The sequence below is a fragment of the Anomaloglossus baeobatrachus genome, chromosome 8, assembly GCF_048569485.1.
Source record: "Anomaloglossus baeobatrachus isolate aAnoBae1 chromosome 8, aAnoBae1.hap1, whole genome shotgun sequence".
NCBI classification, from domain to species: domain Eukaryota; kingdom Metazoa; phylum Chordata; class Amphibia; order Anura; family Aromobatidae; genus Anomaloglossus; species Anomaloglossus baeobatrachus.
The window spans coordinates 17,845,421-17,976,315 of record NC_134360.1 but is presented as its reverse complement, the minus strand read 5'-3'; the positions used below and the strand labels follow the sequence as shown (position 1 = coordinate 17,976,315).

Genomic DNA, 130,895 nt, shown 5'->3' with positions numbered 1-130,895 from the left:
AACTAGTGATGAGCGGGCACTACCATGCTCAGGTGCTCAGTACTGGTAACTAGTGATGAGCGGGCACTACCATGCTCGGGTGCTCAGTACTGGTAACTAGTGATGAGCGGGCACTACCATGCTCGGGTGTTCAGTACTGGTAACTAGTGATGAGCGGGCACTACCATGCTCAGGTGCTCAGTACTGGTAACTAGTGATGAGCGGGCACTACCATGCTCTGGACTTGTAACTTCGTAAAAATCTGTCTCCTGTATGAATCTTGCATATAATAAATGTTTTCTCCTGTGGAGCTGATGCTTGCATGTTTAGCAGAACTTGCTATTTTATTTTTTTATTTTCCCATTTGCTTGTGTTGATAGAATGGAGCGTTCCCTTCTCTTGTGTATGGAGCTTCCAGCATAGCGGCGTGTAATGCTGTACTTTCCTCCGCCGGCCGAGCACCGGCGCTGCGATCTGGCAGGGAGGATATTAATATGGAGCGCACCTTGGAACATTTGGTAATTAATTTTCACTTAGATGGCTTTAATTCCGCTGGAGGAAGCCAGTCTGCTGTGAAATGTGATCCTAATTTGCATGTGCGGATTCCGCTGCTGGAGACGTCTGCGGGGCTGGAGCCTGACGCCGAGAGAAGGCGGTGCATTATGGGGGTGCACAAATGATCTGGTGGGTAGCACAGGGCTCAGCGGCCATATGGCACAGAAACGAGCGCGGACCCCCGAAGGGTATTAAGCCGACAATGAAAAATAGCATTTCACATGTTCCAACTGCAAGTGCATGAGACATTGCTCGCTCTGCCAGCAAAGGAGGGGGATTTCATGGAGTAAATGAGCGCGGGTCTTTTCGGTGGGCAGAACGTGTCCTGATCTACTCAAAAAACTGATTTGCTCTTGTTTTATTCTTTCTTTTCTACAAGCAAATTTCCAGTTCCCCTCTCCTCCATATACACTTTACTTTTGAAGGTAGAACCCACCCATCCCAAGTACAGAATGCATAAAAATGAAGTATTTTCTTTGGTTTTATCACTGGGCTGGTTTACAGCGACCATTGCCCCATGGACTTTTGAGCTAAACACAGTGCTACATACTCAGTGCTATGGCGGCATCAGACGCTGTTCACACTGCAGATTCTGACACTCCAAACTATGGTTTCTCTGGTGCTTCTGAGTTGCTCGGGCGTTGACCAGCTGTGTGCTCCTTTAATGGTCGGGCTAGCCAGAGTTAATCTCTACTAGCCTGCTGGTTACCTCCTAGGATCACCTCTTGTTGGAAACCTATCGGTCTCTCCTTTCCCTCTTAAGAGGGTGGAATCTGTCTTTCCATGCAGACTATAGTTTCTGCTAAACTGGTTCGTGTGTGTGTGTTCCAGTTTTGTGGTGTTTATACTGCATGCTGCTTGGGGTGTTGTGGTAATCTCCCTCCTCCCTTCTCCCCTTTTGCTCCTCCCCTTTTTCTCCTTCTCCTTCTCCCCTTTTGCTCCTCCCCTTTTTCTCCTTCTCCTTCTCCCCTTTTGCTCCTTCTCCTTCTCCTTCTCATTCTCCTCCTTCTCCTTCTCATTCTCCTCCTTCTCCTTCTCCCCTTTTTCTCCTTCTCCCCTTTTGCTCCTTCTCCTTCTCCCCTTTTGCTCCTTCTCCTTCTCCCCTTTTGCTCCTGCTCCTTCTCCTTCTCCCCTTTTGCTCCTTCTCCTTCTCCTCCTTCTCCTTCTCCCCTTTTGCTCCTTCTCCCCTTTTGCTCCTTCTCCTTCTCATTCTCCTCCTTCTCATTCTCCTCCTTCTCATTCTCCTCCTTCTCATTCTCCTCCTTCTCATTCTCCTCCTTCTCATTCTCCTCCTTCTCATTCTCCTCCTTCTCATTCTCCTCCTTCTCATTCTCCTCCTTCTCATTCTCCTCCTTCTCATTCTCCTCCTTCTCATTCTCCTCCTTCTCATTCTCCTCCTTCTCATTCTCCTCCTTCTCATTCTCCTCCTTCTCATTCTCCTCCTTCTCATTCTCCTCCTTCTCATTCTCCTCCTTCTCATTCTCCTCCTTCTCATTCTTCTCCTTCTCATTCTTCTCCTTCTCATTCTTCTCCTTCTCATTCTTCTCCTTCTCATTCTTCTCCTTCTCATTCTTCTCCTTCTCATTCTTCTCCTTCTCATTCTTCTCCTTCTCATTCTTCTCCTTCTCATTCTTCTCCTTCTCATTCTTCTCCTTCTTCTCATTCTTCTCCTTCTTCTCATTCTTCTCCTTCTTCTCATTCTTCTCCTTCTTCTCATTCTTCTCCTTCTCATTCTTCTCCTTCTCATTCTTCTCCTTCTCATTCTTCTCCTTCTCATTCTTCTCCTTCTCATTCTTCTCCTTCTCATTCTTCTCCTTCTCATTCTTCTCCTTCTCATTCTTCTCCTTCTCATTCTTCTCCTTCTCATTCTTCTCCTTCTCATTCTTCTCCTTCTCATTCTTCTCCTTCTCATTCTTCTCCTTCTCATTCTTCTCCTTCTCATTCTTCTCCTTCTCATTCTTCTCCTTCTCATTCTTCTCCTTCTCATTCTTCTCCTTCTCATTCTTCTCCTTCTCATTCTTCTCCTTCTCATTCTTCTCCTTCTCATTCTCCCCCTTTGCTCCTTCTCCCCCTTTGCTCCTTCTCCCCCTTTGCTCCTTCTCCCCTTTTTGCTCCTTCTTCTCCCCTTTTGCTCCTTCTTCTCCCCTTTTGCTCCTTCTTCTCCCCTTTTGCTCCTTCTCCTCCTCCCCTTTTGCTCCTTCTCCTCCTCCCCTTTTGCTCCTTCTCCTCCTCCCCTTTTGCTCCTTCTCCTCCTTCTCCTCCTCCTCCTCCTCCTCCTCCTCCTCCTCCTCCTCCTCCTCCTCCTCCTCCTCCTCCTCCTCCTCCTCCTCCTCCTCCTCCTCCCTCCTCCTCCTCCCCTTTTGCTCCTCCTCCTCCTCCTCCTCCCCTTTTGCTCCTCCTCCTCCCCTTTTGCTCCTCCCCTTTTGCTCCTTCTCCTTCTCCCCTTTTCCTTCTCCCCTTTTCCTTCTCCCCTTTTCCTTCTCCCCTTTTCCTTCTCCCCTTTTCCTTCTCCTCCTCCTTCTCTCCTCCTCCTTCTCCCCTTTTGCTCCTCCCCTTTTGCTCCTCCTCCTTCTCCCCTTTTGCTCCTCCTCCTTCTCCCCTTTTGCTCCTCCTCCTTCTCCCCTTTTGCTCCTCCTCCTTCTCCCCTTTTGCTCCTCCTCCTCCCCCCCCACACTTTTTGTTTTTGTTTTTTTTCCTCCTTTCTTCTTTTTTCCTCCTCCCCACAGAAATACTATATTCTGCAATCTGACTGGCATAGCTGATGACATGACTCGTTGGTGTCTCACTAGGAGGGAAAACATGTCTGAATGTTTGGGGTTGTGTTTTTTATTTTTATTTTTTATTTTTTTTTTTTTTTAACATTTCAGTTAAAAAGGAATATGTTTAAAGTTCCAACGCTGGGACCAGCCCAAACTGGATTAGAACACCTATTTTTCAGCAGAGTTTACTTAAACCCTTAAGTCAGATACACACTAGCTGGATAGTCCGGTATATTGATCAGCAGCTTAAATAACACGACTGGTGCTCAATCTGTGTAAAAAGTGCCCAATGCAAGTAAAAATCCAGAAGGCAGAAAGGGACGCTCACCACCGATGTGAAACCATACGTCTCTATTTGTGTCCTCTGGTAACAGAAACCTAACGGCAAAATGGCCGTTTCGCCTGAAACCAGGCTCTTTCAGAGGCGTGGAGGAATTCTATGCAAAATGTCTGTTGCCAATATCTCTATGTATGCCACAGGGAGTGGATTTTGATTGTCACGTTTGGAACTTGTCATTACAGATCCGAGTCCATCCCGGGATCATCGCTGCTGTTGTTGTGGTCGCCGTGCTGGCGTTACTGGCGGCCGTCTTCATCATTAAAAAATACTGCACTTCTGGAAGGTGAGGAAATCTTGTACTGCAAGAAGTTATTCAATCTGTTCAGTAGAAGGTGGACTCCCAGCTCCATTTATTTATTTTATCTCCCAGATGACATTGGAATTCTTTAGCCTTATTTATCAAAATTGTCTACAGAAAACGCAACCTTATTACTCAGATGCACCATATACTGTATATATGTATACACAGCCAATTTATATTATACAACAAACCTTATGTATCATGTGTGCACATACATAGAAATCATGGGGCCTCATAGCAGAAGATGTAATTGCTCCCATCTCGCCCTTCCCCCCCCAAAAAAAAGAAATAATCAGATGTTCTGGCCCCACTGAATATCTCACAACTTTGCTGCCTAAAGTAAGTTCTACCACAGTTCCCTCCCCATACACCGTATGAGACCTTCATACAGACCTCCATACAATACAGTGGCTTCCATGCTTTGTTAGTCCTCTGCACAGTATGATGGATCCCACACAGTCCTTCATACTGTATAATTGCTCCCATAATCCTCCATATAGTATAATGCACCTCCCGTAGTCCTCCATATAGTATAATGCACCTCCCGTAGTCCTCCATATAGTATAATGCACCTCCCGTAGTCCTCCATATAGTATAATGCACCTCCCATAATCTTCCATATAGTATAATGCACCTCCCATAGTCCTCCATATAGTATAATGCACCTCCCATAGTCCTCCATATAGTATAATTCACCTCCCATAGTCCTCCATATAGTATAATGCACCTCCCATAGTCCTCCATATAGTATAATGCACCTCCCATAGTCCTCCATATGGTATAATGCACCTCCCATAGTCCTCCATATGGTATAATGCACACCATAGTCCTCCATATGGTATAATGCACCTCCCATAGTCCTCCATATAGTATAATGCACCTCCCATAGTCCTCCATATAGTATAATGCACCTCCCATAGTCCTCCATATAGTATAATGCACCTCCATAGTCCTCCATATAGTATAATGCACCTCCATAGTCCTCCATATAGTATAATGCACCTCCCATAGTCCTCCATATAGTATAATGCACCTCCCGTAGTCCTCCATATAGTATAATGCACCTCCCATAATCTTCCATATAGTATAATGCACCTCCCATAGTCCTCCATATAGTATAATTCACCTCCCATAGTCCTCCATATAGTATAATGCACCTCCCATAGTCCTCCATATAGTATAATGCACCTCCCATAGTCCTCCATATAGTATAATGCACCTCCATAGTCCTCCATATAGTATAATGCACCTCCATAGTCCTCCATATAGTATAATGCACCTCCCATAGTCCTCCATATAGTATAATGCACCTCCCGTAGTCCTCCATATAGTATAATGCACCTCCCATAATCTTCCATATAGTATAATGCACCTCCCATAGTCCTCCATATAGTATAATTCACCTCCCATAGTCCTCCATATAGTATAATGCACCTCCCATAGTCCTCCATATAGTATAATGCACCTCCCATAATCTTCCATATAGTATAATGCACCTCCCATAGTCCTCCATATAGTATAATTCACCTCCCATAGTCCTCCATATAGTATAATGCACCTCCCATAGTCCTCCATATAGTATAATGCACCTCCCATAGTCCTCCATATAGTATAATGCACCTCCCATAGTCCTCCATATAGTATAATGCACCTCCCATAGCCCTCCATATAGTATAATGCACCTCCATAGTCCTCCATATAGTATAATGCACCTCCATAGTCCTCCATATAGTATAATGCACCTCCCATAGTCCTCCATATAGTATAATGCACCTCCATAGTCCTCCATATAGTATAATGCACCTCCATAGTCCTCCATATAGTATAATGCACCTCCCATAGTCCTCCATATAGTATAATGCACCTCCCATAGTCCTCCATATAGTATAATGCACCTCCCATAGTCCTCCATATAGTATAATGCACCTCCCATAGTCCTCCATATAGTATAATGCACCTCCCATAGTCCTCCATATAGTATAATGCACCTCCCATAGTTCTCCATATAGTATAATGCACCCCCATAGTTCTCCATATAGTATAATGCACCTCCATAGTCCTCCATATAGTATAATGCACCTCCATATAGTATAATGCACCTCCCATAGTCCTCCATATAGTATAATGCACCTCCCATAGTCCTCCATATAGTATAATGCACCTCCCATAGTCCTCCATATAGTATAATGCACCTCCCATAGCCCTCCATATAGTATAATGCACCTCCCATAGCCCTCCATATAGTATAATGCACCTCCCATAGCCCTCCATATAGTATAATGCACCTCCATAGCCCTCCATATAGTATAATGCACCTCCATAGTCCTCCATATAGTATAATGCACCTCCCATAGCCCTCCATATAGTATAATGCACCTCCCATAGCCCTCCATATAGTATAATGCACCTCCCATAGCCCTCCATATAGTATAATGCACCTCCCATAGTCCTCCATATAGTATAATGCACCCCCATAGTTCTCCATATAGCATATGCCCCCGCCATATTACTCCATATAGTGTAATGGTCTCCACAGTGTACTTAGTGATTTATAATACTCCCCCTCACCCTCGCGGCTCCGGTCTTGGCAGAGGCCGGTCTGAAGCTCTTCACTGCTCTGCAGATCACGCCCGCTCTGCTGAGATATCGGATCTTAGATGCTAAGGTACAATGACGGAGGAGGAGGGTGAGTGGACAGCGGGGAGCGATCCCTGTTCTTTCACCATTGCGATCAACTGTATCTGCATCCAGGATGGTGAAACAGTTTAACAAGCGGTGGCGGGCAGGGGGAAGCGAGGGTCTCCAAAAGGGCACAGCGCCTCTGGAGGTGGAATTAAGTATTACTCAATTACTATTTACAGTATTATTCAAGGTGTGTGTGTGTGTGTGTGTGTGTGTGTGTGTGTGTGTGTGTGTGTGTGTGTGTGTGTGTGTAATATATATATATATATATATATATATATAATCCCCACCCCCTCATGAACTATAATGGGGAGCATTGCAAGTTTAATGTAATTGTGACCAGATAAAATTCAGAGGGGGAGGGGGGTATTTAAGCGGTGGTCACGCTGCTAAAATTATTAATAATATTATTTATTTAGGACTATAGCAGATGCTTAATGATCAGTGGACCTGTATTAGTGATGGTGGCACAAAAATATCTGCGGGGCGTCATGGGGTTAAGTGGCCACATCACTAATCTGTGGCCATCAGACCAGGACATTTATATGCATAAATCTGCAGATGAGGCCGGATGTCAGGAACACGAGCCGAGATCCATCCGGAGTTTGCAGGTTCTGGGTAGTAATTGTGTATCCGCATTATACATGAGCTGTGATGTCGGTATTATTTCCTGGTGATTCATTTGCACAGAGCGGCGTATTGAGGAGACAATTTACAATGTTCCTTATTTTTCAGCAATGTCTCGTACAGATACTCCACGCTCAGAGATCACCAGGAAGATTTAGGCAACAGCGCCACCACCAGGCTCCAGGAGGATTCAGACGAGGTAACAGCAATGTAGTGTATTGTAAAGGAACAGTCAGGAGTAACCGGGAACCTGTGGGGCTGATCGGGCGCCCAAACCGCGAGCAGCACGAGTCACAGCCGCGCTGTATATATACACTGGGGTTTCAAAGGAAATAGACTCCCCCCGGTCATGTCTTTATGGACCTTGTGCACTGGGCAGAGTCATGGGAAACAGAAATACACCCCATAACATTATCCTCCTCATCTGTACAGGGGCACAATGCAATCAGGGGGTGACATCCTCCATTCACCAAACCCAGCCGCCTCCATCAGACACAGAGAAGTGCGATCCGTCCCTAAACAGGACACGTCTCTTCCAGGGTGGTGGCAGCTTTACACTGCTCCATCCGACGCTCGGCATTGTGCTTGGTGATGTACGGCTGCTGCATACAGGACATGTCTCCTCCAGAGACGCTCGGCATTGTGCTTGGTGATGTACGGCTGCTGTATATAGGACATGTCTCCTCCAGAGGCGCTCGGCATTGTGCTTGGTGATGTACGGCTGCTGTATATAGGACATGTCTCCTCCAGAGGCGCTTGGCATTGTGCTTGGTGATGTACGGCTGCTGCATACAGGACATGTCTCCTCCAGAGACGCTCGGCATTGTGCTTGGTGATGTACGGCTGCTACATACAGGACATGTCTCCTCCAGAGGCGCTCGGCATTGTGCTTGGTGATGTATGGCTGCTGCATACAGGACATGTCTCCTCCAGAGACGCTCGGCATTGTGCTTGGTGATGTACGGCTGCTACATACAGGACATGTCTCCTCCAGAGACGCTCGGCATTGTGCTTGGTGATGTATGGCTGCTGCATACAGGACATGTCTCCTCCAGAGACGCTCGGCATTGTGCTTGGTGATGTACGGCTGCTACATACAGGACATGTCTCCTCCAGAGGCGCTCGGCATTGTGCTTGGTGATGTATGGCTGCTGCATACAGGACATGTCTCCTCCAGAGGCGCTCGGCATTGTGCTTGGTGATGTACGGCTGCTGTATATAGGACATGTCTCCTCCAGAGGCGCTTGGCATTGTGCTTGGTGATGTACGGCTGCTACATACAGGACATGTCTCCTCCAGAGACGCTCGGCATTGTGCTTGGTGATGTATGGCTGCTGCATACAGGACATGTCTCCTCCAGAGACGCTCGGCATTGTGCTTGGTGATGTACGGCTGCTACATACAGGACATGTCTCCTCCAGAGGCGCTCGGCATTGTGCTTGGTGATGTACGGCTGCTGCATACAGGACATGTCTCCTCCAGAGGCGCTCGGCATTGTGCTTGGTGATGTACGGCTGCTGCATACAGGACATGTCTCCTCCAGAGACGCTCGGCATTGTGCTTGGTGATGTACCGCTGCTACATACAGGACATGTCTCCTCCAGAGGCGCTCGGCATTGTGCTTGGTGATGTACGGCTTGTATAAAGCCAGACACTCATTTTGTACACCTGAGAAAGTGAATCCATTTTTTTTAGTTTGTTTGTGTAGTGTCCCGCTGCTGTTTGGTGAATGTTCTCCAGTAACAAAGGGTTCAGTCTTATGACACTGTAGAAAGTAAACCGCAGATTGTTACATCCACCTTTTGTGTAACCTAATGATTGAACAGACATCTGGGTTAAAATGAGAAAAATGTGTGGCCCTTAAAGGGATGGTCCGTTTTGTGGACATTGGTTTATACAATATTCCATAAATGTCTGGAATGTGGGCGACTCCCTTCTCACACACCGAGGGTGCAAATGGTGATTTTTATTTATTTATTATCTATTTTTTTCTTTTGTTTTTATGGTGTTTACTAAGCCGCTCCATAACTTCCTACACACTAGTGTCAGGAGCAGCTGATCGGGTTCCAGTGGACATCGAGATACCTGGGACCCTATACAAATGGGGGTCAAACTGACACTTTTTTTTTTTTTAAGGGGTGGCTACAACGTATCAAAGATTTAATAACCTTTTATTAGTAATATAAAAACCTAATTTTCTAAACCTGAAAACTCCCTTTAAATCCACTCATGCACATGATTTTCTAAATTTCACTATAATGTAGATAGAGAGATATATTATATGAAGCTGTGTGTGTGTGTGTGTGTGTGTGTGTGTGTCTGGGATTGGCATCTGCACCGTCGCAGCTACAGGCACAAAATTTTGCACACTCACACGTATGGACCCCAAGAGCGTCATAGGCTATGTTTCGAGGGGAAATTTTAACCCCGCGCTTTAGTTATTCGTCAAAAAACCTGCCTCCATTAAAGCAAATGGAGCTGGGAGCCACAGTGCAGCCAGAACTTCAGAAGAATGCGCAGCCATGCCCTTATATGGAATGTTGGCGTGTCACAATGCAGACACGGGGAAAGAGGCAGACACGGGGAAAGGGGCAGACACGGGGAAAGGGGCAGACACGGGGAAAGGGGCAGACACGGGGAAAGGGGCAGACACGGGGAAAGGGGCAGACATGGGGAAAGGGGCAGACACGGGGAAAGGGGCAGACACGGGGAAAGGGGCAGACACGGGGAAAGGGGCAGACACGGGGAAAGGGGCAGACACGGGGAAAGGGGCAGACACGGGGAAAGGGGCAGACACGGGGAAAGGGGCAGACACGGGGAAAGGGGCAGACACGGGGAAAGGGGCAGACACGGGGAAAGGGGCAGACACGGGGAAAGGGGCAGACACGGGGAAAGGGGCAGACACGGGGAAAGGGGCAGACACGGGGAAAGGGGCAGACACGGGGAAAGGGGCAGACACGGGGAAAGGGGCAGACACGGGGAAAGGGGCAGACACGGATATATATAATTATAATATATATGAGGGGGAGACAGACAGAGAATGGGAGAGAAACAGAGAGACAGTTACTATCCCGGGTAGCGCCGGGTGCTATGTTGTGAGGCGAAATTTTAACCCCGCGCGTTCCAATTTATCAATCAATTTTGCCCCTATCTACATAATTGGGGAAAAAGTGAAACGAAAAGTGTTGGGGGTAAATTGACAGCTGCCAGATGTGAACAAGGGGGGCTTAAAGAATGAGAGTGATGGCGCCAAAGAGTATATACCGTACAGTTGCTAAGGTGGGGCCCCGGCATGGGATACTCACTACACTCGGGAATATGAACACACACACACAAAATGTGCCACACACTACCACGTGCTTGAACACATATACCACCCTCAGCACACATCTCACCACACATACACCAACCTCACCACATAATCCCCCTAAACACACACAAGTCTGGGATTATCCTTCACAAATAAAAATCTGATTAATAAGAAGCCAAACTACAAGAACAACAAATGTACCACATAGGAAATACGGCAGCTGTCAGTCACATGACCTGTCTATATGTGTATGTGTGAGCTAATATATACTGTCAGGGGGAGGGCTTTCTGTTGCCTGGAGATTTATCAGGCTGCCAATAGCAACCAATCACAGCTCAGCTTCTATTTTACTACAGTTAATTAATCTGAGCTCTGATTGGTTAATATAGGCAACAATGTAATAATTACATTTTCTTTTAGTTTTGTGTTTTTTGTGTGCAGAATACATTTTTGTTAAAACATCCTATTTTAATGGCAGTTATTAACCCGGGCGAAGCCGGGCAGTACAGCTAGATATATATATTTGCTGCAGGTGAGCAGATCCTCCGCCGGTGAATTCCCTCCCAGCAGTCGCTGCACTTTTGTCACGTTCCCCTCCATGTGACGTCAGTGAAACGTCTCTTTTCGCTCCCTACGTAATTCGCCGGCTGTCAATGGAAATCTTATACGGCTTTTCTTCTCTTTTCCAGGATTTGCTGGACTGACTGATACTATGCAAATATTGGGACCTGCCAAGGAACGCTCCACTATGCAACGTGCACTCGTCTACCCGACCTTTCTGCATTATCTGAAGATTATTTTTTTTTTTATTTATTTTAATTCTTTTTGCACTAATTCTAGCTTAGTATAAAAAGATAAATTTAATATTATAAATTCAGTATTTAATGTAAATATAGAGGCCACTTAAAGGTCTGTTTTATACAGTTTTCCGTGGCTGGTACGTATCCCATCAGCACTACCTCATTGATCTAGAAGCGTCCACATGGAGCAGAGGCACAATCGTGATGATGTGTGTTAGAGATGGGTGCTCTAATTTATGTAGGATCCCTTTAATATAATAGCCACTGACCCCAGGTGGAGGATGATAGTCAGTATTGTGCCTTCTGGCACCGCACATTTATGTATTAGGAAGGCTGTGATCACATCGTCATTATCCGCTTTGTTCAGAGCCTCCGTTGCAAATTTAGTCCCATTTTTAAAGGGTTAATCCCGTCTTTATATGTGAATGTGGTGGGAGAAACGGGCATTTTTCCACGCTACTGCTTGTTAACTTTTTTTTTTTTTTTTTTTTTTTTTTTTTTATTATGGTTTGTTGCTTAGGAAACCGACCACTTCTGCTGGATAACTTGTAAGTATTGCACTAAAGCTGACCAGGATTATGTGGTAACAGCAAACACCAGCAATACTGGACAGTTCCAAAACTATGCTTACAAGCTCCATAGAAAAAGGGGCTTGTAAACATTGTGCGTATTCGGCTACCTACACTGGAGATCAAAATTAGACAACAGTGTGGGATTTTGGCCCACTCTTCTTCCAGCCTCTTCCACAGGACATGACTAGTCTCTCACACTGCTCTGGGGGGATTTTGGCCCACTCTTCTTCCAGCCTCTTCCACAGGACATGACTAGTCTCTCACACTGCTCTGGGGGGATATTGGCCCACTCTTCTTCCAGTCTCTTCCACAGGACATCACTAGCCTCTCACACTGCTCTGGGGGGATATTGGCCCACTCTTCTTCCAGTCTCTTCCACAGGACATCACTAGTCTCTCACACTGCTCTGGGGGGATTTTGGCCCACTCTTCTTCCAGCCTCTTCCACAGGACATCACTAGTCTCTCACACTGCTCTGGGGGGATTTTGGCCCACTCTTCTTCCAGCCTCTTCCACAGGACATCACTAGTCTCTCACACTGCTCTGGGGGGATTTTGGCCCACTCTTCCTCCAGTCTCTTCCATAGGACATCACTAGTCTCTCACACTGCTCTGGGGGGATATTGGCCCACTCTTCTTCCAGTCTCTTCCACAGGACATCACTAGCCTCTCACACTGCTCTGGGGGGATATTGGCCCACTCTTCTTCCAGTCTCTTCCACAGGACATCACTAGTCTCTCACACTGCTCTGGGGGGATTTTGGCCCACTCTTCTTCCAGCCTCTTCCACAGGACATCACTAGCCTCTCACACTGCTCTGGTGGGATTTTGGCCCACTCTTCCTCCAGTCTCTTCCACAGGACATCACTAGTCTCTCACACTGCTCTGGGGGGATATTGGCCCACTCTTCTTCCAGTCTCTTCCACAGGACATCACTAGTTTCTCACACTGCTCTGGGGGGGATTTTGGTCCACTTTTCTTCCAGTCTCATCCACAGGACATCACTAGTCTCTCACACTGCTCTGGGGGGATATTGGCCCACTCTTCTTCCAGTTTCTTCCACAGGACATCACTAGTCTCTCACACTGCTCTGGGGGGGATTTTGGTCCACTCTTCTTCCAGTCTCATCCACAGGACATCACTAGTCTCTCACACTGCTCTGGGGGGATTTTGGCCCACTTTTCTTCCAGTCTCATCCACAGGACATCACTAGTCTCTCACACTGCTCTGGGGGGATTTTGGTCCACTCTTCTTCCAGTCTCTTCCACAGGACATCACTAGTCTCTCACACTGCTCTGGGGGGATTTTGGTCCACTCTTCTTCCAGTCTCTTCCACAGGACATCACTAGTCTCTCACACTGCTCTGGGGGGGATTTTGGTCCACTCTTCTTCCAGTCTCTTCCACAGGACATCACTAGTCTCACACTGCTCTGGGGGGATTTTGGTCCACTCTTCTTCCAGTCTCTTCCACAGGACATCACTAGTCTCACACTGCTCTGGTGGGATTTTGGCCCACGCTTCTTCCAGTCTCTTCCACAGTTCTTTGATTATTCTGTGTTTCTTGGCCATAACTTGAAAAATCTCTGGAAAATCCTTGGTGACAATCTGGTTTAGATCAGGACTCTGGGCTGTGGCCATTTCATTGTTTCCAGGAGCTGCTTTCCCCGTTTTGCTGTGTGACAGGGGGCATTGTCCTGCATGGAGATTGCTGCTGATTGAGTGATGAACAGAAGTAAGGAGCCGCGTGTTGTGAAGAAGGTTCTGATCCACACTTGCATTCACTCTGCCATGTAGCTGTATGAGAGGTCCGTGGAGATTCTCCGCATTATCCTGTCCTCTCTAGCATTTGTCTTTGAAGGGCAACCAGCCTTCTTGGGGGACTTGAAAGAGTTTGATGTTGTAAAGATGCAATATTCTCCAAATCACAGACTTGGAACGACCAACTTCTTTTGCTATGGCTGATACGGTCTCCCCTTTGACCTTCATCTGGACAACCTGCTGCCGGAGGCTTTCAGTCACCTTGGAACAACACCCAATTTTTACAAAGTCATTGCAGACTGGGTAGTTAGCCTGCCAGTTACATAGGGTTTGTCAGCTAATGACAGAAATTAGCATCAGGTGCCAGATTACCACCAAAAACGTGCAGGAATCTGAAAGTCTTCTCTAATTTTCATCATTGTTCCTTTGCATTTATCTCATTTACACTTTTTTATTATTTGCTTTACAATAAATTCAATTTTTGAAATAAGCGGAAAATCCTGTGAGTTTCCTCATGTTAGGATATATTCACATAGGACGACACAATGACCGCAATATTTAGGAAATTGTTTGTTCTTTGATTTTGATCTCCAGCGTAGCAGCGATGGTCGGTCTCCGTGGCAATGAACTGCAAATAAGTGTTAATATATCAAGAGCAACTCGAAATTTTAAACAAGAGTAAATTGCAAAACCGCTTATATTTACAAGCTCTGTCCAGTAATATCCATTTATATAGATAATAAGGAGAACTGTGGAAAAAAAAAGGCGTAAAATAGGGTCTTACCCGGTATGACACGTGGGGGCAAGTGTGGGTTAGTACACTCACCTGAAGGGGTTGTGCAAGTCACAACCCCTATGAAGGCACGTAGTAAATTTGGAAGGCAGCGGTTCCGCTGTATAGATGTATTCCAAAAAGGTAGAGCAGAAAGCAGGTTTCAAAATCCGCGCCAGACCACAAAGAATCCAGATGCTTGTCAGTAAATTCTTTCTTTATTTATTTTTTCACAGGTCTACGCGTTTCGAGGACATATCCGTCCTCATCATCAGGACAAAGTACAAAGAAAGACTATACTAATATAGTCTTTCTTTGTACTTTGTCCTGATGATGAGGACGGATATGTCCTCGGAACGCGTAGACCTGTGAAAAAATAAATAAAGAGAGAATTTACTGACCAGCATCTGGATTTATATAGATAGGAATAATGCTTTTAATGGAAAATTATGCTGCACTGAAAACTGTAAAGCAATGGAAGGTAATGAAGCCCCATTATAGGGTCTAATGAGGGATTGTGCTCCGTCGAAAATAATAGCAATGACTTAAACTGCAATTGCGGACTCGTCGTGCCGAGTCCGGGGTGATTGCGCTCCATGCTATAGGCTCGTAGTGCCGAGACCGGGGTGATTGTACTCCATGCTGTGGACTCATAGTGCCGAGGCCAGGGTGATTGCCCTCCATGCTGTGGACTCGTAGTGCCGAGGCCGGGGTGATTGCCCTCCATGCTGTGGACTCGTAGTGCCGAGGCCAGGGTGATTGCCCTCCATGCTGTGGACTTGTAGTGCCGAGGCCAGGGTGATTGCCCTCCATGCTGTGGACTCGTAGTGCCGAGGCCGGGGTGATTGCCCTCCATGCTGTGGACTAGTAGTGCCGAGTCCAGGGTGATTGCCCTCCATGCTGTGGCTCCGTAGTGCCGAGTCCAGGGTGATTGCCCTCCATGCTGTGGCCCCGTAGTGTCGAGTCCAGGGTGATTGCCCTCCATGCTGTGGCCCCGTAGTGCCGAGTCCAGGGTGATTGCCCTCCATACTGTGGCCCCGTAGTGCCGAGTCCAGGGTGATTGCCCTCCATACTGTGGCCCCGTAGTGCCGAGTCCAGGGTGATTGCCCTCCGTGCTGTGGCCCCGTAGTGCCGAGTCCAGGGTGATTGCCCTCCATACTGTGGCCCCGTAGTGCCGAGTCCAGGGTGATTGCCCTCCGTGCTGTGGACTCTTATTCCCGACATATAACATTATGCCGATCTTTGCCTTAATTTTGCTGTTGTCACAGATTTATGGGATTTCCCAGTTTTATGTAAATAAAATATAATTATTGAATAATTTTAAAGTTGGAGGAATTTTTTTTTGTTTATTTTTTTGTCAACTGTGACAAATTATATCTTCTCTACTGGTAAGGGGGAAGCATTCATGGGCAAAATCTCCACCAACTTCTCAAATAGGTGGCCAAGCTGGATGGGACCAACATAGAAAAGAAAAGTCAAATGTTGTATATTTGGCACAAAAATTTTAGTGACTGTCTTAATCTAGGAACTGCATAATGAATTGTGCCAATGTCTGTGCGGAGCCTGGATCTACTTTCCATGGGGCTGTAATGGGGGGCAGCACTTTACAAAAATGTCACCAGTCTGCTCTCAAGAATCCCTGTTTATTTTTCTCTCCCTGATTTTAAGCTGCTGCCTCCTTCATATTCAACAGTTTCCAGATGAAGGGCCATGATGAATTGACGCTTCCTTGTCCTGTGCTGGAGGGATGCCAAGGGCAGACGTGGCACAGAGCGGCGCTAATACTCCATGCATCACTGACCTCCAAGATGGATATGGAAATGCCGGTAGTCTGTGAGTTTCCATTGCATGATCTCAGCAACATATTAAAGGGAACCTGTCAGCAGATTTGGTGCCTATAAGCTGCGGCCACCACCAGTGGGCTCTTATATACAGCATTTTAATATTCTGTATATAAGAGCCCAGGCCGCTGTGTAGAATGTAAAAAGCACTTTATAATACTCACCTAAGGTTTGGTGCAGATGGGTCGGATGGGCGCTTCCATTCTCCGAGTGCGTCGCCTCCTCTTTCGGCCATCTTTGTCCTCCTTCTTCTGAGGTTTGAGTACATGTCTTACGTCATGCACACAGGCCGGCATTGTGGTTCTGCGCAGGTGCATTACAATACTTTGATCTTCCCTACTCAGGAGAGATCAAAGTGCGCCTGCGCAGGACCTCAATGCTGGCGAATGTGGATGACGTAAGACACCTGTCGCTTCCTCCATTATGGAGGAATCTGCATTTAAATTGTAGGATTCGGGGATCACTCGTCCTTTTTTTTTTTTTTTTTTAATTGATACGTAAATGAGGTGGAAGAGCTAGTTGTGGATCTGAAGCCTCTGTCACTCCAGCTCTATTCCCCACACAGTGCCACCACTGACGCCTGCCTGCCTGACTAATAGCCTCTATTCTCTAAGACCTCGTGCAAAGTATCCATCAGGCAAGCATTCAAATATTTAAAGACATTACCATATGCAAGAGGCGTCTTTATTACCTACTTTACCTTGCTACACCTTCCAGAATTTCAAGATGAACAACCCTTTAAATCTGTTTGTAGGAGTTATAATAACAGAATGAGGAACTTAATTTACTCACTAATCTGTGCTGCAAGAGAAAACAATTACTGATCTTGGGGAGACCAGCCAGAGAAAACACTGCCGTCAGCCAAAGAGGGCGCTCAACACAGGGAAATCCTAGGTGCATTGCCCCCTGAGAAGTATGCTAATCAAAAAAGTCCGTGGAGCCTCTGTTAGGAGTCTCTGGCCTTGGTATTTCCCTTGTCATATCTTTAGACTTGTCAAAGAGTTGGATATTGACTAAAAGGGCCACTTCATATGGTGGTTATGGTGGTTTCATAAAAAGAGCCAGTCCTTGGCTAGGTTCTTCCCGGAGGGATATCTGGTTAGTTTCTGTGTCGAGACTCCTAACACAGGCTCCACGGACTTTTTTGATTTGCATAATCTGTGCTGCAAACATAGAATGCAAGCAGCAGATGAGATTCGATTGCAATCGTAGAACTGTAGGCGAAAGACCCATGTGAAATACCACATCTATAACATCTCTATGTATGTCATTACTTGCCTCACCTACTGGTATATAGGAGACTATGTGACTATGCTCTAGTGGTAAAATAATTGGTGATTTGGGTGATGAACCACACCAAGAGTACGCAGATTGAGCGGGTTTGAAGGGTTTCTTAATTAAATGTAAGTATGTGTGTATGTAGTTTTAGTATGAGTGTATTATTATACTCACTAGTGATGAGCGGGCACTACCATGCTCGGGTGCTTTGTACTAGTAACTAGTGATGAGCGGGCACTACCATGCTCGGGTGCTCAGTACTAGTAACTAGTGATGAGCGGGCACTACCATGCTCGGGTGCTCAGTACTCGTAACTAGTGATGAGCGGGCACTACCATGCTCGGGTGCTCAGTACTCGTAACTAGTGATGAGCGGGCACTACCATGCTTGGGTGCTCTGTACTTGTAACCAGTGATGATTGGGCACTACCATGCTCGGGGGCTCAGTACTAGTAACTAGTGATGAGCGGGCACTACCATGCTCGGGGGCTCAGAACTTGTAACTAGTGATGAGCGGGCACTACCATGCTTGGGTGCTCAGTACTGGTAACTAGTGATGAGCGGGCACTACCATGCTTGGGTGCTCAGTACTGGTAACTAGTGATGAGCGGGCACTACCATGCTTGGGTGCTCAGTACTGGTAACTAGTGATGAGCGGGCACTACCATGCTTGGGTGCTCTGTACTTGTAACCAGTGATTGGGCACTAGCATGCTTGGGGGCTCAGTACTAGTAACTAGTGATGAGCGGGCACTACCATGCTTGGGTGCTCTGTACTTGTAACCAGTGATGATTGGGCACTAGCATGCTCGGGGGCTCAGTACTGGTAACTAGTGATGAGCGGGCACTACCATGCTTGGGTGCTCAGTACTGGTAACTAGTGATGAGCGGGCACTACCATGCTTGGGTGCTCTGTACTTGTAACCAGTGATTGGGCACTAGCATGCTCGGGGGCTCAGTACTAGTAACTAGTGATGAGCGGGCACTACCATGCTTGGGTGCTCTGTACTTGTAACCAGTGATGATTGGGCACTAGCATGCTCGGGGGCTCAGTACTCGTAGCTAGTGATGAGCGGGCACTACCGTGCTCAGTACTGGTAACCAGTGATGAGTGGGCACTACCATGCTCAGGTGCTCAGTACTGGTAACTAGTGATGAGCGGGCACTACCATGCTTGGGTGCTCTGTACTTGTAACTAGTGATAAGCGGGCACTACCATGCTCGGGTGCTCAGTACTGGTAACTAGGGATGAGCGGGCACTACCATGCTCGGGGGCTCAGTACTAGTAACTAGTGATGAGCGGGCACTACCATGCTTGGGTGCTCTGTACTTGTAACCAGTGATGATTGGGCACTAGCATGCTCGGGGGCTCAGTACTGGTAACTAGTGATGAGCGGGCACTACCATGCTCGGGGGCTCAGAACTCGTAACTAGTGATGAGCGGGCACTACCATGCTCGGGGGCTCAGAACTCGTAACTAGTGATGAGCGGGCACTACCATGCTCGGGGGCTCAGAACTCGTAACTAGTGATGAGTGGGTACTACCATGCTCGGGGGCTCAGAACTCGTAACTAGTGATGAGCGGGCACTACCATGCTCGGGGGCTCAGAACTCGTAACTAGTGATGAGTGGGTACTAAGCATGCTCGGTACTTGTAATGAACAGTTGGATGCTTGGATGAGTGCACTTTGAGTACCCAAGTATAATGGAAGTCAAAGGGGAACTCAAGCGTTTTTCCAGGGACTCTTCCAGAACAAACTTGAGTTCACCATTGACTTCCATTATACTCTATTCGAGTCCGACCAAGCGCCTGATTGCTCATTACAAGTACCTATGAGTGAGAAGTGAGCGCGCTTGGCGCTGTTTGAGTATCAGGGTGCTTGAGATGCCTTGGTACTCGATTTGGGTTTTCGTGCAAATGCTCAATTTCCCAGCTAGCATATTTTCTTGTTTTTCTGGAAGTTCCTAACTGGAGGGCTGTGCCGGGCCAGGGGAGAATAAGCGATCTCTCATCCCCGGCCCTCCTGTTCGGGTTTCTGAGAAGATGCTTGAGTTTCCCATTGACTTCCATTATGCTCGTTAGTTACATGAGTCAAGTCCATCAGAGCATTCAACCTTTTCGATTTGACCATGGTAATATTTGCTCATCACTAATGCCTACCGCCGCGCTCTCCGGGATCCAGCACCGTTCTGCTCCGCTTGTCATTGACTCTTCCGATCACTCTGCGTGACCCTGAAATGACTCGACTTGTAAGTATATGGAGCATCAGAATGATCCTCTATAGGTTTACATACTAATCAAACTGTAGTGATAGAAGGGGTTAATACCGCATTGCCAAAGAAATTCCAGATGATAAATGTAGGAACATGATGTTTTTATTAATTCAACTTGTTTCAGAGATCTGTGTCTCCTTCATCAGGAAAAGAAATCACATTGTCAACTTTGGCTCAGTAAGCCATATCAGAAGTAGAAACGTTGTTGATCCACAAGGAGAAAGTCCTCATCCCCTCCCCCCATTAGGAAGTTGTTGGAGGTGGCCTGACCGCTATCTCTCCCGAGCCATCCTGTACGTTCTATGTGGCCACCGTTTTCATACTCCCTTGGTCGTGACTTCTCTCCAGGAAGAGTTATAAAAAAAAAAAAGGCTGGTAAATTCAACAGATCGGATCCTTCTGTCCTCTAACATCAACTGATTAGGTTGGGGAAGTCCCTATATAGTTCTCTATCAAACTGACCACTCCTGCCGATATCTGCTGCTCCGGCCGACATTATTCTAGCGTTTATTGGCCAAATTTTATTTTACCTCTACTGTATAAACTTGTAGTAGTGTTATGGAAAAAAAAACGATCTGGGTGATCGTAAAGGGGTTGTCTAGTTTAGGCCCTGTTCAGATGTTGCTGATTATTCTCGTAAGCAGAAAACAGTCTGATTTTCATCAGTGTTTTGTATCGGATATTAATCCGTGTTTGGTGCATCTGATTGGCAGCTTTCTGCCTATGCACAGTGTACACAGAAAGCTGCTAATAAGTGGTGTGGGCGGGGTTACAGAGAGCTCAGTGTACACAGAAAGCTTCCAATCAGTGGCGTGGGCGGGGTTACACAGAGCTAAGTGTACACAGAAAGCTTCCAATCAGTGGCGTGGGCGGGGTTACACAGAGCTCAGTGTACACAAAGCTTCCAATCAGTGGTGTGGGCGGGATTATACAGAGCTAAGTATTCAGAGAACTGATAGATCTGAAGCAGAGGAAACTGATTTTTATCAAAACTGCAATGGGCACCCCAGTAAGTGACCCATCGATGGATCAGAGCCTCTACCCCTACATTATGCTGCTCTTTGATTAGCAAAAATCTGCTGACCAATTCCCTTTAATCATGGACAGCACATGGATTACACACAGGCAGCTGTGTGCTGTTCATGACTTGTATGGTGCCATAGACTTGCATGGGGGATTTTTGATCCGTGACCCTAAAAGCACAAGATCTATAAATTATCACCATATTTTATCTAAATAAATATAAATAAGAAAATATATTATATATTATAATTTTTTTTTTTTCTTTTGTTTGTTCAACCTTCTTTAGACTGCACAGCGCGCCTGTTCTTATATTAGCTAATGATGGATGTGACCGGTCCTGTCCATCAGCCTCCTGCAGGTGAAAGCACTGAGGAAGGGAGAGATAACCTGGAGGAGGTGGACGGACAGGTCTGGTCACGTACTTCTGCGTCAGCGGCCGTTTAGTGAACGAGAGCTCTGCAGTCTGTGACCCCCCTCCAACTATATTTTGGAATTTCCCTCCTTTTTTCTTTCTGTAATTGATTTAAACAGGGCATTGTAAATATTTAAATATTCTTATTTTATTTTTTTTTTTCCCTTGAGTAAAGTGGTTGCATGAAACTTTCATATTGATTACATATCGGATTATACGCACCTCCACTGTTTACGGTAGACAGTTGAGCGTATAGCATGTGGCCATCTCCTAGAGAGTGACTAAATCGGAGGTGCGCGCACTTCCACTAAGCTCCAACGAGGTGGTAACTTAAAAACTTTATAAAACCCCTTTTAAAGGGAATCTGTCACCAGATTTTTGCCACCTATTCTGAGAGCAGCATGATGTAGGAAAAGAGACCCTGATTTCAGCGATGTGTCACTTACTGGGCTGCTTAGTGTAATTGTTATAAGATCACTGTTTAATCAGCAGTGATTATCATTACAGGACTACTTGGAGTGCTGCAGGTAGTCCAGCATATTCATGAGCTCTGTATAACTGCTAAATCTACAGCAGAGAAAACATTAATTTTATCAAAATGAAAAGCTCAGTAAGTGACACATCACTGGAATCAGGGTCTCTGTCTCTACATTATGCTACTCTGAGATAGGGGAGCAAAAACCTGCCGACAGATTCCTTTTAAGGTGGATATAAACCTCAGACCTTTTTCCTTTGAACTAATCTCGGAGAGTGGAGAAGGCCACCGACTGGCATTTTTGTGGTGGCAACTAAATGGGTACACCCAAACACAATGGATGGTGAGCTGGTCCTGCCAAAGTCATAGGGGTTGACCGAAGTTCCAGTTGTGGTTTCGGTGCTCTAAGGCCATGTGCCAACAGGAGTAAATACCTGCGGATTTTGCCTCGGAAAACCTACAGATTTTCTAGATTTTCCAGATATCAATCTGTGGGTTTACGCAAGTACAGACACTCCCCATGTTATCCTATGGGATTTGGGGAGTGTCTGTGTCCATGCTGCGGTATGTGCGGCTGCGGAAAATGCTGCGAATTTCCCGCAGCCGCACATAACTGCATGTCCATTATTCATGCGGAATTATCTGCGGAAATCCCGCCTCTCCACTATGGAGATACAGGGCGGGCATTCCGCAGGTAAATCGCACGAATGTCCGCAGGTTTACCGCAACAATTCCACAGAAATACCGCAGCAATGGATAGCGTATTCCAGGGAGTTGCTGCTTGAACCTGCAGAAAAATCCGCAGGTACAATCTCCCATGGGCACATGGCCTAAGGGTGGACATTGCTTCTATAGCGGGGTCTCACTGCATCTCAGTTGACCCCATATATTCTATATAGAAGTAATCATCCTGATAACCTCACATGGAAACACAATTTTGGAATATTCAGCGCTACACAAGATTTTCTTACGAGGACTCCGCACACTGTACTTTTTGTAACCTTTTTTTTTTTTTTTTTCCATTTCTATATACCGTGCTGGCCAAAAGTATTGGCACCCCTGCAATTCTGTCAGAGAATACTCAGTTTCTTCTTGAAAATTATTCCAATCACAAATTCTTTGGTATTATTATCTTCATTTATTTTGCTTGCAATGAAAAGACACAAAAGAGAATGAAACAAGAATCAAATCATTGATCATTTCACACAAAGCTCCAAAAATGGGCCAGACAAAAGTATTGGCACCCTTAGCCTAATACTTGGTTGCACAACCTTTAGCCAAAATAATTGCGAACAACCGCTTCCGGTAACCATCAATGAGTTTCTTACAATGCTCTGCTGGAATTTTAGACCATTCTTCTTTGGCAAACTGCTCCAGGTCCCTGAGATTTGAAGGGGGCCTTCTCCAAACTGCCATTGTGAGATCTCCCCACAGGTGCTCTATGGGGTTCAGGTCTGGACTCATTGCTGGCCACTTTAGTAGTCTCCAGTGCTTTCTACCAAACCATTTTCTAGTGCTTTTTGAAGTGTGTTTTGGGTCATTGTCCTGCTGGAAGACCCATGACCTCCGAGGGAGACCCAGCTTTCTCACACTGGGTCTCAGAACACGAAAGGCACCCTTAGGTAAACTACCTGGGTTTATTGAAGCAACGCTAATAAATAATGAAAATATTATGGAGTAAATTCAAAATATTTTTATTCCATCATTTTTTATTCAAACATAAACCACACCACAAAGGAGATCATGTTACATCCAAAAAACTGCCTCAGGTTAAGAAAGGTTTGGCATTAAATATCCTGTTGAACATTTAGGCATAAATTTTTCTACATATGATTCAATTTACATGATGCGGTAGTTCATCATCAAAACAATGCACTCATGCTATAAGTCGTTCCCAGGTTTTGATTTCATTATTTGGCTATCTTAACAGTATATCTCCATCTTAGTTGTTTATTAAGAACATTTTTATACAAATTTATATAGAGATTCAAGAGACAAATGACAGGGAATTATTTCTTTACCTATCTGCAGGAAATACATATAAACATATTTATTTTATTATTTTACCTCTGATAATATTATTTATCTTGATTTAATCTCTAAAGATCTCCGTTTTATCAGTAAAAATCAATATCAACCAATTAATTCGTTTATAAACCTTAGAAAGATAGCCAAATTCCACATATGGGAAGCAGTGAATACAGGCATGAAAAAACCAAACTTTTTTTTTATATAAAGACATATGTCATAAACATGAAGCCCAGCGGTTTAGGGGCGGGATTGCCATGCCTTTTAGAACAAATCCTAAATTTTAAAATAGCCTCAATGGCAGAAAAAATTCCAATACCAGCTGATAAACGGATAGCATTGTCAAATTAACCTAAATTTAGGCATATGTAAAGTGACACGCCTCTACCCTGCAGCCGGCTAATCAATTCTTAGCCAGCTAAAAACCGCACAAGGTTATAATCTATGTGGCCGTAACCGTTTATGAACTCACACACGGTTTGTGCCCGACAATATCTTATAGCATCACGCGAATCGCATATACAACATTACATCACTTTCTACCGCTATCAGCAATATTTGTAATTAAGCGTAAACCAGACTACAGTGAATACCTGAGCAGAGGATGACTCTCTCCTTTCCCCGATGTACGTTTCGCGCCAGCTTTTTCAAGAGGGGCATGTCGGGTAGGGAGAAAGTTGCTGCTAATATATCGGTCCGCAACCAATGAGGCAAAAAGTGGGTGTGTGGCGAATATCCAATGAACCACAAGGGAGGCGTATGGGGAATACGTCACAAACCGTGAATTCTATGTTGTCATGGCCACACCAACTATAACCTTGTGCGGCTTCAGGCTGACTAAGGATTGATCAGCTGGCTGACGGGTAGAGATTAGATTCATTTTAGGTGGCACGGTAATTCCTCCCCTAATCTGTTGGTTTCATTTTTTGATATAGTGTGAGTTCATATACGGTTACGGCCACATAGATTATAACCTTGTGCGGTTTTTAGCTGGCTAAGAATTGATTAGCCGGCTGCAGGGTAGAGGCGTGTCACTTTACATATGCCTAAATTTAGGTTAATTTGACAATGCTATCCGTTTATCAGCTGGTATTGGAATTTTTTCTGCCATTGAGGCTATTTTAAAATTTAGGATTTGTTCTAAAAGGCACGGCAATCCCGCCCCTAAACCGCTGGGCTTCATGTTTATGACATATGTCTTTATATTAAAAAAGAGTTTGGTTTTTTCATGCCTGTATTCACTGCTTCCCATATGTGGAATTTGGCTATCTTTCTAAGGTTTATAAACGAATTAATTGGTTGATATTGATTTTTACTGATAAAATGGAGATCTTTAGAGATTAAATCAAGATAAATAATATTATCAGAGGTAAAATAATAAAATAAATATGTTTTATATGTATTTCCTGCAGATAGGTAAAGAAATAATTCCCTGTCATTTGTCTCTTGAATCTCTATATAAATTTGTATAAAAATTTTCTTAATAAACAACTAAGATGGAGATATACTGTTAAGATAGCCAAATAATGAAATCAAAACCTGGGAACGACTTATAGCATGAGTGCATTGTTTTGATGATGAACTACCGCATCATGTAAATTGAATCATATGTAGAAAAATTTATGCCTAAATGTTCAACAGGATATTTAATGCCAAACCTTTCTTAACCTGAGGCAGTTTTTTGGATGTAACATGATCTCCTTTGTGGTGTGGTTTATGTTTGAATAAAAAATGATGGAATAAAAATATTTTGAATTTACTCCATAATATTTTCATTATTTATTAGCGTTGCTTCAATAAACCCAGGTAGTTTACCTAAGGGTGCCTTTCGTGTTCTGAGATAATTGCTTTTTGAAGGCTAAGTTGATGTTTTTTGGACCTTGTGTGTTTCTATTTCTCACACTGGGCCCTACATTATGCTGCAACATTTGTTGGTAGTCTTCAGACTTCATAATGCCATGCACACGGTCAAGCAGTCCAGAGGCAGCAAAGCAACCCCAAAACATCAGGAAACCTCCGCCATATTTGACTGTAGGGACTTTCTTTCTTTCTTTCTTTTCTTTCTTTTCTTTCTTTTCTTTCTTTTCTTTCTTTTCTTTCTTTTCTTTCTTTCTTTCTTTCTTTCTTTCTTTCTTTCTTTCTTTCTTTCTTTCTTTCTTTCTTTCTTTCTTTCTTTCTTTCTTTCTTTCTTTCTTTCTTTCTTTCTTTCTTTCTTTCTTTCTTTCTTTCTTTCTTTCTTTCTTTCTTTCTTCATCCTACCATACAGTCCCTTTTCATTCAGACGCTGACAGATAGTACAGGTTGACACTATTGTACCCTCGGACTGCAGGGCAGCTTGAACTTGTTTGGATGTTAGTCGAGGTTCTTTATCCATCATTCGCACAATCTTGCGTTGAAATCTCTCGTCAATTTTTCTTTTCCTTCCACATCTAGGGAGGTTAGCCACAGTGCCATGGGTTTTACACTTCTTGATGACACTGCGCACCATAGACACAGGAACTTTCAGGTCTTTGGAGATGGACTTGTAGCCTTGAGATTGCTCATGCTTCCTCACAATTTGGATTCTCAAGTCCTCAGACAGTTCTTTGGTCTTCTTTTTTTTCTCCATGCTCAATGTGGTGCACACAAGGACACAGGACAGAGGTTGAGACAGCTTTAATCCATGTCATCTGGCTGCAAGTGTGATTTTATTATTGCCAGCACCTGTTAGGTGCCACAGGTAAGTTACAGGGGCTGTTAATTACACAAATTACAGAAGCATCACATAATGTTTCAAACAGTGCCAATACTTTTGTCCACCCCCTTTTTTATGTTTGGTGTGGAATTATATCCAATTTGGCTTTATGACATATTTATTTTTTTTTTCATTGAAGACAAATTAAATGAAGATGATAATACCAAAGAATTTGTGATTGCAATAATTTTCAGGAAGAAACTGAGTATTATCTGACAGAACTGCAGGGGTGCCAATACTTTTGGCCAGCACTGTATAGCACGGTGAGCGTCTTCCAATGACAAGAGGTCTGAAGAATGGTCAGGTAATTTCTTTTAACCTCATCCCTGTTTTAAGACCCTATAGCAGTTAAAAGCAGCTGAAGAAGATTAAATATAGACACTGTACGTACTTTAGCAATGCATATGTTCATTCTTTTTAGTGCTGTTTTCAGCAAGTTTCATAGCATATCAGCTCTGCCTAAAAAAGATGTCAAATGAGCATACCCCTAAGCTGTGTGCATTTTTGTCGCGGTTTCTTTTATGTCTTTTTTTAGCGCAGTTTTGTCACAATACTGCTTTCAAATCCTTATGCCAGCAAAGTCAATGAGAAATCTGAAGTGATGTGTGCACGTTGAAGTTTTTTTTTCCTTGCAGATTTGGTGCAAAAAATTATCTGCATCACGTCAGCTCTTTCAGTGTTTTTTGCAGCGTTTTTCACCATTGAGAGAAATGAAAAAAACGCATGCAAAAAAAACGTCAAAAAATGTCCATTTTACCTGCCAAGAGATGCAGATATTTCTGCAACCAAATACTCAAAGTGCGCACATAGCCTTAGGCGGAATCCTCTCCAAACTAGATATTATAAGAATGCAAAACCATGTAGAAAATGAAAACCTTTCAAAACCTTCTTCTAAATAGCTTTATAAAAGAAAAAAAAAAAAAAAAAAAAACTCATCTGTACCTTCCACCTCCAAAAATCTCTGCGTGAATCTATTCCCAGTGTATGTTTAAAGGGAACCTGTCACCAGATTTGGGGCCTATAAGCTGCGGCCACCACCAGTGAGCTCCTATATACAGCATTCTAACATACTGTATATAATAACCCAGGCCGCTGTGTAGAGCGTAAAAATCACTTTATAATACTCACCTAAGGGGCGGTGCAGACTGGCCAAATGGGTGGCTCCGTTCTCTGGGTGCGGCGCCTCTTCTTTTCTCCATATTTGGCCTCCTTCTTCTGAAGCCTGGGTGAATGACGTGACCTATGTCATCCACGCTCGCCGGTACTGAGGTTCCACGCAAGTGCACTACAATACTTTGATCTGCCCTGATCAGGGATGATCAAAGTGCGCCTGCGCAGGACCTCAGTGCCGGCGAGTGTGTATGATATAGGATGCGTCATTCACCCCGGCTTCAGTAGAAGGAGGCCAAAGATGGCTGAAAGAAGAGGTGCCGGTCACCTATTTGACCAGTCTGCACCGGAGCGACTGCCTAGGTGAGTATTATAAAGTGATTTTTACGCTCTACACAGCGGCCTGGGCTCTTATATACACTATGTTAGAATGCTGTATATAGGAGCTCACTGGTGGTGGCCGCTGCTTATAGTCCCTAAATCTGGTGACAGGTTCCCTTTAACACGGAGTTTCTATATGGATGTTGGAATGGAATCTGATCTATTAAAAACAATACACTTGAAATAATATTTGAATGCATTTCCTATTAATTATTATTATTATAATAAGTTTTACTTCTATAGCACCAACATATTCCGCAGCGCTTTACAATTAATTTGAATGATGCATACAGCAAGGTTTTGGGATTTGTGGGGTTTTTTTGGGGGGGGGTTTTTGTTGTTTTTTTTTTTAACTAACAAAGGAGACAAAAAAGGTAAAAGTACTTGACAAAGTCAAAAGACTTCCAAAAACATGCCGTAAGTAGCAAGAAAAGAAGAAAAAGCTTAAAAAACAATGTTAAAAAAAAACCCAAAACTCATCAGAAATAAAAACCACATTGGACAAAACGCACGTTTCTGATGTAAATAGTTCTTGAATATAAAGTTTGATTTCTTTATTTCTTTTTTTTTTTATTTTTTTTTTTTTTTTTTTTGTCCCCAAGGAGGGAGAATGGTATAAGACAGAGTTTGTGAGCTCTGGAGAAGTCTTGGAAATCCATGCCTGACTCCTAATCTTCTGGATCGCTGTGACCCGGTGTACGGGGTCAGGTGTCTGCGCAGGGAGGGCACCGACGTAGTTCATTTCACAAATCAGGGCGTGTTACCGGGAGGGTGAACCAGCTTTAAGAATAGCAGCACGCTGCATGAATTTCCAGTTTATCAGACCCAATCTCCTCCCTTCGCAAGGTGTAATGTGCTTTCTTCACAAAGCTTGTCAAACAGGAATCCTTCTTCAGAAAGCCCCGAGAGACACCCTTGGACGAATACTGACTTGTTCCGATCAGTCACGGAGCCAAATTCGCCGCTTTACAGGTAAGTTACTCCGTGCACATTCAATATTTGTCTTTTCACAACGCGTTTCCCATCTATTTGTAAATTTAGTTTTGGACTTTTTGGGTTTTTTTATTAAATCTTCAAACTTTCCCGGGGTCTTCGACTCGTAGTAAAGTCACTAAAGTTGGCGGCGAAGGAGTTAAAATGTGAAGAATTTTTTAATCGTTTCATTACTTTACATATACTATAGCATTTTTCATACCCCTTCACCAAATAGATCATAAAGTTTTATTCGTCTTACGTCCTTTTATTGTTTTATGACCTCCGTCAATGACTCGCGAACTTTGCCCCTATAATATTCTCTGTGCGGTAATTTAGAGTTTTCCTGACTTCTGAACCATGAGAAGATTTTACCAATTGAGGTGTAATATTCAGGCTTTATAGCAAAATTCTTGAGTCTAACAATAACTTTAATTATTGAAATCTTAGCGAGACGGGTGTAACACAGATGTGCCGGTGTTGGGCTTCTAGATCTTTATTTGGACCCTCCGAACCTAAACTGAATGGGCAAGAGTTTTGCAGACAAATCAATATATTTAAAATTTGTTTTTTTAATAACCTGGTTCTTGGTCGAAATGAGAGGAAAAATACTCATTTCTCTTAAAATATTTGGCACATTTGAGGAGCACTTTAAATCCAAAAATGTGAACTTACCAAGACAATTCAATTTTTAGCCTTAAACATATTACAATTTTTAACTATTTTTAGTGATGCACGCAGAACTTTGGAAAGTCACAGATTTCTCTAAAATATGACCTGTCAAAAGTTGCTACTTTTTGACACCTAATGGATGATAAATTCTCTCCATTGGATTCTCATCTCTATCACTCCCCATAGCTATGCTGTAGAGGTGAGGGTAGGTGCACTGCACCCCACGGGGGCTTCTTCATAGTTTCTTTAGGACATTCTATTCTACATTTTTGCTCTGGTTTGGCCTACTTTACCTCTGCAGCATTGCTGTATTACTATAGAGATGAGAAATTCAATGGAAAAAATTTATAATTAGTAATGAGCGGTCACTACCATGCTCGAGTACTCAATACTAGTAACTAGTGATGAGCGGGCACTACCATGCTCGAATGCTCATAACTGTGCTCGCTCATTATTAGTTACGAGTACTGAGCACCTGAGCATGGTAGTGCTCGCTCTTCACAAGTTACCAGTACTGAGCACCTGAGCATGGTAGTGCCCGCTCATCACTAGTTACCAGTACAGAGCACCTGAGCATGGTAGTGCCCGCTCATCACTAGTTACCAGTACAGAGCACCTGAGCATGGTAGTGCCCGCTCATCACTAGTTACCAGTACTGAGCACCTGAGCATGGTAGTGCCCGCTCATCACTAGTTACCAGTACTGAGCACGGTAGTGCCCGCTCATCACTAGTTACCAGTACTGAGCACCCAAGCATGGTAGTGTCCGCTTATCACTAGTTACGAATACAGAGCACCCGAGCATGGTAGTGCCCGCTCATCAGTAGTTACAAATACAGAGCACCTGAGCATGGTAGTGCCCGCTCATCACTATTTATGATCCATTTGCACCACTTTATCTTTTTCTAAATTGGACAATTTTGGTACATGCCCTATTTGAATTGAGATCATTTGCAATTTGATTTGAACAAATCATCTACATTGGGTAAATCCGAGACAGGCAATGTTAAAGATTACATGAGCCAGAAATAGGTGACATGGCCTCAGGCACAACCAGGCTGGCTTCCTAATTATACCTTGTAACTGACACTTCACATAGTATTGCCTATTATAGCCTGGATAAAAGCCAAAGCAGAGAATGCAGCAACTGTTTTGGGATGCATATGGACATTAAGAGCATGTCACAGCTGAGGATTAGAAATTGGGAGGAAAAAGCCAAAAAACTCTGAATATATCGCGCAGATAGTGTGTAGGTGTGAGACAGCAGGGCAGTAAAGAGTGGTTAATAGCCATATACTGCTTGTGGAGGTCACATTGATATTGCGGCTGTGTTTGCATTAAAGAACTGGTTGGATAAAATCCTAGGACACCTCAGTATTGTAAACCTCTTTTCGGGGCAGCTGGAGGAGCTGCGATTTGAATTTTGTAAAAACTTGCCAAATTGGAAATTTTTAAAGAATATCTCTCCTTGCACGTATGTTTAAAAGCTTCTTATATTTTAAGCACCACTCCAGTATATTTTTTAATGCTGCATAGGTGCTTTATCTGAAGTCCCTGCCCCCGGTTATATATTCACCCCCCGGCGTTTTCATCTCTTTTTCAGCGTTTATTTGGTCCCGCGGTGCCATTTTGTCACTAACTTCTGATTGGTCAGAAGTTCCATCACAAGTAGAGCTGAGCGGACTCATTAAAGTTCGGGTCGGCGGGTTCATCTGGACTTAAGATAAAGTTTGGTTTGGGGGACAGACTTGACCTGAACCCCAATGGAAGTCACTAATTGGGCAGTTCGAGTCTCCGTCCACATGCAGCCAGACATAAACCGACCACTTCCGCGGGAGGGTGGACAGGGTTTTTCCATTCTTTTGGGTTTGGTGCACACTACATCCAATCACGCTGTTGCTACCCCCAGTGCAAGCCATTCAAACACTGCAAGTGGCTCGCACTGGGCTGAGGTCCAATCGTACTCTAGCACCGAGTGTACCCGAGCACAGCAATGCTCACGTGAGTGGTCAGCATAGATAAAGTACCTGAACTCCGACCTGAACTGTTTTTTCGGTAAGGTCTGTGTTGGGTTCGAACACCGAACTTCGAGTTCACTCCTCTTTTAGTCACAAGCTCTCAATGCATCTCTAGTAGAGCCAGAACGAGGCTCTCATAGACTTGTAATGAGTTGTAACTTTCGGCGCCTTCCATTAAACACTGGAGTTGCCAACAGGTCACGAAGTGCTGGAGGTCAACGAGAGCGGTGAAGACTCTGGAGGGTAAGTATAAAACAGGGGGCAGGAGACTTAGATTTAAAGCGCATTTCAGCGGTGCAATAAAAAAAACACGCTTGAGTGGTGCTTTAAAAGCCTAATACAACTTTTGAGTTGTTCGAGAGAATCTATAATAGGACCAAAAATCACAAGTCATTTTTTAAAATCCTCCTCTTATTAGCCATCTGGACATTTTTGCCCTGGGTTTCATAGTGATGTGCCATTTTGAGATGCCTCCAAAAGATAATATTGATGGGATCGATGAGCTGCACCTTAACCGGCAAAATTATGAGGTCCACGGTGGTTGAGCCTCATGCATCATCAACTTTATTTTAGGAACTGTCCATCAATGGAGTTTCCAAAACAAAACAAAAAAAGATCTCAGAACTAGAAAGAAGGGGGCATGTGACATCCGTTGAAAACAATAGGGAAAAGCTTTCCAATCGTTGAGGGGTCCGACCTCTGGCACTAAAACCCATCCAGAGAACTAGGGCACCCTTTCTGACTGAAGCATTGGTCGATCGTGTGCACTGCTCCTCCATGTGACCGTCGGTGATAGCCGAGCACTCAGCTGGCCTTCGGCACTCCCATAGGAATGAGTGGAGCCGTAGGGCATGATTGACTAACGCTCCATTCACACAGAGCTCTTCAGATCCCCAGTTCTCAGGATTGACGGGATTTCCAGAGGACGGACCCCCAGTGATTGGGACGTTATCCCCTATCGTTTGGTTAAGGAATAACTCTTAAACTTGAAAATATCCTTTTTAACATTGTGGATAAAGCCTCCTTGTTTTTGCAAGGGAGAACCACAAAGAACACCATAGATCTTATTTTCCAACTCCTTTTAATAACTCGTCATTAGAATCTGTTTTTTGACGGTTTAAAATTCATAATTTTTTATTTTTTGTTTAGTTTTTAGAAGTTATTTCAATGTGTACAGCCGGCATGCTGCAGTAACAGGGGCACAAGGCAATACCTCAGGCTCGTGACATTTCCATTAAGGAACAAGGAGTATTGTCCTCTGCTCTATTGTTCTGTAAGGAAAATGTAATGTTCGGGCTGCACTACGTCTTGTTTTACTTCCTCTGCTGCAAACAAAAAAAACAAAAAAGTCTGCGTAACTCGAGTGGAGGAAACCAAAAAGAATAGAAAGGTAAGAGAAGCGGGTGAGCAGTAAAAGGCATCAGGCTGACGTCAGCGTACAAGAACATTGTTACTAAGGGCCTAGAAGGTGGACGAGAAGGAAATAATGTCATTATTACTGAAGGTATCTATAATAAGTTTCACAGATTATACGCAGGAGCGCAACTGGGGTGCAAGACGTCAAACATCCAAGGAAACTAATTAAAGAATTCCAACTCTCTCCGTAGCTTCATGCACATATCCATCAATGGTTTCTGTGCCATTGGTTCTTCCAGGAGGTACAGTTCGGTCCAGAAATATTTCGACAGTGACCGAATCTTCTTGATTTCGGCTCCGCAGGTCTCTATTTTTCATTTCAAATAAAACAACCGAAATGCAATAGAAGTGGAGACTTACAGGTTTTATTCAAGGGGTTGAACAAAAATTAACGTGAAACGTTTAAGAATTGCAGCCATTTTTACAAAGTCTTCTCATTTCAGGGATTCAAATGTGATTGGCCAAATTACCTTCATCATAAATAAAAGATTAATTTTTAATCCTTTGTAGAGAATCCTTTTGGAGCAATGACGCCTTAAGTCTTTCAGCCATGGACATTTTAATCGCTGATCTCCAATGGTGTGAGGCTTTGCCGCCTTTACTGCAGTGACTTCAGTTGTTGCTTGTTTGTGGCTCTTTCTGTCTTAAAGTCCACAGCTTTTATATTGATGGCTTAACCTTAGGATAGGTCATCAATGTCAGTTTGGCCAGGGTCCAACACCAGATGCCCCCGCCAATTAGCTGTTCTTAGTGCCAACAGCGGCCGTCTGTGGTCGAAAACACTCAGTTCCCAGAGCTGCTCTGTCTTCTGATAGCGGGCGGGTACTGCACGTACACCTCCTATTGATTTGCATGGGAGGCGAATGTGCAGTACTCGACTGCGGCCGCTATCAGAAGACGGAGCAGCTCCAGAAATGAACATTTCTGGCCACCTGCTACCACCGCTGGCATAGAGAACAGCTGATCGGCTGTGGTGCAGGGTGTCGGACCCCAGACGATCAGTCATGGATTACTTATCCTAAGGATAGGCCATCAATGTTAAATTACTGGACAACCTCTTTACGTTACTGTCTTAATCATGTGAAATTCATCTCGATAGGGTTGAGATCTTTTGAGGACTCTGCCATTGCAGAATATTCCTCTTCTTCGCTTTTGCAGGATGTTTTGGGTCATTGTCCTTCTGTCTGTTAAGCTCCGTCCAATTATTGCTGTGTTTGTTTAAATCTGAGCAGAAAGTCTCGCCCTGTGCTCTTCAGAATTCATCCGGCTGCTTTTGTCTTCAAACACATCATCAATGATCACTAGTGCCCCAGGGCCATTGGACGCATTGCATGCCCGGCCAGCACACCGCCTCCGCCATGTGTTAGAGGACATGCTGTGCTGTGGATCAGGAGCAGTTCCAAGCCTTCTCCAGACTTTCTTCTTACATCATTCTGGTACAGGTTGATCTTTGTCCGTCATTTGCTGCTTTTCCAGAACTGGGCGGCTTCTTTAGATGTTGTTTGGCAAAGTCTAATCCGGCCTTTCTATTTTTTAGGCTGATGAATGGTTTGCTCCTTGTGGTGACTCCTCTGTATTTGCACCTTGTGGTGACTCCTCTGTATTTGCTCCTTGTGGTGACTCCTCTGTATTTGCACCTTGTGGTGACTCCTCTGTATTTGCACCTTGTGGTGACTCCTCTGTATTTGCACCTTGTGGTGACTCCTCTGTATTTGCACCTTGTGGTGACTCCTCCTGTATTTGCCCCTTGTGGTGACCCCTCCTGTATTTGCCCCTTGTGGTGACCCCTCCTGTATTTGCCCCTTGTGGTGACCCCTCCTGTATTTGCCCCTTGTGGTGACCCCTCCTGTATTTGCCCCTTGTGGTGACCCCTCTGTATTTGCTCCTTGTGGTGACCCCTCTGTATTTGCTCTCATGAAGTCTATTCTTTATGGTGGGCCTAGATACTAAAACACCGCATTCCCGGAGATTGCTCTCCACTGTGGAGATGTTGTAAAGGGTTTTTCTTTGCTGTAGAAAGGATTCTGTCATCATCCGCCACTGTGGTCTCCTGGGGATGTCCAGGCCTTTTGGAGTTCACCAGTGAGTGCCCTTCTTTTTTTTTTTTTTTTTTTGCAGAATGTGCCAAACTGTTGATTTGGCAGCTCCTAAGATTCTGCTCTGTGATGGATTTATTATTTTTTTCCAGCCTAATGATGATCTGTCTGTCTTCCTTTGACCGCATGTTTTGGGTTCACATTAACAGCTTGCAAATGCCACAGCTAAAATCAGCCCCAGACCTTTTACCTGCTTAATTGATGATGAAAACTATATTATACATGACAATAAGCCACTTTGTATTATGTATTAAATATATTCCCTTCTTCCTCCTGGACTAATCACAGGTAAATTAGACAGATTTTTTTCATTACTGGGAGGAGAAAACAGTTGGTGCTTTTACGGAGATTGTATGGAGAGGGGGAAGCTAGAGGCCAACACTGATATTCTACTGCAAGTTCACCTGAAACAACAGTTGCAGTTCTCCATAGAACTTAATGGGCACCAACTATCATCCCCTTTGTCAATAATGGGAAAAATCTAAATTTACTGAAGACATTTTAGCCTTGAATTTAGAATTTTGAGAATGAATGATCAGTCCAGGAGGGGAGACAAGCGGATTTCTCTATTAAGATATATTACAGAGGTTCATATTTTGATGGAAGGAACATGGAAATCCCTTTACCATCTTTTTGGTCATTGAGCCTTATTAGTTATTGGAACCTTTTGAAGTAATTTTTCCAGTGGGCCCCAAAATTTCTTTTATCTAGATCTTTCTCTAAGGTTGCAGAGAGGTTAGACCAGGGACGGGCTGGTGAGCAGACAACGTGACCTCATGCTGAAGGTGGACAATAAGATAAAGTATCACAAAGGATTAACCGAACTTACAAATTTTGCTGAAAAAACAAATAGAGATAACAATGAAGGTCATATGTTTGTATCTGGAAACGGTTTGGTTGAAACTTTTTTCTTTCTTATGCCTAATTTTGAGTTCAACTCCTATCCCACCCTCTACCTCACACTCCTTTGGGTAAATCTCTCAAATCTTTTCTACTTGCGTTCTCATTTCATCTGTTATTATATATTATCTGTTATTAATATTCATCTGTTGTCACATTCCAGCCCTTAATCTAATAGTGATATTTTTGTTTTTTATATTTATTTTTTAACTTGTGAATTCAGCTTAGTGTTACATGGAGACCATAGCCACCGTGGCTGAGTCCCCGGCCCGGCCAGTCCCGGCCGCCGCGGCTGAGTCCCCGGCCCTTTTCTTAAAGACAGTGATCCACTATGAATACAAGACATGTCACTTTTAATATCTAGATTGCACAGTAAATGCAGGCGATTGTATGAGTTGTTTGGGGGACACTTGCATTTTACCTTTTTGTACTGGTTTTATTATATTATCTCCTGAAGATTGTCCTGGACTGATAACAATTAATTTTTAATAGGATTATTAGTGTTCTAAAATAAAGAAATTACCATAGTCAGAGCGTAAAGATCTAAATTGAAGAGGAAGAGAAAAAAGTCAGCATAAAAATTGTATGAGTGGTCACTGGGGAATGTGAAGAAGTGGAGTCATAACAGTGAGTGTATTGCACACTTTGGAATAATGGTTTTAAATTTACCCCCTACAAGTAGTACTCCAGCTATTTCCCCCCCCCCCCACACATTGATAAATAAATGACATATAATGGGTTAAGCACAGTGCAGAGTCTGGGTATTTGTGTTATGCAGCTTCTCTGCCTTCTGCTGGTGATGGGTTTCTCCCTGTTGACTTTTAGCACTAAGAAGCTACATCTCATTGGATACATTGCAGTATCTGTATGCATTACTTATAGACATATATATATATATATATATATATATATATATATATATATATATATATATATATATATATATATATATTAGTATTTAGAGGACTGGTGTAATCCTTGAGTTAATAATTTTATTGACTGACTTTTTATGTCGATGCGCTCTTATAAAAAGCAAAAATTTTTGGCTGCAATGGGGAACATACAGAGAAATAAAGCAAATGTCAGGGGTGGTGAGGGAGGTACCTAAGAGCTGCCAGAGCGGATTTCATATATGAAGTCATACTGTGGTTATGAGGTTAGAGAGTGAGCTCCTTTCTGTACATGAAAACCTGTATTGGACTAGTAGTTGTCACGCTAGGTATGGGGAAGTACCAAGTGAACTGTGAAAGGGAAGGGAAACCCTGTGCCTAGGGAAAGGGAAGATGGTGACCCCTGACCAAACCTACTGCTGATCCCTGGGGTCCCTCACCACCCTAGATAGGTTCCGCACCTATGCGTCGAGCCGGATACCTGACCCTAGGTATCTCTAGTGCTGGACCCTAAATGGGGAACAGATGAGATGAGCTCTTCGTCAACCCCACTAACCACAAAAGGAAGACACAAGGAGGACACACGGGGGAAATGCATGAACTAGTTATCTACAGATGACTCAGGTAGGAGTTCAGGAAAGTTTTCAGCAACGATACCACAGAGGAGTGCAAGCCAGCTGCTTGCAACCAAAGCTTGAATGGACTGAAAAATATCACCAGCACCAGTCCAAAGGAAGGGATATTTAAGCAAGACGATAATGCTGATGATCAGGGTTGAAGTAGAGTTCCTGTTGGGTCCAAAGGGGGAGAGATGAATCCAGCAGGAAAGTTACCTATATCAATGAGCACTGACAGCAGGAATAATGCAAAGTCAGGGAGCATTCTGTGCAGCTAAATGCTGTGACCTTCTATGGCCAGAAACCACATGCCAGTCTCCTCCACGACACTTAGAGATAGGACACCTGCGTTGTGGAAGTACCATCAAACTCCCCACCTGTCACTGTCCCCGGAGCGGCTCGCATGCCCGACCAGCATGTGGTGTAGGTAGCCAGGGCATGGGGCATGTGGCTGAAGCCCGGAGTGAAATCCCCTCAGAATTCGCCTCTATGGGCAAGGTATAAAACACCCGCCATTAGCCAAGTCCTACTGGAGATCACGGGACTTGGCCAATGGCGAGACAGAAAATTTATGGATGCATCGGAGAAAGACTGAAACAAATGACCTAGCTAGCATATTGCTTGTGCTACTTTAAAAAAGTAATCTCATCAGTAAAGATAGAGCAACATTTCACCTTAAATACTTAAAGAACAATTACTTCTAATAAGTCTTTACCATTCTAGAAAGAACATTCTGTACATAACTTCCCTATTTGCTTAAAACTTCAGTTTCCTCAACTTTATTTACAATAAGTTTAAGGCAAGGTGGTGCGAGTGCAGCGGCTGACACCAGGATACGGGCAGTAACACATCTCTCCTAATATTAGTCTGTGTACACAGCTTTAAGGGATTCCGAAGAATGAAACAGCTAAGTGACTCGTAGGAAAAAAAATGTTGAAACAGTTGGTAATTTTCATTGTACAATCCTATAGAAGCAGAAGGGTCGTTGAACATCTTCTGGTTACGTTTCGTTGGCTTTTCTTCTGAACGTGAGCTGAGGTGGGTCTTCATCATCACATACAAGTTTCAGGATTGGGGTCTCTTATACCTTTGCCTTCCCCTTTGGAGATACAGAGGCATAGACTCCATATTCTCCAGATCGGGGTCATCTCTAATCAGTCATGGCTGCAGTTCTTAGTGTTTGCTAAGCCGGCAATGGTGCAACGTGAAACGTCTGGTTTCCATTGCAAAATTTCCAACAGTTACGGGTCTTCAGTACGACTGGTGTTCTTATTGGGATAAAGATATTTTTTAGGCTTCCCTAAAGAGGTGATGACCTGACTGCAAACCCTGAGGCCACTATCGTTATGCCCCCAGTCAAGGATGGACATATCATTGATGCAACCTGTGCAACCGCACAGTGGCCCAAGAGGTAAGGTGGCCTCTTACTACTTCCAAGGCAGGTGGAATTGTGCATTTTGATGAACTCTTGGTCTGTAATGGGCCTATATGTTGTTCTTGCACATGGGCCCCTTTCTGTTTGTCCGCCGATGCCCCCAGTTGTAAGTTATCAAGGTTAGAATACAGCACAGAATAACAGGCAATGCTAGACATAATCACTGCTTTCCAGGAATACACCGCTCCCCAACCACAGCTTTCTTCTTGCCCAGAGGCATTGTGCTTTTGCATGATTGACTGGTTAAACCAGTACCATGACTTTGCCATTTGCCTAAACTGATTTCTGGTGTTACGCTAGGTACGGGGAAGTACCAAACCAAACAAACGACGAAAGAGAAGGGAAACCCTGTGTCTAGGGAAAGGGAAGATGGTGACCCCCTGACAAAACCTACTGCTGGTCCTTGGGGTCTCTCACCACCCTAGATAGGTTCTGCGCCGAGCCGGATACCTGACCCTAGATATCCCTAGTGCTGGGCCTTAAATACAGAATGGATGGGATCAGCTCTTTGTTAACCCCACTAAACACTATGGCCGACACAAGGGGGACACACACAGGGGGAAAGCATTAACTACTTCGCTACAGCTGACACAGGTAGAAGTTCTGCAACGATACTACAGAGGAGTACAAGTCACCTGCTTGCAACCAGAGCTTGAATGAACTGAAAAATATCCCCAGCACCCAGTCCAAAGGAAAGAAGGGGTATATAAGCACCAACAGAATACTGATGATCAGCAGCTGGGAGGAAGGTGAGCTCCTGCTGGGTCCAAAAGGGGGAGAGATTAATCCAGCAGGAAAGCTACCTCTACCAATGAATACTGACAGCAGGAACAATGGAAAATCAGGGAGTATTCTGCACAGCCAAACACTGTGACCTTCTATGGCCAGAAACCACATGAATGTCTGTCACCTGTGACATCTGATGCTGCAAGCAGAGGCAGCTTTACTTCTGCAAAACCAGAGACGCCCAAAGGTAGTGAAGCCGGCCGAATCCGGGGAACTTCAGAACAGCACTTGCAAGCTCAATAGCAAAGAGCATGCAAGTGCTGCACTCCTTACTGAGAAGACCGTCCACTTCTAATAGGAGAATATTATTATTTATTTTTTAAGAAGTAAATGGCAAAGTTGTTTGCTACAAGAATTTGGCACATTTGCTCACTATAGAACATGCGATTAACACTTTTTAAAGAGACTGTTGATTTATATTTAAAGATATATTCAGAGCGACAAGGCCAAAGTGCTGGGGGAAAAGCTGAGCAATGCTCGGGCTGGGCAGGTACGTCACTAATCTTCTACTATTATGTACTTTGTTTAGACACACAATATCACGTTAGTTTCCCGGTGAGTAAAAGCAAACAAGCAAAATGAAGATTGTGTTCGATGCTAATGAGACTGAATCAACGAGCACGTGTGCATTAGATGAGGGGGCACTAACATTTCCCAAATTATTCCAATTTTTTAGAAAGAAATGTCTTTTTTGAGATCTAGCAAAAGAAATATAATTTAAAAAATATTTTTAAAGTGAAATAACCCCTTTAAAATACAGTTTGTCATGTAGCGAAACCTTAGAAACTATTTACCATGCATTTATTTCTTAATGAATGATTCATATCCCAATTAAAACTCTATCTGTCCCACCTCTGTACTATGCTAAGTGTGAATGAAGGAGAACCGGCTGCAGCAGGAGCCTCTCCCCTATGTGATCAGATAAAGAATTAAGCACCTCTCGACACACTGACAACCGGTTTGTGCACTGTTCAGTTTTGTCATCCATTTCTACCTTTTACGTTGAATTTCTACGACCAATCATTTTTAGTTTTTGTCTCCAAACTTCATGTCCGTACTAATTTGAACACTTTTGTGCTTGAAGAAAAATGTTACAAGGAAGACACATTTAGTTTTGTCTTTATCTGAGCAAAAAACCCAGCAAAGACGTCCTGATCCTGATCCTGACTCCGGAGCCGTCTCTGGGAATTTGAAGTCCTGAAGATCATTTATAGAAGACTGAATTCCCAGATGTTTGAGAAACGTTTGACGCTTTTGGTTCTGTTCTATCCTTTTCTGTATTATACATGGAAGAATTAAGTATAAGAAAAATATTTTAATATAAATTCAGATAAATGATTCCCTCCGGGACCCAACGCTCATTTTTGGCAAGAACTAGACTGATATCCCTTGGGAAGAACTGTCACAGAAATCACGCACGATCTATAAAAGTGTAAACGTGTTTCCTTTTTAAATTAATAAAATCAGATGGAGATTTATTTTTGATTCACTTCAACCAGAAATTTTTTAGTCCAACCTGATATTTTCTGTATAAATGGAATGCAGACTTTTTTTTAATTTGAGGCTCAAGAACCCCTCTAAGGCTTTGTTTTACCCATCGCAGTCTATGGAACTGACAAAAGGAATCTGCTCCAACAGATTCCAGATTAATTATATATTTTCGTTTAGAAACATTGTTTCTAGTTTATCTACTTCTATACCTTTAGCCATTAGGAAACATTATACTGAGTTTTTGCATAATTGCCAACAGTCCTGGTTATGTCAGGACAGTCCCATAAACCAGACTAAAAAATAGCTTGTGCATAGCAAAGCCATGTCCTCCTGGTGGGGATTTTTTGGGCACTCTGATCCAGAGCCAAGTGCTGCATCTTCCTGCTGCCATCAGTTCTCTTTTCATGTCATTTCATCCTGTGATCATCTCTTACATTACGCCGCCTGAGTATTCAGGTAATTTTGTGACAAACTACCACTAGGTGTCACCAGAAGCAACTAGTGACGGGAAAGTCAAACAAACCAGAGGTCAAGAGGTCACGTATAGAACACATGGATGAAGCAGAGTCGAGGTCAGAGCACAAGCCGGAGGTCAGAAGCCAGGAATTTACATAAGGTACACTGGAGAAAGCAGAGCCGAGGTCCGGGTCCAAGCTGGAGTTCAGAAGCCAGTAAGTCACGTAAGGTACACTGGGGGGAAAGCAGAGCCGAGCTCAGGGTACAAGCCAGAGGTCAGGAGCCAGGGAACAACATCCGAATCAGGGACATAGGAGGAGAGAGGTAACTACAGGTCTGGAGTAGGAGGACAAGATCAAAGCACATACAGGAACTAGAGCACTTGCTGCAAGCAGTAACTTCGACTGGCGGCGTTCCGGGTGAGGTTGCTCCCTAATGAAGCGGAGCAATAACCCGGAACAAGGTGCCTGGCAAGAGGCCTCTCCCAACACCAGCACAGGAACAGAGGATGGTAACACCCATCCATTGGCGCAAAATACAAAGCAGAACATCGGCTCTGCTGGAGAGCAGAACACCACGGATAAGAATCATGATAGTTTGCTTCCAAAGCTTCAAAGTTCTTGATTTACTTGACAAACCAAGCTCTTCTACTATACATCGCTGACTACTCTGTTATTCCACTCATCAGTGCTGCCTTTAATTGAATACAAGCCAAGCTTTAACACATTGCTGGGTATTCTGCTTTATTGCTGGTCAAGTCTACTTTGGACTCTTGACAAGGCCAAAGTATCCGGGTATCTACCACCGAAAAGCATATTTATTCAGGACTCTCTAGCTAACTCTGCTCTGCCTAATTATTTTTGAATTGCTGAGTCTCTACTACACCATCAGTCCATGCTGCATCACAACTGCTCATCTGCACCAAATGGCTCGGAGGATCCACCTTGCGAGGTGAGACTTAACAGCAGAACTTAATTGTCCTGAATATAATACCAAGGATAGCCACATAGCAAACATAAAGGGAATTGTAAAAAGTACAATAGGTTGAAGCCGGTAAGTGCCTTTGCCGCTCTACTCACCCTTAGGGGCATCAGCTGCTTCACTACCGGTTTTGTGCATCTGCCTTTGATGTGAACATGGTCCCTATGAGGCAATTCTCAAATAACTGAAGCTAGTAATGTAAATTGTAGATTCTTGGCACCCATGGAAAATCTCCAACAAAGCCCCAGGTCTTTAATAGTATTGGTCTTTTCATATGAGTCAAAAGGGACATTTTGCCATCCTCGAATGCTCTAGGACTTGGGTGCGACTGCAACCCCTGCCCCCATTATATTTATGCCACTACAGAAGCCCATATCTGACAATCCTAGTCTAGTGGGTGTGACGATCTGAGGTTGTATGTTGTATTATCACCTAGGCAGGTTGATGATGCAACAATTTTTATTTGTTCCCTACGTGGTCTTGGAGCAACCCAAGTCCATATGCTCCTCCAGAAGTCGAATACCACGACTATAGTGTGTGTCCAGCTCTAAAGGTGAGCGAACCTGAGATTCGATTTTCGAACCGAACACTAACTTTAAAAAAAATCAAGGTTTGGGTTCGGATGCTTTTACGTGTGAACGTCACTCGGGCGAGCAATGCTGTGCTCAGATACACTTGGTGCTCAGGCCATTGCGAGATGCTTGCAGTATCAACGGCGGTAACATCAGCATGTTCAGTGTGGAACCCAAAAAATAGTTTGAAAAGGCCCCCCCACCTGCCACCAAAAGTGATCTGCTTATGGCTGACTGTTTGTGAGCGGAGACTCGCTGCCAATCAGTTACTTGCTCCAGGGTTTGGGTCAAGCTTCAGCCAGTGGAGGCTCTGCTTCTTGGCTGCCGGCGAACCGAATCTCCACGATACCGCTCATTTCTATTCAGCTCCAGCCAGAAACAGTCTTTAGGATAGTTCCTAAAACTTAGACGATGGAGATCACTACCATATCACGTTTATCTCTATAGACCATCTATGGGCACCAGGACCTGGCTGTAGCAACAGATATTCACCCCTCCATGTCACAGCATTAACTCATTGAAAAAACATGAGGCTTATTGTTCTCCCTCACCTGGGATCAGCCCTCTGGATGGGCAGAAGTGCTCACACCCATCCCCATAAATATCATCTACATATAGCTCCACGTATGCAGAAGGTTCCAGAAGCCCAGTCTGAAAAGTTCTTTTACTTTGAGGAAGACCCCTACTGAGATGAAAGACTCTTAACCCCCCCACCAGATGCAGGACAATTCATCCTACTGTAGCCCTGATTTATATTAGAGTCCATGGAGACACGTGGGGTTGACACTTTGTTACAGGGAGAACAGTTGCTTAATGGTGGCCCCTGAGACACTCAGTCAAGTGAGTCTTGAACTGAGATCAAGCAGATCTCTAATCGACTGGCCGAAAAAGTCCACTCTACTTCCATTGGTCCAATAGTCTTTAATCCGTGGCCAGCTCCTCTCGGTGGACATCACTGGTCCATCTACTTATGGATTTATAAAGTTTTGTATTGTTGTCACATTACCGCTTTCAGAGCGGATGGAAGTCGTCAGTACGTCAGTTCAATGAGGGTCCAGGGGTGGTTTAAGGCAACAGTCGCTGGATCCCTGAGGATATGTTGTAAAAATCAGAGCTTTTTCTTATCTGATCTACTTATAATGTGTTACAACTACTAATGAACAACTATCAGGAATTCCAGAAAGTCATCAAATTTAATCTTTTAATTAAAGTTTTAATTAATTAGCATAGCAGGGAAACTTATTTGTGAAATACGGTGAAGTTTCTTTTCCAGTTAGTGAATTAATCCTCAATATAATCAAACTTTTGAGAGTTGCTTCTTTTTTTCCCTGTTAATTACGCTTCAATTGTTTTAACCTTCATTAGCCTTACGAAGGTGTGGTCTATGTGATATTTCTCAGGCACTTTAATTAATTCCATAATTAGTGCTGGATTTAAAAATGGGCCATCCACTTCTGATGCCAAAAGCTTTTAATTACGGAGCTGGTCATGTATGTATAGAGCTGATAAACCGGGCACGTAATTATCGGTTCTTAGGCTGATTGAAGACGTAACCCAAGGCTCTTGGCACAATGCCCCTTTATTTACGAGTAAATATCTACCCTCCCGCTCATAGGGCTCTAACTTTCATCATTAGTTTTTTGCTTTTGCTTTTTTAATGCCTGTTGGGATGATGGACACCGCTCTGTAATTTAGAGCAAAGTTTGAGTGGACTCGTGATCAATGTATACCCAGATGCCAAGATCAAGCGAGCTTTTGCCCTTTTGCTCCACGGGAGTTTGTGGCCTCCCTGAGCTTGCCTTTAATGTCACGTAAGGTAAGAGGAAGTACCAAGCAAAAGGAAGAGAAACCCTGTGTCTAGGGAAGGGGGGAGATGGAGACCCCTGACCTAACCCACTGATGGCCCCTGGGGTTCCTCACCACCACCACCACTCTAGATAGTTTCTGCTCCGAGCTGGATACCTGACCCTAGGTATCCATAGTGCTGGGTCTGAAATGCAGAATGGGTGGGATTAGCTCTTAGTTAACCCCACTAAACGCTAGAGAAGACACAAGGAGAACACACATGGGGAAAATGCATGAACTACTTATCCACAGATGACTCAGGGAGAAGTTCAGCAAAGTTTCAGCAACGATATCACTGAGGAGTACAAGCCACCTGCTTGAAACCAGAACTAGAATGAACCAGTCCAGGGAAGAAGGGAGTATTTAAGCACCAAGAGAATACTGATAATCGAGATGGAAGGTGAGCTCCTGCTGGGTCCAAAAGGGGAGAGATGAAAACACAGCATCAAAACTACCTAATACAATGAATACTAACAGCAGGAACAATAGAAAGTCATGGAACATTCTGTGCAGCCAAACGCTGTGACCTTCTATTGCCATAAACCACATGGCTGTCACCCGTGACACTTAGGGACGGTACTCCCACAACGCAGGTGTCCTATCTAACTCCCCACTTGCCACTGCACATTCTCCTTATTTTTCTCCCTCTGTCCTTTTTCGCCCTTCTGTGGACATAAGCGGGCTTTACACGCTGCGATCTCGCTGGCGAGATCGCAAGTGATCGTACCCACCCCCGTCGGTTGTGCGACACTGGCAAATCGCTGCCCGTGCCGCACAACCTCGCTTACCCCCGTCACACATACTTACCTGCCCTGCGACGTCGCTCTGGCCGGCGATCCGCCTCCTTTCTAAGGGGGTGGTTCGTGCAGAGTCACAGCGACGTCACACGGCAGGTGTCCAATAGAAGCGGAGGGGCGGAGATGAGCGGGACGTAACATCCCGCCCACTTCCTTCCGCATAGCCGGTGGAGGCAGGTGAGATGTTTGTCGCTCCTTCAGCGTCACATATATAGCGATGTGTGCTGCCGCAGGAACGATGAACAACATCACTAATAAGCAGAGAACGATTTTTTTGTTTCGAGACGATCTCTCCGCGGCAAACGATTTTGACCGCTTTTGCGATCGTTTAAGGTCGCTCATAAGTGTTACACGCTGCGATATCGTTAATGACGCCGGATGTACGTCACAAACACCGTGACCCAAACACCGTGACCCCAACGATAATTCATTAACTATATCGTAGCGTGTAAAGCCCGCTTTAGTCTTCAATTTTGACGTGTGCAGGCGCCAGGGAGTCACTGCTACTTCACAGTGACTCTGCGGTGCATGCGCACATCAAAGTTGAAGACTATGCCCCCAGAAGGGCGAAGAAGTACAGAGGAAGAGATTGCAGGTATAATACTGAAATCACTCCCCGTCCTTAAATTTTAAAAAACAAAAGACGTGTGTAAAAAATTATCAAATCCCACCAAGGACAACATCTACAGGGAGTTTGTATGTTCTCCCCGTGTTTGTGTGGGTTTCCTCCGGGTACTCAGTTTTCCTCCCACACTCCAAAAACCTACTCATAGAGAACCTAGATTTTGAGCCCCAATGGGGACAGTGTTGCTAATGTATGTAAAGCAAAGTGGAATTATCAGCGCTATATAAATGAATAAATATATTATATAATTATACTGTATTGCAGTATGTTAACAAAGTTGCATTCTCCTTTGAAGCCCAGCCACAGACTTGGCTTCACAGAAGGACACAGGTGGCCGCCCTGCATGAGGAGCCACCATACGGTGTACTATTACATCCGATGTTGGTGAGTGGTTAGCCTTTAGGAAGCAGAGTACAAGCTGTATAGTCTTTAGTCTTTATCTTACTTATTACTATTCATAACATTATGTATTTTAAAGAGATTTGCAATTGAACATAGTCATGTGTCAAACGTGGAGCTCTGACAACTGATACCTTCACCAGTTCAAGGTGGGTAAACGCCTACACTAAACTGTAGATATGGCTGCCGTAAAAGGTCACATTCCGGATGGATGCAATGTATTTATTCCTGGTTCACACCCTTCACATCTCCTGTGTTATTCTAAACTCTGAGTGATCTTTGTAATTCCATTTCAAGCCAATTTTCTGCCTTTTGTACTATTTATTGTTTGTATTGTTATCTATGTATATACCTGGATTATAATCATTTTATGTAAACGTATGTACATGCGCTGTGTGTCATACTGTTTCAGCTTTGGTTCACTTAATCAAGTAAGGGATGACGCTGTCACACATGCCGTATTGTTGTAGGGTGCCGCCTTCTGAATCTGGTGTTGTGACACCGATAACCGGCTACTTCCGCCAAGTTTACTCATTCAGTTAATTTCTTGGGTTGCTCTCATTCAGAAGATTTATTGATTTACAGATTCGGGTATCTGGTGTATTAGGGTAGGTCAGTAATCTAGATAGTCAAGTATTCAATCCTGATCCTCGAGGATTATTAGCAGGACCATTCATAATCATCTCATATTAATGATTGACCTAACCACTCTTGGTTATAATATCATTTATTTGTTAATAAGTCGCTTAAGATGACTTCAGGATAAGCTGTCCTGTGTGTACATGACAAATCACACTGTTTCTGTCCATTGTATACGTTGTATCCTGCATTTGTTACCAGTTCTCCCCTCTGCAGATTGTTAGGTTCTAGCTGTAATTTTCTGTTGTCTCTGAGCTGGTGAAGAATGACCATCTGCTGCGATGTTTGTGGTGCCCCTGAGGCTTCAGTCACCACAGGGTACTGCACCTCACTTAAGGTGCGGTATTCATCCTGGGTTCTGAGGAGGTCCACGCCGGTTCCACATCCAAACATTCCATAACACACAGTAGGTTGCCCTCCCCACTGGGGACCGGGCTAGGGTCGGGTCTTAAGGTTGCCACCAAATTCTGGGGCTTCCACCCACTAGTGACAGGGACTTGGGAAGGGGAGGGGCAGCCACAGGGGTGAAAAGGAAGGAGCATCATGTCACACTAGTCAGTTGTCCCTGGACACAGGTTGGGGAAGGAAGCAGGGAGACTTACTGGTGGAAGCTGTGGGACACTGGAGTAAATACGGTCGCCGAGGGGAGAGTTGCTCCCTCTGGACCGGCAATGTTCAGGGTACGGAGTCCTAGGGTGGCCTATATTTCACGTTACCAGAATCCGACGGAAAGAGGGATTGTAGGTCCCTCTGGCCACCACAGAATCCCGGAGCACAGTAGCAACATAGAGCTCAGAATCGTGATCACGGTCAGGCCCCAAACGGGCTTGCGTTACCTGCAGACAGGACGGGAACTTTAACACTGTACAGGGGTCCCCAAGCAGTTCAGGTAAAGGAGATTCACACTGAGAGCGCCAGAAGGAAGGGACCACAATCCACAAGACCGGTGGTGACCTCTGAATTGCCCGGGATTGGCTGGAACCCCTCACGGCGGAGACTGGCACTACAAGGGTGACAACTGGACTGTGAGTAAAGAAACCTTGAACCGCAAAGACTGTGTCAGCCTGTCCTTGCCGGCGCCCTGCGCTTCGGCGCCAACGGCCACTACATCAACCACCATCATCCTTCCTGGGACCTGCTCTACCTGTGAGGAGCAGAACCATCCCGGCTGCAACACCATCCACCCCAGAGGACAGCACCCGCAGCGGCGGCTAATCCCTGGCTGCACACCACAGGTGGCATCACGAGACATCAACCCCTTTCATCCTCTTCATCATCATCTCTCATCCTCATCAATCCCATCCATCCTTCCTTCCGTGGACACATTGGGGTCACGAAGCCAGGCAGGGCCACCCTTGACAGCCCCTGACCCTCACCGGCCCAGTGACGAGTATTTCCCCCAAGGCCTGGTGGAGTGCTCCATCTCCACATACAAACATAAGGGATTCCTGCTCTTCAGTGTCTATAAAATACATATTCAGAAGCAGATGCTGGAGGATATTATACAGCTGTACTGAGCAGTGTAACTGTGAATCCTGTAACTGTAAAATAAACACAGATCTGTGTGCCCCTCTTAGTCATAAAGTGATTCTGAGCTGTTTTACCTGGGAACGGTTGCTCCATGATGTACGAAGCTGCGCTGTTTCAACTCTGTGCGCCATTTACATCCGACCAAGCACCAGCGGTAAACCGCTGTTGTGGGGCTGGTGGGTGGAGGACATACCCGACCAGAAATTGATCTCTTATTTTATGATGGGTGATCGATATGTAAGTACTTTGCACCCCCTTTTGGCAGAAAATAATCACACTTTGAGGTACCTTTTGGATCTAATTAGGGCCCACTAGGGTTTTTTTTTCTATTTTAGATGATTGTTTTGCCAATAACTATCTATCTTGATACCCACCCCTTCCGTAGAAATGCCCACAGAGCGCACCTGTGCTCTGTATGAGAAATGCTCCCTCAGCTTCCTCTGGCAGCGTCTTATATACTGGACCACAAAATTATTGTCGGTTAGAGATGAAAAGTGTTGGATCCTTCTCTCCCCCAACATTATCCGCTAGGGAAAAGTCTGGAGGCCCCCCAAACACATGGAAAATCGGAAGTCCTATGTTTCAGATCCTCCTCTCCCTCAACATCATCTGTCAGGGAAAAGTCTGGAGGCCCCTCATACACATGGGCAATTGGAAATCCCATGTTCTGGATACTTGTTCCCCCCAATATCGTCTGTCAGTGAAAAGAAGCAATGCCCCCCATGCACATGGGCAATAGGAAATCCCATGTAACAGATACTCCTGTCCGCTGACATCATCTTTCAAGGCAGAGTCAGGATGACCCCCATACACATGGGCAATCTGAAATCCCATGGACCTGTCATGATAATTGTGGGATAGCAGGGAACGAGTGCTCCTAAGCTAGGGGGCCCTATGCTATCCCTAACCTCAGGGATACTCTTGATGGTAGAGAGGCCTGAGTCTCCTTCCTTGCACTGCACCTGACCAGTCTTGATTCTCCCTCCCCCCCCCAGGGAGGGACGGGACAGGAGTGAGATGAAACCCACAGATCTACACAGACAAAGGAAAACCAAAACTCTGTCACACAGCACACACAAAGGTAAAGACAATAAGAGATTCAGGAGGAAAAGCAAGAGCAGGAAGGACACAACAAAACAGGGGTAAACTCCACAACCGCACCAAGCAATGAGTACAACTTTCACCAGAAAGTCTGGGACACCATACCTCACAGACCAACATAGAATAAATTATAGCTAGCATGGGTGGAAGGATTCCACCTGCATAAATAGGAGGAGAGCAAATGTGATAGGCCTCCCCACAACATGTGATAAAAGGAGCAAGCAAACCAGCAGAGATTAACTCTTCCTAGCCTGCCTATGAAGCAGCACACAGCAGATTGATGCCCAAGTCTGCCTGTGTTGATCCCATATAGAAAATAAATATTCAGGTGGAGTGTCAGAATCTGCAATCTGAACAGCACCCAACGCTGTCATACAGTTGGCGAAGTTTGTGTAAAACTCCATGTGACATTTTCGGATCCTCCACTCCCCCGACATCATTTGTCAGGGAAAAGTCTGGAGGCCCCACATACACATGGGCAATCAAAAATCCTATGATCCGGATTTTCCTCTATCCTGACAACAACTGTTGGCTGACCCCACCGATGTTGATGCCTTCGGGGGTCTTTAGACCTTATAGATGATATAGCATATGTGTGCGATGATAGTAACTAACGATGTAATTAACTGAGGATACATATACGTTCTGTACAGGTTATCGTTGGACCCTCAGAATTACTACCTCTGATGGGCGCAAGTCTAAGATTGATTTTCTATGAAACCGGAACGTGGCCTTATCACAGATTCTAGTGGCACTCACTCCGTGTTGTTAATCTGGCAGCTTTGCATTAGGGATTTTGACTCCGGGCAAATATGTGGGTTAATTACAGTATCTGAATTTACTTTTTGTTCTATTACATAAGACAGTTGAGAATTGTGAGGATAATCCTTGTGCACACATCCTGTGTCACTGGTGTGACGTGCCAGCGTGAATCGCGCATCATACCAGTTATGTGCCAGTTTCTCGCTCATACAAGTTTTGACGGTATTGTATAAAGATCTTGCAGCTGTCGTCCTCCTTTATGACCTGGCAATATTTTACGCTTTTGTTCATTTGCTTTAATAAGTCATCTAGGTCAGTGTGACCATACCCTTGTCAAGTTTTGACATACGAGTATAGTATAATATTATACATTTAAAGGGAAACTTCCCCTTTTATAGACACTTTTCCATAAAGTATGACTTTCTTTTGTTCCTCTCCAGTAGAATCTAATTGTGGTATGAGTAACTGAATATTGTTGACTTTTATTGTATTATTAATATGACCCAAATAATCATACAATACCCAAATAATTTCAAAGCTTAACCCCTTCACCCGCAGGGGATTTTTATTTATTTTTTTTTCAATTTTTCGTTTTCATTTTTTTTCCTCCCATTCTTCTAAGAGCCATGATGTCTTTTATTTAAAAAAAAAAAAAAAAAACCTTTAAAAATTTAATATAAGGACTTTATTATACAGGCAAGTAAAAAAAATACAAAGTTTCAACCCCTATATTTGGGTCTTCATCAGACACAATAGCTTCTTGAGTAGGAATGGGCCTTTAAGATATTTTCTAAAACCCATAACGTTATCATTTTACAGGATCTGGGGTAGTGTTCTGGCTTATTTATTGCGCCCTGAGCTGACATTTTTACTAATACCATTTTTGAGTAAATGTGATGTTTTAATCGCATTTTATTCCATTTTATTGCAATGTAGTGGCGGCCCAAAAAAAAAATGTAATTCTGACTTTTTGATTTTCTCTCTCTACGCTGTTTACCAATCAGATTCATTTATTTTGTACTTTGATAGACTGGGCATTTCTAAACACGGAGATACCAAATTTGGGTATAAGTATTATTTATTATTATTATTGTTATTATATATAAGTATTAGCTGTAGTACCCGGCGTTGCCCAGGATAGTAACTCTCTCTCTGTCTCCCTCCCAGTCTCTGTCTGTTTCTCTTTCGCTCTCTAGCTGTATCTGTCTCTCTCTCTCTCTCTCTGTGTCCGTCTCTATCTCTTTCTGTATCTTTCCCTGTGTGTCTCTTTCCCTGTCTCTGTCTCTTTCCATGTCTGTCTCTTTACCTGTCTGTTGTCTCTTTCCTTGTCTGTCCGTCTCTTTCCCTGTCCGTCTCTTTCCCTGTCCGTCTCTTTCACTGTCCGTCTCTTTCACTGTCCGTCTCTTTCCCTGTCAGTCTCTGTCTCTTTCCCTGTCTGTCTCTCTTTCCCTGTCAGTCTCTCTTTCCCTGTCTGTCTCTGTCTCTTTCCCTCTCTGTCTGTTTCTTTCCCTGGCTGCGCATTGTGACATGCCAAAATTCTCCTGAAGTTCTTGCTGCATTGTGGCTCCCAGCTTTATTGACTTTAATGGAGGCAGGTTTTTTGGCGAATAACTATAAAGCGCGGGGTTAAAATTTCCCCTCAAAACATAGTCTATGACATTCCCTGAGTCAAATAGCGTGTCTGTGGAAAGTTTCATGATTGTACATGCGACGGTATGGATTCCATTAGCGGACATACACACACACACATACACACACACACACACACACACACACACACACACACAGCTTTATATAATAGATATATATATATTTTTTATTTATTTTTTAATTGTCTTCTCATTGGGGTAAAAGGGGGGTGATTTGAATTTTTGTATTATTTTAAACTTATTTTAAACCTTGAACAACTCCAATAAATGCCTCTGTCCCCGTACCTGTAATATCATGCTGGAAACATAACATCCTGACACAAATAAAAAATGTAATAAATTAATTTTTATTGACCACACATTAATAAACATCATTAAAATCCAAGGAACATCACCAATGTGGGAGAGGTACACAGACCAATCAAAAGGTGTGTATAAAAAGTAATACTGATACACAAATAATCTGGGCGCCAGGACAAATAAATATAAACATATAAATGCAACACACAGTATCAATTACACAGGCAATAACAAAAACGAAATACAAAAATAAACACTGGTCATAAATATTCATAAAAAAGTCCTTATTATAACTATATTCAAAATTAACAATGATAGTGCATAAAAAGTGCCAAGTGCTGTAAAAATATTAGCAAACAAATACTCCTATCAAAGTGGATACCACAAAGCAATATCCAATGGAAATACAATGCCCTATAAAATAAAAAGAATGCTGCATACCAAAACTAGTATATTTATTGTGGTACACAGGCAGTCCTCAACCCAGTATTTGGCTACTATAAACTGTAATCCACATAACCAATAATATAATATGAATATACTAGTGAGCTATATCCATAATAAAAGAAAACCAATACTGTTGACTTTACCTGCAACCTCAAATCACTGGCCTCTGTATCTGCCTTCTGCCCCCGACGTGCGTTTCGTCTCCATCGGTGGGCGGGATCAGTGACGAACTTCCTATCTCAGATCCACCTACAGCTGTTAGAGGCATATGATGGCTGATCAGATTGGCCAGCATGTGTAGGGAAAGACATGGGCTCAGAGAGTGAGCCTGCATCAAAGGCAGGGATATGGTCATTGACGTAAATATGTCTTATCAGTCGTGAAGGGTTAAAGGGTTAAAGTCTTCCATACATATTAGACAGCTGTTGGCTGAACTATAGTTTGGCCAACAGCTATCTACCTCAACTCCTTCATGCAGAGGAACACTTGGCTCGGCCGAGAGCTCCCCTGTTCTCTATGAGAGCTGCTTATGAGTGCAGACTCCTCGCATCTTCTGAGAACACAAGGATTGGCCATTGGAAAGCCAACAAGATGGTTACTTCTTGTCTGTCGTGGAAGATTCAAGAGGCCTCTGGTCACATCAGACTCGGCCAACTTTAGTCCTATGTGTTTGGGGGGCCTTAATGCTCCAATAGTAGGATTGGAGTTCACAAACCAAAGGTCCAAGCCATAGGGACCACTGTTGGCTCTTACAGTAATGATGACGACCGGAAGCAGCAGCGGAGAATACGCACTAGATTTGGGTACAAGGAGAAAATGCGTTGTGCTTTTTTTTTTTTTTTTTTTATACAGCAAACTGAACTTGTGACTGCTATTATATCAATGCATAAAGTGTTATTACATTAGTATTGCTGATTACAGGGACTTATGTGCTATTGAATAATGGACATTTATGCTGTAATTATTTTTTACAGGTCACTGAAGATTAAAGACTCCCTTCCTGGTCTACAGCACCTTCTGGAACAATGAGGTGGATCGGTAAGATTTATTACTGCAAGTAGAAAACAGGTTTTCCCAATTTTGCTTAGGTCTTGGGTAAATCCAAAACTTTTTCCCTGCAAATTTTCTTCACCTTCTTGATATAAGCTCAGTAATTTGGTTATGTCTCCTTCTGTCTTGCCAAATGGCAGTATAACAAGTCACACTTATTGAGGTTTATTGAGATAACTGAGGGCCTAATAAGAGGTTTGTGGCTGTTATAGGAGAGAACCTTAGATCAGTGGTGGAATCTGTCTGTTTTGTGAGAAAGGTTAGCCTCTTACATCAGCACTCCTGATATCTCCAGTATTAGATCATATAGGCAGGGTGGACAGCAGTGTGAGCAGCCTCTTCTCAGCTCCCTGGTATCTACAGTATTAGATCAGATAGACTGGGAGAACAGCAGTGTGAGCAGACTCTTCTTACCTCAGCATTCATGATATCGCCAATATTAGATCGGCTACACAGAGTGCACAGCAGTGTGAGCAGCCTCTTATCTCAGCACCTCTGGTATCTCTTGTATTAGTTAGATGGGCAGGGGACAGCAGTGTGAGCAGACTCTTCTCACCTCAGCAACTCTGGTATCTCCAGTATTAGATTAGATAGACAGGGAAGGACTGCAGTGTGAGCAGCCTATTCTTACCACAGCTCCTCTGGTATATCCAGTATTACATCATATAGAGAGGATAGACAGCAGTGTGAGCAGCCTCTTCTTACCTCAATACTTCTCTATTATTGGACCAGATAGACAGGGTGGACAGCAGAGGCAGATGTGGTCGATGTCAGTGCTGTTGATATACTCAGTTAAATGCAAATATGGTCCAAGCTAGGTCACAAAGTCAATGTGAATGAAGCTCCATTATTCCTGGGCCTCTTTACATAATTTTTAGATGCTCTCTAGTGACTGGTATTGTACTAAGGTACTAAGTGACTGGCACTAAGCTAATGTTGTGTCTATTTAAAATAGGTCTTCAGGTCTTTTCTGGTTAATTATAGACCAGTAAGCTAAACATCCATTTTGGGATACATCTTAGCGGGACTCTATACATGAGAGTGGGATAAAAAGTTATTATAAGTGATAACCAGCACAGTTTTACAAAGGACAAAAATTGTCAATGTACCCTGATTAGTTTATTTAAAGAGGTAAGTATAAGCCTAAACAGAGTGGTGGGTGTTGATATATTTGTTTGTTTTGGATTTTGCAAAAGCATTTGACAATGTCCCACACAAATGCCTGAAAAGTAAATTAATGGCTATAGGGTTAGAAAGTAAGGTTTATATTTGGATCCATAACTGGTTCAATGACCACACCCAGAGATTTGTGGTGAATGATGGCTATTCTGAATGGTATCTAGCTATAATTGGTGACCCCTGGGGTCAGTACTGGGCCCTCTATTAATTAACTTATTTAGTAATGATTTAGGAAATGGGATTAATATGACTATTTCTATTTTCTTCAAAGATGACACCATACTATATAGTATAGTGTAGTATATGGCTGACTCGGACAAATTGATTGTTTGGGCATCCACTTGGAAGATGAGGTTGAATGTGGATAAATGTAAAGTTATGCACATGGGCATTACTAATATGAGGGCATCATATATTCTAAAGGGAGTTAAAACTAGGAGAGTCACTTGTAGAGAAGGATCTGGTTGTATTTGTAGATCACAGACTAAAAAACAGCATGAAATGTCAATCAGCAGCTTCCAAGGCCAGCAGGTATATACTGTATATAGGTATAGACTCGTGGGACAGGGACGTAATACAACCACTTTACAAAACGTTAATGTCAACACATCGGAGTATACAGTTCAATTTTCCGCAACAATTTATAGAAGAGATACCCTGGAGCTTGAAAAGGCACAAAGAAAAGCCAGACATTTGATACAAGGGATGGAAAAGCTTAGTTATGAGGGAAGATTATATTTATATAGTCTTGAGAAGAGTTGTCTAAGGGGGAAAATGATTAACACGTATAATAAATAAATGGACTATACAAAAAGTAAAGTTGTCTCATGTAAGATCCCTCTCAAAAGACAAGAAGACGCTCCTTCTATCTGGAAAAAGAAAGAAAAAGACATCGGTACCATAAGAACTTTCTGTAGAATAGTCTATCTTAGGGACTGGTCACATCGGAAACTGTTGATGGTTTCAAAAAGGATTTACTGTATATACTCAAGAATAAAGGGCCCGTCACACGCTACGATATATCTATATATATATATATATATATATATATATATATATATATATTATATATATATATATATATATATATATATAATATAATCTCTATCTATATCTCGTCGGGGTCACTGAATTTGTGACGCATATCCAGCATCGTTAGAGATGATGTAGCGTGTGACACCTCCGAATGACTGTGAACGAGCAAAAATACTCACCTTATCGTTGCTCGTTGAAACTTCATCATTTTCAAAATGTCGTTCCTCCTTCTGTACGCCGGTTGTTCATCGTTCCCGGAGCAGCACACATTGCTACGTGTGACACCTCGGGAACGACGAACTGCAGCTTACCTGCGGCCGCCGGCAATGCGGAATTAAGGAGGTGGGCGTGATGTTACGTCCCGCTCATCTCCGCCCCTCCGCTTCTATTGGGCGGCCGCTGTGTGACGTTGCTGTGACGCCGAACGTCCCTCCCCCATCAGAAAGAGGATGTTCGCCGCCCACAGCGACGTCGTTCAGGAGGTAAGTACGTGTAACGGGGGTTAACGACTTTGTGCGCCACGGGCAACAAATTGGCCGAGACGCACAACCGACGTGGCTGGGTGCGATCGCATGACATATCGGCGCGTGTGACGGTGACTTAAGCCGAGTTTTTCAGCCCATTTCTTTATGCTGAAAACGCCCCCCTTGGCTTCTACTGGAGTGAGGATCACACAGAATATTATTTTCACCTATACTCCGTTCCTGCGGTGTCCTCTTACCTGCTTCTTGCAGACCGCAGGCACAATAGACCCCTCGGTGATTGCGGCCGCCGCTGTTATCTTCAGTGCTTTAATTCACTGGAATGCATTGTGGTGCCGGAAAGTATTCAACTGAAGTAAAGTGCTGACGACAACAGCGGCGATCCCTGCACCAAGAGCAATCACCGACGGGTCTATTGTGCCTGTGGTCCGCAAGGAGCTGGTAAGGCTATGTTCACACAGGGCTTTTTTGGTAAGTTTTTGTCCTGACCAAAACCTGATCTTGCGGCAGGAAATCTCCTTTGAGTCGTCTGTGTTTTTTGGTGGGTTTTTCATGCGTTTTTTAGTGGCGTTTTTGCTGCAGATTTTGGTGCAGATTTGCTGCTTTTTTTTTTCTACAAAATGGGTTGTATCAATGAAAAAACACAGCAAATCTGCAGAAAAGAATTGACATGATCATTCTTTAAAAACCTGAGCAAAAACGCAGGTATTTGACAAAACAGTCAGGAAAAAAATCTGATGTGTTTGTGTATGTGTGCATGAGATTTCAGAAATCGCATAGACTTTGCTGGGACTGTAAAAAGCAGCTTTTTATTAGCATGGATTTTCAAGGCAAATCTGCACCTAAAAAATGCTGTAAAAACTTACCAAAAAAGACCTGTGTGTGAACATAGTCTAAGACGTCACCACAGGAACGGAGGACAGGTGAGAATAATTTGTGTGTGTGCATAATAGGGGACAAGAAGAGGACCGGAATCAGGACACTACTACAGGGGACAATATGTAACGCACAGGAATAAATATTATTTGGTTGGTTTTTTAAAAAACATTTGTTGATAATTCTGAACAAATTGGTATTTGCTCTTCTGCTGCATCTATAGTACAGACGATGCAGGACTGGGCTCAACTCCTTTTTTTCATTTGCATGATGCAACAAAGAAAAAAAGCCTCATGCTCTAATTACAAGAAAATCTTGCTGCAAACTGGAAAAAAAGGGTGTATTTGCCCTTTAAAGATAAGAAAAACAGGTATGCGTCTGAAGCAAAAATATCTGTATGATGAGTAGTCATTATGTAAGTCATCAGTGCAGTAATAGTCAAAATTGTCAGCCTCGCTCTTCCTGCTGTATAACAGTCGCATTATTTGTGCTCAATTAGCCGAGAGAAGAATGATGGGAGACAAATGAAACACTTACGTGATGTTCAGTTTTTGCCGCTGCATTTATCTTCCTAAAATATCGCTACAAACACTCAACCTGTATTTAATGTGATCCCGTCTCTTCTGTGCTCAGGTGTAGTACGGATCCTGGTGATCGTGTGCACGCTGCTGTCAACGTGGTATTTTGCAGAAAAAATATTTGTCTCGAAATGGGAAGCAAGATCCTTACGGTATATATTTGGTAAGTAAACCCGAAATTAGAACAAAAAGCAATAGATAGATAGAGGGATAGATAGATAGATAGATAGATAGATAGATAGATAGATAGATAGATAGATAGATAGATAGATAGAGGGATAGATAGAGGGATAGATAGAGGGATAGATAGAGGGATAGATAGATAGATGGATGGATGGATGGATGGATGGATGGATGGATAGATAGAGGGATAGATAGATAGATAGAGGGATAGATAGAGGGATAGATAGATAGAGGGATAGATAGAGGGATAGATAGATAGAGGGATAGATAGATAGATAGATAGAGGGATAGATAGATAGAGGGATAGATAGAGTGATAGATAGATAGATAGAGGGATAGATGGATAGATAGATAGATAGATAGATAGAGGGATAGATAGAGTGATAGATAGATAGATAGATAGATAGATAGATAGATAGATAGAGGGATAGATAGAGGGATAGATAGAGGGATAGATAGAGGGATAGATAGAGGGATAGATAGATAGAGGGATAGATAGATAGATAGAGGGATAGATAGAGGGATAGATAGAGGGATAGATAGAGGGATAGATAGAGGGATAGATAGAGGGATAGATAGAGGGATAGATAGAGGGATAGATAGAGGGATAGATAGAGGGATAGATTGATGGATAGATAGAGGGATAGATAGATAGATAGATAGATAGAGGGATAGATTGATGGATAGATTGGTAGAAAGATATAGAATAGATAGAGGGATAGATAGATAGATTGGTAGAAAGATATAGAATAGATAGAGGGATAGATAGATAGATAGATAGATAGAGGGATAGATAGATAGATAGATAGAGGGATAGATAGATAGATAGATAGATAGATAGATAGAGGGATAGATAGATAGATAGAGGGATAGATAGATAGAGGGATGGATAGATAGATAGAGGGATGGATAGATAGATAGATAGATGGATAGAGAGATAGATAGATAATAGATAGATACAGATAGATAGATAGATAATAGATAGATACAGATAGAGGGATAGATAATAGATAGATACAGATAGAGGGATAGATAATAGATAGATACATAGAGGGATAGATAGATAGATAGATAGAGGGATAGATAGATAGATAGATAGAGGGATAGATAGAGGGATAGATAGATAGATAGATAGAGGGATAGATAGATAGAGGGATAGATAGATAATAGATAGATAGAGGGATAGATAGGTAGAGGGATAGATAGATAGATAGAGCATTTGTTTTATAATTTAACTGTCAGCATTCCATTGTGTTGATATTTAAATATACTAAGCTGACTGTTCCTTAACCGCTTAAGGACAAGGCAATTTTTAATTTTTTTGCAGTTTTGTTTTTTCCTCAGCTTCTTCCAAAAAACATACTTTTTTTTTTTTTTTTTTCCACCCACAGAGCTGCACGTGGGCTTGTTTTTTTTTTTTTCAGGTCATGTTGCGCTTTTGTATAACCATATAACCATTTTGTATTTTCCCATATAATCTTTTGGAAAGCGGGAAGGGGGGGGGTTCCAAGTGAGGTGAAATTGCAAAAAAAAGACACTTCACACTTCTTTTTTTTTTTTCATTGTTCAATAAAAATGACTTGGAAATTACGATGATCTCAAACCTAACTAGTTTTATATATTATTATTATTATTACTATATTTAATTAGTTAAAAATAAAGAGTTAGAATGCATTAGAAAAAAAAAAAAACATTTGCTTGTCTTGCCATTTTACAAGATCCATAATGTTTTTGTTTTGTTTTTCAATCAATCAAGCTGTGTGATGGCTTCTTGTTTGCAGGACACCCAGATGTTTTTATGGATGCTATTTTGGATGAGATAAGTTTTTGATAAAATGTAGATGCAGATCCTGAGATTGCTCAACTCCTCTGCTGTTGTCGAACACTGGTGTACATGTACATTGCCAGTGGCGTAATTAGAGTTCGAATGGCCCCGATGCAAAAATTTGTACCTGCCCTCCCCAAGCATATTAGTCAGATACATGGGCTCTTGCAGCGTTCTAAATCCTATAAGGACATATGAGTTGCCCTCCCACTAATTATGTAGTAATGTCCCCCATCCTATACTAATGTCCCCCATCCTGGTTCCATCCTGGTGTATATGTCATCCATCCTGACCCCATCCTGGTATACATATCCTCCATCCTGGTATATATGTCATCTATCCTGGTCCCATCCTGGTATATATATCCTCCATCCTGGTATATATGTCATCTATCCTGGTCCCATCCTGGTATATATGTCCCCATACTTTGCTCATCTTGGTATATATGTCCCTCACACTGGCTTCATCCTGGTATATATGTCCCTCATCCTGGTATATATGTCCCTCATACTTGCCCCATGCTGGTGATTAAGTCTCCCATTCTGCGGCTGTTTTTAATGCATAAAAACATCCTAAGTGATTCTACTCACCTTCCTTCTGCTCCCCTGGTGTGTGTTGTCCTCTTCTGAAGTCGTGTGACGGGCAGCACATGATGTCACTGCCATGCATCTACAGCCAGAAGCACCCTGACATCAGCAGCCAGCCTCTGTTTGGCCGGTAGCTTGTATTCAGGGCCTTATTTACCATTAGGCAATAGAGGGCACGTGCCTAGGGCGGCACATTGATAGGGGCAACGCCACCTAGTGGTGAAAAAAACTTTTTTTTTTTTTTTTTATCTGCTTCATTTATCTTGCTACAGACATATAAGCGATTCTATTGTTTTTCTGGGGGGGGGGTACAGACAGAGTGACTTGCAGATGGGGGCAGTAAAGAGCAGTGAGAAAAAGACAGCTCAGCGCTGATTGGTGGAGCGGCGGTCAGCAGGGGCTGCTATGCGGTGCGTTACCAATCAGAAGATACATTACATGCAGACTGTGCACAGTGAAGAGCAGAGGCCGCGCTGAGGAGGAAGCTCCGCCCTACAGTCATCCCCTGCCGGCTCCATGACACTGTACTGTAGCAGAGTGTAAGTACAGAGCTCTGACACTGCTTGCTGTGCTTCTATGTGTGAGGGAGCATGCAGGAGGCTTAGGACGGCAACATCAGCGCAAGAGGGAGAGGGAGGGGGGATGTTTCACAGGAGAACTGGAGCTCTGGTAGATGTCCTGCTTCTTCTCGTTTTCATGATGCAACCCCCCCTCTTCCCTGTTTTCTGCAGGGTCCTGGTCCTGTAAATCTGCATGGTGTGATTCCTGGCCGGTGTCTGGACCTGATGGTAAGGGAGGTAGAGTTCAGGGATTCACAGGTCTGGGACGCTACCCTGCCACTGTACCCTGCCTTGCCAGTGTGCCCTGCTCTGCCAATGTACGCTGCCACTGTGCCCTAACTTGCCACTGTGCCCTAACTTGCCACTGTGCCCTGCCACTCTGCCCTGCCACTGTGCCCTACCCTGCCACTCCACCCTACCACCGTGCCCTACCCTGCCACTGTGATCTGCCAATAGACTCTGCAACTGTGCTCTGAATTGTGGCCAAACACCAATCACAGGGTCCCTAATTGTACCCCTATATCCAAAGTCAAGGATATACAATGTGTCTAATTCAGTTGTTCTAATTAATCTGTATCTGGGAAAACTGGGTAATAAACTGGTTTGGTTGCAACCAGAACTTTGCTAGTGAATCATACTTAAAGGGGTCATCCAGGCTAAATCCACAAGTCTGCAGGCACTATGTGTTGTTTTGCAACCAAGAAGCTACAATGGACTATCTGTAGAATATTTCCCTTAGGTTAAAGGGGTTGTCCGGTCTAAAGTGATAAGTCTACAGTCCCTCTATGTGTCACTCTATGTGACTGCAGACTTGTGAATCCTCCCAGGGCGCCCTCTTAGCGCTGTGAGGATTCGCAGGTTTCTGTGCCGGGAACGGCGGTCACGTGACTGCAATTGTGCGATATGCATGTTCCCAGTGCGTTCGCTGGGAGGATTCATAAGTCTGCAGTCATATAGAATGACACACACTTTCCTTTATGTGTGGATTTTCCCTCTAGGATTGCATAAAACGCGGAAAATCCACAAGTAAAAAATGCATATGCTGCGGAGATGCGTAAAAAATAAATGTCATCCACACATGACTGATTCAATAAAGTTTTGTCAAAGCCAAATACTATGAAGAGTCAAAACCAAAACAGCTTTATTTAAAACATGACCATACCGAAAAGAGACAAAAACTGCAAAGTAAAAAATGCATTAAAAACGTAAAAAACGCATGAAAAAAAACGCAAGTCACCTAATTTAGCTAATAGAAGTAATACAGAAAATCTGTAACATCAATCAGCATACGGGAAAAACATGAAGTCTTAGGCTAACTTGCCAGTAGGGTGCGTAAAAATCAAACTGCCTAGGGCAGCATGAGTGCTGAATACAACTGTTTGTCTTACTGTGCAGGGACCTGACGGGTCTCTATACCGCAATACATGTAAGCTGAATGTAGGTCCGAGGACACACATCCAGCTGAAATATGCTCTGGCCCTGACAGGCCCCCTCTACTCATGGGCCCGGTTGCAACCTCTGAGACCACCATCGTTACGTCCCTGTATGTTGCTCATCGTTAAGGGGTTAGGTAGCATAGAAAAATCATTTGATTAACATGGAAGTGTGGCAGTATTTTAAGGCCCAGCTTTGCTTGAAATTATAGGAAAATTAAAAAAAGAAAAAAATTCAGCCCAGACATCAGAAATAGAATTGTGCACCATCAGGGGTCGGGTACATCCTTGGGAGCATTTGAGGGCTAGTGATCAACATATCAGGACATCAGCCAGAAAGATAAGGCTTGAGGGAACATGGGTCTTGCAAATACTTCTAAAGTTTTGGCAAAAACAAAAACGCTTAAAGGTGTAGTCCAGTGAAAACAAGTCACGGCCTATCCACAGGTAGGTGAATAGGATAACTGAAGTGAGCACTAATATGTATATTATGAGTGCAAGCCAAAAAATACATACTATATAAGGATAAGGCTGCACATCAAACTTAGATAATAGTATAATGCCTCAAGCATATGGAAAAATATTGGAAAATACAATGAAAAATGCTACTTGCTAACTTGAACATGTGAATAATGAATTGCATACCTTCCATGAATATTAGGAAAAAGGAGATATTTAGCAATCGCATTGATCAATGTAGCTGAGCCCCAAAACCTCGTCAAGGTATATCTCTATATTGGGGTCCCTAGCTCTGTGACCCTAACTGTGTGTCATCTCATTGCAATTAAATTAAAAACAATTAAAAACTGCTGTGGGTGGAGAGGGGTAACCAAGGACTTTCTTATATAGGAGATGGAAAAAACATGGCCGAAAGGGGCGGAGCTGTGTTCACATTCAGAAAAAAAAACAATCATTGTATTTTCCAATATTTTTCCATATGCTTGAGGCATTATACTATTTAAGTTTGATGTGCAGCCTTATCCTTATATAGTATCCACAGGAAGGGTCCAAGAAGGGTCCAAAACTGTCTCAAGTAGATGTAGAACCGGCGGTTGAGCATGCGGCTCCTTTCTCCATTCTGCTCACCGGTTCAGGTCCTAACATTCCGACTCCACTGTTCTGACCGTGGATAGGCCGTAGATGTAGAAACTTGGCACTCAAGATAAATGTGAATAGTGGTTTTTATTGTGAAGAACTTGTAGGACAAGCACAAGCACAGACGTTTCGGTCAAAAGACCTTAATCAGTGTGTGCAGAGGGTCCTCAGTAAGTATAGTAGCGTGGCGAACGGCATTGCTAGGTATAACGTGGTGTTCACCACTGTCTATATGGCACTGTGAAGGTCTTTTGACCGAAATGTCTGCGCTTGTGCTGGTCCTACGAGTTCTTCACATTGATCTTGAGTACCAAGTTTCTAAGTCTACGGCCTATCCACAGTCAGAACAGTGGGGTCTGAATGTTGGGACCCGCATCGGTCAGCAGAATGGAGAAAAGAGCTGCATGCTCAACCGCCGCTCTGCTCAGTCCCTTTACGGCTGCCAAGCGCTGCTCTCTGATTTTTCCGGCAGCCCCACTGAGAATGAATGAAGCAGAGGTCGAGCGTCTGACCTGTCGCCCCAGGCAAGGCGTCTTACAATTCTGTCTCGGCTACACCAGTTCTGTCAGGATAAAAGGGCCAACATTTCAGCAACTTATTGTGAAAACTTTTTGAAAGCCTCCTCAATAGCCTGACCCAAGTTAGACAATTTAAGGGCCATGAATTGCTAACCACGAGTATGAAACCGAACTAAATCATCATCCTTAGTATTATTCTGACATTTCATAGTAGTGATTAGAGATGAGCCAATCCTCGAATTTCACGCAAATGTTAGATTTTTGAAATTTTTTACTTTTTGTGCAAATCCAATAAATTTGCAACTTGCCATTTCGCTGGATTCAAAAGGACCAAGAAGGGTTTTAGGTTTTAAAGAGTGTCATTTTAATTATTTGTATTTCATAAATCAATAATACTTATTAAAATATGCAAATAAGCAACTTTGTAATATATGTTATCAGAGAGATCTTCTTCTTTCCCCTCCTGGACTCCTCTTTCCCAATCAATTAATGGATAAAATCAGTAACATTTGTATTCAGTGAAGACCGGTTTTTCCATTATTGTGATAGGAGATGAGAGTTGGTATTTATAAGATTGTATGGATAGGGGGAGGGGGATTGAGGAGGGAGGAGCCAGAGGGAGATACAGACATTCTGCTGCAAGTTCTCCTGAAATGATATTTGACACGATATGAATAAAGGTTGTTGTTGTTGTTGTTGTTGTTGTTGTTGTTGTTGTTGTTGTTGTTGTTGTATGGATAGGGAGAGGGGTTATGAGGAGGGAGTAGAGGCAGATACAGATATTCTGCTGCAAGTTTTCCTGAAATGATATTTGGCACTATATAAACATTGTTGTTGTTGTTTGGGTAGGGGGAGGGGGAATGAGGAGGGAGGAGCTAGAGGCAGATACAGACATTCTGCTGCAAGTTCTCCTGAAATGATATTTGACACGATATGAATAAAGGTTGTTGTTGTTGTTGTTGTTGTATGGATAGGGAGAGGGGTTATGAGGAGGGAGTAGAGGCAGATACAGATATTCTGCTGCAAGTTTTCCTGAAATGATATTTGGCACTATATAAACATTGTTGTTGTTGTTTGGGTAGGGGGAGGGGGAATGAGGAGGGAGGAGCTAGAGGCAGATACAGACATTCTGCTGCAAGTTCTTCTGAAATGATAATTGGCACTATATGAATAAAGATTGTTGTTGTTGTTTGGGTAGGGGGAGGGGGAATGAGGAGGGAGGAGCTAGAGGCAGATACAGACATTCTGCTGCAAGTTCTCCTGAAATGATAATTGGCACTATATAAATAAAGATTGTTGTTGTTGTTTAGGTAGGGAGAGGGGGAATGAGGAGGGAGGAGCTAGAGGCAGATACAGACATTCTGCTGCAAGTTCTCCTGAAATAATTGGCACTATATAAATAAAGATTGTTGTTGTTGTTTAGGTAGGGGGAGGGGGAATGAGGAGGGAGGAGCTAGAGGCAGATACAGACATTCTGCTGCAAGTTCTCCTGAAATGATATTTGGCACAATATAAATAAAGATTGTTGTTGTTGTTGTTTTGGTAGGGGGAGGGGGAATGAGGAGAGAGGAGCTAGAGGCAGATACAGACTTTCTGCTGCAAGTTCTCCTGAAATGATATTTGGCACTGTATAAATAAAGATTGTTGTTGTTGTTATTGTTATGGTTCTTCTTAGAACATTATGAGCACCAACTCATAAAGATCTCCAATCTCAGTAAAGTTCTATTGAGCACGGTCATTTCAGGAGAACTGGCAGCAAAATGTCTGTCTGCCTGTAGCTCCTCCCTTCTCTCTCTTTAGACTCTTATAGGCACCAACTGTCATCTCCTATCACAATAATGGGAAAATCTGTATTCACGAAAGACATTTTACCTGTGATTTGAGAATTTTCAGAATGATGGATCAGTTAAGGACAAATAAGATGATTTTTCTGATAAGTATTGTAACACCCATACTGGCATCCCAGCGCTATTCTGCCACCTTTCCCCAGCGGTGACGTCTGTTCCCTCACCTGTCCAGACATCCTGCTGTGGCTGATTCATGCCCAGTCCATGCCGGTGCCTCCCAGAGTCTATGTGTACATCACAGGTTTCCTAGTTCTGCATGAAGGGTGTGACTGGCCATGCCCCTTTTCTTAAAGGGCCAGCGTACCCTGACCCGGAAGTGCCTCTCAAGTCAGCTGAGAGGTTGTAGGTTCTTAAGGGGCGTTACAGATATATTACAGAATTTCTTATTTTCATGTGTACTATTATTTTTTATTTAAAAATCAAATGCTGCTCTTTAACAATACAGTTGAAACTGGTGTTCATTCCAGGGATTCAAGATAATCCCCCTTTTTTTTTTTTACATATAGTTGTATACAGAATTTTTACATGTTAAAATACACTTATTTATTATGGTCTTTTTTTTTCGTGCAGAAACAGAAGTGAAAGAGGAAAAGAGTAAGGCCCGATTCATCGTTACCTTTACACATGTTTTATTGTCTAGTTTCTAGTGTTTTCTGTCTTTTTTTTTTTTTCCTCCTATTAATTATTCAATCTTCACCTTTTTTTAAGTCTATTTTCTATGTGTTCACCTTTTTAAAAACAAATTGTCGCTTTTCGGATGCAGTTTAACAATCCCAGATATTTTCAACTGATTCATCAATTGCGAGGTTGGACTAAAGTTGCGCCAAATTTTGCAACTTTTTAAAAAGTTTAAAAAGTTTTTCAATAAGTCACTTCTTTTGTAACATTTAAAAAATTTGATATTTTGCACAAAAAGTCACAAAAATGGCTAAGGACGGGAAAAAGTAAATTTCTAAAATAAAAAAAAAATCTGGCCAAATTTATACATTTTGTGCCCTACTTTGATGAATTTCACAAAATAAACGTCAGTGAATACATCAAAGGAAAAAAGACAAGTGACTTGATAAAAAAAATTGCAAATGATGAATTGGGCCGTAAGTGTGAAGTCATTTTTGTCAGAATTCTATTACCCTTGATCAAGCCCCAAACCTGCCCCAGATTGCAGCCATGGTGCCTTCACTGCCATCCACGGTGCCCCACATCAGCCACAGTGCCCTAAATTACAGCCACAGTACCCTCACTGCCATCTAAGGTGTCACACATTAGCCACAGTGCCCTACATTACAGCCACAGTACCCTCACTGCCATCTAAGGTGTCACACATTAGCCACAGTGTCACACATTACAGCCACAGTGCCCTACATTACAGCCACAGTACCCTCACTGCCATCTAAGGTGCCACACATTAGCCACAGTGTCACACATTACAGCCACAGTGCTACACATTAGCCACAGTGCCCTACAATACAGCCACAGTACTCACACTGCCATTCACAGTGCCACACATTAGCCACAGTGACCTTCATTACAGCCATAGTACCCTCACTGCCATTTACGGTGCCACACATTAGCCACAGTGTCACACATTACAGCACAGTACTCTCACTGCCATCTACTGTGCCACACATTTGCCACAGTGTCACACATTGCAGCCACAATATTCTTACTGCCATCCACGGTGCCACACATTATCCACAGTGCCTTAAATTAAAGCCACAGTGGCACACATTAGCCACAGTGCCCTACATTACAGCCACAGTACTCTCACTGCCATCCATAGTGCCACACATTAGCCACAGTGCCCTACATTACAGCCACAGTACCCTAACTGCCATTTACGGTGCCACACATTTGCACAGTGTCCCACATTACAGCCACAGTACTCTCACTGCCATCAAAGGTTCCACACATTAGCCGCAGTGTCACACATCACAGCCACAGTACCCTCACTGCCATCCATGGTGCCACACATTAGCCACAGTTCCCCCCACCTCCCCACTTTACGCAGACAGTGCCCCAGATTCAGCCACAGTGCCCCCCACTTCCCCACATTATGCCCACAGTGCCCTACATTACATCCACAGGGCCCTCACGACCAGACACAGGGCACCCAATGCCACCCATAGCTATGTGTTTTTGGGTAATATGTCCAAGGCAAGATAGGAAACCTTTCTTGCTGATTTTTATTTTTGCTAATTATCTTGTCAGAAACCATGAAACATTTGCTAACAGAAATCTCTCCATATTGTACCTTTTTAGGCCAGAAAAAAAATGAGAACAAATGTGGAAACGATAAAGAATGCCCGCCCAATTACTTTGCCTTCAAAATACTTAGCGGAGCAGCCAATGTGGTCGGCCCTTCCATCTGCTTGGAGGGCACAACGTAAGTGTAGATCTTGAGTGTGATGGCGCTTTATCATCTATGGATGATGCGTTCCCAGTTCTTGCTTAGTTGTGCAGCGTTACAGTTCACTCACTTCCGATTATAACCTAGTATATAAGCAGAAAACCTATGGAACATTTTGATGTAATGTGGGTACTGCCAATCTAGTGAAAGCTTAGGGCCCACAACCAACTCCATCTACGACATAGAACACAGGAGAATGCAGAATTTTTAAAGGTGCAAATATAAAAACTATTTTATTTATATAGGAAAGTTAAAAAAACAAGAAATATGGTGTGCTGAAAAATATCTGCGATACATATATAAATAATCAATATACACATTACATGATTGTACATTTCGCAGTATTTACGGTGGCTTAATCATGGGTTAAGCCACCCAAGATTAAGCCACCGTAAATACTGCGAAACGTACGTTGGGTTCTCCACGGGAGTCCTTACTACCGTCTTGCTTTTCATAGTGTTGACCTCCTGATCAGTGTTATACCTCAGTTTTCCTCCCTTCTCATTGAGATACAGTCATATGAAAATGTTTGGGCACCCCTATTAATGTTAACCTTTTTTCTTTATAACAATTTCGGTTTTTGCTATTTCAGTTTCATATATCTAATAACTGATGGACTGAGTAACATTTCTGGATTGAAATGAGGTTTATTGTACTAACAGAAAATGTGCAATCCGCATTTAAACAAAATTTTACCAGTGAAAAAGTATGGGCACCTCAACATAAAAGGGACATTAATATTTTGTAGATCCTCCTTTTGCAAAAATAACAGCCTCTAGTCGCTTCCTGTAGCTTTTAATGAGTTCCTGGATCCTGGATGAAGGTTTATTTGACCATTACTGTTTACAAAACAATTCCAGTTCAGTTAAGTTTGATGGTCGCCGAGCATGGACAGCCGCTTCACATCATCCCACAGATGTTCAATGATATTCAGGTCTGGGGACTGGGATGGCCATTCAAGGAACATTGTAATTGTTCCTCTGCATGAATGCCTGAGTACATTTGGAGCGGTGTTTGGATCATTGTCTTGCTGAAATATCCATCCCCTGCGTAACTGCACATTATTGTCAAGAGTCTGCTGATACTGAGTTGAATCCATGCAACCCTCAACTTTAACAAGATTCCCGGTGCCGGCATTGGCCACACAGCCCCAAAGCATGATGGAACCTCCACCAAATTTTACTGTGGGTACCAAGTGCTTTTCTTGGAATGCCGTGTTTTTTGCCTCCATGCATAACGCCTTTTTGTATGACCAAACAACTCAATCTTTGTTTCATCAGTCCACAGGATCTTCTTCCAAAATGTAACTGGCTTGTCTAAATGTGCTTTTGCATACCTCAGGTGACTCTGTTTGTGGCGTGCTTGCAGAAACGGCTTCTTTCGCATCACTCTCCCATACAGCTTCTCCTTGTGCAAAGTGCGCTGTATTGTTGACCGATGCACATTGACACCATCTGCAGCAAGATGATGCTGCAGGTCTTTGGAGGTAGTCTGTGGATTGTCCTTGACTGTTCTCACCATTCTTCTTCTCTGCCTTTCTGATATTTTTATTGGCCTGCCACTTCTGGGCGTAACAAGAACTGTACCTGTGTTCTTCCATTTCCTTACTATGTTCCTCACAGTGGAAACTGACAGTTTAAATCTCTGAGACAACTTTTTGTACCTTCCCCTGAACAACTATGTTGAATAATCTTTGTTTTCAGATCATTTGAGAGTTGTTTTGAGGAGCCCATGATGCCACTCTTCATAGGAGATTCAAATAGGAGAACTACTTGCAAGTGGCCACCTTAAATACATTTTCTCATGACTGGATACACCTGCCTATGAAGTTCAAAGCTCAATGAGGTTAAAAAACCAATTTAGTGGTTTAGTAAGTCAGTAAAAAGTAGTTAGGAGTGTTCAAATCAAGAAATTGATAAGGGTGCCCATACTTTTGCACTTGTCAAATTTTGTTTAAATGCGGATTGCACATTTTCTGTTAGCACAATAAACCTCATTTCAATCCAGAAATATTACTGAGTCCATCAGTTATTAGATATAGGAAACTGAAATAGCTGATGCAAATACCCAAATTGTTATAAAAAAAAAGGTTAACATTAATAGGGGTGCCCAAACTTTTTCATATGACTGTATATACTATAGCCATGATTGCTTCTTTGACTTCAGGGAGGGTAGAGTGTGAACGGATATGAGGCGGTGCACCCACAGCGCTATCTAAAGCTTACCCACTGCACCTTTGAAAGTTGTCTTTTACGTACTTGTTCTTATCTCAGGTGTCGCTGTGTAATTATACAATCATGTAATGTGTATATTGATTATTTATATATGTATTGCAGATTTTTTTCCAGCACGATATTTCTTGTTTTTTAACTTTTCTATATAAATAAAATTTTTATATTTCCACCTTTAAAAACTCTGCATTCTCCTGTGTTCTATAACCTAGTATATTGTATAATAAATTGGTCAGAATTTCATCCAGAAAAGTTGGATAAGTGAAATTTTTTAGTAAAATTATCTACAAAAATACTAAGTTAGAGTGTAGCAAAAATATTAGCACTGCCCTGGTCCGGTGTCCAGTCCGGTCCTCCACGGCAGCCGGAGTGGAGGAGTATCGACATCACAGGAGCCCAGGATAATGGTCACACAAGTGAAAACCGTCCTTTTCTGTCTGTCATGGAGGCCATAACTTGGCATCGGATCTGAGGAGCGCAAATATTTTCGATAAACTCTATTATTCATATTTGGTGTCACCATAATCGTATAGACTCATAGAATAAAAGTTATAAAAAAATAAACAAAATTTTAAAAGTTTGAACTTTTGGAATGTGAAGATAAACATTGTTTAATGAGTTCTAAGAACTGTTTAGCTCTATACATTTTTGGAACCCAGCACTGATGTGACAAGTGACCTACCCGGCGGTATTGATTGATCTGATCGATTTTTTTTCCGCGCAAAATACCTTTAAGACTTAATAAGTTTATATAAATTGGTTTAACCACAGACAAGTTGTAAGTCTCCTTGACATAGTTCTCGTCATTGTTTCAGGAGCCGTGGATTGTTTGCATTGTGTCCTATTAAGGATGAGACTCGTTGTACATGTGTCCTTTCCTGGCTCTTGCATAATACTGAACTATCGGGTTTCTAAAGTTTCTATGTTGCAATAGGATTAATGTCACGTAATTTTTTCTCAATGAGCGAACGTTACACAACTCTAATTATACGGTTTAGCCGTGTAATGTGTCTGAGCCTCAATCACTACGTCATGTAAATCTTACTCCTTTCTAATATATGTTGTATATTAATTTTAACAAGGTTTGTTGTCCGTGAAGAAGAACTTTGCTGTTTTACAAAAAAATTTCCAGCCTGAGGGTTTGCTACAATTGTATCTTTTAATAATTAAATTAATACATATTATTTTTTAGGAGTTTTCTCTTTGGTCTTTTATACAAGTCTGGGCAATCCCCTGTGAGGCTTCTTCAGATGTCTGTGATCATTGGTCTGAACTCCGATCACAATACACGGACTGGCCACGTGTCCCCAGAACCTCATAGAAATACACCAGTCACAAAAAGTTTGCTATTTGGCTTTTAGGTGAAATTTATTAAATCGTAAAAACTTCATCCTACAGTGATATTTTACCATGAAGTTGGGCATTTAAATAAAAGCATTTAATGGGGATTTCCTCATCTCAAACACTTTATTGAAACAAAAGCCAACACCAGTGGTGAGTATACCACCTTCTTCACCCCCCAAAAATGTCAACATCTTAAAAACTTGAGCCTGGCCTTGAGCATCAAATCTAGCTGACAACGCCGCCTCCTGCTGGTCACAAGTGGAGTTATTGTCTGCTGAGGCATGGCATCCCACTCTTCTTGAAGGGCAGCCTCCGGGTTATTTAGGTTCTGGAATACAGAGTTACGGCCTCTACATGGTGACTCTACTGATCACACAGGTTTTCCATGGGATTCAGGTCTGGAGAAAGTGCAGCCACTCCATTTGAGGTCCTCCAGTCTCCAGCAGCCGTTCCCTAATAACACGACCTCGATGAACTGGAGCATTGTCCTCCATAAAGATGTTAGGCAGGTGTTGTTCATACAGAGACACAATGACTAGATTAATGATGTTGTTCCAGTAGTCTGGGCTGTCACTGTACCATTCACGCAGTGTAGGGCCGATCTGTACTGACTCGACACACTGGCCCACACTGTAACGCCACCAAAGGCTCATCTGGTGACAGCAGTGGCTGATGTACAGCGCTCTCCTTGACGTCTCAATTATTGTTGGCCATCATTTCTCTTCAACGTGAATTGACTTTCATCAGTAAACAGCACTGAGGCCCTCTGGTCCCTAATCCAGCGTAGCTGACGCCTGTGCCTGATGGTGCAGTCAAGTACCTTGTAGGTCGTCTAGCATGTAGACTGTACTGATTGAATGATCTGACGTGGGACTTGAGTGCCTCTCACCTCCCATAAATGGGTCTGGAGTTGTGAGGCATTCATCATCCAGTTCTGAAGGGCATTATTCACAATGAAGAAGTCACCAGTGTGGGATGTGGCCAGTAGACGTCCACTTTTCTGTGACTCTTCCAGTCTCTTTGTATCTCTGTATAACCTGCTGGAGACACTCTGTGATGCTCTAAGCTCAGTGGCCACTTTTCTGCCTTTCTGTAAATCTTCCAGTCTCTCTGTGTCTCTGTACAACTAGCTGGTGACACTCTAAGTTCAGTGGCAACTTCCATGTGAGAATATTTTGCTTGAATCTTTGCAATCGTGGGGTACTGGTGATCAATTGTTAGGGGTCATCTTGGTCCCATGATGTCAATGTGAAGAGCCTGATGAGGAGGACAGTTTAATAACAATTCTAATTGAACCCTTAAATTTATTCGGCTATTCATGGATCAAACACCTGTTGTGAATTTTGCTATTAAAGGGAACCTGTCACCAGTTTTTTGCTCTAAGCTGCAGCCAGCACCAGTGGGCTCTTATATACGGCATTCTAACTTGCTGTATATCATAGCCCAGACCGCTGTGTAGAACATAAAAAACACTTTATAATACTCACCTAAACTGGTCGCTGCGTTGCATGTGGCTCAGATGGGCGTCTTCGTCCTCCGGTGCTGGCACCGCCTCTTTCAGCCATCTTTGTCCTCCTACTGGAGCCTGTGTGTAAGACGCATCCTACGTCATACACACTCGCCGGTCCTGCGCAGGCGCACTACAATACTTTGATCTACCATGCTCAGGACCTGAATGCCGGTGAGAGTGTATGATGTTGGACGCGTCCTGCACCGCGGCTTCAGAAGGACGTCAGAGGTGACAACAAAGATGGCTAAAAGAGGCGGCGCCGGCACCGGAAGACGCCCATCTAAGTCACATCCACCACAGCAAATACAAAATGGATACAGCCGCACACTAAATGCCATCAATGTATAGGGGAACTCTGGTACTGCATTACTGCTATATTAAAAAATGAGATTTTTAGTTTATGAATTGGCCAATGCATGTAAGCCCGGAAACCAATCGGCAAGGTAAATCTCAATATTCCGGGTCCCTAACTAAAATGCCACTATATAGGTTAAAAACATCCTTGTCTGGGCAGCTAGACTAAAAATCTAACTTGAAATGCCACTATCTGGACTAACCTCCATGTCTGGGCAGCTAGGACTCCTGGTATAAGGATTGTGAACACAGCCTGGTTTATAGGGCGGAGTGCTCAGTCAGAAGCATGTAAGCCCGGATAGTGGCATTTCAAGTTAGATTTTTAGTCTAGCTGCCCAGACAAGGATGTTTTTAACCTATATAGTGGCATTTTAGTTAGGGACCCGGAATATTGAGATTTACCTTGCCGATTGGTTTCCGGGCTTACATGCATTGGCCAATTCATAAACTAAAAATCTCATTTTTTAATAAAGCAGTAATGCAGTACCAGAGTTCCCCTATACATTGATGGTATTTAGTGTGCGGCTGTATCCATTTTGTATTTGCTAGGTTTTTTCAGCTGGCACCTATACACACTTGTAGGATGTGCAGGTCAGTCTTTTGAAATACATCCACCACAGCGACCGGTTTAGGTAAGTATTCTAAAGTGGTTTTTTTTTTGTTGTCACAGCGGCCTGAGCGCTTATATACAGTATGTTAGAATGCAGCATATAAGAGCCCGGTGGTGGCCACAGCTTATAGAGCAAAAAGTGGTGACAGGTTCCCTTTAAACTCCTTGTTAGAGAACAGCGAAAATACAGAAAGTGCTGAAACATTGAACAGTTGGACATGAGCATCCAAAAAAATGGAGGTCACATCAAGTTCATCTGAAAAGGTCAGAGGGCATTTTAGGATCATCCTGAAATTTCATCCGAAAGCCAAATACCCCAAACTTTTATGAGTAGTATATATGAAGCTGTGACGCTGGGGTCTGGAGACACTCGGCCGGTCCATGTATTGTGATCTGAGATCATGATCATAGATGTCTGAACGAATCCTTAGGTAAGATTTCTCCCATGTTCTAATAAGTTCCTTGAACCAGTTAGAATTGTAGCAAACCCTCAACTGTGATTAGATATTGGTATTCTTTAATCTGGATAGTTGGCGTCTTTTCAGCCTTTGGCCAAATTCACACATCAGTTTTTGTGTGTTTTTTGTGTTTTTTTCTCAAATGCAAAATTTGAACTGATTTTTTTTTCTTCCTGAATTTGACAAGTGGTGTTTGTTGTTTTTGGAAAAAAGCAGCCATAATTATTATATTTAAGTTCATACGGCAAAAACCTTATATGTGTGCACTTATGCATAAAACATTTTATTTTGGATGAACCCAATAATCTCTTTGTTGCTTGTCAATAAGGCCGGTTTCACGCTTTGATTGATTGAACCTTTTCGGATTGGAAGACCTGGGGCTGCAGACCCGATATAGCCCCATGATAGGTCATGTTCCCATCGAGCAAAAAATGCTGCATTTTTTTTTTCAGTCTTTTTTTGTGTCAGATATCTGCTGCATTTGTGAAAGCAAAGTGGATGTGATGTCATGAAAACTGCACCATGTGCATTACGACTGTTGAACTGTTTCCTTGGTGCGTTTTTTTTTTCTTTTTTTCTATAGGCTTCTACAGGGAACCTGAAAATAAACTTATTAAAAAAATGCACTTGAGTTTTTAAGTGCAAAAAATTTAAAAAAAAAAAGTTAAAAAAAGCTGCTTCAAATCTGCACCGGAAAGGCATCAGAAACCTGCAGACAGCAAGTGGATAAAAAGCAGGGGGAAAAATACAGCATTGATGCTATGTGTGAACACAGCCTTAGGTTGCGAGGCCCAGTGGTTGGGGCTGGGACTTCTGATCTGAGCAGCATCCATCTTTTATGGATGGGTGAAACAGCAATTTTTGTCTGGCGCCAGTGGTATCCTGTAATGGATCTGACACAACATTGTGACTTACATTAAATGGCGCCACAACGAGTGAGGCCAGAGGGGATTCTTTGGCTTCGCTCCAAGACATATTGATTATGGCACTCAAACTAACAATGTGTTGTCCGTCTGTGAGTGCCTAAAAGTTACATAGTTACTAAGGTTGAAAAAAGACCTAGGTCCATCCAGTTCAACCTTCCTCCACCAGTTCTACCTAGTCACCAAGTCATTTATAACCAACAATGTTTTGTGTACTGAGGAAATCCTCCAGCCCTGATATAAAGCTGTTATAGTATCTGCCATTACTACCTCTTGTGTTCGGCATTCCACAGTCTGACTGCTCTAACTGTAAAGAACCCTTTCCTATTTAGCTGTCGGAATCGCTTTTCTTCCACTCGCAGTGAATGCCCCCTGGTCCTTAGTATTGTCTTCGGAAGAAATAAGTCATGTGCCAGTCCTTTATATTGACCACACATGTATTTATACATATAAATGAGATCTCCTCTGAGACGTCTTTTTTCTAAGCTATAACATATCTAACTTTTTCAACCTGTCATCATATGGGAGGCCTCCATTCCTCATCATACGGGCGGCCTCCATTCCTTGTAATAGTCTAGTTGCCCGCCTTTGAACTGACTCTAACTTCTGAATGTCCTTTTTAAAATGTGGAGCACAAAAATGAATCCCATATTCTAGATGTGGCCTTACAAGTGATTTATAGAGGGGTAATAATACGTTGGGATCACGGGATCTAATCTCTCTTTTTATACACCCTAGAATCTTGTTTGCTTTTGCAGCTGCTGCTTGACATTGAGTGCTGCTGCTCAGCTTATTTGTAATGAGAATACCCAAGTCCTTCTCCTGTTCTGTAGTCCCGAGTTTACTTCCATTTAATGTATACGCAGCTATAGGATTACTCCGTCCTAGGTGCATTACTTTACATTTATCAACATTAAATCTCATTTGCCAAGTATCTGCCCATTCTGACATCTTATCCAGATCTTTTTGTAATATTATACTATAAAGTTCAGTTTTTAATATCCTACATAGTTTGGTGTCATCAGCAAAGACTGACACTTTACTATCAATCCCATCCACAAGGTCATTAATAAAGAGATTAAAAAGAATCGGTCCAAGCACAGATCCCTGCGGCACCCCACTGCTGACTATGGCCCATTTAGACAATGTTCCATTTATGACTACTCTTTGTTTCCTTTCTTTTAGTCAATTCCTTACCCAGTTGCATATAGTTTCCCCTAGTCCTTGCTTCTGGAGCTTTAGTATAAGGCTATTATGTGGTACAGTATCAAATGCCTTTGCAAAGTCCAAATAAATCACATCAGCTGCATTACCAATATCCAGGTTTGCACTTACCCCCTCATAGAACCCCAACAGGTTGGTTAGACACGACTTATCTTTCATGAATCCATGCTGTCTGTCAGTTATTATATTATTTTCTGCAACATATTTTTGCATGTCATCCCATAAAATGCCCTCAAAAACTTTGCATACTACTGATGTCAGGCTTACTGGACGGTAGTTGCCTGGATCTACCCTCTTAGCTTTCTTAAATATCAGTACCACATCAGCAATCCTCCAATCCTGAGGCACGAACCCTGTTACAAGCGAGTCTAAAAAGATGAGATACAGCGGTCTGTCAATTACGGGGCTCAATTCCCTCAATATTCGTGGATGAATGCCATCTGGCCCTGGGGATTTGTCAATGTTTAATTTACTCAGACGTAGGCGTACTTCTTGTTGTGTTAAATTAATTATATCGGGTGGTGGACTTTGATTTTTCACTTGTTGAATGATCCCTGGTACAGTCAGTTCCTTGGTGAATACAGATGAGAAGTGCCTATTTAATATCTCAGTCTTTTGTTTGTCCTCTATAACTAACTTGTTATTATATTTTAAGGGGCCAATACTATCCTTTGTTTTCCTTTTGGCATTAATGTATTTATAAAAGATTTTGGGATTTATTTTAATGTCATTGGCGATTTTTGTTTCAGTAGCTAGTTTTGCTTGTTTGTTTGATTTCTTTTTTGCATTGCCTATTGATATCTTTATACTCCTGCAATGCTATTTCTGTATTCTCAGCCTTCAAGATTTTAAACGCCCTTTGTTTTTGTTTTATTATACTTTGTACAGTCTTATTTATCCATAGTGGTTTCTTTTTATTCCGGGACGTTTTATTACCAGAAGGTATAAGTTTATTACAGGATTCTAGCAGTATATCCTTAAACTTTCCCCATTTATGTTCAGTATCCCCAGTTACCATGACTTTGTCCCAATCTACACATTTAAGCTCTTCCCTTAATTTGTTGAAATCAGCTTTCCTAAAATTCCAGGTTTTAGAATTTCCCCTTTGAAATGTTCTATTGAATATTACGTTGAAGCTTACCATATTATGATCGCTGGTGCCCAAGTGCTCCCGGACCTGTAGATCTGAAATTGTATCCGGTCTATTTGACCGGACCAAATCTAGCAAATTATCTCCCCTCGTCGGTTCATCTACCATCTGAGAGAGGTAATTGTCTTGAATGGTAGATAAGAACTTACAGCTCTTAGCACAACCAGAAGATTCTATGTCCCACTGTATGTCTGGATAGTTGAAATCCCCCATAATAAGAACCCGATTATTATTATTAGCTGCCTTTTCAATTTGTTTCAGCATTTCACCCTCTATTTGTTCAGGTATGTTAGGAGGCTTATAGCAAACTCCAATTAGCATTTTTCCATTATTCCCCTCCCCATGTACATTTACCCATACTGACTCTACATTGTTGCAGTTCCCCCCAATGTCATCATTCAACACAGGTTTTAGGTTAGATTTGATAAATATACACACCCCACCACCTTTTTTGTCTTTCCTGTCCCTCCTAAATGTACTATAACCCTGTATGTTTGTCACCCAGTCATGGCTTTCATCCAGCCAGGTTTCCGTAATGCCTACCACATCATAATCCATGGTTGACATAAGAGTCTCCAATTCATTCATTTTGTTTGCAAGACTTCTTGCATTTGCCAGTAGACATTTAATCCTATTAACACCTTTATTACTCCTAGCCTCCCTACGTTCCTTGCATGTCCCATCCCCCCCTAATCCGTCATTGACCCCTACCATCTCACTGTCTCTATCTGCTCTATCTATCCCCTTTTTTGCTCCACTTCCCTCCCTCCCCCCAGATCCTAGTTTAAAAGCTCCTCCATCCATCTGACCATTTTCTCCCCCAGCACAGCTGCACCTTCCCCATTGAGGTGCAGCCCGTCCCTACCGTAGAGCCTGTAGCCGACTGAGAAGTCAGCCCAGTTCTCCATGAACCCAAACCCTTTTTTCCTGCACCAATTTCTAAGCCACGTATTTATCTCCCTAAGCTCCCGCTGTCTTTCTAGTGACGCTCGTGAGTCACGTGAGTTTTGAGCGGAGATCAAGGAGTAGAAGATCGATATATTGTACCAGTCAAAAGTTTAAACACGCCAGTTCATGGAATGGTTTCCCTTGTTATTATTGGAATGTGAACATTGTAGATTCAGCCTGAAGGCAGCAAAGCCACCAAGAAACACATGTGGAAATAAGGAGTAAAGCTATACATCTTAAACCTTAGCTTCTCCATAGTACCTTCCCTTTTACTCTGATGACTCTTTACACTCCCTTGGCATTCTTTCTGGCAGCTTCATCAGGTCATCACTTGGAATGATTTCCAACAGTCTTGAAGGAGCTTCCACCCCATTGGCATTCTTTCTCGCAGCTTGATCAGGTCGTCATCTGGAATAACTTCTAACAATCTTGAAGGGGTTCGCAGAGGTGCTGAGCACTTGTTGCTGTTTTGCTTTCATTGTGTGTTCAAGTCAACCCAAACCATTTAATTGGGTTATGGTCGGGTGAGTGCAGAGGTCACGTCATCTGATGCAGTACTACAACCCTCTTCTTCTTGGTCACATAGCCCACAGATAACCTGCCTGCCTGTTTTGGGTCATTGTCTTCAACACAACTGATGGTCCCACTAAGATCAGACCAGAAGGGATGGCTTCTGCTGCAAAACGCTGTAGTCACTTTCCTGGGTAAACAATGTCACCAGCAAAACATCTCCATGCCTCACGATGGGCAATGCATAAATATAAACCATTCACTTCCCTTTGCTGCATTTAACATAGTTGTTGGTACCAAAAATCTAAAACTTTGACTCATCAGACCAAAGTACTAATTTCCACTGATCTAATGTCCAGTCTTTGAGTTACTTTGCCCAAACAAGTATCTTCTTGTTTGTGGTCCTCTATACTAGTTTATTTGCAGCTATTTGGATATGGAGGATGCATCTTGCTGCCTCTTATGAACAGCTGATGTTGAGATGTGTCTGCTGCTTGATGTCTGTGTGTCATTTTTGAGGGTTTTAACTGAGCTGCAGTTTATTTGTGCTTTCTAAAGCTGGCATCTCTGATGTACTTATCCTCTGCAGCACAAGTAATTATTGCTTTTCCTTTCCTGGGGTGGTCCTCATTGGAGCCAGTTTCATCATGATAGTGAATAATCGTTTTCATGATTGCACTTACGGATACTTTCAAGGTTTTCGCAATGTTCATATTATAATAGTAATGATGGACTGTTGTTTCTCTTAGCCGAGCATTTTTTTGTTGTATTCTGGCTTAGAATAGTTGTGGAATGAACTCTTGATGAGGCATACTTGTTCATTGGAAAACATTTCCGGTAATGACCTGACAAAGCCTCTAGGAAAATGTCAAGTGGTTATAACGTTGTCATCTGAGTAACTGGTGGGAATGGGGGGGGGGGGAGTACTAGGTGGAGTCTAAAGTTTATAACTTATTCTAGTTTGTCTCATGTGTTTTTGTTTTTACTTGTTTTCATTCATGATTTTTCTGCCTTCGGTAAGACCAAGGAGACAACAATGTGTCTAAACTTGAGACCGATATTGTATGTCCTTTCACCAGGGATAAGTCTAAGTCCCAAAATTCTCCTATGTGATCTTCTCACGTGCATTTATGACCCATCAGGAGATGATTTTCACCAAACTTCTCTTTATAAAGAAATTTTAATTATATTCCACAAGTAATATGTGGAATTCCTCATGTTATGGTTTTCCTTATCAAGTCGATATTGATCTCATGCTGACGGTGCCAGTTGTGATAAATGTCAGCTGGTAAGCTCCAGGCACTAAACTCCTGGGTGACATCCTCCTGTTCTAAGGTTACAGCTCACCAGGCACGCCATGTCACAGGCTGAATAGTATTTATTGCATGCCCTCCATGACCCAGGAGGCACAATGTCTGTTGTTTTCAGTTAATAATTTGCAGAAGTGAACACTTTACCTCTCCCAGGACGGTGCACATTGTGGCTTTTATGGCAATAAGTATTTATGGTAAAGTGTCACTTGCCGTTCCGTATGTTTCTTATACACGTAAAAAATGCTTATAACATTACAACGTGATAACGTTTCCCTGTAATATCCTGGTTCCCATTTCCTTATAGCGCATTGATCCTGAGTTATACTTTCTTGTTGATGACTTTGCAAATATATATTAGCAAGGAAAAAGAAAAGATAGAATAGAATTATAAGGTCCTTCACACTCGTCCACGATTATTTGACAACGTAAGCATGCCACTGATTAGCACACGAATGACCAATGTGCTTATTCATTGGCTGACTGTGGTGTGACACACACATCTTTTCACACTGGGCCAAATAATCAGAAGAGGCGCCAGGAATGCCGTCATGAAGCTCCCGTCAGGTGGCCACAAAATACTGCATTGGGGTCTTGCTCTTCTCTAATTATGGGTAAATATAATCTATGTAATAAACTACATACAGCAGACTCATTGTGTTCTAACTTTTCCCACTTTTTTTTTCTTTTGCTTACAATTTCAGACTTATGAGTAGTGTGAAAAACAACATTGGAAGAGGATTGAATATTGCACTAGTAAATGGTAAAGCCCGAAATTGTATATTCATCCATTTAATCTACAGTCTATATACAGTATATAAATATTGCTTACATTAAATAGTTATCCCATCGAGCCACCTCATCAACTGGTACAATGTAACAGTCTCCCATGTAGCATGGCCTTAGATATATTTGTCCTGTTCTATAGGACTTCTGTATATAACCTTCCTTGACTTCTCTTCGTCAAACCAAGATGACCTGTGGCAGCCCTTCTTAAAGTGCACCAATCACCAGGATTTTCCTATATACGTTAAAGACAGTGCTATACTGGCGCTATCATACTGATTCTATACATACAGTACCTTTTAGTGGTCAGATCGGATGTATAGGTTTCAAAACACAAGCAAGTAAAGTTTGTAAAATAAGCAGCTTTTTGAATGACAGCAGCAGCTGACAGCTGGGGTGGGTATTTATAGTTATCCCCTGTTACAGTATTTATGCTAAGTCTACTATAGAATCAATTTACTTTGTGACTAGAAGGACCTGTGCTGATGTCATACCCATGTGACCAGATGAGGTGTGGCCTCAGCAAACATAGCTGATACAAGGAAGCAACATTTTCCTGTTGGCTGAGGCCCCGCCCCTTCTCTTCACATGGGTATGATATCAGCACAGGTCCTTCTAGTCACAAAGTAAATTGATTCTGTAATAGAATTAACATAAATAACAGGGGGAGGGGATAACTATGAAAGCCCACCTCAGCTATCAGCTGCCGCTGCTGCTGTCACTCAACAAGCTGCTGATTTTATAAACTTTACTTGCTTGTGTTTCAAAACCTATACATCCGAGCTGACCACTAAATGTATGTATAGAATCAGCCTGATAGTGCCAGTATAGCCCTTGCTTGTAAACATCAAACATACATTTCATGGGATTACCCAAAGGCATAACTATAATAGGTGCAGTGGTTGCGATGGCACCCAGGTCCTTGAGACTGAGAAGTCCCTAAAGGTCCCTTTGCCCCATATGAAAAGACTATTACTATTTAAACCTCTGATATTTGGGGACCCTGAAATCTAAGCAAAAGACTGATGGCACATCCTACCTTTCTAATGCGAACAGGTGCAAACTGAACATTAAAGATAGCAACAAAAAAGGACAAAGTTGCACTCTGTAGCGCTAAGATATGTGGAACAATGAATATGGGAATATAGACATGCATTACTGCTGTGAAAAACATGTATAAATTGAGATACACAAAAATGGCCAGTTTTATGGGAGCCCAACAGCCAACGGCAAGGCAACCTCTTTTGTTGGGTCCCTATCAAACTAATGCCTTTCTTTGGGTTAAAAAAAACCCTACAATTTATGGGTGGACAGGAACCTACAAAATGATTGAGACCCAACAAAAGAGTTAACCTTACCGCTGGCTGTTGGGCTCACATAAAATTGGCCATTTTTGTGTGCTAAGTATCTCAATTTTGACATGTTTTCATAGCAGTAATGCATGTCTATATTCCCATATTCACTTGGACCTCCCAAACCCGTTAACTCGAGTGATAGGCTGTAATGGTCCACTTCTCAGAAGTCTATTTTTACAAGTGTCACCTCCGAATGCCCCTTATATTACCATTTCTCACCAATCCTACCTTTTTTCTTTAATTTTTGTTTTTAAGTTCTTTTGGAGAGTTGAAAATGTGAGAAAACTTTAAGGAAGTCATTTTGTGATAAGACATCCTGCGAATCACTGACCTCAAAATAGTGGGAAATAAAATGGGAAAAAAATCTAAAATTCTGCAGTACTTTTACACAAAGGATGTTATAATGTTGTAATACAACTTTTTCTTCCATAACAAGTAATTTACATTGTTTTTCTCATTCACTTGCAGCCAGCACAACAGAGCTTTTAAAGACAGGTCATTTTGATATGTATTCTGGTGGTAAGTTACAGTCAATCCCTTATCTTCTGGTGGTAAATCGTGGTAGTAGAACCACGTGTACATGATAACAAGAACTAAAAGCACAAAATATTGCAATATCCATTTGGTATCATTGGTTACCTTAACTGATCTAAGCCAGAAGACACGGACTCCGTTGTGTTGGTGGCGCCCATGAAGGGTTCAGACTCCATAGTGTCGGTGGCGCCCATGAAGGGTTCAGACTCCATAGTGTTGGTGGCGCCCATGAAGGGTTCAGACTCCATAGTGTTGGTGGCACCCATGAAGGATTCAGACTCCATAGTGTTGGTGGTACCCATGAAGGGTTCAGACTCCATAGTCTTGGTGGCACCCATGAAGGGTTCAGAAACCATAATGTTTGTGGCGTCCATGAAAGGTTCAGACTCCATAGTGTTGGTGGCGCCCATGAAGGGTTCAAACTCCATAGTGTTGGTGGTGCTCATGAAGGGTTCAGACTCCATAGTGTTGGTGGCGCCCATGAAGGGTTCAGACTCCATAATGTTGGTGTCGCCCATGAAGGATTCAGACTCCATAGTGTTGGTGGCGCCCATGAAGGGTTCTAACTCCATAGTGTTGGTGGTACCTATGAAGGGTTCAGACTCCATAGTGTTGGTGGTGCCCATGAAGGGTTCAGACTCCATAGTGTTGGTGGTGCCCATGAAGGGTTCAGACTCCATAGTCTTGGTGGTGCCCATGAAGGGTTCAGACTCCATAGTGTTGGTGTCGCCCATGAAGGATTCAGACTCCATAGTGTGGGTGGCGCCCATGAAGGGTTCAAACTCCATAGTGTCGGTGGCGGTGGCGCCCATGAAGGGTTCTAACTCCATAGTGTTGGTGGTACCCATGAAGGGTTCTGTCTCCATAGTCTTGGTGGTGTCCATGAAGGGTTCAAACTCCATAGTGTTGGTGGCCCCCATCAAGGGTTTGGGTTCAGGAGATGCCTTTTGACCACAGTTGTCACTGAGACATCTTACCCTCTATATCTAACTTCAACAATATTTCTACATCTGCTATATGGACCAACCTCAGGACCATTGTTGGTCAGCATGGCATTTCACCGCAAGCACCACTGCCTCCTTACTTGTATGCATTGGCAACAAGTCTCCGATCCTTTTGGATGAATGCAAATACATTGTTAAACTTTTTTTACTGATTTTTTTTTTTAGTAAAATGTAGCTCATTATTGTATGTGTTTTGGTTATTTTTTCCTAGATGTAAAGCTTGTTCAAGACTTCTTGGAACCTATGAAAGAAGGCACATTAATCCTTATGGCGTCATTCGATGATCCAGCCACAAAGTAAGTAACATGAGACACGTGATATGGTAAAATGTGACACCATAGTGTTTCCAAATCAGTTTGGTAAGAGCGATGATTAGTCTCCTCTGCTGAATTATCCATCACCCATAAAGGACGCCCCATTTAATGATTTTTATGTGTCTTTATAGAGCATTTCGACTTGTGTTGCCTTCCAGATACAACTCCACCAAAGTGGGGTTTTGACACAATTGGAAGATATATGACTAGCATATGCCTTTACTTTCCGATCGATAGGTATCCAACTCCTGAGATCCCAACTGACTCTCAAATCAAGAACAGAAACTGACTTTATCACAAGTGCGGCTTGGCCTGATGTGATCACGGGGTGATCTGGGACCAGACGGTCTAAGCACATTATAGATAGCAGATTCTCTTTTAGTAACTAATTCACCATTTATAATGCGTTGAAGCATCTTTAATACCATCTGGCACTGAGGAAGTTAATGTTCAGTTTCCATCCTGCAGTGATTTAACAGGTAGTTGTAACTTCAGCTGCAGCCACTCCCTTCTGCTATAAATATCCGCTTCTTACTCCACTCCATGCTGGCTATAGCTCATTCCTATGCCGGCTATAGCTCATATCTATGCTGTCCATTTGAAAGGAACCAGTCTCTGGAAAAAGCTGATATGTTGCTTTAGTTGCAGCTGAGAAGTTCCTGACGGAGTTTTATTTGTTCTTTCTTTCCTGTTTGTGTTTCCTACTTTGTTATTTTATTATAGTGGCCCGATTAGTGCCTCGCTGGCCCTCAATACCCACAGTGAATTTATGGTCAGTGGGGGCCTAAGCACATGATCGGTGACAAGGAGAAGCACCTGTATAAAAACGTTAGGATTTCAGGGATCAGCCTCAGGTGAGTGTTAGGAGGTGACCCCACTCCCCTCTCCCTAGCACCAGGGCTCACCGTTGTATCATGTTCCCGGTGTACCCTGCATGTAGCGGTAATTTTCTAACCATGGCCATCACTAAGTTACAGGGAACCTGTCACGATTAACCTGCAGTAGGAAGGTGCTATTCCACTGTACTGACAGTGTGTCATCTAGGAGAAAATTACCTTTATCTCTCCTGGGAGCCACCAGCTTTCTGTCCTGTAGTTGTACTGATGCAGCCACAATCATCACTCACTATACTGTGAGCGGTGGCTGTAAGAACGCCCCGGGACTTTGACTGTCAACCGGCTGTGTATTGCATGAGTGTAGAGCGAGCTGTCAGTGAAAATGCCGGGGCGTTCTTACAGCGGCCATGAGCGAGCACTATCACATTCAGGTGCACGGTACTCGAGACAAGCATGTCGGAAGCTGCTTGGATGGGCTTGGATTGAGTACTGAGTATAATGAAAGTTGATGGAAAGTTAAGCACTTTTCCGTAAGATCTTCTAGAAAAATGCTCGAGTTTCCCATTTACTTCCATTATTTTCGGTACTTTAGTCAAGCCCATCCAAGTGTCTGACCTGGTTGTTTCGAGTACCGAGCATGGTAGTGCTCACTCATGACTAGTTAGGAGTACCGAGCACCTGAGAATGGTAGTGCCCGCTCATCACTAGTTACGAGTACTAAACACCCGAGCATGGTAGTGCCCGCTCATCACTAGTTACGAGTACTAAACACCCGAGCATGGTAGTGCCCACTCCTCACTAGTTACCAGTACCGAGCACCCGAGCATGGTAGTGCTCACTCATCACTAGTTACGGGTACAGAGCACCCGAGCATGGCAGTCCCCGCTCATCACTAGTTACGAGTACAGAGCACCCGAGCATGGTAGTGCTCACTCATCACTAGTTACGAGTACTGAGCACCCGAGCATGGTAGTGCCCACTCATCACTAGTTACGAGTACTGAGCACCCAAGCATAGTAGTGCTTGCTCATCACTAGTTGTGACAGAAGAGGCACTGGTACACCTACAAGACAGAAAGCTAGCAGCTCCAGGGAGAAATAAAACGAATTTTCTCCCAGGTGCAACACTTTCAGTGATAGGTGGGAGAATACAGACATTTTTCAGATAAAAATAAACAAAAATTTAGTGTAGATTCAGCTAAAAAAAGGACTTTTAGAGTACTGCAAATACTGACACCTCAGCCTAAGCATTTCAAATTAAAACCTAGTCCTTACTCCTGGACTTTGACATGAATGAATAAAAGGACTATGTTTTAGATCAAAACACGTAGGATAAGCTTTCATATTTTTTCCTGTTTTATCTGAATCTACAATAAACGTTTTGCACATTTTTATCCGAAAAACCAATGGCTTCTCCCTAACTTTCACTTGAATACTACCACCTTGCCGGAGTGGTTTATTCCGAGCCAAGTATCACTGGAAACTTCATTTTGGATGAGCTGGATGACAACTCAGTAGAGCAGCCAGGCACCTTCCTAAATTAACCCTATATCTGCTGGTTAGAAGCATTTTCGGACATGAAAGATAAACTCTGGTTGAAACTTTTTGTCTAATATGTTTCTCCTACTCACTGGTCTTACAGGGTATTCAGTTTATTATGTTTAAGCCACGAATTAGTTTCCTCACAGTTTGTGGTATTTGTGTAAAGGGAGAAAAAAAGATTTCAGTGTCCAGATCAGTCTGTGCGGTAGCTGCTGCAGCTAATTATCATTCCTACATTCCTAGTAATCTATAGAGTCCTTGAACTTTGCTCAGTTCTTAGTGCTCGTTAGACGAGTTTTATAAGATTTAAGATGGAGGTAAAATTTACTGAAGTTGAGATTCGTTTTCAGGAGAAGATAATCATTTAAGCGATGATACGTTACGATCGTAACTCACAAGGAGCAAGTAGAGGTTACACAGGACCAGAAGCGGGAACACAATGGTTGAATAGCGATTGTTACATTGTAGAATCGAACATCGAAATCGTTCACACTCTGAAGAGTTGGTACTTTAAACTTCCAAATCCCGGAAATTATTCCATTTATTTTGTATATATTAATTCATAAAGTATTCTACAAACGTTTCAGCTGATCTTGTTCCCAAGAATATTTAATAGAGTTATTGAAGCAAAAAAAAAAGTTCCATAATAACAAATATTTATTTACAGCTCCAGCTGCTGCCGAAGTATTTATTGCCCTGGAAAATGATCAACCTTTACATACAACGACTTGACTTTCAGCTCATTCTTTTTGTCAGTCTAATCTTTGAACAATATCCATTTACATTACACAAGTTTTAGAAAGTTGAATGACAATTTTTTTTTTTTTCGTGTAACCAATTGCATGCTCGGTGAATGAGCGTTTTTCGTTCAATCGTTCAACCCAATCACATAGCGCGACCATCATGGACTTTGGACGTTGCGACGATGACGTGAGAATCTGACAAATTATCGACCGGTGTAAAGGCTACTTTACACACTGCGATATCGGTCCCGATATCGCTAGTGTGGGTACCCGCCCCCATCTGTTGCGCGACACGGGCAAATCGCTGCCCGTGTTGCACAACAGCCGTCACACATACTTACCTGTCCGGCGACGTCGCTGTGACGGGCGAACCGCCTCCTTTCTAAGGGGGCGGTCCGTGCGGCGTCACAGCGACGTCACTGAACCGCCGCCCAATAGCAGCGGAGGGGCGGAGCTGAGCGGGACGTAACATCCCGCCCACCTCCTTCCTTCCTCATAGCGGCCGGGAGGCAGGTAAGGGGAGCTTCCTCGTTCCTGCGGTGTCACACGCAGCGATGTGTGCTGCCGCAGGAACGAGGAACAACCTCGTTACTGCTGCAGTAACGAGATTTGAGAATGGACCCCCATGTCGCCGATTAGCGATTTTGCACGTTTTTGCAACGATGCAAAATCGCTTATCGGTGTCACACGCAACGGCATCGCTAATGCGGCCGGATGTGCGTCACGAATTCCGTGACCCCAACGACTCCGCATTAGCGATGTCGCAGCGTGTAAAGCCCGCTTTAATCCAGGTTAAGGTTTGGAATGAAGAAAAAAAAACCTGAGACTTTATCTAATATAGTGAAGGCTTCTACCTAAACTAAAGCGAATTCCCTGAATTCTTGGTTATTTTAGTATGCAAATTATTGCTCCTCCAGAAGGAAGGAAACTGTCTTTTTAGTGTGACCCATGAGAATATACCCTCTGTATAAGGCCATTCACATTTACGTGTTTCCGGCGTGTGTGGCTTCTGTTTGTTTTCGCGGATACCACACATACCCATTATAGCCTATGGTGATGCTTAGCGGTCTGTGTTTTCACATGGACCGTGGTTCCAGGTGAACAACATGGAGAAATCCAATACAAAGGAAAACTTCCAGCGATGCCAAGAATCAATGCAATCCAAGGAACTTCTTAAAACTTCAAGTTTATTCCATCATATTAAAAACACATCATTTCCATGTATATAGCAATCGGCTGATCATAACTACAGGGACAGGCCCGGAGAAATGTCTATTTATTTCCAGCAGTACATATGACCAGGGCTAAACAAGTCTGTGGGTCCATGTAACCATGTACCTCACAGGAATGGCATCAGATGCCAAGTAAATGTGCAAGATGGAGATAAATGGGAGATCAGTGGTCCAAACCAATTTGACTAAGGGGTACTTTGCACGCTGCGACATCGCAGGCCGATGCTGCGATGCCGAGCGCGATAGTCCCCGCCCCCGTCGCAGCAGCGATATCCTTGTGATAGCTGCCGTAGCGAACATTATCGCTACGGCAGCTTCACATGGACTCACCTGTCCTGGGACGTCGCTCTGGCCGGCGACCCGCCTCCTTGTTAAGGGGGCGGGAAGTGCGGCGTCACTGCGACGTCACACGGCAGGCGGCCAATCGGAGCGGAGGGGCGGAGATGAGTGGGATATAAATATCCCGCCCACCTCCTTCCTTCCGCATATCCTACGGAAGCCGCGGTGACGCCGGTAGGAGATGTTCCTCGCTCCTGTGGCTTCACACACAGCGATGTGTGCTGCCGCAGGAGCGAGGAACAACATCGGACCGTCACGTCAGCGTAATTATGGATTACGCCGACGCTGCACCGATGATACGATTACGACGCTTTTGCGCTCGTTAATCGTATCATCGAGCCTTTACACACTACGATGTCGCATGCGATGCCGGAAGTACGTCATTTTCAATTTGACCCCACCGACATCGCACATGCGATGTCGTAGTGTGCAAAGCCCGCCTTACTCTAAGGTCTAAAACCACAACCATCAGTCCACAGACCCCAACTTACATAGTTATAAAGATCCAGGGGCATCTATAGTGGTCTCAGGGGTTGCAGTCACACCATGGCCCTGGTGTATATGGGGGGCCCACAGTGACTCTGCTCCATTTGAGAGGACCAATACTATTAAAAAAAATGGGATATTTTGGCACACCGTAGGAGCTTCTACAATTGAGTCCATGAAGCTCATGTTATGCAGTGGAGATGAAACCTTGGAGATTTGAGGGTATTTTGACCCTTCATGCCAAGAACTTGTTTGTAACCAGGGACGTAGCTACAATAGGGGCGCAAAAGGTCCCTTAAGCTTATATACAAAGACCAATGCTATTAAAGACTTGCAATAATTGGGAGTCCCATTGGAGCTTTTGCATTGTGGCCCATGAGCTTCAAGTTACATCACTGTAACATCTCACACCCTGTAGTGCGCCTGTTTTTGGCTGGAAGAGAAGAGGTTGTAAGTGGCAGGAGATCACTGGACAGCCTGTGAAAAGGACATAGAGGAGTCTCTATGGAAGTAACCAAAAGGCTTAGGGCAATTTTTGATTCTCTAAAAGTCGCTTCTTTCTTTTCTTGTGATAAGTAAATATTAACATTATTAACAACTTGGGCAGTGACAATTGGAGTCGATCACTAGAATGAGATGTTCTACCAGCTCTGCTTTGACTTAGGCAGGCTTTGCACACTACGACATCGCAGGTGCGATGTCGGTGAGGTCAAATTGAAAGTGACGCACATCCGGCATCGCATGCGACATCGTAGTGTGTAAAGCCTAGATGATACGATTAACGAGCGCAAAATTGTCGTAATCGTATTATCGGTGCAGTGTCGGCATAATCCATAATTACGCTGACGCGACGGTCCGATGTCGTTCCTCGCTCCTGCGGCAGCACACATCGCTGTGTGTGAAGTCGCAGGAGCGAGGAACATCTCCTACCGGCGTCACCGCGGCTTCCGTAGGATATGCGGAAGGAAGGAGGTGGGCGGGATGTTTACATCCTGCTCATCTCCACTCCGCCGCCGCTATTGGCCGCCTGCCGTGTGACGTCGCTATGACACCGCACGACCCGCCCCCTTAGGAAGGAGGCAGGTCGCCGGCCAGAGCGACGGTCGCAGGGCAGGTGAGTGCATGTGAAGCTGGCGTAGCGATAATGTTCGCTATGCCAGCTATCACACGATATCGCACCTGCGACGAGGGCGGGGACTATCGCGTGCGACATCGCAGCATCGGCTTGCGATGTCGCAACGTGCAAAGCCACCCTTAGTCCAGACGAACATTGGTGACATAATTACGGTATATATCAAAAGTTCTACGTAAAAAAAAACAAAAACCAAAACGTAATGGATCTGGCTTAACTTATCTAATGATTATCTGTACGTTAGTGTATACTCAGAGTAACCGTAAAGGTTTTGTTTTTGTCAATCTTCTCACTTTAGATTAGATGAGAAAACCAGAGAAATGCTTACCAGTTATGGAAGCAGTTTTGCAAAGAAACTGGGATTCCGAGACTCTTGGACTTTCGTAGGAGGAAAAGGACTAAAGAACAAGAGCCCCTTTGAACAGGTACGGCGAATGTCTTCTTTAGTTGAGATGTGGCTAATATCCAGAGGATTTCATATGATGGAAACCACATAGGGCCCCTCATCTAAGAACCGGAGTCAAGCATGTATGACAATGATCGGCTGTGGCTCAGCTAGACATTATGTGGATAGACTGGTCACCATGTAATAGCACATTTGCCTTGTAGAGGATGTCTAGAACTATAACTTTCTATACTAATTTATTTGGCTTTTCATGACAGCATGGATTTGCAAAGATGCATAAAATATGAAAGGATTGATAAATACAGTAAAAAGAAAAGAATGAAGCCCTCCCACATCGGATGGTTACCCAAACTGTACACAAACTCCCCCATCTTTATCTATTCATCATTCAGTGGAGGTATTAGGTGTGCCATTTAATATGTTCAGTAAGTCATCCCGCCATTATAGTCTTTCCCATCTATCTACAGTGTAGGTAGGATCCTGAGAATGGGCTCTAAAAAGACCCTCTAGAATCTAGAGTCTAGATGGACCATGTCCATGCATGTGAGACACCTCTCTAATCATAGTGCACAACTGTCACTGGCTGTCTCAGAGACTAGCCTCATTCTCCTCCTTGATGGGGGTCTCAGTGACTGGACCTCCCCGTAATCAGAAAATTATGTATCCCATGCATAGGAAAAGGGGTTGACACTAGGACAGCCCCTTCTGATTCCACTTGCTTCCCCAAGTTAACATAAAAGACCCTGTACTCACCTCCCGTTCTGTCACCATTCCAGCGGTGTGGGGCTCATGTGACATTGTGATGTCATGCGAGCCACTGCAGACTTCTCTTTCCCTGCCTTTGGACCAAATAAGCAATGAACAGGAAGTGAGTGGCTGCCACAGTGTCACTTCCTGTTGATTAACTCATTTGGTCCAAAGGTAGAGAGAGAGAAGTCGGCGCTGATTGGACTTGTGTAACTTCACAATGTCATGTGAGCTCCGAACCGCGATTACCAACATCACTGGAATGGCATCAGAATGGGAGGGGAGTACAGGGTCTTTTATTTTAATTTGAGGAAATAAGTGAAATCAGAAAGGGTTGTCCTAGTAGTGGACAACAACCTTTGATGTGGCGTGCACATTCAAGAATAACCCTGAAAAGGCCTAAAAATGCACTACTCCACCAACAAAAAAAAAATGTCACCTGCCATTTTTGTGACTGACAATCTCAAAGAAATGTACTTTCACAGGTGGAAAACTGTTGCCATAAAGATCATGTGTTGGATATGTTGTTTCTAGTGGTGAGCGAGCACTCCCATGCTCGGGTGCTCAGTACTTGTATCGAGCAGTTGATGCTTGGATGGGCACGACTCCTGCACCAAGTATAAAGGAAGTCGATGGGGAACCTGAGCATTTTTCCAGGAAATTTCCAAGTTCCTCATTGACTTCCATTAAAATCAAGTACTCAAGTCTCGCCCATTTGAGCGTTTGACTGCTCGTTACGAGTACCCGAGCATGGTAGTGCCCGCTCATCACTAGTTCCGAGTACTGAGCACCCGAGCATGGTAGTGCTCGCACATCACTAGTTACCAGTACAGAGCACCCGAGCATGGTAGTGCCCGCTCATCACTAGTTCCGAGTACCGAGCCCCCGAGCATGGTAGTGCTCACACATCACTAGTTACGAGTACTGAGCACCCGAGCATGGTAGTGCCCGCTCATGACTAGTTACGAGTACTGAGAACCCGAGCATGGTAGTGCCCGCTCATGACTAGTTACCAGAACTGAGCACCCGAGCATGGTAGTGCCCGCTCATCACTAGTTACGAGTACTGAGTACCCGAGCATGGTAGTGCCCGCTCATCACTAGTTACGAGTACTGAGCACCCGAGCATGGTAGTGCCCGCTCATCACTAGTTACCAGTACTGTGCACCTGAGGATGGTAGTGTTCGCTCATCATTAGCTACGAGTACTGAGCACCCGAGCATGGTAGTGCCTGCTCATCACTAGTTACCAGAACTGAGCACCTGAGCGTGGTAGTGCCCGCTCATCACTAGTTACTAGTACTGAGCTCCCGAGCATGGTAGTGCCCGCTCATCATTAGTTATGAGTACTGAGCACCCGAGCATGGTAGTGCCTGCTCATCACTATTTACCAGTACTGTGCACCTGAGGATGGTAGTGTTCGCTCATCATTAGCTACGAGTACTGAGCACCCGAGCATGGTAGTGCCCGCTCATCACTAGTTACCAGTACAGAGCACCTGAGCATGGTAGTGCCCGCTCATCACTAGGTACCAGTACTGAGCACCCGAGCATGGCAGTTCCTGCTCATCACTAGTTACCAGTACTGAGCACCCGAGCATGGTAGTGCCCGCTCATCACTAGTTACCAATACTGAGCACCCAAGCATGGTCGTGCCCGCTCATCATTACAGTAGTTATGAGTACTGAGCACTTGAGCATGGTAGTGCCCGCTCATCAGTACTGAAGAGTAATTGTCACTTTTAATTGTTCTTTCAGCACCTCAAGAATGACAAAGAAACCAATAAGTATGACGGCTGGCCTGAAGTTCTGGAAATCAGTGGATGTATTCCTAAAAAAATGGAGTAACAACATCTTTAAGTAGTTTTGTACGAGTGAATTGTTAGACCTGGACGTCTCAGCGATTTGTTTACATGCAGATGTATATATTTTATTATTTAATAAAGGAAGGAGATCTATGGGGAACACTGACTTTTTACAAATCCTTTTCTCATCCATGTTTTCAACAAAAAAATTAGATCCAGATTGTGGGAGACACTGGGATTGCTCCCCACAATGCGGTAATGTATAGCTGTGAGCATTACGTCTCTGCCGGACAACAGAAACATGCCACCAATATGTGAACAATTAAGGACTAATTGGCGTTCGGAGGCATAATAAACTCCTCTATGGCACCTTGAATCTTGATTCTTCCAGTGAATTTCAGAATTAAGAAGCTCCACGGCCATATTACTCATTTACAGCACTGGCAGCAACCAAAAAATGGCTTCCATTATAGATGACTGACAATCCACGTCAAAGCTTTGAATGAGATTTTTTTTTTTCAATAAAGAACTTTTAGAAGTTTCTGCTATTGCCTTTTTACATGGCTACTTTTAAAAAATAAAAAAATAATTTCGGTGATACTGTTTAATTAATTAGAGGGCTTGCAGGACCCTGGGTGTGGCCTGGGGGCTCTGTGCATTGCTCCGCCCACTGGTTTTGATCATCCCGCCTCCTTCAACAGGTGTTTGACAGTGGTGGTTGCCTACGCTTTCTCTGCAGACAGTGCGCGCTCCATAGGCAAGCTAGTGCTGTCAATCACCTGTGACGGAAGCAAGGTGAGTTGTCACGCAGGCATAGTGCCTGAGACTGAATACACTTCGACTCTCTGTAGCTGAAAATGCTAATTTTGATATCAGTATCATACAGCTATTCTGACATAGGTTTGTAAAGAAAATACACTAGTGTCATCAGGTCTAAGAGATTTACTTAATAATGTATGAAGTATCTATTGTGAAATCTGTTGACTAATCCCCTTTAAAGGGAACCAAACATCAGGATTTTGGTATATAAGGTGCAGCCAGTGCAGTCATGGCACTATCAGGCACAGTGTGTACATACCATTAGTGGGCAGCTCAGATGTTTAGGCTGTGAAATCCAAGTTTATGAAGTTTGAAAATTCATCCACTTTTTGATTGACGTGTGCACCTCCCAAGATAATATCCGGGCAGGTTATTTCCAATCATGAGAAAAGGTATTTAAGGTAGCCACTTGCAAGTTGTTCTCCTATTTGAATCTCCTATGAAGAGTGGCATCATGGGCTCCTCAAAACAACTCTCAAATGATCTGAAAACAAAGATTATTCAACATAGTTGTTCAGGGGAAGGTACAAAAAGTTGTCTTAGAGATTTAAACTGTCAGTTTCCACTTTGAGGAACATAGTAAGGAAATGGAAGAACACAGGTACCGTTCTTGTTAAGCCCAGAAGTGACAGGCCAAGAAAAATATCAGAAAGGCAGAGAAGAAGAATGGTGAGAACAGTCAAGGACAATCCACAGTCCACCTCCAAAGACCTGCAGCATCATCTTGCTGCAGATGGTGTCACTGTGAATCAGTCAACAATACAGCGCACAAGGAGAAGCTGTATGGGAGAGTGATGCGAAAGAAGCCGTTTCTGCAAGCACGCCACAAACACAGTCGCTTGAGGTATGCAAAAGCACATTTGGACAAGCCAGTTACATTTTGGAAGAAGGTCCTGTGGACTGATGAAATAAAGATTGAGTTGTTTGGTCATACAAAAAGGCGTTATGCATGGAGGCAAAAAACACGGTATTCCAAGAAAAGCACTTGCTACCCACAGTAAAATTTGGAGGAGGTTCCATCATGCTTTGGGGCTGTGTGGGCAATGCCGGCACCGGGAATCTTGTTAAAGTTGAGGGTCACATGGATTCAAGTCAGTATCAGCAGATTCTTGACAATAATGTGCAAGAATCAGTGACGAAGTTGAAGTTACGCAGGGGATGGATATTTCAGCAAGACAATGATCCAAAACACAGCTCCAAATCTACTCAGGCATTCATGCAGAGGAACAATTACAATGTTCTTGAATGGCCATCCCAGTCCCCAGACCTGAATATCATTGAACATCTGTGGGATGTGAAGCGTGCTGTCCATGCTCGGCGACTATCAAACTTAACTGAACTGGAATTGTTTTGTAAACAGGAATGGTCAAATATACCTTCATCCAGGATCCAGGAACTCATTAAAAGCTACAGGAAGCGACTAGAGGCTGGGATTATTGCAAAAGGAGGATCTACAAAATATTAATGTCACTTTTATGTTGAGGTGCCCATACTTTTGCACCGGTCAAATTTTGTTAAATGCGGATTGCACATTTTCTGTTAGTACAATAAACCTAATTTCAATTCAGAAATATTACTCAGTCCATCAGTTATTAGATATATGAAACTGAAATAGCAAAAACCCAAATTGTTATAAAGAAAAAAGGTTAACATTAATAGGGGTGCCCAAACTTTTTCATATGACTGTATCTGATGTGTGAGTGTGTGATCTGATGTATGTGTGTCAGTCAGATGCAGGGGAGGGCAATGTGCTGGGAGATCTGGGAGCCATACAGACACCCGGGGCTGGTAAGTATGATGGTCCTGGGAAGGGGGGGGTCTGCTTTTTATGGGGGTAAACGTACCTCCAACCATGTCTCCTCGAGAATAAGACACCCCCTGAAAATAAGACCTAGTGCTTTTTTCGGGGCAAAAAAAAATATAAGACAGTGTCTTATTTTCGGGGAAACCGGGTAATTGGGCAGTTCTGGTCTCTGCAGCCAGCCAGATCACTTCCGGGGACAAGTGGGCATATTTGTGGGCTTTTTTTTTTTGTGCATACCACATTCGATCATGCTGTTGTTACCCCCAATGTGAGACATCGTACACTGCCAGCGGCTCGCACTGGACGGAGCACCGAGTGTACCTGAGCACAGTGATGCTTGCTCAAGTGGTCAGCACACGTAATGCACCTGAACTCCGAACTGGAAAAAAATTATAAAATATAAATGTTCTGGAAATGAAGGAGGAAAAAGAAAAGCGCAAAAACTAAAACTGGTCATGGTAGGAAGGTGATAAAGAGGCGCCATGACATTGGGGTTGTATGGAGCAGTTTAAGATTATAGTCATTGCTTTCACCACTAGATCTCACCAGAGTGTTCCAAATTATTATACTAATGTCATTTCTGTTTTATTTCATTAAATAGTGAATGCAAATGAGTCTGTATAAAGTTCAATTCATCAACTATTCAAGGAAAATCTCATTTTATTGGACAAATCTCCCAATGATAACCGTAATCTTTTCAAAACTGAAAAAACTCAAAATGCATTAAAATAATCAGCACAACAAAGAGTCCAAACATTTTATAAGTTGAAATGAACTAAAAATGGGTCACTTGGTCATTTTTGAACATAAAGAGGTCACATTTACCGAAATCAAAACTTTTCCAATAAAAATAGATCTTATAGAAAACAAAAATAGAACAGGGCAAGTTACATGTAACATAAGACCCTTCTTTGACGTCACCTTCACAATTTTTGTATCATTAAACTTTGGGGAGTTCCTGCTTAAATTTCTTCAAAGGATGTCAGAATGGCCTCCCAGAGCTGCTATTTTCATAAGATCTGCCTCCCACCATCATAGATCTTTTTCTTGAGGATACTCCAAAGGTTCTTAATAGGGTTAAGGTCATGGGATTGTGGTGGCCACAACAGGAGCTTTACTCATTGATGCCCATTGTAGCTAATGATTCAGAGGTTTTCTTTGCAACATGAGATTCTCAGCATCAAGATGATTTTGCTACATATGGCACACTTCTTTTTGTACCTAGGGAGAAAGTGGTCAATCAGAAACTCTATATTAATTTTCACACCTTCACGGACCCTAAAGGGACCTACTAGCTCTCCCCAGCCTTCTTGGGACCTGGTGGACGTCCGCCAACCACCCATTACTCCATCCGTCTAGACCCTCCAGCATTGTATTGGTGCTCATCAGTAAAGAAGACCGTTTTATATGTGTCTGGCCTACTGCCACTATTTCGGCTTCTGATCACTGTTTCAGGGGGCCGAACAGTAGGTTTATGTATAACTGCCGCCTCTGGAGAATCGTACACCTTGAGGTTTGTGAGTCTCAGAGGCTCCAGCAGCTTCAGATACCTGTTTGCTGCTTTGTTATGGGATTTTAGCAGCTGTGCTCTTAATCTGATGAATTTGTCTGTCTGAAATCTTCCTCATTCTGCCTTTATCTGCACAAACTCACAAATGTCTTCGCAGTACGATGATCACATTTAAGTTTTAATGAAATATGTAATCATTTCATACATTGTCTAGGGAATTGCACTATTTGACACTTTTCGACAACAGAGATCCTTTTCTTTCCCATATTGTTTGAAACCTGTGGCTGCATAATAATATGGAACGTTCTTCTTAAAGGGAATGTCTCACTTTATTTCTCCCCCATCTGAGAGCACCATGATGTAGAGTCAGAGACCCTGATTACAGCGATGTGTTATACAAAGCTCATGAATATACTGGACTACCTGCAGCATGCCAAGTAGTCCTGTAATGATAATGTACTGCTAATTAAACAGAGATTTTATACACATCACTGGAATCAGAGTCTCTATCTCTTCATTATGCTGCTCTCAGATTATGTGTCAAAAACCTGGTGACCTGGTGTTTTACATTGATCCAGTGATCCAAAGAGCCATGAGATACAATATCATTCATGAGTTTATTTGAAAAACAAAAAAACTAAATCTTTATGACACTTAATGTCCAAGTTGCATCATAATTAGGAACGCGGTGTATGTCACTCTTTGGGTTGGAATTTGCTTTGTTGTAATAATCAAAGTCTGCCACAAGATGTCACACTCACCCACAATTTACTTCCATTAGAACGGTTTCCAAATTCCTATTGAAATCTGCTGTAGGTAGTGAAAGGTTTAACACTATCAAAGCTGGTGTCCAAACAAGCGACAATGTAGATGCAGTGTATAAATAATGTGTAAAATCCTCATATAAAGCATAATCTTTACTCAATATGTATTACAATTTATGGGTGCACAAAGTAACCAGACATTAGAAATCACAACGGCAAGTTTATAACAAATGGTAGAGAAAAATGTAACTAATTTCTCACACTAAATATTCACAAATAAGAAAATGCAAATTTGGTCAAAAGCTAACAATAGAGTAAAGGTGGCGATTACATTGCAAGTGCTTGCTGGCCATGTGTTCTGGTGCCCCAATATGCTTATGCCCCTGCTTTGTCACATGGCTTAAAGGGAATCTGTCAGCAGGATTTTGCTATTTAATCTAAGAGCAGCATAATATAGGGGCAGAGATTCTGATTCCAGGGCTTGTGTCAGTTGCTCATCAGTTTGCTGTAGTTTCACTACAATCAGTGTTTTACCAACAGGAGGTTATCACTGCAGGACTGGGTGTTGCATTCCAGTCAGACCTGATAAGCTGTGTAACCACACCCCCACCACTGATTGCTGACACTGTACACAGGAAACTGCCAATCAGTGGTGTGGGCCGGGTTATACACAGCTCAGCATTCTGAGCACTGCTACATCAACAGCAGAGAAAACAGGGATTTTATCAAAACTGCATCAAGCAGTCCAGTAAATGACACATCACTGGAATCAGGTTCTCAGCCCCTACATCAAGCTGCTTTCAAATTACATAGCAAAAACTTGCTGATAGATTCCTTTTAAATAGTGCAGGTGACCAAAGAGAACAGAGAATTGTAGCATATGATGGTAAGAGGAGAGGAGATAAAAGAAACATCCTTGAAGATCTCATGTGTTTCATAAAGATATAATTCTAATGTGATATTGTTATGTGCTGTGTAATGGGATTTTCTCTAATATCACACATTAGTGCTGTATCAGGCAGGATAGCAGAGGGTTAGTAACTAGTCAGCCCCAATGAAGGGAAGAAAGAAGTGAGCTGCAGAGAGGAGTGTGTGAAAGAAAGAAGCAGAACAGAGGTAGCAAGATTCTGCCGCTGGATCAGAGTAATACGGCCGGAGCACCCTGGGCCCCATACAGCCCTCCATTCACCTTGACGCCTTCACAGTACTCCCACTCCCAGTGTAAAGGCCTCTACTAAACATAATGGCCTCCATACAGCCTTCCATATAGCATAATGGCCCTCATACAATATAATGGTCCCCAAACGGTCTAATGGTTCCCCCCTCAGAGCCTCTCTCACAGTATAATGGTCTCAACACAACATAGTGCCCTATGCACAGTATAATTTCCTCCACACACCATGAGGCCCCCACAGCACTCCCCCTCACAGTGTAAAGGCCTCCACACAGTCCTCCATAAAGAATAATTAGCCTCCTCACAGTATAATGGTCCTCACACAGAGAAATGTCCACCCCCATACCCCTTCACACAATATAATTGTCACCACACAATGTAATGCCCACTCCCACAGTCCTTGACACAGTATAATGGTCCACACAGTGTACTGTCCAGCCCCATAGTCCTTCACACAGTATAAATGGTCCTCACACAACATAATGATCACCACACAACAGCCCCCCACAGAGTATAATGTGCTCCACACACCAATAGGCCCACACAGCACTCTTCGTCACAGTGTAAAGGCCTCTACACAGTGTAATGTCTCCACAAACTGTAATGTCCAGCCACACAGCCCTTCACACAATATAATGGCCCCCAAACAGTGCTCCACAGTTTGACCCCCCTCACATACTATATGATAGCCCCCACAGTATATTGCCAGAGAATGACAGTCCCATAAAAGTACTCATTTATTAAAAAAAAAAAAACATTGTCTCTTCCCTTCCATAGCGGGCATGGTGTAGTGATGTCATGGTACGCACTGCGCTGAGAAGTGTGAGCTCAGAACGCTCAGGGTGAATAATGGAATAAGGAGCTGACAACTCTCTGTTCCATGATTGCTTTCAAATATATCTGCATCCAGAATGCAGGTACCATTGAAAGTGAGACGTGAGGTGGGGGGCCCAGTGCTAGCACCAGAACCTCCTGACTCACTGGCCCTATAGCGGTTACATGGTCTACTTCTGTTACCTGTAAGCCCCGGCGTATAGCCATCTTTGGGTCCTATGAAAGGTATTGTTGGAGTAAGGATGTGGTCAATGTTTTGCCGCCCCACAAATCCTGTTAGCGCAGGTGCACACAACCGTTTTTCTCTCCACCCAAGAACGGTCGGATTGTTAGGGTGAACTCTTAACCAGACATCACTTGTTGCCTACTGCCTGACCTAATTGGTGTGGACCAAGTGCATGCGTAAAGAATTCACGTCAGGCGCAGTCAGATGTGAAATCTCTTCTTGATCACAGTAAAAATGGCAGTAAAAATGAAAGCAGGGAAGAGCATGCGGTCTCTGATATAGTCTATGGGCATACACAAGTTTGGATATTAGTTTAGTTTAGTGGGACAGTTCATGGGCTAGCCAATGGGGAGATCCGTGTTGATGCTGATGGGCGGGTCTGACGTCAGTGGATGAATCCATGGTGTCATATGATTTGTGGGTTGTCCTCTAGCTTGGCCAGTGGGTCTTTTCCTTATATGGTGGTCTTCTTACATCTGGACATTCCTTCTATTCCAGGCAAGGTGTGGAAAACAGGAAATGGCGGCCATCTTCAAATCTGTGTTATGTGTATGATCTGAAACCTGAATTATGTAAGGCAAATCGACATATTTCCCACAATCCCTTGTCAAGAGGCTAATTAAGTATTTAATGGAAAGGCTCTCCTCAACAGTCCCCCCTAAATACTTTATTAACCTTCTGACCCTACTCCTAACCCATCAGTCTCCAATACCTGGCTGCAACTCTTTTCTTTTTGCTGCCCGCTATACGAGCAATGCTAAACCTTTGCCCCCAGGGGAACAGACTTCGATTGGAGCCTGATGTACTCACCCTACTCTGACTGCCTAGCTGAGGACTGTGAAAGACTGAAGGGGGCCTAGCTGTTCTATATTTCCAGAATAACTAACCTCCTAAGCTAGGAAAGTGGGAACTGACGTTTCTACTCCTTTCTTGATCATCTCCATACACAGGGAAAGACACAACAAACAATAATAGCTGTTCAAACTTACACACTGATCACATCCCGCACACACAGTTCACAGAGGCATAGGTAATGTCCTAGTCCTTAGAACAGACTATTTAATGTTGAAGACCTCACCCAGATTTTGAGATTAATCGATTCGAAAGAGTAAGGCAATTGTAAGAATAAGCTTCTTACCGTTATGCTGCAGCTTTTAGCATTACTGTTTCTGAAAGACTGATTCTCAGTCAACATCTGAGTGCTGTCCGCCTTTTAGAGACTTTTCTAGCTGAACACACCTGATTGTATCACAACACTTAAGCTGGTGTCACACATAGCGACAGCGACATCGCTGTTACGTCACCATTTTCTGTGACATAACAGCAACCTTGTAAGTCGCTGTTATGATCGCTGCTTATCTGTCAAACACAGCGACGCAGCAGCGATCATAACATCGCTACATGTGCAGAGAGCAGGGAGCCGCGCACACTGCTTAGCGCTGGCTCCTTGCTCTCCTAGCTACAGTACACATCGGGTTAATTAACCCGATGTGTACTGCAGCTACATGTCACAGTGCAGAGAGCAGGGAGCCGCGCACACTGCTTAGCGCTGGCTCCTTGCTCTCCTAGCTACAGTACACATAGGGTTAATTACCCGATGCGTACTGCAGCTACATGTGCACAGAGCAGGAGCCGGCACTAGCAGCAAGAGCGGCGGAGGCTGGTAACGAAGGTAAATATTGGGTAACCAGGGAAAGGTCTTCCCTTGGTTACCCGATGTTTACCGTGGTTACAGCTTTCCGCAGCTGCCAGACGCCGGCTCCTGCTCCCTGCTCGCTTCATTTCGTCGCTCTCTCGCTGTCACACACAGCGATGTGTGCTTCACAGCGGGAGAGCGACGACGAAAAAATGAAGCAGGACCTTCAGCAACGAGCAACGACCTCACAGCAGGGGCCAGCTCGTTGCTGGATGTCACACACAGCGACAGCGACGGGACGTCGCTGCAACGTCACAGAAAATGGTGACGTAGCAGCGATGTCGTTGTCGTCGTCGCTGTGTGTGACACCACCTTTATGGATCTCTTCTTGTCTTGGGTCCATAATCTATCACCAGGAGGCCTTTTAACAAGATTTCCCTTACACATGGATCTGATTACCTTCAGTAACACAGAGTAGCACTTTTACAGCTTCAAATACCAACAAATAAGACAATACCAGTTACCTACAGGTGTGTGTTACCCTTAAAACGTCACTTACACCCTTAAACTAATGAGCTGGTAAGATAATGTTTTTACCACCAGTCCTTATTTGTGTAATGTTCCTGTAAACATCGTTCCCTTATCTTGGTTATTTCCCGTATATTCTCCCCAATTTAGAAATTCTCCATAAGGTTCTATGTGAGATAATCCAGCACTATGTGTGTTGTGACCCTCATTCTACTGGTACGATGACTCTTTACAGCGGCTGCTGTCTTTGCTGTGGTTGGGAGAAGCTGGATCAGCCCATCTGATTCTGACTCATGGTTCATTCTGACTTGTCTTTTTAGGATCACCCAGTCTCCTGGCTGGAGACCACGTGCTCCTGATACTGATTTACGATCTGGAATTGGAGGATACACATGTTTAACACACTATATAGGCAGTTGTATAAGGCTCGTACATCACTGGTCAGGATATCACACTGTATCTGAAGTATCTATGAGAAATATAATCATATTCTATGTGCTAAATCAGAAAATATCTTATATAAAGATCTAATTATTAAGAAAATGAACATTTGTTACATGATTTGCCAGCGTCCACCATTATATTGTGGATCGTTACATTTTTATGTTATCATTAAAATTCCAAACAACATACACCCATGTGAATAACTATAGACACAATTAAATATTCCAATAAAGTAGGGGTCCGGGATTGGGGCAATAGCCCTAAACTCTCCCTACCTCGCAGCGGAGGTCGGCACCCTATAAGGCGAATCAGCACCCCCGTTCACCAACGGCTCACCCTTCCTATCCCTACACTGCTAAGCTAATACATGCTGCTAATATCAGTGAGGGAATATAGAAACCGTGAGATATAGGGGATAAAGAGGTGTCAATATGCAATTATATATATCCAATTAATTCCCAAAGATTAAATATTCAAACTCTGTATTTTACATAGCTGTTTGGTAGCTTAAATCAATATGATACAGCAAATTCAAGGGCCAAACCCTAAAATAGATTGCATATTTCACATGTATAACATGTACCCACTGTATAAATATAATAATAAGGCCAGGTAAAGTCATGAGGAGATCTTGTCCAATCACAGACCCTCCACTGTCCAATTCACACTCAGGCTAATAAAAATAAATGCATATTTGTCAGACACTTAGCTTGAAAGAAATCCCAACGCGTTTCTCCCCTCTTCACAATGGCAGACGGGTTCATCAGGGGCATCCCCAGGTGAGGACCGTTAGTGTTGCCAGTTTCCTAGCCTGTCCAAAATAGCTGCTAATCCCCGGATACTGTAAGATCTCTATAATGACCTCTGCTATAGAATATGTCGTTTTACCACTTTTAGGAAATCCATTCTTACATACCACCAACATCATGAGCTTTTCAGCAGTAACGTTTTCCATACTGGATATGTTTCAAAGCAGACCCGAAAAGAAACTCACACAACTTGCACAATCTCATATAAGCCTACTCATGGTAGATGTATATGACTAATCTGCAATCACCGGAGCAGTAGAGCAGATGAGGGGGGTGTTTCTACGAGGTCTTTACAGTTTTTCTACCTTAATAGGCACACATCTTACAAAACTGGGTGAGTCTGGCTACCTGGGTATTGAAGCAGTGATGCTGCCCATATATTGTCCACCACCACACTTATAACGGTCTTTGTCACGTGCGTTCATAGTTACCTGGGCCATTATTAAGTAGAGCGCTCATGGCAGAGAAGCTTACCGCCCTTTATCCACAGACCTTCCTCAGTCAGCTGGCTCCCTGCGTCTCACACTCCGTTCCTTGCTGAATCACTTGTTTCTGTAGGGATTTAAAAACACAAGTAGTGACCAATATCACGTACGGGACAGGAGCCACCGAGGTACTGCTACTGGTCTGCATTGGTAAAGGACTCTCAACTCTAGGCCCATTCACTGCTTCTTTGTTGTCTGCATCTGTGCGAGCATCTCCTCTGGCTCCATCACTCACCGACTCCTTTGATAACAGGAGAGCCTCTACCTGGGTCATACACACTCTACGGTCTTTATAGGTTTTTCACATCACACTAGAAAAGATCTGCTGCCTATATCCACATTTTTGACTATCTTACCCCCCTCCGCTCTACGAACCACAGAGATCACAAATCTTTATCTCGTTCTCCTATTCCGATAGGAGAGGAGCGAGTGGTTCGATTTTTATTACCTCATGTTGCGTAACCTTAGAATATCCAGTGTAGAATCAAGCAGCATCTTGGTCTCTGGATCCATCTATGGAAAAACTCAAAATCTGCATGGACATGAGCAATGGGCTCATCTGAGACGTTCAAAACCTGACAATTCCTGTTACATCAGAGCAACCATGAGATATATGTATGTCTGCTGTATCCTCCTTACAGATTAAAGTATATAGACAACTTAATAGAAAAGCTCAAATCGATGAACAAATTAAAAATTCACATCATCTTTACCCCCCTATTTGAATCTATTATCCAAAACATAATTAGATTAAAAAAAAATGTGTGGCACCTGAGCTCTACATTTAGGGCATAGGAAAGTCACATTGTGTAGATTGTACGTAACCGGGAACACTATAAATATCGCGTTATGTGTAACCTTTTAATGGAAAAATATTTCAATGACTTTTCAACCTTCGCTCGAACCACAGAAATCTGCATTACAATCTTTCCTTCTATAAAAAGAAAGTGGATTATTCAAAACATTAAATATCAAACACAGAATGCCATAAATCATCCACATACCTTAAACCGAATTATTGTAATTAATAATAAATTAGATTATTAATAAAGATTATTATAATAATGTTTGGGCTGCTTTTTCACAGTAATCCCCCTGTAAGGTGAGACAAAAGTAGATAGGACTATCCCCCCTGTAAGCTGACTCTTCAATTCTTTTTCCTAAAAACTGGGAAAACCTGGTTTTTTGTTTGTTTTTTTCCACCCCCTGAACCAAACAGGGCTTTTCATTTTTTTTTTTTTTTGCAGGACCGGTTAACAAGCCAAATCTCTCTCCTCCACTGGATATATTTATTTATTTTCATCTGATCTGTTTTTAAGGTACGTTTATTTTAAGGTTTTTCTCTTATTCTTTTATTGCTTACTAATTAATAAGACATTCCTCCTTTTGACTGTCCTGACTCAATCCAACCTGCACACTGGATCTATCTTAAATGTCTTCCACAACTATCCAATCATTCAATAGTCCATCTTTTAGTACTATAAACTTTTAATAACACTTCATATGTTATTCAGTGAGAGCAGTTTTGTCAACTTCACTGAGGGCTCCACACAGATTTACTAACAAAATAGCCACTGCCAGAATAGCACATGGCTTCTATGTGTAAGGGCGGCTTTGCACATTGCAACATCGCACGTGCAATGTCGGTGGGGTCAAATCGAAAGTGACGCACTTCCGGCGTCACTTTCGAGAACGTAGTGTGTAAATGCTAGATGATACAATTAACGAGCGCAAAAGCGTCGTTATCGTATCATCGTTGCAGGCTCCGACTTTTTCATAATTATGCTGCAGCGACAGGTACGATGTAGTTCCTCTCTCCTGCGGCTGCACACATCGCTGTGTATGAAGCCGCAGGAGCGAGGAACATCAGCTTACCTGCCGCCGCCGGCTATAGGAAGGAAGGAGGTGGGCGTGATGTTTACATCCTGCTCATCTCCGCCCCTCCGCCGCTATTGGCCGCCTGCCGTGTGACGTCGCTATGACGCCGCACGACCCGCCCCCTTAGGAAGGAGGCGGGTCGCCGGCCAGAGCGACGGTCGCAGGGCAGGTGAGTGCATGTGAAGCTGGCGTAGCGATAATTTTCGCTACGCCAGCTATCACAAGATATCGTACCTGCGGCGGGGGCGGGGACTATCGCGTGCGACATCGCAGCATCGGCTTGCGATGTCGCAACGTGCAAAGCCCGCCTAAGGGTGGTTGAACCATGTGAGAGGGGGAAGGGAGAAACTGATTTTACTTCTGCTAAACTTACAAGTTTAAACAATGATCCTTCTTGGCTATATTCCATACTTTATACATACACACACACACACACACATATATACTTATATACTATATATTATATACATATACACATATCCACAGTCCTGGGCCAACTACAGTTACAAACACTCATTTTTCTGTCCAATTATGTAGCACTCCATCCAATCCATTGTTCAGACATTCAAACAAAATATGGTCTTCTGGTTGCCTTACACAACCTCACTCTCTGTCTTTGTCACTATGCCTCGGCCACCATGTGCTTCGTCCACCATTTCCCCCACTCACTGTTTTTTTTTCTTTATGTTTAAACCATGCATGCCTCGGCCACCATGTACTTCGTCCACCATTTTAAAATCTGACCTAAAATGGCTGCCACCAGGAATAGCACATGGTTTATGACAGTATTGTGGCCTAGAGTCCCCACATCCACAACAAAGTTCACTCTCATCTGGATTTTTCCGGTCACAACTTGACACAACTTCATCAATTTCTCCATCTTTCTCTCCAGATAAACAACACCAAACAACAATCTTTCTCTATACAGACCAAGATAAAAACGACAAATAAACAAAAAGACGGGGGAGATGACATACAACTGAAACAGTAAAGAAAACCAAAGGTTTGCAGCATACACTTCCAAACCAGTCCTTGCTCTGCCACGTAGTCCCTGTCTAATTTCTTTGTTCTGTAATATACAAAAATACCTCTCGTATCACCCCTGGCGACAAGGTGTCTATACCAGCCAATTTATATCCAAGAAAACACTTTGAAATTTGTCAGATTTATGTCCAGCGCCTTGTTCTGAACTCTACAAAACACTTCCTCTACCTGGGCTCACATTGCCTCAATCTAGCCCTGTACCCGACTTATATGTAGCCCTGACCCGGCTTCTATAACACCCAGGCTCCTGTAATAAGCCCCATTTGGATGTCTGCTACCCAGCGTTTTTAACCCAGGCTCCTGTTAACAAGCCTCTCTTGGAGGTCTTGTAACTAGCCTCTCTAACACAGGCTCCCGTTAACAAGCCTCTCTTGGAGGTCTTTTAACTAGCCTCTCTAAGGGGTACTTCTCACATAGCGAAATCGCTAGCGAGATCGCTGGTGAGTCACGTTTTTTGTGACACACCAGTGATCTCATTAGCGATCTCGCTGTGTGTGACACTGAGCAGCGATCTGGCCCCTGCTGTGAAATCGCTGCTCGTTACACACAGTGCTGGTTCATTTTTTGGACGTTGCTCTCCCGCTGTGAAGCACACATCGCTGTGTTTGACAGCGAGAGATCAACGATCTGAATGTGCAGGAAGCAGGGAGTCGGCTTCTGGCAGCCTGCGGTAAGCTGTAACCAAGGTAAATATCGGGTAACGAAGCGAAGCACTTTGCTTGGTTACCCGATATTTACCTTGGTTACTAGCATCCGCTGCTCTCAGGCTGCCAGTGCTGGCTCCCTGCTCCCTGCACACGTAGCCAAAGTACACATCGGGTAAATAAGCAAAGCGGTTTGCTTATTAACCCGATGTGTACTCTGGCTAGGAGTGCAGGGAGCCAGCGCTAAGCAGTGTGCGCTGGTAACCAAGGTAAATTTCGGGTAACCAAGCAAAGTGCTTTGCTTGGTTACCCAATATTTACCTTAGTTACCAAGCCCAGCATTGCTTCCACGCGTCGCTGGGGGCTGGTCACTGGTCGCTGGTGAGATCTGCCTGATTGACAGCTCAACAGCGACCATGTAGCGACGCACCAGCGATCCTGACCAGGTCAGATCGCTGGTGGGATCGCTGGAGCGTCGCTAAAGTGTGACAGTACCCTAACACAGGCTCCTGTTAACAAGCCTCTCTTGGAGGTCTTGTAACTAGCCTCTTTAACCAGCTTTGAGAGCCCGTGGAAAACACGTGCCTAACCTGACCAATTAAAACCTGCACTTTATCAATTTGAGAGCACGTGGAAAACACATGCCTAACCTGACCAATTAAAACCGCACTATATCTTTAGGCCTCTTGCCGAGTCATTCACTGTAGACCTGAAGCCAAAACTCTATTTACTACACCTTGAGCCGAGCCATTCACTCTAGGACTTGAGTCACAACTCTATTTAAATCTCCACCAGAACCGCAAAACATATCACAGGCAACAACCAGAAAAAGTACCACATGGAGCGTCCTCCACGTTTCCAAACACCGCTCAAAAACCCACTTGTTATCCTAACTACCAGTCAATCTCCCCTCGAGACAAACACACAACAGGCAGCAGGCAACTAAATATGTGACGGTTCTTCCGACATTAATATGGCCAGCAGCTGAGAGACCCTTCTGCCGTCACAGCTATCACAAAAACCGGACACGGTCAGGCATTCAGTGCCACATACCCTGAGACACACAAGTAAGACTTCAGATTATAAAAATCAGCAGACTTACCGTGTTCTGGGTTAGGAGGTGATCAAACTCCTGTTTCAAGGTGTGTAGCTTGTCCTGCCGTTCCAATCGCTGGTCCTCAAGATTTTAGGGTTTCTCCTATGCTGACCCAACATTGGGCACCATTAATTTTAGGGTGAACTCTTAACCAGAGATCACATGTTGCCTACTGCCTGGCCTAATTGGTGTGGACCAAGTGCATGCGTAAAGAATTCACGTCAGACACAGTCGGATGTGAAATCTCTCTTGATCACAGTAAAAATGGCAGCCAAGAGAGCAGGGAAGAGCATGCGGTCTCTGATATAGTCTAGGGGCGTACACAAGTTCGGATATGCCCATTTAGTGGGACAGTTCATGGGCTAGCCAATGGGGAGATCCGTGTTGCTGTTGATGGGCGGGTCTGATGTCAGTGGATGAATCCATGGTGTCATCTGATCTGTGGGTTGGTCCTCTATCTTGGCCAGTGGGTCTTTTCCTTATATGGTGGTCTTCTTACATCTGGACATTCCTTGTATTCCAGGCAAGGTGTGGAAAACTGGAAATGGTGGCCATCTTCAAATCTGTGTTATGTGTATGATCTGAAACCTGAATTATGTAAGGCAAATCGACATATTTCCCACAATCCCTTGTCAAGAGGCTAATTAAGTATTTAATGGAAAGGCTCTCCTCAACAGGATTATGCTGATTAGAGTTTCATCAGAGGGGAATGTTTTTCTCAGAGGTGGAGTTTTAATAGCTTTTATAGTCAAGTTGCGATAGTTGTTATCGCAAGTTGTGATAACAATTATGTGTATGTTTTCTGTTTATTTTAGCACAAAAGCTGCATTTTCAGTGGCGCTTTTGGTGTGTATTTTTTTTTTAAATACAATTATTTTGCTTTTTCACTTAGTACCACTGTGGGACATCAATATATTTTACTTTGATCACTGGTTTCATGCATTGCAGTGCTCATGTACTGCAGGGACTGAGACCTGTCAGTTCTATACTGCCTATACCAGGGTTTAACAGGCCACCATACTCTGAGGTCATCAGATGACCATGGCAACTATCGTCACCCACGATTATGATTGCAGGAGAGTGATAGTGTAAAAGGGATGATTTAACCCCATATTAACCACTTAGATTCTGCTGTCACAATTGAGGTTAATTGGCCCCCAACCGGTTCCAAAACTGGTCATGACAAAAAACGCAGGGTGTCGGCTATCATATATACCTGTTACCCGTAGGAGGCTCTGTACACTTGTTCCTGTGCGCCATGAAAAAACAGCACTGAGGAATAAGTCCTTTTGATGGCGATTATGAAAACGTGTATCGGCAGTAGTTAAGGGGTTAATCTTTAAGGACTAGGCCTGCTTGGCATGTAAAGACCAAACTTTTTTCTGTATTGTCTCATTACATTAAGCTGACGGACATTCACAAGCTGAGCAGAGGGTCTGAAGACGACATTTATCAACACAAAGACACCTACACCAGCAGACCTGAGGGGGGAATCCTGTTACTAAGTGATGGGGATTATATGGGAAATTAACCTGAACTACAAGTCTCATCAACCCCACAGAGAAAAACAGAAACTGGGAGGTGGTAGAGACGTGAGGAAAGATGTAATTAAATGAATCGTAGTCCTGCCGGTAAGAAAACTAGAGAAGAGATGACACACTATAGCAGTATGACTGAGTGTCCTCCATTTCATCTAAGGAAAAAGATAGAGAATAGATTTAACTCGAGTGATTAACCCCTTCAGCCCCCGGGCACTTTCCGTTTTTGCGTTTTTGTTTTTTGCTCCCCTTCTTCCGAGAGGCGTAACTTTTTTATTTTTCCATCAATCGTGCCATATGAGGGCTTGTTTTTTGCGGGACGAGTTGTACTTTTAAATGAAACCATAAGTTTTACCATATAGTGTACTGGAAAACGGCAAAAAAATTCCAAGTGCGGAAAAAATTGCAAAAAAAAGTGGGATTGTACAATAGTTTTTGGGATATTTTGTTCATCGTGTTCACTATATGGTAAAACTGATGTGTGGGTATGATGCCTCAGGTCAGTGCGAGTTTGTAGACACCAATAATGTATAGGTTTACTTGTATCTAAGGGGTTAAAAAAAATTCACAAGCTTGTCCGAAAAACATGGCGCACGTTTTGCGCCATTTTTCAAAACCCGTAGCGTTCTCATTTTTCAGGATCTGAGGCTCAGTGATGGCTTATTTTTTGCGTCTCGACCTGACGTTCTTAACGGTACCATTTTTGCGCAGATGCTACGTTTTGATCGCCTGTTATTGCATTTTGCGCAAAATTTGCGGCGACCAAAAAACGTAATTTTGGCGTTTAGAATTTTTTTGCCGCTACGCCGTATACTGATCAGATTAATTGATTTTATATTTTGATAGATCGGGCATTTCTGAACGCGGCGATACCAAATATGTGTGTATTTTTTTTTTTTTTTAACCCTTTAATTTTCAATGGGGTGAAAGGGGGGTGATTTGAACTTTTAGGTTTTTTTATTTTTTTTTAATTTTTTAAAACTTTTTTTTTAACTTTTTTTTTTTATTTTACTAGTCCCCCTAGGGGGCTATTGCGATCAGCAATCCGATCGCTCTGCAGTATCTGCAGATCTCAGCTACAGAGCTGAGAACTGCAGATTTGCTGCTTCACTTTCAATGCCGGCTGTATTCCGGCATTGAGAGGAAGTGACTCATGTTAGCTACAGGCGTCATCACATGACCCTGTGCTACCATGGCAACCGCCGAAAGTCACGTGATCATGTCACGTGACTTCCGGCGGGGGTGGGGTAAGTCACTGTCATGGCGGCGCCCATATACATATCGCTGCCAAGATTTTGGCAGCGAAATGTAAGGGGTTAATGGCCGCGGGTGGAAGCGATTCCACCCGCGGCTAGCAGGCACACATATCAGCTGTTGATAACAGCTGATATGTGCGCCGATCGCCGCCGCCTGCCCGCGGCAGGGGGCGGGGCTTACTGGCACCCGATCCATGACGTATCTAGTACGTCATGGGTCGTTAAGGGGTTAAACATTCTCAAATTATCTGAGGCAAAAAAAGGGAGATGGAGACAGTAACTTCCAGTTATCAAGGGAGATCAAAGCGCGCCTGTGCAGGACCGTAGTGCCGTCCTGCATGGATGACGTAGCACACGTCATCTGTACCGCCCCGCGGCCTCGGCTGCGACCGCCGAGCCACTCGGATCCGTGCTTGTTATGCGAGCGGTGGCTCGAGCCTCTCACGGACCCGGGAGTCACTTCGCTCTGCAAGGGAGGCTGGCACTACGCGTGGGGGATGCGGGGATTTTGGGTGTTGGGGTGATTATTCGTGATGCCACCCACGGGTTGTGGTGATGGTGGACACCACCGCTACGGTAGAGGTAAGGGACTCCCGGGAGCAGTGTAAGGGCGCAGCTTTGGTGTTAACCCCTTCGTGGGTAAGGGTGGTGTGTCCCAGGGCCCGGTTGCGGGGTGATGGTGCAGGGCGCAGTACTGCAGTGCGGTGCCGGATGGCGCTGTTGTACTCACGATTAAGGCACACAGAGTCACTGGTAAACCAAATGTGGTGATAGACGGGAGGCCCACAGCCGGCTGCAGTTCACTAGACTGGTTGGCAGAGTCCACCTTTCTCCTGCACCTAAATGTAAGTGGACCACAGTGCCTAGGCACGGGTGGTCTGCTCCCCGGCGGGTGTGTCGAAGGAGCTCCTTTGCCTGCAAGCGCTGGCCCTTGGATCTCTGGCCTCTGGCGGTGCTACTATCCAGTCGGGTTGGGCTGTTGCCTTCAATCGGGACTTTGGTGGGAAAGGACCCCGGGAGGTCCAGACCTCAATCAGTTAATTTGACTATGGTGGTGGCCTATAGCTTAGTCAGGGTCTGAGTACCCTTTCTGGTGCTCCGGTATACTGTTGGCTCCCCGGTTCGGTTCCGGCGGGCTCCAACCCAGTCCCGGTACCTACGGTTCCACCGGTCATGTTCCCGGTCTCCTGCAGGCGGCCCCTGCCGTCTGCCTGCCTGACTGTTTGGGGTCCTAGGCTCCAACCCAGGCTCCGCGCAGAACTGTACTCGACTGCTCTCTCCACTGCTCTGAACTCAACTCCTCCACTCCTCTCAACTGCTCCACTCTCCACACCGAACTGCTCCTTCTTGCCTCAGGCCAGCAGACTCCTCGGTGGGCGTGTCTTTTCGCCTGACTCCGCCCACCAGGTGTGCCTGTCTAACACTGAGGAAGGCAATCAGGGCTTGTGTTTGACGGGTGTTACGTTCTTAGTGTGGGGGGGGTGTGTGTGTGGTGTAGGGACCTGTAACCCCTGGGGTGTCCAGGGCGTCACACATCCATACTGGGCTGGGTAGAAGGATGACGGCAATTGCAGCAGAGGTGCCGAACCAGAGAGCAGCGACACGCATCGGACCAGACTACCCCTTAAATGAGTATTATAAAAGTGATTTTTATGTTATACAGAGTGGAATTCTGGAATGCTGTATATAAGAGCTCAGTGGTGGTGGCTGCAGCTTATAGTCACCAAATCCGGTGACAGATTCCCTTTAATGGCTAATTTAAAAACTAATGACAATAAGCAAGGCATAGAAACGACTTATTAGGCATGATCTAACATAACACTACAGCTGAAGTCACGTCTTTATACACAATAGCACATAGGAACAGTGCAGGAAATAAGATGAGGATGGAAATAGTCAGCTCTTATTATTTAGCCAGCCCATGTACTGCACCCCCTCCCCGAGTGCAGCATTTCCAGTAAATGGCCTGATTTCCAGTGGTATAAACATGTAAAATGAAAACGAAACCTCAAATGTTCTTAAAGGGAACCTGTCAGGTCCAATATGCACCCAGAACCATGAGCAATTCTGGGTGGATATTTCTAATCCCTTTCTAACTCTTTCAGAATCTAGTAGTGTTGCGGGCCGGGGCCGGTCCTCAGCAGAGAGGCTGCTCGAGACGCTCAAATCCGGGCGGTGGCTGTGGCTCGAGTGGCAGCCGGACCCGGGTCTGGGAAGCGCTCCGTCGCCCGCAAGTGAAAAAGGGGGTGCTATGTACAGGGGAGGTTTTGTCAGTGATGCCACCCGTGGGTTGCGGTGATCGTTGGTAACACCGCCGCTGCCTTGGTATGGGACGCCCGGGGCTGATGGAACGGGGCAGGAGGATGGTATTCCCTCCACGGGTAAGGGAGGTGTTGTCCCGGGGCCTAGGTATTGGTGGGATGGAGTGATGAGGCACAGTCTGCGGGGTTTGACCGGATGATACTGGTGTACTCACTGTTCGAATAAAACACACAGAGTCCAGGTAGTAAACCAACTGCCGGTAACCGGTAACCTGCGGAGCAGTGTGCTTGGGTCCCGCACACCGGTTGACAAAACAGGGGCCCATCCTCCTGCACTTTTGGTCTGTGTTTCGTGTGTTGACTAGTCCAGATGAAACGGGGAAGTCCGCTCCCAATGTCTTTTCTGTGGGAGCTGTGGCCCGCGAGAACTGACCCGTGGGATCTTAACAGGCACTTGCAGACGCCCTATCCCCGCGTTGGGCTTCCGCCTCGCTCTATCTGGGCTGTCGGTGGGACAAGACGTGGAATCTTGTCCCCTGCTGGTTAATTAGAAAGGTGCTTGAAGCTGTCCTCGCTCTAGGGTCCAGGTACCCCGACCGTGCATGGCCTCCGGACCGGATTCCCGCTGTCGGCACCGGCGGGCTACAACCCTGTCCCAGTCCACTTAGGGTCTCCTGCGACCGGATCTCCATCGCCTGTGGCCTTGCTCTGCCGTCTGCCACTTAGTCAGGTTAAGTAGTCTGATAGTCCGAGGCTCCAACCTCTGACCACCACTTCACCGTCCTCTCACTTCAACTGTCTACCACTGTTCTCTGTGTCTAACTTGTTCCCTCTCCTGACACCTCAGGACCCCTACGTGGGCGTCACCATCTGCCAGCCCCGCCCACTGGTGTGTCCCTATTGTCCTGGAAGGGTGACTAGGGTTTGATGGCTGGTGTTAGATACCTGTGTGTGGGGTTGTGTTGGAAGGCCAAGGAGGAGTTAGTCCTGCACCTGGAAGATTTTTGCAGTCTGTGACAACCTGGTTTTGCCAGGGCATCACATTAGCATACATAAAGAGATCTGTATTACTATAAAATAGCAGCAGCTGAGAGTTTAATGTGTTTTATTGAATGCTGTGTTTTACTGCATAAAGTGTATTTTATAGTAATTGTCTTGTATAATATACAGTATATTAACTAAGTATAGCAGTATCAGGTGTTTCCTGGGTACTGGGAGAGCTGAGAACAAAGGTGGGAGGAGTGACAGATGGCCGGGGGGTTGATGTAGGCCAGCGAGAGATCAGTTATGCAGTGAGGTTAGTGGAGTGTGGACGGCGCTTTGTAACTTGGGCCAGTCAGGGAACTCGGAGGAATACTTCAAGTGTCCTATGGCTCATTTCAGGACAGGCTTAGAAGAGTCCAGGGACTAGATGGACGTCCTCTGGAGAGAGTTCCTTGGGACGGGCCTAGGGAAGTCGAGGCTCTGGAAGACGCCTGAGGCAGTGAGTGGTCCCGGGTAGCCACGGAGAGAAGAACAAAAGGAAATGGAGGTTTAGGCCCGGCAGCTGCAAGACTAGGTCCCAGGCAGCAGGTTAAGCCAAACAAAGTACCCGGTAAAAGCGGCAGCAGAACCGGATGAGATTGGCCATGTCTGTCATGAAGGTAAAATAATTAAATGAACATTTACAGTTGTTTTGCCCAGAGCTCTCCAGTGTCCTGGGTTTAACTGAACCATCCAATATGGAGACTGGCTGCGGGGTGATGGACGTTACACTGAAGAGTACAGTAAGTGTTCCACACCCCGCCCGAAGTGGTCTGCAAACACCGTCTTTCTCTGGCGAAGGAGTGTAAAGTCCTCACAGCCCAGCATCCGCACCTTCCTTCACAAGAATGATATCACGGCACAGAAAGTTAACTTTTAATACTTAACAATACAAATGCAACACAAATAACCACTTGAATAATAATGTACCGCCCCGCTGCCTCGGCTGCGACCGCCGAGCCGCTCGGATCCGTGCTCGTACTGCTGGCGGTGGCTCGAGCCTCTCACGGACCCGGGGTCACTTCGCTCAGTAAAGGGGGGAGGCTGGCGCTGCACGCTGGGGGTGCGGGATGTTTCGGGTGATTGCTCGTGACGCCACCCACGGGTCGTGGTGATATGGAGCACCACCGCTGTGGTTAAGATGGAGGGGCTCCCGGGAGCGATGGCAGGGCGCAGCTTCAGATGTTAACCCCTCCATGGGCAGGGGCGGTGTGTCCAGGGGCCCGTTTGCGGGGAGCAGGCGCAGGGTGCAGGGCTGCAGCGTTGTACTCACAATTGATGCACACAGAGTCAATGGTAAACCAAACGTGGTGGAAGACGGGTGGCTCACAGCCGGCTGCACTTCACTAGGCGGGTTGGCAGAGTCCCCCTTTCTCCTGCACCTAAAATGTAAGTGGACCAAGGTGCCTAACACAGGTAGTCCGCTCCCCAGCGGGTTTGCCGTAAGAGCTCCTTTGCCCACAGGCGCTGGCCCTTGGCTCTCTGGCCTCTGGCGGTGGCTACTATCCGGTAAGGTTGGGCTGTTGCCGTCAATTGGGACTTTGGTGGGAAAGAACCCCGGGAGGTCCAGATTCTCAATCAGTAAATTCAACTAAAAGTGGCCTACGGCCTAGTCTAGGTCTGAGTACCCTTCCTGGTGCTCTGGTAGACTGTTGGCTCCCCGGTTCGGTTCCGGCGGGCTCCAACCCTGTCCCGGTCCCTACGGTTCCACCGGTCGTGTTCCCGGTCTCCTGCAGGCGGCCTGCCTGACTGTTTCAAGGGCCCTGGGCTCCGACCCAGGCCCAACTCAGAGCTGTACTGCGCTCCTCCACTACCACTCACTACAGACTCCTGAACTCAACTCTCCCTACTAGTCGACTGACTACTGTTTTCCCTGCCTCAGCCCAGCAGACTCCTCGGTGGGCGTGTCTTTCCGCCTGACTCTGCCCACCTGGTGTGCCTGTCTAGTACTGAGGGAGGCGATCAGGACTTTATGGGTGGCTGTTGGTACCTGCCTAGTGTGGTGGGGGTGTAGGTGGTGTTGTGACCTGTGACCCCCTGGGGTTTCCAGGGCGTCACAATAATAGTCCCTCTAATGGTCCCATATAAAGGAAGATAAATAGTCCTTGAAGCCCCAGCAAAACTAAAGTTCTCTCTGTCAGGGGTCAATGGGTAACAACAAAAATCGCAACTGCCACATCAGTCACCTTAATTCCTGGAAATTACAATCCTTAATAGCTCAAACCATGTGTGCAATTTGGGTACATATATTTATAGGGAACAAGAACCAAAAATAGAAGTGCAAGGATGTCTCATTCACCGTCACACAAAGACTGATCACTGTCATTGTGTTCTCAAAATATGGCTGTGAGACGTGGATATTCACAAAAGCAATCCCCAAAAATAGATCTTTCAGCTGTGGAGCTGAAGCTTATGTCTATGAGTCCCATGGACTGCTGAGATCACCAATAAAAATGTTCTTGATCATATAAATCCAGAGTTGACCCTGCAAGGTAAGATATCCAGACAGAAACTGACCTATTTTGGACATGTGACGAGGGCTGTCAAGAACAAGTCCACTTGCTGCACTTTTGACTAGAATGCGACTGAAATGGAGGACCAGCAGTCACCTATCCCAACAGGGTGATATTGAGCTGAGCACACTCCACACCACACTTTTTGCTGCCACCATTTAGAAAATCCAGGGAGATGCTTGCCGAGGGTGGTGTACTAGGTATACAAGCACACACAACTTTCATTTCCAAATCAACAGATAGGTACTCGTCTTGCACTCTGGTAACACAACCACGCTAAAGGTTCACACTTTGAGGTTGTAGAAACATTTAAAGCAGCAAGGAACATATGTGACGCCCTGGCCTATCAAATCGTCACAGGGTATGGTGCAATTTGCCCTCCTGCACGGTGCCCGCATCCTCCTTGGCTACGGGTCCCTGTCCTTTGGTGTTGCTAAGAACAGGCTTATTCAAAATCCTAGGAACACTCTGCACCACACCCACTAGACACACCAATGGGTAGCCTGAAGGGAATAGGGCCGCCCACTTGGGGGGGTTGGTAAAGGAGAGTCAGGAGTGTTAGGAGCAGGTCAGTCGTGCAGTGACTCTCGAAGTGAGAGGTCACACGGTGGGAGCTGGGCTTCTGTAAAGTACTAGGTGGCAGATGATCTGGACCTGGTGGGAGCTGGAACCCCGGTCGCAGGGGATTATGACAAGGGGCACGGTACTGCCACGGAGGGCAGCAGACGGCCTTGTGCCATCTCCGGGCAGGGGCCAGGGCACGATGGGATACGTGGACCCTAGGACGGGAAGTAGCTTCAAGCGTCCTGGTAATTTACCCAAAGAGGACGGAGCCTTCAAGATCCGTTCTCCACCCGCTCCAAAATTGGGGTACTAGCGCAACGAGAGGGATAGGACTTCCCCTACACCATCCAGAAAATCCCAAGTGTGAACCCAAGCCATATGGGTGAGCGGGACCCGACTAGTTTCACACTACAGAGACCAGTTAGAAGAAAGGTGCCAAGGAAAAGGTCACAGGCTAACAAGCAACATCAACGGGCACGGATTCAAGCGTGCTCCCTCCTTGCTGCAGCAGTGCTCAGGACTTTGGTTTACAAGTTGTCGGTGTTAGCGCTATTGGACTGAGTGAGTACGCAGTGACCCTTACCTTCCCAACGGTACCCCTAACTAGCACCACCGAGCCCCAGGGCATCCCCCTACCCACGGAGGGGTTAAACACCTGGCTGCCATCCCATCGCCACCGAGTGCTCCCAATGGCAGCGGTAGTACTCCACCTTACCACGCACCGTGGGTGGCTGTTAAAAATATATCCCTTAAATATATTTTTCTTCAAATACGTGATAAGCGCATGAAAGAAAGAACTTCAAAAAATGTAAAAATAAATGTTTTTTATATCTGATAAAATGGTTGCCAAATTATAAAGTTACAATTCAGGAAAAAAAAAGTATTCTTTGTTAGCTTACGTAAAGAGTTCAATAATAGTCCATACTGAATCAATAAAAATCTTCACTCATCTTTCCTTTGTTCTGAATAGACGCAAGGATGACATGCTCTAGGCCTGACAGCATGTTACTTCATCTTGGATCGGATGGAAGGACTCTGCAGCCTCGACATGTGTCCTTCTGCAGGCACGATCCCCCTCTCTCTGCCCTCCCCCCGAGAAGTGTCATGGTATATATGTCCAATGCAGCTGCTTATAAGGGCTATTTAAGGAGATCCTACTATACACATGATGTCTCTCACTAGCTGTTTGCAAAGAATATATATATACAGGACTATGTCAGAAACTATCTATATCCAGACTCAAAATATTAATAATGTAAAAACTGTTATCAATAAGCTATGCCCTCCAACATAAACAGAACTGTGAGAACATATATAATATGTCCTATTATAAGGTGTTTGATAACTAGATGTATTAATTTTAATGTTTTTACAGTGGCGTCACGAACTTTCACTATACCGTCCCCTGTAAATACCCCCCTTTTTAGTTTGAGTGGCCGCACGACCCCCCGGGTCCGGAGACCCCTCGAGCCACTGCGGATCCGGATCCAAGCAGCCCAGCTGCTGACGTGGGGGCTGCACACCTCAAAATTCTTGGTGTCATGAACAGGATACGAGCAGGACCCACTTACCTGGGTGACGTGCGCCTTAGAACCGAAAACCGCGAGTCAAAATTCTGTTTCCTGCCAATTCCACCATTTGTCCGCCATTTTCCGCGCCAAAACTCCATCTTCCCCGTGAAAGCGCGCAAGCAGAAGCCCCGCCCTTCGTCTTCAGCAAGAAACAGGAACCGGAAGTTCCCAGAGGGCCACAGCGAGCGAAAGAGTGCTGGGAGCAAACCGAGGGGGCGTGCCAGAATGTAGCGAAAGTGGAAGAGAAGCAGGGACACCAGGACTCTGCTATAACGTTCCTGGACCACGCAGAGGCAAGATGGCGGAGCGAAGCTGGTCACCGGAACGTGCTGTTCCCGGGACCGCGACTTGGATAGAGGAAAAGATGGAGCAGCTATGCAGGAGAATGCAGACGCAGTTCCTGTTTATACTGAACCACTGGAGGGAAGAGATGAGGAGCCTGGCGATGGCGGTGCGAGCCCGTGAGATGGAAGTCCCACGAGAAGAGAGGGTAAGTGGTAACCCAGTCCCTGTTGATTACCCTAATCCGGCCACTGCGGCTGAGGGATCCGCTCACGGCGAGCGCTCCACCATCACTTACCCAGTCCTCGGCGGACGCTGAGCTGCCCACACCCATCCCGGCAGCGGAACCTTTGGTGCTTGTGTATGAGGCTCCAGTAGTAGCAACCCCGGTTTTAACTCTCATCCCAGTCATGTCGGCGGTCATCCGGACCCCGGCCAGACCAGACCCGGCCGCATCACCGGGCCTGTCCTCAGAGGCGGAGCAACCGGACCCTGCAACCCCGGCTGTGGAGCAGTCGGTCTTTCCACCAGCAGCAGCGGAAGTGGGGCCTACCAATCCACCGGTTCCCCTGCTGCGCGGCATACCAACGGCTGTTGGAGCCACACGAGTCCACCTAAAGCTAGAGCCAGTTAGGGAGCTGAAGCCAGACGCTGACGCCCCCTACTGGAAACGACATCACCAGCAGCTGCAAGCCGAGATAGCAACCCGAGATCGGCGACGACGGGAGCTTGCCGCCCGCAACAGAGCAGAGAAGGAGCAAGTGAGGAGCGCTGTTTCTCGGGTCAAGGGGCCACGGTGCCGTGGTCTCGTGGATCAGTTTGACCCCGAGCAAGGGTGGGGTTTTATCTGAGAAGCAGGCCTCACAGCAGGGGTGTTTGTGTTCCGACGGGACGTAGCACCACACCTCCCCTGGGGGCACCCCGAGCGCAACCTCCAACCTGAAGAAATGGTCACCTACAGTGCCTACAAGTAGTATTCAACCCCCTGCAGATTTAGCAGGTTTACACATTCAGAATTAACTTGGCATTGTGACATTTGGACTGTAGATCAGCCTGGAAGTGTGAAATGCACTGCAGCAAAAAAGAATGTTATTTCTTTTTTTATTTTTTTTTTTTAAATTGTGAAAAGTTTATTCAGAGGGTCATTTATTATTCAACCCCTTAAACCACAAGAATTCTGTTTGGTTCCCCTAAAGTATTAAGAAGTATTTCAGGCACAAAGAACAATGAGATTCACATGTTTGGATTAATTATCTCTTTTTCCAGCCTTTTCTGACTAATTAAGACCCTCCCCAAACTTGTGAACAGCACTCATACTTGGTCAACATGGGAAAGACAAAAGGAGCATTCCAAGGCCATCAGAGACAAGATCGTGGAGGGTCACAAGGCTGGCAAGGGGTACAAAACCCTTTCCAAAGAGTTGGGCCTACCTGTCTCCACTGTTGGGAGCATCAACCGGAAGTGGAAGGCTTATGGAACTACTGTTAGCCTTCCACGGCCTGGACAGCCTTTGAAAGTTTCCACCCGTGCCAAGGCCAGGCTTGTCCGAAGAGTCAAGGCTAACCCAAGGACAATAAGGAAGGAGCTCCGGGAAGATCTCATGGCAATGGGGACATTGGTTTCAGTCAATACCGTAAGTAACGTACTCCACCGCAATGGTCTCCGTTCCAGACGAGCCCGTAAGGTACCTTTACTTTCAAAGCGTCATGTCAAGGCTCGTCTACAGTTTTCTCATGATCACTTGGAGGACTCTGAGACAGACTGGTTCAAGGTTCTCTGGTCTGATGAGACCAAGATCGAGATCTTTGGTGCCAACCACACACGTGACGTTTGGAGACTGGATGGCACTGCATACGACCCCAAGAATACCATACCTACAGTCAAGCATGGTGGTGGCAGCATCATGCTGTGGCGCTGTTTCTCAGCCAAGGGGCCTGGCCATTTGGTCCGCATCCATGGGAAGATGGATAGCACAGGCTATCTGGAGATTTTGGCCAAGAACCTCCACTCCTCCATCAAGGATCTTAAGATGGGTCGTCATTTCATCTTCCAACAAGACAAGGACCCAAAGCACACAGCCAAGAAAACCAAGGCCTGGTTCAAGAGGGAAAAAAATCAAGGTGTTGCAGTGGCCTAGTCAGTCTCCTGACCTTAACCCAATTGAAAACTTGTGGAAGGAGCTCAAGATTAAAGTCCACATGAGACACCCAAAGAACCTAGATAACTTGGAGAAGATCTGCATGGAGGAGTGGGCCAAGATAACTCCAGAGACCTGTGCCGGCCTGATCAGGTCTTATAAAAGATGATTATTAGCTGTAATTGCAAACAAGGGTTATTCCACAAAATATTAAACCTAGGGGTTGAATAATAATTGACCCACACTTTAATGTTGAAAATTTATTAAAATTTAACTGAGCAACACAACTTGTTGGTTTGTAAGATTTATGCATCTGTTAATAAATCCTGCTCTTGTTTGAAGTTTGCAGGCTCTAACTTATTTGCATCTTATCAAACCTGCTAAATCTGCAGGGGGTTGAATACTACTTGTAGGCACTGTATACCCGCCATTGCGGGGAGCGGGGCTGGTATGCCCTGGAGGTGACCAAGTATGTGATGTTTGAAGAAGGGTTTGTGCCAGGATCGGTAGCACGTAGTCGCAAGGAAGCGTGGCTACGCGACCCGGCCATTTACTACTGAAACAAAAAGTTATAATGCCAATGTTTATGATGCCATAGAACTGTTAGGTATCGGTGTTTTCGTTTGTTATTTTCCACAGTTTGTTATTTTTCATGTAGAAACTGTTAGCAAATAAGTGTTTCAAATGACCAATTTTAAATGAACGGAGAAGTTACCTGATTTTCAGCCAGATTCTCTACAATGTGTGCACCCGGTGTATGGACTTTGTTAATTTTATACTTAAGTAAACATGGACCACGGTCACAGGACTGGCGTGACCAACACGAACTTGTGTTTTGTATTTAGTTGGACGTTCTGTGCCAACCAGGTTGAGTCTCCGCTGCCATTAAAACCGGTAGTGTCCACCTGTTGAAAGATGAACGCTTTACTCGTTCGTAACGTTTAAGTGACAAGCCTCCCCTGTGTGGGATGGAACTGTGAATAAAATGTTAACTCTTTTCTACCCTTTTTCTACAGTTAAAAAAAAAAATAAACCTCTGGTGTCCTGTAGCTCGGGGACGAGCTACATTAAACCAAGGGGGAATGTGACAACCTGGCCTATCAGGTAGTCACAGGGTATGGTGCAATCTGCCCTCCTGCATGGTGCCCGCATCCTCCTTGGTTACGGGTCCTTGTCCTTTGGCGTTGCTAAGAACAGGCTTATTCAAAATGCTAGGAACACTCTGCACCACACCCACCAGACACACCAATGGGTCGCCTGAAGGGAATAGGGCCGCCCACTTGGGGGGTTGGTAAGGGAGGGTCAGGAGTGTTAGGAGCAGGTCAGTCGTACAGTGACTCTCAAAGTGAGAGCTGGGCTCCTGTAAAGTACTAGGTGGCAGACGTTGGTCTGGACCTGGTGGCAGCTAGAACCCCGGTCGCAGGGGATCGTGACAAGGGGCACGGTACTGCCACGGAGGGCAGCCGACGGCCTTGTGCCATCTCCGGGCAGGGGCCAGGGCACGACGGGGTACGTGGACCCTAGACCGGGAAGTAGCTTCAAGCGTCCTGGTAATTTACCCGACAAGGACGGAGCCGTCAAGATCCGTTCTCCACCTGCTCCAAAATCGGGGTACTAGTGCAACGAGGGGGATAGGACATCCCATACACCGTCCAGAAAATCACAAGTGTGAACCCTGAGAGTAAGCTCATTCCGTTAGCCATACGGGTGAGCGGGACCCGACTAGTTTTATACTACAGGGACCATTTAGAAGAAAGGTGCCAAGGAAAAGGTCACAGGTTAACAAGCAACATCAACAGGCACGGACCCCAGCGTGCTCCCTCCTTGCTGCAGCAGTGATCAGGACTTTGGTTTACAAGTTGTCGGGGTCAGCATTATTTGACTGAGTACGCAGTGACCCTTACCTTCCCAACAGTACACCTAACTATGGAAACCATGAATGTGTGAACATGGACCTGCATTACTGCCAAGGAAAATCTAAGAAAAATGAGATATTGAGTATTTAGCCATTTGTATATCTGCCCAGTTGCCCCTTCACGGCATATCTCGTAACTGGGTACCTACACTATGCTGAAGCCTCTCTCTGGGTTAAAAACCTCCTGCGTATGGGCAAATAGGCACCTGCTATATAGGATAAGATTACCTGTGGCAACTGGGGGAGGGGTGCACGGTCAGAAGGTATGACCCTCCTAATATAGACAAAAAAGACTGACTGCACTCCCCAAACTGACGTGTGAACAGGTGCATAACTGAATTTTTCTTAGATTTTCCTTGGCAGTTCCTCAGCTTGTTTTTTTAGTCACTGTAAATGGGTAATGAAGCAATTCCTTCAATTCAGCCACCTGTGTCCATTGATTTTCATTTAATGTTACCTGAGGGTTGGCCATGTCTACAAGAAAGGATTTCAGCTCAAGCAATCACTCAATCATTAAATAAGTGCTGCCCCACTGAGTGGCTTGATTGACAATTGCCCCTTTTCCAGCATGTCTCTTCAAGATGGATTCAATTTTAAGGGTTCTGGCGGCAATAACCAATTTACTAACTGCCAAAAAGAGTTCCATCATGTCCCTCTTGCAGACTATTTCTTATTGCCAGCTGCAGCGTGAGCACAACACAGCGCATGTGATAATAGGAGAGAGATGTGAAGCAGTTTCAACAAGATCATCTAATTCTAAAGGATCATTCTGTTGTTTACTCAAAGTTTAGACTTAGGGGTGCTTCACACACAGCGAGCTCGCTGCCGAGATCGCTGCCGAGTCACGCTTTTTGTGACGCAGCAGTGACCTCATTAGCGATCTCGCTGTGTGTGACACTGAGCAGCGATCTGGCCCCTGCTGCGAGATCGCTGCTCGTTACACACAGCCCTGCTTTGTTTTCTTCAAAGGCGCTCTCCCACTGTGACACACAGATCGCTGTGTGTGACAGCGAGAGAGCGACAAATGAAGCGAGCAGGGAGCAGGAGCCGGCGTCTGACAGCTGAGGTAAGCTGTAACCAAGATAAACATCGGGTAACCAAGGTGGTTACCCGATATTTACCTTAGTTACCATCCTCCGCAGCTCTCACGCTGCCTGTGTTGCCGGCTCCGGCTCTCTGCACATGTAGCTGCTGTACACATCGGGTTAATTAACCCGATGTGTACTGTAGCTAGGAGAGCAAGGAGCCAGCGCTAAGCAGTGTGCGTGGCTCCCTGCTCTCTGCACATGTAGCTGCATTACACATCGGGTTAATTAACCCGATGTGTACTGTAGCTAGGAGAGCAAGGAAGCGGTGTGCGCTGGTAACGATGCAGCAGCGATCCTGACCAGGTCAGATCGCTGGTCGGATCGCTGCTGCATCGCTAAAGTGTGAAGGTACCCTTACTTTAAGAAGTACTTACCTTAATACTGCTTTCCTGTTCACTCTAGAGTCTCTGAGATGATTGCAGGCATTCTTTGTGTCTTTGTTTTTACCCTTATCTGCAGAGGAAGAGCTTCACTACTTATATTATGTAGCTGAAGTGCAGCACAGATTCATCTCAACTAAAAGCCTGGATCCTTTGATCAGGAATAGAACAGACATTTATAGGACATATCATGTTTTCCCAAATTCTTCTGAAAAAATATTCATCATATAATGTACTGAACCGCTGTACCCAATTTATTAGATATTTTAGGAGTCGGAGTCGGTCCATTTTATACCGACTTCGACTCCATTAAAATGGATCCTGACTCTGGCTCACACAGCCCTGGTTGCAGTCACATCATGCGCTGTGAGGATTATCCAGCAGTGAGACCTAGCTAGCGGTCATGTGACTGCAAGTACACGATATGCCTCATTCTGACCAGCCTCGCTCAATACACTCGAGTTTTACATGCTTTTTACATTTTTCTAAAACAATGTGATCGGCAGTACTGAATGGATCTGGTTGGGGCATGGATATGGGTGTGACTGGTTATGAAATGGGTGTGGTTAGGGGGCGTGGCCTAAAATTGTGCCGCGCTAAGCGACGCAGACTTTATACCTCTTTCCCTTCTTTGAAAGTTGGGAGTTGGGAGGTATGATTTTTATGTTATACACAGTGGAATTCTGGAATGCTGTATATAAGAGCTCAGTGGTGATGGAGGCAGCTTATAGTCGCCAAATCTGGTGACAGGTTCCCTTTAATGGCTAATTTAAAAAGTAATGACAATAAGCAAGGCATAGAAACGACTTATTAGGCATGACCTAACATAACACTACAGCTGAAGTCACATCTTTATACAGTATTACATAGGAACAGTGCAGGAAATAAGATGAGGATGGAAATAGTCTTATTATTTAGCCAGCCCATGTACTGCACCCCCTCCCCGAGTGCAGCATTTCCAGTAAATGGCCTGATTTCCACTGGTATAAACATGTAAAATGAAAACGAAACCTCAAATGTTCTTAAAGTGAACCTGTCAGGTCCAATATGCACCCAGAACCACGAGCAGTTCTGGGTGGATACTTCTAATCCCTTTCTAACTCTCCCAGAATCCAGTAGCATACATAAAGAGATCTTTATTACTATAAAATAGCAGCAGCCGAGAGTTTAATGTGTTTTATTTAATGCTGTGTTTTACTGCATAATGTGTATTTTATAGTAAAAGTATTGTATAATGTATATTAACTAAGTATAGTAGTATCAGGTGTTTCCTGCGTACTGGGAGAACTGAGAATAGGGTGGGAGGACTGACAGATGGCCGGGGGGGGTTGCTGTAGGTCAGAGAGAGATCAGATCTGCAGTGAGGTTAGGCTGCTTTCACACTTGCATTGTGCGGCATCCGCTGCATTGCGTTGTATGACGGATAGTGGCACAACGGATCGTACAAAATAACGCAATCCGTTATAGTTTTTTTTTCTTGACTTTACACATCTAGGTATGCGCAGTTATGTAAAGAGGGATGCGTTAACGGAATCCGTCAAATGACGGAATCTAACGGAATCCGACACCATAGGCGTCCATTATAAAAACAACAGACGCTGACGGAATCCTGCAGGTTGCGTTTTTTGACACTCCACCAAGCGCAGAAAAACTCTACATGCAGTGTTCCATCCACCAGGCGGATACAACGCAGCGTCGGCTGACAGATGCAACGCAAGGCCATCCATTGCTATCCATAGCTAATAGAAGTCTATCAGGAATAAAACATTTTCCAGCAATGGTTACCGTAATTCCTCAAGGTGGCGAATAGCAACGGATGCCGTTCAACGCAAGTGTAAAAGCAGCCTTAGTGGAGTGTGGACGGCGCTTTGTAACTTGGGCCAGTCAGGGAACCCAGAGGAATACTTCAAGTGTCCTATGGCTCATTTCGGGACAGGCTTACAAGAGTCCAGGGACTAGATGGACGTGCTCTGGAGAGAGTTCCTTGGGACGGGCCTAGGGAAGTCAAGGGTCTGGAAGCTGCCCGAGGCAGTGAGTGGACCCGGGTAGCCACGGAGAGAACAACAAGGGGAAGTGGAGGTTTAGGCCCGGCAGCTGTAAGACTAGGTCCCAGGCAGCAGGTTAGGCCAAACAAAGTACCCGGGAAACAGCGGCAGCAGAATGGGATGAGATTGGCCATGTTTGTCGTGAAGGTAAAATAGTTAAATAAACGTTGACAGTTGTTTTGCCCAGAGCTCTCCGGTGTCCTGTGTTTACCTGAACCATCCAAGATTGAGACTGGCTGCGGGGTGATGGCCGTTACCCTAAAGAGTACATTAAGTGTTCCACATCCATCCCTCCCAAAGTGGTCTGCAAACACCGTCTCTCTCTGGAGAAGGAGTGTGAAGCCCTCACAGCCCAGCATCCGCACCTTCCTTCACAAGAATGATATCACGGCACAGAAAGTTAACTTTTAATACTTAACAATACAAATGCAACACAAATAACCACTTGAATAATAATAGTCCCTCTAATGGTCCCATATAATGGAAGATAAATAGTCCTTGAAGCCCCAGCAAAACTAAAGTTCTCTCTGTCAGAGGTCAATGTGTAACAACAAAAATCGCAACTGCCCCATCAGTCACCTTAATTCCTGGAAATCACAATCCTTCATAGATCAGACCATGTGTGCAATTTGGGTACATATATTTATAGGGAACAAGAACCAAAAATGGAAGGGCAAGGATGAATCCGCCCCTTTCTCACAATGGAAACGAAGAAACCCTCACCGTGGCCCTGATCCACTCTCGCCTTGACTACTGTAACTCTCTATTAATTGGTCTCCCCCTAACTAGACTCTCTCCTCTACAGTCCATCCTTAATGCAGCAGCCAGGGTTGCCTATCTGGCTAAACGCTACTCGGATGCCTCTGCTCTGTGCCAGTCATTGCACTGGCTGCCCATATATCACAGGATCCAATTCAAATTGCTTGATCTCACCCACAAAGCTCTCCACAGTGCAGCACCCCCCTACATCTCCACCCTCCTCTCTGTCCATCACCACAAAGCTCTCCACAGTGCGGCACCCCCTACATCTACACCCTCCTCTCTGTCTATCACCCCACCCGTTCTCTACGCTCTGCAAATGTCTTTCGACTAACATCCACACTAATTTGAACCTCCCACTCCCGGATCCAAGACTTCTTCTGAGCTGCACTAATCCTCTGGAACGCTCTATCACAAGAAGTTAGGACGAATCCCAACTTACTCAGCTTCAGACGCACCCTAAAAACGCATCTTTTTAGGGCGGCCTATCACACTCCCTAATCAGATTCAATTCACATAGTCCCTCTACAACTTCTCACAACATAACCCCACGTCAAACTCCATGGCACCCAAATGCATCTCAAGGTTCTGGCCAATTGGTCCAGGAAGCCGTTACCTATCCCCCATTTCCTTGAGATTGCGGGATTGTCATTGTAAATAAGCACTTGTACCTCACCCCCCCCCCATATCTCATTGTAGATTTTAAGCTCTCACGAGCAGGGTTGTCTTTTTTCCCCTCTAAATATTGTATTTTCTATAACTGTTACTTGTTTGTATATGACCCTACTGAATTGTAAAGCGCTGCGGAATATGTTGGCGCTATAGAAATAAAGATTATTATTATTACTACTATTATGTCTCATTCACAGTCAAACAAAGAATGACCACTGTCATTGTGTTCTCAAAATATGGCTCTGAGACATGGATATTCACAAAAGCCATCCCCAAAAAATAAAGCTTTCAGCTGTGGAGCTGAAGCTTATA

The 130,895-nt window shown here is 44.1% G+C and overlaps 1 protein-coding gene across 3 annotated transcripts; it reads left to right on the top strand.

Annotated features, from left to right (window-relative positions):
• The first annotated feature begins 14,818 nt into the window (after positions 1–14,818).
• FAM3D (FAM3 metabolism regulating signaling molecule D) lies at positions 14,819–95,468 on the top strand. Of its 3 annotated transcripts, none has more exons than XM_075320676.1 (11): positions 14,819–16,285; positions 54,376–54,439; positions 58,657–58,764; positions 61,928–61,984; positions 67,220–67,243; positions 68,909–69,032; positions 82,333–82,391; positions 84,238–84,288; positions 85,519–85,603; positions 92,229–92,355; positions 94,838–95,468. In XM_075320676.1, exons 2-11 carry the CDS (start codon positions 54,427–54,429, stop codon positions 94,925–94,927), a joined length of 738 nt encoding a protein of 245 aa, XP_075176791.1. In that variant the 5' UTR covers positions 14,819–16,285; positions 54,376–54,426; the 3' UTR covers positions 94,928–95,468. The 3 variants fall into 3 exon arrangements, with proteins under 3 accessions (XP_075176791.1, XP_075176790.1, XP_075176792.1); XM_075320675.1 differs by lacking the exon at positions 14,819–16,285 and adding an exon at positions 28,777–28,978; XM_075320677.1 differs by lacking the exons at positions 14,819–16,285; positions 61,928–61,984 and adding an exon at positions 28,780–28,978.
• Positions 95,469–130,895: the final 35,427 nt, after the last annotated feature.

What these genes read in the sequence shown, in the direction of transcription:
- FAM3D (XM_075320676.1), top strand. An exon ending in TTTTGATATGTATTCTGGTG is followed by an intron (nt 84,289 to 85,518) that starts GTAAGTTACAGT and finishes ATTTTTTCCTAG; the next exon opens with ATGTAAAGCTTGTTCAAGAC. An exon ending in TTCGATGATCCAGCCACAAA is followed by an intron (nt 85,604 to 92,228) that starts GTAAGTAACATG and finishes TTCTCACTTTAG; the next exon opens with ATTAGATGAGAAAACCAGAG.